The 102,514-nt window shown below is 32.5% G+C and overlaps 3 protein-coding genes across 6 annotated transcripts; 1 reads left to right on the forward strand and 2 right to left on the reverse strand.

Annotated features, from left to right (window-relative positions):
- The first annotated feature begins 39,853 nt into the window (after positions 1 to 39,853).
- On the forward strand, positions 39,854 to 66,983 carry LOC142221909 (serine protease ea-like). 4 transcript variants are annotated; one of them, XM_075291780.1, is made up of 6 exons: positions 39,854 to 39,977; positions 40,262 to 40,453; positions 63,422 to 63,621; positions 63,689 to 63,878; positions 66,040 to 66,640; positions 66,701 to 66,983. In XM_075291780.1, the coding sequence occupies exons 2-6, from the start codon at positions 40,372 to 40,374 to the stop codon at positions 66,831 to 66,833; spliced, it is 1,206 nt and encodes a 401-aa protein (XP_075147895.1). In that variant the 5' UTR covers positions 39,854 to 39,977; positions 40,262 to 40,371; the 3' UTR covers positions 66,834 to 66,983. The 4 variants fall into 4 exon arrangements, with proteins under 4 accessions (XP_075147895.1, XP_075147897.1, XP_075147894.1 ...); XM_075291782.1 differs by having other exon boundaries at positions 39,889 to 39,977; positions 40,327 to 40,453; XM_075291779.1 differs by having other exon boundaries at positions 39,890 to 40,087.
- A 6,751-nt stretch (positions 66,984 to 73,734) lies between these two features.
- On the reverse strand, positions 73,735 to 74,805 carry mRpL9 (mitochondrial ribosomal protein L9). Its single transcript, XM_075291783.1, has 3 exons — positions 74,646 to 74,805; positions 74,252 to 74,578; positions 73,735 to 74,193 (listed from the first exon to the last, which is right to left on the reverse strand). The coding sequence occupies exons 1-3, from the start codon at positions 74,784 to 74,786 to the stop codon at positions 73,825 to 73,827; spliced, it is 837 nt and encodes a 278-aa protein (XP_075147898.1). The 5' UTR covers positions 74,787 to 74,805; the 3' UTR covers positions 73,735 to 73,824.
- A 1,256-nt stretch (positions 74,806 to 76,061) lies between these two features.
- Fkbp39 (FK506-binding protein 39kD) lies at positions 76,062 to 78,218 on the reverse strand. The gene is made up of 4 exons (XM_075291784.1): positions 78,076 to 78,218; positions 77,469 to 77,936; positions 77,231 to 77,359; positions 76,062 to 76,955 (listed from the first exon to the last, which is right to left on the reverse strand). The coding sequence occupies exons 1-4, from the start codon at positions 78,083 to 78,085 to the stop codon at positions 76,429 to 76,431; spliced, it is 1,134 nt and encodes a 377-aa protein (XP_075147899.1). The 5' UTR covers positions 78,086 to 78,218; the 3' UTR covers positions 76,062 to 76,428.
- Between the last annotated feature and the right edge of the window lie 24,296 nt (positions 78,219 to 102,514).

Here is a 102,514-nt window from a genome sequence, read left to right on the forward strand (position 1 = left end):
TTCAAAATATGATTCCTCATATGTAAGGATGTGTATTATTCGTCTATTTTGGACTTACTGCATCAGTAATTCTATTGTCGGAGTGAATTTATAATTTTATTCGGCAAACTACTGGTTTTTCAGCATATCTATTGTTCCAAAATAGCAGAACTCCAAAACAGTTTTTTGTCTGCTGCAAAACACAAGTCTGTGCTATTAACAGGAACCTTTTTTTCTATTAGTGTACAATGTGTGCTTGGTTAATATTCCTCAAAAAGAACAAATGAAATTAGGAAATTATGATTTTTTATGATTTTTAATCTTTTATAATACAAAGGAATGACAAAGTTGGTATATCCCCTATCCTATGAAGGAATAAATATTAAAAATTTAAACTATTGCAAAAAAATAAGAAAAAGCGAGATATAAAAAATTTAATAAAATAACTTCCCGAGTAGTTGAAATAAAGGACATCTTTGGGAGGACTTTAGAACAATTTTCAATTTCTTTCTTTGCAACGAAACTATGTTCTAAAACTAGAAAAAATCTAATTGATTTGAACGCCAGTCTCCGCTTTTATTTCTAATGAGTTTTCGTACGATTTACGGCATTATGACATTAGATTTTCAACTAAAAAATTTTTTGGAAAAAATCTAAATATTTTGTGAATATTCTAAATATTATTGAATATTCAGCTATAATCGGAAATTTAACAGTAAGGTTGAATCAATAGTTTTCAGTTCCATTTTTATACCCACCACCATAGAATGGTGACGGGGGTATAATAAGTTTGTCATTCCGTTTGTAACACATCGAAATATCGATTTCCGACTATACAAAGTGTATATATTATTGATCAGGGAGAAATGCTAAGACGATTTAACCATGTCTGTCTGCCTGTTGTAATCACGCTACAGTCTTCAATAATGAAGCAATCGTGCTGAAATTTTGCATAAACTCGTATTTTGTCTGCAGGCAGGTCAAGTTCGAAGATGGGCTATATCGGTGCAGGTTTTGATATAATCCCCATATAAACCGACCTCCCGATTTGGGGTCTTGCCAAAAATGATGAGTATCGGTCCATGTTTTGTTATAGCCCCCATATAGACCGATCTCCCGATCTTACTTCTTGGGCTTCTAGAAACTGTATTTACTATCCGATTTGGTATTGGAAATTTACAGGTATTTTACGACCATGAAGAGGTGTGCCAAAAATGGTGAGTATCGGTCCATGTTTTGGTATAGCCCCCATATAGACCGATCTCCCGATTTTACTTCTTGGGCTTATAATAATCGTTGTTTTTATCCAATTTGCCTGAAATTGGAAATCTAAAGATATGTTAGGACTACAAAAAGGTGTGCCAAAAATGATGCGTATCGGTTCATGTTTTGGTATAGCCCCCATATAGACCGATCTCCCGATTTTACTTTTTGGGCTTATAAAAATCGTAGTATTTTTTTCCAACTTGCCTCAAATTGAAAATCTAGAGGTATTTTAGGTGCCGAAATGGTATTTTAGGTGCCGAAATGCCGAAAATGGTGAATATATATAGCCCCCATATGGACCGACCTCTAGATTTTACTTCTTGGGCTTATAGAAACCGTAGTTTTTATCTGATTTGCCTGAAATTGTAAATATACTGGAATTTTAGAATTAAAAAAAACGTGTATCGGATTTAGTTTTTATCGGTCCATTTGGTAAGGCCTCCATATAGGCCGATTTCACTTCTTGAGGGTATAGAAGGCGCACTGATCATGAAAATTGCTTGAAACTGAATGTTTCCAGATTTTACTTCTCGTAATCATGTAAATAATGGGGATGAAAATCTACAGATTTTAGATTTCAAATCAAGGCGTAATTCCGTCATTATCTTGCACACTTACAAGAGATGTTAATGATTTCTCTAAAACAAAAATGGTTCTTATATGTTAAATCCAGAATCTTGTATAGTCTTCTTAGGTAAAATCTTTAAATTTATCTTCGGGGATTGTACTGGTTGAACTGCTCTGCTTGGGAGAATATCTCTCATCAAAACCCCCTGAAATTTCAAAGGAAGCTATAATATTTGATTCATGGTGGTGGGTATATAAGATTCGGCCCGGCCGAACTTACTATTTGTATACTTGTTTTTATTAAAAATTTAAGTAACAATTCTAGGGAAATTGGTTCATAGTGTCACTAAAGGACCTCTCGCAGGACTAGTCCTTACACAAAAAAAAATTTCTGATTCAATCACGAAATTAATTGATCCAATTAATAATTTAATTGAAATGTCTTCAATCACAGAAATGATAGTATCAATTAAAAAATTAATTGAATGTCAATTAAAAAGTTAATTGATCCAATTAAAAAATTAATTGATACTATTATTTTTGTGATTGATTTTTGTTTCAATTAAAAAATTTGTTGAATCAATTAAATTTTTAATTGAACATTTTTTAAAACTCAATTCAAATTTTAATTGAAAAATTTTCGTGAAATTTTTTTGTGTGTACACAGAAAAATTTTTTTCACCAAAATATTTCCAATTAAAATGTTAATTGAATTTTCAAAAATTATTCAATTAAAAATTTAATTAATTCAACAAATTTTTTAATTAAAACAAAAATCAATCAATCAAAAATTAATAACATCAATTCATTTTTTAATTGGATCAATAAATTTGTTTAATTGACTTCGGTGATTGATACTATCATTTCTGTAATTCAAGACATTTTAATTAAAAATTAAATTATTTTCGTGATTGGATCCAAAATTACATTTTGTATGTATGTTCCAGTTTGTCACAATTTTTAAATTTTCATATAAATTCTGTGGTCACAACCCATAACAGCCTAAGTCTGTTTTTCAATATTTTTAGTACAGGAAAAAAAATCGAAAATTTTTCTAATTAAAATTTTAATTGAGATTTAAAAAATATTCAATTAAAAATTTAATTGATTCAACAAATTTTTTAATTGAAATAAAAATCAATCACAAAAATAATGGTATCAATTAATTTTTTAATTGATACTATCACCCAGCAAAAAAAGAGCTTCCAAAAAAGTAGTTTGGATCCCAAATCTGTGATCTGGAAGTAGTGCAAACTTGGATCATCTCCAATGAATTTTACACGGGCTTGTCATAGGACGGAAGTACTCCCTTTTTGGATCCTTTGCATTACTTTAGAAGTTGTGCCCAGGAAGTTAATTTGAATGAAGAAATTTAAAAAGCAAAAAAACTTTTTTTCAACCAATTTCACTTTTTTTTTCAACCATATGTTTTATTACACTATTATTTTCCTATTATCTAATTTTTACAATTTGAAAAACTTTTTCGCTCCGACCAGGGGGTTGAACCTGGGTTTGCTGGCACAATAGCAGAACGCCTTAGCACACTCAGCCACAAACGCCATTGAATATAAAGCGTCGAAAGGTCAATTCAAATGTGTGTGATATGTTCGTAATACGACACCAAGGAATAACATTCTAATTGCTTCTTGAGAAGTTCTTTATTAGTATGAACGAAAAAATAAGAAACGCAGGTTCAAATCTCACCAGCGGCATTTTTTTATCAAATATTTTTCAAAAAAATTATTTTTTTATGTTATGCATCCTTTTTATTTTTTATTTTCGGCATATATTTTCGTATAAATATATTTTTGTCATTACAAAACAACAAAAAAATTAAAAATTCTCGTAATTTGCAAAATCTTCTCAAAACAACTTCCATGGAAGCGAAAAAGTCAAACGGCACAGGTTCAAATCCCAGCGGGGATGAAATTTATTTATTATTATTATTATTTTTTTACCTTTTTATTAATTTTCTATTTTTTTATTAGTTTTCTATTTTTTAAAATTTAATTGTCCAAAATTTGCACTTAAAATACCCTGATTGCGTTCTTTCTAATACTTGTCCAAAAGGACTGTATCGGAAGTAGAAACAAATCATTGGGGGATCCCAAGATGCGCTTTAGAAGAAATGTTTGTGCACTTGTCCAAAAGGACTGCATCGGAAGTGGAAAAAAATCATTGGGGGATCCCACGATGCTCTTTAGAAGAAATGTTTGTGGACTTGTCCAAAAGGACTGCATCGGAAGTTGAAGAAACTCGATGGGGGATCCTGGGATGGGCTTTAAAAGAAATGTTTGTGGAACAACTTCCAATTTTTTTTTTGCTGGGCATTTCTGTGATTGAAGACATTTCAATTAAAAATCAATTGGATCAATTAATTTCGTGATTGAATCAGATTTTTTTTTTGTGTGTAGAAGAGATACAAACATGAAAAATTTAGAGCAAATAAATTTAGATATGCTGAATACGATGGTGCTAATAACTCAATTGTGTCCTGACTCGAGTTAGGCTGTTAAGGGTTGTGACCACAGAATTATTGATTGCTATCCTATCTTGATATTAAAAACTTATTGGATCTACCTTTACCAAAATATACCAAAATATGTTCTCTCATATATTATCAGAATAATCTATTGTTAAACATGTTCCAAAATTTGTCTGCTGGCATTCGGATAGTCAAAATGAAACAAGCTCCGTCAATGACAAACCATGATAAAGTGGCGATACACTTTCATACGTTTTGACCAGGATTTTGACTTTGTCAACATACAAAAACTTTTAAACAACTAACATTTTCTTGTTATTGCTTACTTTTTATTATTTTATTATTGATTGATAGTTCTTTCTATCTAAGTTTTATACCCTCTACCATAGGATGGGGGGTATATTAACTCATTCCGTTTGTAACACATCGAAATATTGCTCTAAGACCCCATAAAGTACATATATTCTGGGTCGTGGTGAAATTCTGAGTCGATCTAAGTATGTCCCTCTGTTGAAATTACTCTAACTTCCGAACGAAACAAGCTATCTACTTGAAACTTGGCACAAGTAGTTGTTATTGATGTAGGTCGGATGGTATAGCAAATGGGTCATATCGAACCATTTTTACGTTAGCCCCCATATAAACCGACCCCTAAATTTGGCTTGCGGAGACTCTTGGAGGAGCAAAATTCATCCGATCCGGTTGAAATTTGGTACGTGTTGTTAGTATACGGTTTCTAACAATTGTGCAAAAATTGGTCCATATCGGTCCATACTTATAGTATAGAGCCCCCATATAAACCGATCACCAGATTTTACCTTCGAAGCCTCTAGGAGGAGCAAAATGTATCCGATCCGGTTGAAATTTGATACGTGGTGTTAGTATATGGTCTCTACTAACCATGCAAAAATTGGTGTATATCGGTCTATAATTATATATAGCCCCGATATAAACCGATCCCCCGATTTGGTCGTATCATTCATCAATATTTGGATATGCGGAAGCTCTGTGCAACATGGGTGCCGCGCGAGCTCACATTTGACCAAAAACAACAACGTGTTGATGATTCTGAGCGGTGTTTGCAGCTGTTAACTCGTAATACACCCGATATGTGACAATGGATGAAACATGGCTCCATCATTACACTTCTGAGTCCAATCGACAGTAGACTGAGTGGACAGCGACCGGTGAACCGTCTCCGAAGCGTGGAAAGACTCAAAAGTCCGCTGGCAAAGTAATGGCCTCTGTTTTTTGGGATGCGCATGGAATAATTTTTATCGATTATCTTGAGAAGGGAAAAACCATCAGCAGTGACTATTATATGGCGTTATTGGAGCGTTTGAAGGTCGAAATCGCGGCAAAACGGCCCCATATGAAGAAGAAAAAAGTGTTGTTCCACCAAGACAACGCACCGTGCCACAAGTCATTGAGAACGATGGCAAAAATTCATGAATTGGGCTTTGAATTGCTTCCCCACCCACCGTATTCTCCAGATCTGGCCCAGCGACTTTTTCTTGTTCTCAGACCTCAAAAGTATGTTCGCAGGGAAAAAATTTGGCTGCAATGAAGAGGTGATCGCCGAAACTGAGGCCTATTTTGAGACAAAACCGCAGGAGTACTACCAAAATGGTATCAAAAAATTGGAAGGTCGTTATAATCGTTGTATCGCTCTTGAAGGGAACTGTGTTGAATAATAAAACCGAATTTTGACAAAAAAATGTGTTTTTCTTTGTTAGACCGGGGACTTATCAGCCAACCTGTTATAGCTCCCATATCCCTGCCAGCATTTCAAAGTTCCATTTCATTCTCATCGCTACCACAGACTCGTAAGTGACACTGCAACAATCGCCAACTGTGATAGTATTTTGCCACCACTATTCGCATGAAAGTATTTTGCCATCACTATTGTTACAAGAGCCATTTTATATTTTGTGAAACACCAAGCACAACTAGCTTCTTATAATTTATTTAAATAAAAATGATAATGAGGTGCTGAAAACATAGTTATGTAACTTGCAATTGTAACTCAACATCAATCTTTTATTAATGCATAAAAATATGTTAAATGAGATGTGATAGTCGTATAAATGTTATATTTATGAGAATTTATAAATGTTTAATAAAATTAATAAACATCTAAACAATCGCGTTTTACTTGACCACAATGATTCTTTTACAACTGTCTTAAAATGCACTTTGTCTGATTGTTTGAAGGGGCTCTTATTGGCGTCCTTCTAAATGTATCCAGAAGGGCACCTAATAATTGCACTCATGCGATACTTTCTTGTAGTAACTTGGCGTGGTACAACTTCTCAATAGTGAAAGGCGCTTTTCCGAGGAGTTTTGGATATCGTATACGACTGTTTTCGACGTAGTGGGGATTCTCAGAAGCGCCCCCAAATTCAAAAAATGTTGGCAGGGTATAAACCGATCCCCACATTTGACCTCCGGAGCTTCTTGGAGGAGCAAAATTCATCCGATCCAGTCGAAATTTGGTTCGTGGTGTTAGTATATGATCTCTAACAACCATGAAAAAATTGGTCCATATCGGTCCATAATCATATATAGCCCCCATATAAATCGATCACCAGATTTGACCTTCGAAGCCTCTAGGAAGAGCAAAATGTATCCGATCCGGTTGAAATTTGATACGTTGTGTTAGTATATGGAGAGAAGTTCACCAATGTGGTATCACAATGGACTGAATAGTCTAAGTGAGCCTGATACATCAGGCTGCCACCTAACCTAACCTAACCTAACCTAGTATATGGTCTCTAATAACCATGCAAAATTGGTGTATATCGGTCTATAATTATATATAGCCCCGATATAAACCGATCCCCAGATTTGACCTCCGGATCCTCTTGAAGGAGCAAACTTCATCCGATTCGGTTGAAATTTGGTACATGTGTTAGTATGTGACCGCTAACAACCATGCCAAACTTGGTCATTATCGGCTTATAGTTATATATAGCCCTCAGATAAACCGAACCCCAATCACAAAAAAATTGGTTCATATCGGTTCAGTTACATATAGCCCCCATATAAAGCGACCCCCATATTTCAATTCTGGCTCTCTAATTACCGCGCAAAAGTTCATATCGGGTCGTAATTATTTGTAGACTTCCCTATATATGCCTTTTTGTGCCTAATATATACCACAAATGGACTATCTTACAATTTAGAAGACGGTGTTAAGAAGTTTTAAGATACCTGGCCATCGGTAAGTATTACTACGATCACACACAACCGAAATTTCTACGCAATCCATGGTGAGGGTACATAAGATTCGGCCTGGCCGAACTTACGGCCGTATATACTTGTTATAATTAGTGTGTCACCTTTTTTTGCAAATGACACTTTAGGTTAGGTGGCAGCCCGATGTATCAAGCCCACTTAGACTATTCAGTCCATTGTGATAACACACTCTTATCACTGAGTGCTGTCCGAATTCCATGTTAAGCTCAATGACAAGGGACCTCGTTTTTATAGCCGAGTCCGAACGGCGTTCCACATTGCAGTGAAACCACTTAGAGAAGCTTTGAAACCCTCAGAAATGTCACCAGCATTACTGAGGTGGAATAATCTACCGCTGAAAAGCTTTTTGGTGTTCGGTCGAAGCCACGACCTTGTGTATGCAAGGCGGGCATACCACCACGGTGGCTCCCAACACACTTTTTATGTAACTCTTTAGAAATTCTCAACGGTAACGTTGAGTAGCAGTATCAAGTTTACTGTTTTGGCAACGAGACTGTTCCCCTTTTTCCCCCTCAGACAAAAATTGTTTTCTGCTGTTATTGCAAACTTTTTGTTTTTAGTGTATAGTTATATCCATCTGAGTTTAGATATGTCGAAGTTGACGCGATCTTAAATCTTGCCTTTCATGATTTTCGATTTACTTAAATAGACTTATCCTATTATGATCTGGAGGAGACTGGCAAAACCTAGTGAAATTATTTTGGGTATACAGTGAAACCTCTCAAACCCGGACACCTCCCAAATATGGACAGTTGTCTGGGGACGTTTACTATATTAACACATTAGAATTAACCTCTCATACCTGGACACCTCTCAAAGGTGGACAAAATTTAGGCGACCGTGGGTGCCCACCTTTCAGAGGTTTCACTGTATTACTTATTTTAATTCTCATTATAATCCCAAAATGGTCTCTTTGTTTTTATAATATTTGTCAAATAAACACAAAGTGTATCTCTAAAATGTCACATTTGCTGATGATGGATTTTACGGATATTACGGAAGAGCTCGTTGTAAATTCCCAACTCCTAATGACTGCCGGATCAAAGACTAATTGTTGCTTGTTTTTTTCTTTTCATATACATATATTCCATTAATAAGATTTTGAATTATTTATAGAAAATTATCAATTACATATGCCCCCTTCTATTCTCAAGAAAAACAAAAACAATGGTTTCGATATTATAATAAATACAATTTATTAAATAAATTCGATGTTGAACCACCAACATCAACCAATACTTAGAGAATACTCTTATTGAAACATTCTCTCTCTTTAACACAAAAAACTCGGTTGCTATAGAAAATTCTCTTCATTGTCATTTAAAACGTTGAACGTTGCGGTGCTTTTGTTAGCGAAAATCTTGTCTCGGTCAACTGGTTCGAAACGCTTCGAAAACGAAACAATATGAAATAAAATAATAATAAATAAAAAACAACAACAACAACTTAAAGATATAACATATTAATACGCTTATGGAGAAATGTTGAGAATGGTCATAACAAATTTCGCGCATTTGTAAAGTGGTGTTTTAATGCTAGAGATTCAAATTTTGGTGTTTAAGTAATCAAAACCTCTAAGATGATTTCAAATATAATGTATTTACGCTTATCCCTAAGTTTTCTTGCGTTGATTTGCATTGATAAAGGTAAAAATAATATAATATGAATTTGAATAATTAGAAATAACAACAAGAAACAACAACAAACAAAGCGATCGTTTATAATCTCGACATGGGCACCGGCAAAAAATAGTATTAATTGTTTTATCAGCTGAATTTTTAAGCTGCAAATTTAAACAGCTAGCCCAGGCGGATTTGGACAAGTGGGGCCTATAATACTATATTATATTTGAATATGACTCTCAAAAGAAATTAATGAGACCAAATGTTGAAATTTTCAGCGAAAATACTACTGTGGTCCTATAAGTACTTATTAGAATATAAAAACTAAAAATAAAACATTTTGGAAAAGTGGCGATTTATTTTTCAACATTTGTACATACTTTTCTTTAGACTCGATATTTTATTAATCCGTCTCAGTGTGAGTGAAAAATAAAATCAGTGCAGTTTGAATGTGCGTGAATAAAATTTTTGCAAATTCGATCTAAGCATGTCCGTCCGACCGTCTGTTGAAATAACGCTATCTTCCGAACTAAACAAGCTATCGACTTGAAACTTGCCACAAGTAGTTGTTATTGATGCAGATCGGATAGTATTGCAAATGGGCCATATCGGTTCACTTTTCCGTATAGCCCCCATATAAACGGCTTGAGGAGCCTCTAAGGGAAGCATATTTCATCCGATCTGGCTGAAATTTGGTACATGGTGTTTGTATATAGTCTCTAACAACCATGCAAAAATTGGTCCACATCGGTCCATAATTATATATAGCCCCCATATAAACCGATCCCCAGATTTGGCTTGCGGAGCCTCAAAGAGAAGCTAATTTCATCCGGTCCGGCTGAAATTTGGTACATGGTGTTGGTATATGGTCTCTAACAACCGTGGAGAAATTGGTTCACATCGGTCAATAATTATATATAGCCCCCATATAATCCGATCCCCAGATTTGGCTTGCGGAGCCTCAAAGAGAAGCAAATTTCATCCGATCCGGTTGAAATATGGTACATGGTCTCTAACAACCATGCCAGAATTGGTCCATATCGGTCCATAATTATATATAGCCCCCATATAAACCGATCCCCAGATTTGGCTGGCGGAGCCTCAAAGAGAAGCAAATTTCATCCAATCCGGCTGAAATTTGGTACATGGTGTTGGTATATGGTCTCTAACAACCATGCCAGAATTGGTCCATATCGGTCCCTAATAATATATAGCCCTTATATAAACCGATCCCCATATTTGATCTCTGGAGCCTCTTGGAGGAACAAAATTCATCCGATCCGGTTGAAATTTGGTACATTTCCCTAGTGTATGACCGATAACAACCATGCCAAAATTGGTCCGTATCGATCTACTATATATATATATATATAGCCCCCAAATAAACCGATCCCCCAATCACAGAAAAATCACGATTGCCACTCGAGCTAAAAATAATCTACCAAAATTTTATTGCCATAGAAAATGTTTTAAAAATTTTATATTTCTATAGAAAATTTTGTCAAAATGTTATTTCTGTAGAAAATTTTGTCAACATTTTATGTCTTTACGAAATTTTGTCAAAATATAATTTCTCTACACCATTTTGTCAAAATTTTATTTCTATAGAAAATTTTGTCAAAATTTTGTTTTTATAGAAAATTGTGTCTAAATTTTGTTTCTATAGAAAATTTTGTCAAAATTCTATTTCTATAGTAAATTTTGTCAGAATTTTGTTTCTGTAGAAAATTTTGTCAAAATGTTATTTATATAGAAAATTTATGAAGCAATTCATAGTTGGTGAGGAATATTTTGCAAAATCTTCCAAAACATCAAGAATTCTACTAACGTACCAAACAGTAAAAAATCTCATAATATATTGCCCTCATATAAAGCGACCTCCATATTTCAATTCTGGCTCTATAATTACCGCACAAAAGTTCATATCGGTTCGTAATTATTTCTTCCATATATATACCTGTCAAGAACTGAATATATACGTATTGAATCGACCTTTCTTTTGTCAACTATATATCCCGGACGGACTAACTTACAACTTAGAAGATGATGTTAAGAAGTTTTAAGATGCCTTCCCATCGGCCGCAACCCAAGTAATTTAATTGTGGATGACCGTCTTTAGTAGAAGTTTCTACGCAATCCATGGTGGAGGGTACATAAGATTCGGTCTGGCCGAACTTACGGCCGTATATACTTGTTATTATTTCATATGGTATACAATTTAAATAGATAAATATTAATACTTAATATAAAGAAGTTATATTGATTAATTTAAAGCTACACCCAGAAAAAAGTGACCCCTTCTTTAAGTTAAAATGAACTAATTGTGAAGAAAGTTGAACTTCGTATAGCGCCAAAGACATTTTTATTTGTTTGAATGATGTGATTTTCGTAGAAATTAGGTAGAATGCATTCCGTATATTAGTTAACATTTTCGTATATTTATGTACCACTATACTACAGAATGAAAAAAAATTAACTGAATTGAAATCATATATGGAATGATTTTATTGAACTTTTTTCATTCATTTGGACAAATCTTACATATTTGTGGTAAACCTTTTACTTCAAATTTAGATCTGCTTACCTTCGTTTTTAAATACAATTTTATGTATTTATATAAGCAATTTTTTCTTCAATAAAAGGCATGTTTTATTAATATATTAAATATATTTATTTAGAATCAACAGCACGACTGTCCTTGAAATATTAAAACACATTTTTTCTTCTTGTAGTACCTTTCACTTTGAATAATTTGCTGCCTAGCAATTTTGTCCACCTTTTACAATTTCAATACCTACAAATATAAACAAAAAAAATCAAAACCAATTTTTTCACAAAAGGTTAGCGTCACTGAATATTACCTGATATTTGAAGATTCGAAAATGAAGTCGAATGGAGGGGTTGTTATTCTGCTGGTGTTTTCTTTTTTATAAACCAATTTTCAAAAAAACGAACATTTTTCTCACTAATTTAAAATAACAAATATTTTATATATTTTATTTGTTTTTATAATATTATTTTACTATATTATTTTTTTAACAATCTCTCCGTATACCATAACAACGCGATTCCAACTATAAAAACAACCCACGCGCAAACATATCGATTACATCAAAGGCAGGTATCGATTACAGGTAGATAAAAGAAATGTAGGAAATTTTTCTATATTCTAACAAGTGTGTTTCCTTAAGTTTTGAAAGGATTGAATACTTCTTAGTACGAATGAACTAAACTATTTTTCTATGCCAAGTGTTATTTGTATGTATGATAAGCTTTCTATAATAAAGGAAGTCAGAATTATCATTTATAAGAAATCTTACTAAATTTAAGGAAACTTGGTTTTAGTTCGGTTTTTGTTTATTTTTACGAATGCTTTGTTATCAGTCAATAAAATTTTCTTGTTCAGTAGTAAATTCTTATACCCAGCGAAGAAAACAGTGTTAGTTAAATTCCATGCCTTATTCTAGTTAATGAACTATTCCTAACTGCTTTCAGTTTAGGATTTTTTTACTGAAACAAGTAAAATTTATTATTTCACACAAGATATTAACTGAGTGGAAATAAAATGGCTAAACTAAATTGATGAACATTTTTTCCTTTAGTTTCGAAGACACTTTTTTCTGGGTGTATGATACTTTTTAGCGTCAGGCGTAATTCCATGTCTATTAAGCGTATTCGTTCATTAGGAAAGCTCGATATCTCAAACAGTATTTTAGGTATTTAACAAGATTATTCCAGCTATTGGTTTCATGACCATCCAAAATAAGGACTAATTCGTTTAGAGTAAAAAATTCCTTTTGAAATATGGCTAATCTGTTTTCACGAAACACTGGACATCGTGCTATGAAGTGTTCTACATCTTCAATCTCATTTAAGTTGCAAAGATTACACAATTTCTCATTTGCAGCAGCTCAATATCTATTTCCGTTCAAGTCAATTGCTCCAGCTCTCGCTCTAAATACATATTTTACTGTTTTCCAGTTGGTATCGTCCCTTAAATAATATTCCGATCGCAATTGATTGAGGTATTTATATATTCGGGACTCGCTTGTTTGTTTTCTCCGAATATTAGTGGAAAGATTGTATATTTTTATCTTATCTTAAACATGTTTCAAGAACAAAATGTTATTTTTGAACATAAATAATTTACCAAAGTTCGAAGAAAATTTTAATCTACTAAAATCTACTAAATATAAAAAATTTTATTTTGAAATTTTTGATCAAAAGTTTATTTTAGCATTGGCAATTTTATATATTATGATCCCTCCGTTTGGAGACATTTCTTTTTGTGTAAAAATATTCCTTGAATTGTAAATTTGTCGAATTTTACATGTTTTAACGATTGTAGCTTACACCAACAAAAGTTACTACTTCTACCAAAAGAACTTAACATACTTTTACAGTATGACCTTACACGAAAATTAAAATTTTTAAAGATATTGTATTTATAGAAAATTGTGTCAAATGTTTATTTCTATAGAAAATTTTGTCAAAATTTTATTTCAAAAGAAAATTGTGTTAAAATTTTATTTCTATAGAAAATTGTGTCAACATTTTATTTCTATAGAAAATTGGGTCAAAATTTTATTTCTATAGAAAATTTTATCAAAATTTTATTTCAAAAGAAAATTGTGTTAAAATTTTATTTCTATAGAAAATTGTGTCAAAATTTTATTTCTATAGAAAATTGTGTCAAAATTTTATTTCTATAGAAAATTTTGTCAAAATTTTATTTCAATAGAAAAATTTTGTCAAAATTTTATTTCTGTAGAAAATTTTCTCAAAATTTTATTTCTATGGAAATTTTTCTCAAAATTTTATTTCCATAGAAAATTTTGTTAAAATTTTATTTCTATAGAAAATTGTATCAAAATGTTATTTCTACACGCAAAGAAAAAAAACGTTTGGAAAACGTGTACCGAAAACGTTTTTCTTTTGTTAGAGTTTTTTGAATTGCTTCGAAAATTTTAAACTTTTATCACCAAAAATATTCGTTTGTTACAAAGTTTTTATTTTTTCAATAAAAAAAGTTATTTTTGAAACAACAACAGAGTCCATTTCGTTTATATCAAACACTGTTCTTTTCTGACTTTTGGTCTTTAATAAAACACATTTTACAGTTCAAAATTTAATATAGTACAATGTAATGTTGAACATTTTTTTCGGAATCTTCCGAACATATGTAGAATGTATGCAAAAAAAAAAAAAAACAACTTTGGTCGAAGGAGGGATCGAACCCACGACCCTTGGCATGAGAGTCAGACGTAGCAACCACTGCTCCACGGTGCCAAACTAAATGTTTGTTTCTGTTAAATAAACTTTGTTTATTCGGTTCGTGGGCGCCGCAAGCTATGCTATATAAATATAACTTATATGGATAATTATCTATTGATGACCATAACAGGTACATAGCTCAGTGCTTAGTGCGTTGGCTTACAAAGTGCATGGTCCGCGGTTCGATTCTCCGTCCAGGCGAAAGGTAAAAAAAATTTAAAAATTTATAAATTCGTATAATTTCTTCTACATTGTTGGTATTACAGGAAAAGGTGTTAAGAACTAAAAAAACTCGTGGATGTGAGAAAGATGTGAAGGAAAATGCAATTAACAAGAAAAAATTTTTTTTAGTTAGTCTATATGAAATTGTTGTTACATCCTGGAAAAGAATAAATGTTTATCACAAAAAGTATATACTTTTCTTCCAAATACACTTCCTTACAGCGAAAAGCAAATAAGAAACGAACTTTGTTTGTCTAAAATTTCGTTTGGGAGGAAAAAAATATTTTTTTGCGTGTATAGAAAATTTTATCAAAATGTTATTTCTATAGACAATTTCATCAAAATTTTATTTATTTATTTATCAAAATTTTACTTATTTATCAAAATTTTACTTCTATAGAATATTTTATGAAAATTATTTATTATTTCTATGGCATTTACCACGCAGTTTCAATCAGTCGTAACAGCTCATATTTCACCACTATTAGCTACACCCACTAACTACACAGCATAATCTTCTTTCCATGGATATTCAGTTTGGTCATTGATGTTGAGGTATGACCGTGGTAACAATATGATTTTTTTCTATTGTCTTAGCGGATCCACTTTTCTGCTCCATTTTTTAACCTCAACATCTTTCCAATTTCATACTTCCTGTTCCAACAACAACAAACAAATATTGGCCGTTGAAGCGATTGTATTAATATATTTGGATCAATTAAATTAATTAACACTTTATATTATGTTTAAAAAATGGGAATTTCCCAATATTGGTTTGAAAGGTTGAAAGTTAATAAATTAAAACAAGTATATACGGCCGTAAGTTCGGCCAGGCCGAATCTTATGTACCCTCCACCATGGATTGCGTAGGAACTTCTACTAAAGGCTGTCATCCACAATCGAATTACTTGGGTTGCGATAACACTTGCCGATGGCAAGGTATCGTAAAACTTTTTAACACTGTCTTCTAAATTGTAAGTTAGTCCATAAGGGGTATATATTAAACAAAAAAAAAAGGCCGATTAATTTATTCTATAGAAATAAAATTTTGATAAAATTTTCTATAGAAATAAAAACTTGATAAAATTTTCTATAGAAATAAAATGTTGACAAAATTTTCTATGGAAGTAAAATGTTGACAAAATTTTCTATAGCAATAAAATTTTGACAAAATTTTCTATAGAAATAAAATGTTGACCAAATTTTCTATAGAAATAAAATGTTGACAAAATGTTCTATAGAAATAAAATGTTGACAAAATTGTCTATAGAAATAAAATGTTGACAAAATTTTCTACAGAAATAAATTTTTTACAAAATTTTCTATAGAAATAAAATTTTGACAAAATTTTCTATGGAAATAAAATGTTGACAAACATTGCTATAGAAATAAACTTTTTACAAAACTTTCTATAGAAATGAAATTTTGACAAAACTTTCTATAGTAATAAAATTTGACAATTTTTACATGGCTGTTAGAGGCCATATACTAACGAAATGTACCAAATTTCAACCGCATCGGATGACTTTTGCTCCTCCAAGAGGCTCAGGAGGTCAAATCTGGGGATCGGTTTATATGGGAGCTATATATAATTATGGACCGATATGGACCAATTTTTGCATGGTTGTTAGAGACCATATACTAACACCACGCACTAAATTTCAATTGGATCGGATGAATTTTGCTCATCCAAGAGGCTCCAGAGTTCAAATCTGGGGATCGGTTTATATGGGAGCTATATATAATTATGGACCGATATGGACCAATTTTTGCATGCTTGTTAGAGACCGTATACTAACATCAGGTACCCAATTTCAAACGGATCGGATGAATTTTGCCCCTCCAAGAGGATTGGTTTATATGGGAGCTATATATAATTATGGACCTATATGGACCAGTTTTTGCATGGTTGTTAGAGACCATATACTAACACCACGTACCAAATTTCAATCGGGTAGGATGAAGTTTGCTCCTCCAAGAGGTTCCGGAGGTCAAATCTGGGGATCGGTTTATATGGGAGCTATATATATTTATGGACCGATATGGACCAATTTTTGCATGGTTGTTAGAGACCGTATACTAACATCAGGTACCAAATTTCAACCGGATCGGATGAATTTTGCCCCTCCAAGAGGCTCCGGAGGTCAAATCTGGGGATCGGTTTATATGGGGGCTATATATAATTATGGACCGATATGGACCAGTTTTTGCATGGTTGTTAGAGACCGTATACTTAGACCACGTACCAAATTTCAACCGGATCGGATGAATTCTGCTGCTCCGGAAGGCTCCGCAAGCCAAATTTGGGGATCGGTTTATATGGGGGCTATACGTAAACGTGGGCCGATATGGCCCATTTTCAATACCATCCGACCTACATCAATAACAACTACTTGTGCCAAGTTTCAAGTCGATAGCTAGTTTCGTTCGGAAGTTAGCGTGATTTACACAGACGGACGGACAGCCGGACAGACGGACGGACATGCTTAGATCGACTCAGAATTTCACCACGACCCAGAATATATATACTTTATGGGGTCTTAGAGCAATATTTCGATGTGTTACAAACGGAATGACAAAGTTAATATACCCCCATCCTATGGTGGAGTGTATAAAAATGCGATAATTTTTTACACGTGTAATTCAGACAGTTCAAGTTGTTTGAATCGGTTGGTAGATATATATAATGGGATATGGAAGTGCATATAGGACCCTAATTAATAATACAAGAATATATAATTATTGTAGTCTAAATCGATACTTCGATGTTTTACAAATAGAATGGCAAACTTATACTCCGTTCTATTATAGAGGGTATACAACTATTAAAATTTTGCTTAACAATTTAAATGAGCTCCTACCGAAATCTGACGGACAAAAATCCAATATTATTTTCATAGTTTTACAAGCTATGATTCAAAATATCATAACATATAGCAAAATTTTTACTATAATCAACATTAAAATAACTTAGATAGTAGCAATTTTCTTTGACTTTCACTAAGCATTTGTTACACTTCATTATTTATGAACATAAAACAACTCCCAACAATAGGAATATTTAAATCCGGTTTAGACAAAAAAAAAATGCCAGAAATGCCCACCATGTAGGTCAGGTCAGTTATAAACAAAAACAACAAACAAATTAATTATAACTTCAGTATCTAGAAACAGCTCATAAAATCCGAGTAAATGCCTAAGCGAGTGATTAAATCAATGGAACGTTCACATTGAAACCATTCTATCAGTCAATGAATTTTACAACATGTCTTTTTACGCACGCGGAAAAAATGTTAAGAAAATATTCGGCAACAAATAAATCGAAACGAAGTCATATCGTTAGAAGCATATAAGTAGTACCAACAACGTCATAAATTACCTTGGTGTTTTTTTTGTCTAAAGGCCGGTATATCCCACGATATTATGCCCATTTCTCATGTTGTTTGTCAATGAATACATAGTAACGTGATTCACTGAAGCTGTATTCGGTTAGGGTATAAATAATGTGGATTGATATTTAAGGAAAATTACCACCAGTCATCTGTCAACAGAAGCTGATGAAACTAAGTTCAAAACAAAAGACTGAAGAAACAAACTTGATAATATATCAAATATATTCTTGTACCTCATACATACCTCGAAATACAATATAAAGGGGTTTCCAAAAAGAACACTGAAAACAAAAGCATGCTCGATTCCGAAGATTTTGTCTTTACACTAATGATTTTGGTATTGATTCCGAGCTAAAGAAGCGCAGAATTGGAGTAAGGATGAGTTTTGCGTTCTTGATTCTAGGAAAAATTTTAATTTATTGTTTTTTTTTTTTTGTTTTTTCAGCTGCTTTCTTTATCTTCTATTAAAGTCCTTTAAAAACGTATTAACTTCAAGTACACTCAAAAAAAAGTGAACTCTCTATTTCACTAAAGCCAATTTAACTTTATTTTAGTTCATGGAATTATTATGTTTAGAGGAAGTTTCCTTTACTCTAATAATTTTTTGTTTAGGTTAGTTAAATTAACTAAAACCGAGGAAAAATATACTCAAATGAAGCATAAAGATTAACTAAAGGCGTCCATCATGAACTTCGTATGTCACTACAGACATTCTTGCAATTTTGAACTCCAAGTTTTTCCTTCAAACTACAAAATTTTCTTTAACAAGTGAAAAAACTTAGTTATGTCTAATAAATTTTCTTGAATTTGTCGAAAAATATTTACTTATTTTTATGACATCGGCGTGATGCCAACGTTTGTAATACTGTTTAGTTAAAATTTTCTACAAATATTCAAAATTTTCTAAAATTAACCGAAAGTTTTCTTCCTGGTGGGTTCACTGTTTTTTCAGTGTAGAACTTATGCTTTTTACTTTGCGGTGAAGATACGTACAAAAAGTCAACAGTCTTAAAGACTATTTAATTAATTTTAAAGAATTTTTCAGAATTATTAAAGCCAACTTGATATTAGTCAAACGAAATTTCCTTTCATGTTAAGATACCCATTTTTAAGTCGATTCACTTAACTATAAGGACAAACAGACTTAATTGTAAAGTTTATCGACTTTTGGACAATGAAAAACATTTATATCAGAGATATGCGTCTTCTATTTTAAGTAAAATTCGTATTTGTATTTTAAGGAAATGAAATCTCAAAAAACAGTGAACCCAACAGGAAGAAAAATATTGTTTAATTTTAGAAAATTTTAACTAAACTGTATTACAAACGGCGATATCAGAAAAATTAGTAAATATTTCTCGACAAATTCAAGAAAATTTATTCGACAAACTAACTCTGTTAGTATGCCACTAATATTGAGTCCATTCTTTTTGAATAAGAGGAAATCACTCAAGCCACATTGGGTAATGTAGCCAACTTTGTGAAATAGGGCAATATATTTCTGTAAGAGCTTTATGTACACTGAAAAAAATATTTACGTGATATTAAAGGTTACGTAATCTAAATTTTAAGATGCGAAATTTACAAAATATTAAGGACAAATTTATTTAAAATAATGAAATTTTAATTAAAATAACGTCTATAATCATTGCTTCAACATTTTTTTGGTTAAACTTAGGACACAAATTTTGTAAATTTGCGTCCTTCCGTTAAAGTCGCATGTCTTTGGACTAAGGCTAATTTTCCTTGAACTAAAGAAATCCATTTTTGATTTAAAGAATTGTCTTTAAATTAACTGAAATATTGAAACTTTAAATTTAAGATAAAAACGCTTCAAATATAGGCCAAGACTTATTTAGAGAATTTAGCGTCTTTGGTTTAAAGTTTTTTTTTTTTGAATTAAGAAAACATTTTTATACCCTGCGCCACACTGTGGAACAGGGTATTATAAGTTAGTGCATATGTTTGTAACACCCAGAAGGAGACGAGATAGACACATGGTGTCTTTGGCAATAATGCTCAGGGTGGGTCCCTGAGTTGATATAACCACGTCCGTCTGTCCATCTGTCCGTCCGTCCGTCTGTCTGTGAACACATTTTTGTGATCAAAGTCTAGGTCGCAATTTTAGTCGCATCGCCTTCAAATTTGGCACGTGTTCCTTTTTTTGGTCAGAATAGAACCCTATTGATTTTGGAAGAAATCGGTTCAGATTTAGATATAGCTCCCATATATATCTTTCGCCCGATATGCACTAATATGGACCCAGCAGCCAGAGTTTTATACCGATTTGCTTGAAATTTTTTACAAACATAACACTTAGTCGTATAATCAAGTGTGCAAAATTTGATTGAAATCGGTTCAGATTTAGATATAGCTCCCATATATATCTTTCGCCCGATATGGACTTATATGGCCCCAGAAGCCAGAGTTTTTGCCCAATTTGGTTGAAATTTTGCAAAGGGAGTAGATTCAGCATTATAGCTATGCGTGCCAAATTTGGTTGAAATCGATTCAGATTTAGATATAGCTCCCATATATATCTTTCGCCCGATATGCACTTATATGAACCCAGAAGCCAGAGTTTTATACCGATTATCTTGAAATTTTGCACAAGGAGTACAATTGGTAGTATAGACATGTGTGCCAAATTTGATCGAAATCGTTTCAGATTTAGATATAGCTTCTATATATATTTCTGCCCGATATGCACTTATATGGCCCCAGAAGCCAGAGTTTTGGCCCAATTTGGTTGAAATTTTGCACTAGGAGTACAATTAGTAATATAGTCATATGTGCCAAATTTGATTGAAATCGGTTCAGATTTAGATATAGCTCCCATATATATGTTTTTCTGATTTCGACAAAAATTGTCAAAATACCAACATTTTCCTTGTTAAATCGCCACTGCTTAGTCGAAAAGTTGTAAAAATGACTCTAATTTTCCTAAACTTCTAATACATATATATCGAGCGATAAATCATAAATAAACTTTTGCGAAGTTTCCTTAAAATTGCTTCAGATTTAAATGTTTCCCATATTTTTTTTACTAAAATTGTGTTCCACCCTAGTCCATTAGCCAACTTAAATTTTGAGTCTATATTTTGTAAAAGTCTATCAAATTCTGTCCAGATCGAGTGGTATTTAAATGTATGAATTTGGGACAAACCTTTATATATAGCCCCCAACACATTTGACGGATGTGATATGGTATTGAAAATTTAGATCTACAAAGTGGTGCAGGGTATAATATAGTCGGCCCCGCCCGACTTTAGACTTTCCTTACTTGTTTTTCTTTGAAGTATCCGTTATAATTTGGATTTTTACACTGGCATTTGTTTGTACGTGAGTACCTTTATTAATAAACCGCGAAAAGAGAATAAACATTTGATAAATGAGATCTGTATCCTAATTTTATTGGTCCTAGATTTAAAGCCAGATAGGTCGTTAAAAAATTTCTTTATTTTAAAGAAGCCGCATCTTTGGCTCGGAATCAATACCAAAATCCTTAAGGGAAGGTCAAAATCTTTGGATCCAAGTAAACTTTTTTTGAGTGTAGGTCTGAATAAGATCGGCTAATATATCAATTTGAAATTTGAATAACTTTGGTTAATAAAAAAGAATACTATTGTCAATAATATTAGAGTATCATTTATACGACCGTGAAGAGAAAAACAATGTTTTTTCAACGGTTTGTACTTTTCCGGCGGAAAAGGGTCAATGAAAAACATGATTTTTTTGAAAATTGGCCCGTTATGCATCGATATTTTTTGAACCTCTTAACTTATTACAGATCCAATTATACACGATTGTTCGCTATCTTAATACCTTTCATTTAAGTATCAACAACGATAAAATCGGACATTTCTAAATCGAGATATAATTTGTTACTCGAGATATAATTTGTTTAGTGAAAAAAGAGCGAGAAACTAAAAATAACGGGATATCTCAAAAACTGTTCCATAAAAAATTTCTAAAATTTTTTTTCGAATTCAGCAGATCAAAATACATAAAAAAGTCACATTTCATCAAATGTACATAAGAAAAATTTTAGTTTATAAACTAATGTAATTAATGTCCAAGAAAACCTAATCCACCCTAGATGTTATAATTAAGGAATGTGGCTGATTTGCTAATATTTTATATGCAATTTCACCAACTTATATCAAATTAATTTTAATTTTTTAATTTCTTTTTTGAAATTTAATTGACATTTGACATTTTTAATTGACATTTAATATTATCTCTTTTCAGCTACCTCATTTCCATCGCAAACCTCACAAGATAATTGCCATTGTATACCAATAAAAAACTGTGATACTATAAATGAGTTCATAGACCGCTCTAGTGATATATCATTCATTACTGCAACCATTAAAGAAGTCATATGTGATTTTGATGGAACCGTCGTTTCTGTATGCTGTCCCAGGAAATTCAATTATAAACGTCAGGCTAAAAATTTACCAAAACTCGACTATATAGATGAGTTGTCAGGACTTAATTGTCCACCATCGTTTGGCAAAGAATATGACTATGATGAATATATAAAATCACATCCAAATGACAATGATGAGTTGGAGTCAAAGAATGAAGATGAAAATTCCCTTCCAGTCTATTGTAGTCCTTGGGGCAATTGTGTTCGTTTGAAGTTTCCTAAAGATGATGAACCAACTACTCCAAAACCATTTGATGAAAACCACCATTCTTTCGATCATGATGATAGTCATCACCATGGCTTTAGAATACCATTTTTCCCTTTCTATCATCATCACCATCATAATCATCACTACCCTCATCATGGTGCTCACGATTATCATCGCGATGAAATGCCTGACAAATTTACACCCATGCCTTCAATAACCAAACAATCCAACGAATGTGGCATCTTACAGGGCTCAGAGCTTACCAATGTGTATCCTTGGATAGTTCGTTTAGCCTATTTAAATACAAGTAAGTGTTGATGTTAATAATAGGAAAAAATATATATTTTCTTGGTATTATTGTGCCATTATTTTCTGTACCACTGGTTCCAATTGCTTTGTAAACACCACACCAGATATAAAGACACCTAGACTTCGGCACATAGCCCAACGAGCTTCAGTCATTTTAAAGTTACAAGTACAATTTGCAATACCCTCCACTACGGATGATATCGATTGTCTTGCCCTCATTTTGAATGATTCTGCTCCGTCAGTATCCATATTAAGGGCAATATGATCTATAAAGAATACAATAGAAGCAATGAACTAAGCAAATAATAAAGAACAAAGAATAAGAAATGATATATGGAGATATATGACTATTAGATTCCGAGCTTTGACTAAATCGGATAGGTATTTAGGAGCTCAAGTGGAAGTTAGATTTATATGGGACCGCATGTTTTCGATTTGTCATTAGAAAAGTTCCTTTGGCGAGTCGTCGTCCTAATGACATTCTTCACTTCACGTACTGAAAAAAATATTGAGCTATTATGAAAGAGTGTGCAACCTAAATTTTAGAATACCCAATTGAACAATATTAAGGATAAATTGCTTTAAGTAAGGAAAGTTTAGAGTCGAACGGGGTCGACTATATTATACCCTGCATTACTTTGTAGATCTACATTTTTGATACCATCTCAAATCTTTCAAATTTGTTGTGATGATAATGGTTTATATTCTCATATATATTTATTTTAACAAATGTTTTATTTTAACGTTGATATTTGGTTTAAAATTTGGGTATGGTAAACTCCCTCTGAAAATGGGTGTCAAAAATGTTTTTTTTTTAAATACAATTTTGACAAAATTTTCGATAGAAATAAAATTTTGAGAAAATTTTCTATAGAAAAAAAATTTGCCAAAACTTCTATAGAAATAAAATTTTGACAAAATTTTCTATAGAAATGAAATTTCGACAAAATTATCTACAGAAAAAAAAATTGACAAAATTTTCTATAGAAACTAAATTTTGATAAACATTTCTATAGAAATAAAATTTTGACAAAATTTTCGATAGAAATAAAATTTTGAAAAAAATAAGATATGGTAGATAGATATAACATCATATCTTACTATATATGGGTTTAAATACGGTCCAAAATATAATTAAAAACAATCATGAACAAATTAAAAAATATTAGAAATATACGTCTAAAAAACTATTCGAGATATATACACAAAGTTACAGATGGGAAAAACAACTTTTGTTTATTTAACGGACTTACATAATAAATTTTAAAGTATTTACAAACATGTTTTTTGAGTTTCAGAACATGGTTGAGCTCCTTCACGTCATATAGTTTTAACAATCTAAAGCAGTCAGTTTTGGAAATGGATATAATATGATCAGCGCCAGTTTTTAAATGTTTTATCGGATACTGCTGGTTGACGTCAAAAAGTGTAATAAAAATAAATTGTTGAAAATGCGCAAAGAAGCAATTAACAGACCCATTTAGTATTTGTCGTTCCCATGCGTTTGGAGTATAATTAACCTTTCATCCAAAGCATTATTTAGTATCCAAAGTAGATTGCAAAATTATTTTTTATTTTGAAATATACTCATATAAAAAGACTGCTGTTAATAGGAAACACTGACTGCTGTTTTTTCGGTAAACAACAAAGTGTTGTTTTAGCAGTTTTTCTGCTAAAGTAGCAAACAATCTGTTGGTTTGGAATAACAGACGTACAGCCCAAAACTTATTAGTTTGCTTAAATAATAGAAATTCAAACATTAAAAAACATTTAGTAGATTTTGATTATGCAATAACATTTCTGAGCAAGTCGTCCTTTTTAATATATGTCCCACTCGGACATCACCAAACAGTCGTACCTTGAGGATGGGGCTTCTCAACAATACCTTCTTGGTTTTCTAAGCAATTTTGCATATTGACGCAGGCGCCGAAGTGGATGGAGCCTCATTAGTCAAGATGATTTTAATATTTATACTGTAAATTTAATTTAATACGTTTACTGCTATTAATTGCGTAAATTGCACTTGTTAAGTTTCAAATAACAAAAGTTTCTTCTATTTACATCTATCATACGTTCTAATAAATGGGTTCTATACATTATATACAAATTATGGGCTTTTATGCGTTGAAAGATCTCGAAAGATATAATTGTATCAAATAATATACAATTATATCTAATTAGATCTGATTAGATGTGTCTCATTTTTGAGATCTGATCAGATCCAATTTCATAGCATTTAGATCTGACCAGATATAACCATTTTTCGGATCAGCTCAGATCTGGCCATGTCTTGGCTCAGATCTAATCATATCAAATCAGATCCCCCAATTTTTACACGGGTAGAAATAAAATTTTGACAAAATTTTCTATAGAAATAAAATTTTGACAAAATTATCTACAGAAAAAAAAATTTGACAAAATTTTCTATAGAAACTAAATTTTGACAAACATTTCTATAGAAATAAAATGTTGACAAAATTTTCAATAGAAATAAAATTTTGAAAAAAATTTCTATAGAAATAAAATTTTGATAAATATTTCTATAGCAATAAGATTTTGACAAAATTTTCTATAAGAAATAAAATTTTGACAAAATTTTCCATAGAAATTAAATTTTGACAAAATTTTCTATAGAATTAAAAATTTGACAAAATTTTCTATAGAAATTAAAATTTGACAAAATTTTCTATAGAAATAAAATTTTGACAAAATTTTCTATAGAAATAAAATTATGACAAAATTTTCTATAGAAATAAAATTTTGACAAAATTTTCTATAGAAATTAAATTTTGAGAAAATATTCTATAGAAATAAAATTTTGAGAAAATTTTCTATAGAAATTAAATTTTGAGAAAATATTCTATAGAAATAAAATATTGAGAACATTTTTTATAGAAATAAAATTTTGACAAAATTTTCTATAGAAATAAAATTTTGACAAAATTTTCTATAGAAATTAAATTTTGAGAAAATATTCTATAGAAATAAAATTTTGACAAAATTTTCTATAGAAATAAAAGAAATAAAATTTTGAGAAAATTTTCTATAGAAATAAAATTTTGAGAAAATTTTCTATAGAAATAAAATTTTGACAAAATTATCTACAGAAAAAAATGTGACAAAATTTTCTATAGAAACTAAATTTTGACAAACATTTCTATAGAAATAAAATTTGGAGAAAATTTTCTGTAGAAATAAAATTTTGACAAAATTTTCTATAGAAATAAAATTTTGACAAATTATTCCATAGAAATAAAAGAAATAAAATTTTGACAAAATTTTCTATAGAAATAAAATTTTGACAGAATTATCTACAGAAAAAAAAATTGACAAAATTTTCTATAGAAATAAAATGTTGACAAAATATTCTATAGAAATAAAATTTTGACAAAATTTTCGATAGAAATAAAATTTCGAGAAAATTTTCTATAGAAAAAAAATTTGCCAAAACTTCTATAGAAATAAAATTTTGACAAAATTTTCTATAGAAATTAAATTTTGACAAAATTTTCTATAGAAATAAAATTAAATTAAATTTTGACAAACATTTCTATAGAAATAAAATTTGGAGAACATTTTCTGTAGAAATAAAGTTTTGACAAACTTTTCGATAGTAATAAAATTTTGACAAAACTTTCAATAGAAATTAAATTTTGAGAAAATATTCAATACAAATAAAATTTTGAGAAAATTTTCTGTAGAAATAAAATTTTGAGAAAATTTTTTATAGAAATAAAATTTTGACAAAATTTTCTATAGAAATAAAATTTTGACAATATTTTCTATATAAATAAAATTTTGTCAAAATTTTCTATGTAAGTACAATTTTGACTTAGTTTTCGATAGAAATAAAATTTTTGCAAATTTTTTTTTTGTTTTGTAGGTTTTTGGTAAAATTTTCTCTTTTTGGTAAATTTGTGGTTCGGGTTGCCCTCGTTCTTCTTTAAAGTTCAATGTCCAAATATAAAAGTTTTCTCTTATAAAAATGGATGTTGCACGATTATATGTTTGACAAGTGTATTTTAAACTCAATAACAAACACTACAATTCGGCATAAAATATTTTTTTTATTTGCAGCCAGCAGAACAGTGCGCTACCGTTGTCTTGGAACTATCATAAGTGACGAACACATCTTAACTGCTGCTCATTGTGTCGACAAACTTGTGAACGATTTAAGACTGTAAGTTTTCTAATGATTGAATCGAAAAAAAATCTCAACAGCATTACATTTTACAGGATTTATACACGCATTGGCGATGATAATAACTACGAAGATTTCAAAATAATTGAAACTACAATTCATCCAAACTACAATGAGCCTTTATTCAATAATGATGTTGCCCTCTTGAGATTAGCCAAAGCTCGAAATTCAAGAAGTATGAATGTGTGTGTGTGTATCGTAAAATATTTGTTTTAATTTGTATCCATCTTCACGATTCTGTTTAGTTTCCATAGTGAAAATTTGCTTACCTCTAGCGGATAATCTAATATCGGTGGGCAGCACAGGAATTGTAGCAGGATGGAGTGAAAATGGTAAGAAGTTTACTTATAGAAATTTAAAGAATAATTTTATATATATGACAGCTACAATTTCAATGTTTGTAAACGTGTTGAAGCAATTTTTCGATTTATATGTTGTCAACGCGTCATATACATACGTTACTTTTGTCGTGTAACTCAAACAATTGTAGTTCCAACATTTTAACTTTTTTTGACAATAGCATATAACGTACGCACGTATGACCGCATGGTATGTAATTCCACCTTAAGTTGTGTTCCTTTACTTTACTCAAGGCATATTAAGCAAGGTACTTTAAGTATTGCAGAAACAATAATGTCAGCCGCCATATTGCTATGTTACTTTGATTGTCAGTCAAATTGAAATATTGATCAGCAAGTGGAAAATTTAAAATCTGGAAACATTTTTTTGTATGCTTCGAAATATGAGGAAATATGTTACTGCAAGAATAAATAACAATTTTGTCGATGCTTTTCTGCCATTATTTTAACAGGTTGGCTGATAAGTCCCCGGTCTGACACATAGATGGCGTCGCTAGTATTAAATGCATATTATTTTTATATAGTACCAACCTTCAAATGATTCGTGTCAAAATTTGACGTCTGTAAGTCAATTAGTTTGTGGGATAGAGCGTCTTTTGTGAAGCAACTTTTGTTATTGTGAATTTCGTGTTTTGATAAAATACTATTTTCTGAAGAGAAAAAATACGGTGGAAGCAAAAACTTAGCTTTATAATGAGTTTCCGGACTCTGCCCCAGGGAAATCAACAATAATTGATTGGTATGCAAAATTCAAGCGTGGTGAAATGAGCACGGAGGACGGTGAGCGCAGTGGACGCCCGAAAGAGGTGGTTACCGACGAAAACATCAAAAATCCACAAAATGATTTTGAATGACCGTAAAATGAAGTTGATCAAGATAGCAGAGGCCTTGAAGATATCAAAGGAACGTGTTGGTCATATCATTCATCAATATTTGGATATGCGGAAGCTCTGTGCAAAATGGGTGCCGCGCGAGCTCACATTTGACCAAAAACAACAACGTGTTGATGATTCTGAGCGGTGTTTGCAGCTGTTAACTCGTAATACACCCGAGTTTTTCCATCGATATGTGACAATGGATCAAACATGGCTCCATCACTACACTCCTGAGTCCAATCAACAGTCGGCTGATCGGACAGCGACCGGTGAACCGTCTCCGAAGCGTGGAAAGACTCAAAAGTCCGCTGGCAAAGTAATGGCCTCTGTTTTTTGGGATGCGCATGGAATAATTTTTATCGATTGTCTTGAGAAGGGAAAAACCATCAACAGTGATTATTATATGGCGTTATTTTTCGATTTATATGTTGTCAACGCGTCATATACATACGTTACTTTTGTCGTGTAACTCAAACAATTGTAGTTCCAACATTTTAACTTTTTTTGACAATAGCATATAACGTACGCACGTATGACCGCATGGTATGTAATTCCACCTTAAGTTGTGTTCCTTTACTTTACTCAAGGCATATTAAGCAAGGTACTTTAAGTATTGCAGAAACAATAATGTCAGCCGCCATATTGCTATGTTACTTTGATTGTCAGTCAAATTGAAATATTGATCAGCAAGTGGAAAATTTAAAATCTGGAAACATTTTTTTGTATGCTTCGAAATATGAGGAAATATGTTACTGCAAGAATAAATAACAATTTTGTCGATGCTTTTCTGCCATTATTTTAACAGGTTGGCTGATAAGTCCCCGGTCTGACACATAGATGGCGTCGCTAGTATTAAATGCATATTATTTTTATATAGTACCAACCTTCAAATGATTCGTGTCAAAATTTGACGTCTGTAAGTCAATTAGTTTGTGGGATAGAGCGTCTTTTGTGAAGCAACTTTTGTTATTGTGAATTTCGTGTTTTGATAAAATACTATTTTCTGAAGAGAAAAAATTCGGTGGAAGCAAAAACTTAGCTTTATAATGAGTTTCCGGACTCTGCCCCAGGGAAATCAACAATAATTGATTGGTATGCAAAATTCAAGCGTGGTGAAATGAGCACGGAGGACGGTGAGCGCAGTGGACGCCCGAAAGAGGTGGTTACCGACGAAAACATCAAAAATCCACAAAATGATTTTGAATGACCGTAAAATGAAGTTGATCAAGATAGCAGAGGCCTTGAAGATATCAAAGGAACGTGTTGGTCATATCATTCATCAATATTTGGATATGCGGAAGCTCTGTGCAAAATGGGTGCCGCGCGAGCTCACATTTGACCAAAAACAACAACGTGTTGATGATTCTGAGCGGTGTTTGCAGCTGTTAACTCGTAATACACCCGAGTTTTTCCATCGATATGTGACAATGGATCAAACATGGCTCCATCACTACACTCCTGAGTCCAATCAACAGTCGGCTGATCGGACAGCGACCGGTGAACCGTCTCCGAAGCGTGGAAAGACTCAAAAGTCCGCTGGCAAAGTAATGGCCTCTGTTTTTTGGGATGCGCATGGAATAATTTTTATCGATTGTCTTGAGAAGGGAAAAACCATCAACAGTGATTATTATATGGCGTTATTGGAGCGTTTGAATGTCGAAATCGCGGCAAAACGGCCCCATATGAAGAAGAAAAAAGTGTTGCTCCACCAGACAACGCACCGTGCCACAAGTCATTGAGAACGATGGCTAAAATTCATTAATTGGGTTTCGAATTGCTTCCCCACCCACCGTATTCTCCAGATCTGGCCCCAGCTACTTTTTCTTGTTCTCAGACCTCAAAAGGATGCTCGCAGGGAAAAAATTTGGTTGCAATGAAGAGGTGATCGCCGAAACTGAGGCAAAACCGTAGGAGTACTACCAAAATGGTATCAAAAAATTGGAAGGTCGTTATAATCGTTGTATCGCTCTTGAAGGGAACTATGTTGAATAATAAAAACGAATTTTGACAAAAAAATGTGTTTTTCTTTGTTAGACCGGGGACTTATTGTATAAAATAATTATTGTATAAAATAATAATTTTTATAAAATAATTTTTTTTTTTAACATTTATTTTTACTTGTCACAATTGTCACAGCTTTTCATGATTTTATTGTGTTACTTCCTGAAATAATGATGCATTTCATAGATTGCTTATGTCAGCCAAGCTGCTCTCGAGTTAACGTGTGAAAGATATCTAAAATTGCAACGAATTACTCTTAGATTTGTATCAAATTTTATAAGATTGGCACAAAAGTCTTATCGATATCTTAAATGGAACAACGGACATTCAAGAGAAGGCTGACTCAGCTGGTGACACTCTTGTCTAGCAATATGTGATTGAAGATCTGTCTCATTCGGATTCAGACCTATTTATCACCGTATATTCTCTGCATAGACAATCATCCTCCACAGTCTTTAGGCGTCCAAAAATAAAATTTTTAAATGAAGTGTTGCAATAATAAATAAATAAATAAAGAAGTTGGTCTGGCTAGACTAACTAGGGTAATCGGTTCAGATTTTTATATAGGCCCCATATATATCTTTCACCCGATTTGGACTAAATAAACAATTTTCTTTAAAGAAATAGTTTTTTTTTTTTTTTTGAATTAAAAATATGAATTAAGACTTTTATAACTTTTAAACTAATTATGACTTTATTATAACTTGGTAAACACAATAGACAATCTAAGTTCTGCTCAAATGAAAAAATTTTAATCACCTGATAGCTTGAAAATACCTTCCTAATTCTGCCATGTTAAGACCTTTATAATTCTTAAACTAATTATGACATTGTTATAAGTTATTATATTGTTATTAATAGGTTTTAACAACTATTATTGAATATAACATTCCAAAATTGAATTTCAAAAATACCCAAAGTAGTGACATATATTAAAAAATCGTCATTTTTGTGTAATTTGCCTATTTCTCATCTATTACCGGGAGGATGTTGATTTTTTTTGCTTAGGTCAGTTTAGCAATCGGTTATTTGCCATTTGAGAATTTTGTGAAGTAAAAAAAAAGTACATGAGTAATTCTTATCTCAAAATTGGCAATTTAATTTTCTTACTAAAGTTTAAAACATATCCTTAGAAAAAATCAAAAAAGTGAAGTGTACACTGAAAAAAAAATATTTACGTGATATTAAAGATTACGCGACCTAAATTTTAGGAAGTGAAATTTACAAAATATTAAGGAAAAATTCCTTTAAAATAATGAAATTTTCATTAAAATTAAGTTTATAATCTTTGCTTCAAAAATTTTTTTCATTAAATTTAGGACATAAATTTCGTAAATTTGCGTCCCTTCGTTAAAGTCGCATTTCTTTGAACTAAGGCTAGTTTTCCTTAAAGTAAAGAAACACATTTTTGATTTAAAGAAATTGTCCTTAAATTAACTGAAATATTGAAACTTTAGATTTAACCTAAAAACGCTTCAAATATAGGCTAAGACTTATTTTAAGGATTTAGCGTCTTTGGTTTAAAGTTTTTTTTTTGAATTAAGAAAACATTTTTTACTTTGAAGTATCCGCTATAATTTGGATTTTTACACTTGCATTTTTTGTACGTGAGTACCTTTATTAATAAACCGCGAAAATAGAAACTTTAATAATTAAGATCTGTATTATAATTTTAATTTTATTGGTCCTAGATTTAAGGCCAGATAGGTCACTAAAAAATTTCTTTATTTTAAAGAAGCCGCATCTTTGGCTCGGAATCAATACCAAAATCCTTAAAAGAAAGGTCAAAATCTTTGGATCCAAGTAAACTTTTTTTTGTGTGGATATATACGATTCTACAAGACTCTTATAGACTAGTCTATCAACACTCGTTATAGATGAGTTATAGACTAGTCTACACTGAAAAACTATTTACGTGGTATTAAAAATTACACAACCTAAATTTTAGGATGCACAATTTAAACAATATTAAGGACATATTTTTTTTAAAATAAAGGCATTTAATTAAAGGAAAGATCATAATATTTGCTTTAAGAATTGTTTTCTTTAAATTTAGGACAGGAATATTATAAATTTGGGTTCGCCAATATAAGTCGTAAGTAAGGCAAATTTTCCTTAATATAAAAAGAAACATTTGTCATTTAAGGAAATAATCTTTAAATTAACTGAGATATTAAATTTTATGGATTAAAGATAAAAACATAAAAAATAGAGTAATACTTATCATACCCTAAACCACCCCTACTGTATTAGTAAACATAAGCATTTGTGGGGTATAGGTTTGGAATATAAACCGCATTTCCACACTCAAAAAAAAGTGAACTCTCTATTTCACTAAAGCCAATATAACTTTATTTTAGTTCATAGAATTATTATGTTTGGAGAAAGTTTTCTTTACTTTAATAATTTTTTGTGTACGTTAGTTAAATTAACAAAACCCGAGGAAAAAAATATACTCAAATGAAGCATAAAGATTAACAAAATTCGTGTCTTCCACAAAATAGTTCAGAATTTCTTTAAATTTGTAAATTTTACCAAAAATGCGTCCATCATGAACTTCGTATGTCACTAAAGACATTCTTGCAATTTTGAACTCCAAGTTTTTCCTTCAAACTACAAAATTTTCTTTAACAAGTGAAAAAACTTATGTCTAATAAATTTTCTTGAATTTGTCGAAAAATATTTACTTATTTTTATGACATCGGCGTGATGCCAACGTTTGTAATACTGTTTAGTTAAAATTTTCTACAAATATTCAAAATTTTCTAAAATTAACCGAAAGTTTTCTTCCTGGTGGGTTCACTGTTTTTTCAGTGCATATTTAAGAACATTAAGGGGTACATGTTTATGGGAGTTGTCTCACAATCTGAACAGAAATGTCTGATATTAGGAGCTATAGTTGATTTTGCATCTACAGTGTAAGTAACCACTAATATTGTGTCTATTATTAAAAAGAAGAAATCGCTCAATTTGTGTGAGCAATAAATCTAAATTTGTGAAAATCGGGAAATATATTTATGTAAGAGCTACATGTGAGCCTAACTACGATCGGCCAATACATCAAAATTTGAGTAACATTGGTTAATAAATAATAGTATTATGGCCAAATTTTGGGAAAATCGAGCGATGCATACACTCAAAAAAATATTTACGTGATATTAAAGATTACGCAACCTAAATTTAAGGATGCGAAATTTACAAAATATTAAGGACAAATTTCTTTAAAGTAATGAAATTTTAATTAAAATAAAGTTTATAATCTTTGTTTCAAAAATTGTTTTCTTTAAATTTAGGACACAAATTTTGTAAATTTGCGTCCCTCCGTTAAAGTCGTATGTCTTGGGACTAAGGCTAATTTTCCTTAAAGTAAACACATTTTTGATTTAGATAAATTGTCATTAAATTAACTGACATATTGAAACTTTAGATTTAAGATAAAAACGCTTGAAATATAGGCTAAGACTTATTTTGAGGATTTAGCATCTTTTGTTTAAAGTCTTTTTGGAATTAAGAAAAATTTGTTTAATTTGAAGTATCCGTTATAAATTGGATTTTTAAACTGGCATTTGTTTGTACGTGAGTACCTTTATTAATAAACCGCGGAAAGAGAATGAAAATTTGATAGCTGAGATCGGTATCCTAATTTTAATTTTATTGGTCCTAGATTTAAAGCCAGATAGGTCGGTAAAAAATTCTTTATTTTAAATACCAAAATCCTTAAGGGAAGGTCAAAATCTTTGGATCCAAGTAAACTTTTTTTTGAGTATATATATGGGAGCTATATCTAAATCTGAACTGATTTCCATGATTTTTGGCCCATATAGTTAGAACTATAGAATATTAGAGTAAGCCAACTTTGAGTAAGATCGGTTGATAAATAAGGGTTTTATGGCCAAATTTGGGAAAATCGGGACATACATATATATGGGTGCTATAGCTAAATCTGGACCGATTTCGATGATTTTTTACACATATAGTAAGTACTATAGAAGATTAGGTTTGGCCCACTTTGAGTAAGATCGGTTCATAAATAGGGGATTTATGGCCAAATGTGTCAAAATCGGGTAACACATATATATGAAAGCTATATCTAAGTATGAACCGATTTCGATAAAATTTTGCAGGGTGATGAAATAAATTACTTAGTGCCAAATTTGATAACGGTCGGTTAGCGAAACGTAACCCCATTTGTCAAAATCGGGCGATACATATATATGGGAGCTATATCTAAATATGATCCGATTTCTTCCAAATTCAACAGCGTTCGTCCTTGTTCTCAAAAAACACCCTGTACAAAATTTCATCAAAATCGGTTAAGAATTGCGACCGGAATCCTGTGAACAACAAATACATTTCTGGTACACACAAAAAAAAAATCATTCTGATTTAATCTCGAAATTAATTGATCTAATTAATTTTTTAATTGAAATGTCTTCAACCACGAAAATGATAGTATCAATCATAGTTTTAATTGGGCATGGAAAAATTTCTTGATTAAAAAATTTATTTATTTCATTAACAAATTCCAATTAATTTTTTAGTCGATTCAATAAAAAAAATTAATTGATGTTGATTGCAAAACTCAATTAATTTATTAATTAAAAAAGGTAACTATTTTCAATGATATTCTGAATTGGTTTAGAATTTATATTTGGATTAACTATTGACTGTTTGAAAAACATTTTTAATTAAAAATTAAAAAAAAAATTCCCATCACTTTTTTAATGACTGTGACTTCCGAATTTGATTAAAAAGTTAATTGTATCAATTAATTTTTTAATTAAAAATTTGAAAATTTTCAATCATTGACTTAATTAATTTAATGTTTCTATCTTGATTAAAAATTTAATTGTATCAATTAATTTATTAATTGAAACAATTTTTGGCTTCAATTAACTTTTTAATTGGAAATATTTTGGTGATATTTTTTTTCTGTGTAGGCACATTTTTTGATCTGCAAAAAAATGTGCCTATTTATAGGGTATAAATATAGCGATTTACATCATTGCAGTACATATCAGCCACCCTGTATCACCCCTAAACTGTCGAAAGTAACATCAAATTGGAATCAAATCCACAAAACAGTTTATGAAAGATTCTGAAAACGGTTATTACTCTAAATGTCCAGAACTTTCATTTGTTGTTAAATATTAGCAACTAAGGTTGCTGAATCACATTTTAAAGCTAAAAACGCAAGATTGGCAACTTACACTGCTTTTTTTGAGCGGAGAAAAAATGCTGAAACATATTTTTTGCTTTTCATACTAACTTTTTCTTTTGAGTTTAAATTAGATATAAGGCCACTTTACATTTAGTTTATTCTGTCTGTTACATCTGTCAATTAAACATAAAGTAGTAATAACAGAAATGTTATACTAATAAAAATAAACATTTTTTATTTACAGGTGGTTCTTCCAATGATTCTACTAGCACAATTCGGTATATAAACTTGCCAATATTGAATAATACTGAATGTGCTATACGCTATGCTAAATACAGTGAAAATTTTGAAAACAACATTATCATAACACCAAGAGAGTTCTGTGCCAAAGCCGAAGCAATGAATGATGTGTGCGAAGGTATTCCCATTTTTTAACCTGACACATATTTTTGAGTAATCGATTAATGTATGTTTAAATATTTGCAGGTGATAGCGGAGGCCCATTTATGGACCGTTCGGTCTCTGGTCGATACACACTAATGGGTATTGTAGCCTTTGGCCCCAAAACAAACTGTGGTCAATCGAATTTACCTGGTGTTTATATGCGTGTTAGTGCCTATCTAAATTGGATACAACAAAATATAACATAAGGAACAATGTGTCGATACATTTTAATTGTTAGTTTTTTAATAAATTTATTGTTTTCGCTTATAAGATATTTATTCCGGAGGTAGGTTATGATGGGTTATAGTAGCAGTTGATTATTTCAAACTCTCTGTGACAATTCCGTTCATTGTGATGTCACAGTTGATGAACGTCTCCTTCATCATTGTGTTAGTCCCGATTGTAAGTTTAGTTCTATGATAAGAAACTTATTTGTTGATGTGTACCCAGGAACCCGTTTCGGTCCCCTTTCAATCTGACACTTGACCATATGTGTATAATGCAATCTTTGATCTTTGGAACGAATTATTTGATAATCTTGTTTTTTTAGTGTAGAGACTCCGCAAGGCAAATCTGGGGTTCGGTAATATTTAAGGATCGGTTTACATTCAATCGGTTATAATTATGGGCCGATGCTCCTTCAAGAGGATACGCAATCCTAATCTGGAGATCGATTTATATACATCGTCCGACCTACATTAATAACAACTACTTATACCATGTTTCAATTAGATAGCTTGTTTCGTTCGGAAGTTAGCGTGATTTCTACAGACGGACGGACTTTTGGCCATATCTCCTTAAATATGTGTCCTAGAATTCGTGAAAACCCAAAAAATTGAAAATTTCAAACCCCAAAAATTCAAAGTATATATGGGTCCTACAGCGAAAAGGTCGTCAACTCGTGATCACTCCCAACAAATTTAAAATGGCGTACAAACCAAAAGAAAATTAATTTTTTATATGAAAAACTTCTTTTGGCCACATCCCCATAAATATGCGTCTTAGAGCGAGAAGGACGTTACTTCGTGATCACCACCAAACAATTTAAAATTCCGTCCAAACACAAAAAATCTAACATTTTTTTTGTCATATCTCCTACATTAAGCATCCTAGATAAAATTCCATACAAATCGTAAAAAAAAAATAAATTTTTATATGAAAAACTTCTTTTGGCCACAACTTCTTAAATATGGAGCGAAAAGGACGTTAATTCGTGATCACCCTCAAAAAGTTGAAAATTCCGTCTAAACCCAAAAATAAGCAAAGTTTTATATAAAAAACTTCTTTTGACCATATCTCCTAAACTAAGTATCCTAGAGCAAAAAGGACTTTAATTAGTGATCACTCCGAAAAAATTGCAAAGTCCATCGAAATCCTAAAAAATCAAATTTTTAATATGAAAAACTTCTTTTGGCCACATTTCCTAAACTAAGCGTCCTAGAGCGAAAAGAACCCCCCCCAAAATTGAAAAGTCCATCCAAATCCTAAAAAAAGCAAAATTTTATATGAAAAACTTATTTTGGCCATATCTCCTTAACTATGCGTCATAGAGTGAAAAGGACGTTAGTTCGTTAGCACCACCGAAAAATTTAAAATTCCATATAAATCCTAAAATTCAAATTTTTATATGAAAAACTTTTTTTGGCCACATCTCCATAAATATGGAGCGAATAGGACGTTAATTCGTGATCACCCCCCAAAAAATTGAAAATTCCTTCCAAACCCCAAAAAAAATCAAATTATTATATGAAAAACATATTTTGGCCACATCTCCATAAATATGCGACCTAGAGTGAAAGGACGTTAGTTCGTGATTACCAACGAAAAATTGAAAATTCCGTTCAAACCCAAAAAAAAATTACGTGGAAAACTTCTTTCGGATTTTTCTTCTTAATTAAATATGCGTACTAGAGCGAAAAGGACGTTATTTCGTGATCACACCAAGAAAGAAATCTAAAATTCTGTCCTAATCCTAAAAAACTCAAAATTTTACATGAAATCTTCTTTTGGCCACATCTCCACGATACATATGTATCGCCCGATAAAACATAAATTGACTTTTGTGCAATTGCATGAAAATTGCTTTCGTCCCAGGGCATTAGGCGATTCAAATTTTAAGTCTAGATATTCTGAAGAAGTTTAAAAAATGTTGTCCAAATCAGTTCAGATTTAAATATATGTATATGGAAATGTAAACCTTTATATAGCTCCCAACTAATTTGAATGATTTCAGATGGTAACAAAAATTTTGGTAAAAAGTGATGAAGGGTATAATCCCTGCCAACATTTTTTGAATTTGGGGGCGCTTCTGAGAATCCTCTCTACGTCGAAAACAGTCGTATACGATATCCAAACTTGCTCGGAAAAGCGCCGCCACTATTGAGAAGTACCATGCCAAGTTACTACAAAAAAGTATCGCATGAGTGCAATTATTAGGTGCCCTTCTGGATACATTTAGAAGGACGCCAATAAGAGCCCCTTCAAACAATCAGACAAAGTGCATTTTAAGATAGTTGTAAAAGAATCATTGTGGTCAAGTAAAACACGATTGTTTAGATGTTTATTAATTTTATTAAACATTTATAAATTCTCATAAATATAACATTTATACTACTATCACATCACATTTAACATATTTTTATGCATGATGTTGAGTTACAAGTTACATGTTGTAGCGTTTATCAGCCTGTGCTTTTATTCCCAGTGGAGGCAGCGTGTCTGGAAAAATATTTGAAAAACTATCACTTTATTCCATTTGGAAAGTCAAAAATTGCTCACCAATATACCTTTCACAATGTTAAGCGAAATAACTATGTTTTCAGCACTTCATTATCATTTTTATTTAACTAAATTATAAGAAGCTAGTTGCGCTTGGTGTTTCACAAAATATAAAATGGCTCTTGTAACAATAGTGATGGCAAAATACTATCAAAGTTGGCGATTCTTGCAGTGTCACTTACGAGTCTGTGGTAGCGATGATGATGAAATGGAACTTTGAAATGCTGGCAGGGATATAGTCGGCCTCGACGGTATTTTGGAAGTTCTTCTAAAGGCACAATTTTAAAAAGATTTCCAAAATTGTCCTCCCAAAGATGTTTTTTTATTTTAACTACACAGGAAGTTTTTTTAATTCAATTTTTTTTATAATTCGCTTTTTATACAATAGTTTTAATGCGTAATTTTAACTTTTTTTTTTGTTTCAACTAGTAGGTTATAAACAAAGTAAGAATTTATAAAATAGAACAAATCATTTAAATTTTGTCGAAAAAATTCTAAAACCATTCTATAAAAATTGCAACTTTTTGAAAATAGTTGGTGCCAATCGTTTCAGACAAGCAATAGAATGTATTAAAAATCATAAGATATTATAAAATAGGACAGCCGTCCTATGATAAGCCTATATTCAATTCATCGTTTCTGCGCCAATTTTGCACCACTTACAGATTTAAAATTAACGTTTTTACTACTTCAGTTAACATTTCTAAAATTAGCCTACATCTTATTTCCATGCGGGTTCACTTTTTTTAGAGTACCTATATATTCAATGGTCATATGCCATATGATTGTCGACCTACCTGAATCTGGCAACGTTCGTAGTTGTTTTTTATAGTTTCTTTTTCCCTATTGACAGTTTATTGTAAATCGTTTCGTAACAAATGCTCATAAAGGGTTAAAAAACATGAGAGAGATTCGACAACTCTCCTAAGAGAGACAAAAATCTCTGAATCGTTATAAAACTCTGAGAACATATTTGAGATTTTGAATACTCATCGAGTTGTAGTTCAGGTGGTTCAGTGGCAAAAGGTAAACAAATCAATTTTTCGCCACTCAGTTTGCAAACTAAGCTTAAACGGTTAAAACGTTCGAGCCGGCTGCGGTGAAAATAATCAAAATAGTTGTGAAAACGAAACGGGATATAGGTGTAAGAAAAACAACAAAATCGTGTTCTCACCATAAACCAAAAAAAAACAAAAACGCTCTCATATTAAACAAAATCAAAACCTAGAGAAAGGAGCAATCAATTAACTTAAGGTTCTATATAACTCTTATGTTAATAATTTTTAAAATTTTTGAAAATGTTTTAATTTATAAATTCATGTTAAACTAATATACATAATTTGTTAATGTGTTTGTGTGTGCGTGCTAGAACTTCTTTACGAAACAAAAATACTTCTCGTTGATATTTAATTTTTTTTTAATTCATAGTTCTTTTGAAAAAGCGTAGTCTGTGATCTGAATAATAAATTCTTCCGTTGATTTACATTTGAAAGCATTCATCGTACCATTCTACTACTACCAATCTTGCCAGTAGCAAAATGGCAGAGGCATATTTAATTAATGGCGCTATAATGATTTTTGTGCTAATTTTATTTTTACAAAATTCAATAACTTATGCACGTAAGTACATAAATTTTGTATAATATTTTAAAACATATCGCTCATTTTATAAAATAGTATACCATCTCATAACGACAAATACTTTCCAGAGAGACAAATGTTTTTAAAAACCTATACGTTCTTGTTATGGAAAGAAAAAAAATAGAAAATAAAGTCGGAAAAAAGAGCAAGGGAAAAGTTTGCACTTAAATCGGATGAGAGTAGTGATTTCTAGGTTCTCAGGAAGACTAGTGACAGTATGGGAAAAAATAGCCACTTCATGTGAAAAACTAAATAAATTGTACTTCATATTCTAAATTTCTATAAAGCATTGTTAAAATAAACAAGTAAGGAAAGTCTAAAGTCGGGCGGGGCCGTCTATATTATACCCTGCACCACTTTGTAAATCTAAATTTTCGATACAATATCACATCCGCCAAATGTGTTGGGGGCTATATATATAGGTTTGTCCCAAATACATACATTTAAATATCACTCGATCTGGACAGAATTTGATAGTCTTTTACAAAATCTATAGACTCAAAATTTAAGTCGGCTAATACACTAGGGTGGAACACAATGTTAGTAAAAAATATGGGAAACATTTAACTCTGAAGCAATTTTAAGGAAACTTCGCAAAAGTTTATTTATCATTTATCGCTCGATATATATGTATTAGAAGTTTAGGAAAATTAGAGTCATTTTTACAACTTTTCGACTAAGCAGTGGCGATTTTACAAGGAAAATGTTGGTATTTTGACCATTTTTGTCGAAATCAGAAAAACATATATATGGGAGCTATATCTAAATCTGAACCGATTTCAACCAAATTTGGCACGCATAGCTACAATGCTAATTATACTCCCTGTGCTCAATTTCAACTAAATCGGAGTTAAAAATTAGCCTCTGTGGTCATATGAGTGTAAATCGGGCGAAAGCTATATATGGGAGATATATCTAAATCTGAACCGATTTCAACCAAATTTGGCACGCATAGCTACAATGCTAATTCTACTTCCTGTGCAAAATTTCAACTAAATCGGAGAAAAAAATTGGCCTCTTTGGCCATATGAGTGTAAATCGGGCGAAAGCTATATATGGGAGCTATATCTAAATCTGAACCGATTTCAATAAAATTTGGCACACTTGACTACACTACTAATTGTACTCATAGTGCAAAATTTCAATCGAATTGGGGTAAAACTCTGTCTTCTGGGATCGTATTAGTCCATATCGGGCGAAAGATATATATGGGATCTATATCTAAATCTGAACCGATTTCTTCCCAAATCAATAGGGATCTACTCTGAGCCAAAACACATACTTGTGCGAAATTTGAAGTCGATTGGACTAAAACTGCGACCTAGACTTTGATTACAAAAATGTGTTCACGGACAGACGGACATCGCTATATCGACTCAAGAGCCCACCCTGAGCATTTTTGCCAAAGACACCATGTGTCTATCTCGTCTCCTTCTGGGTGTTGCAAACATATGCACTATCTTATAATACCCTGTTCCACAGTGTGGCGCAGGGTATAAAAATATTGTTGACCTTATTTGCTATTTAAGTACAATTTACGATATCATAAATCTCATAAAAGAGACAAGTATATATAACAGTGAGTTCTTAAATACCCACCACCATGAATCAAATATAATAATTTCCGCCGAAAACTCTTAGTCGTAGCGGGTTACTTGGTAATATATAGAATTTCAGGGGGTATGACGACAGATATTCTTCTAAGCAGATCAGTTCAACCAGTACGCTTCCCGAAGAGAAATTTAAAGATTCTACGTACGATGACTAGATCAGATTTATAAAAACCCTGTTTGGTTGATTTTTTTGGGGGGGAATCATAAGTGTGCAAGAAAAATGATGAAATGACGCCTTGATTTGAAATCTAAAATCTGAAGATTTTTACCCCCATTATTAAAATAACTACGAGAAGTAAAATCTGGAAATTTTACATTCAGTTTAAAGAAATGTTCATGATCAGTGCGCCTTCTATACACTCAAAAAAATGTGAATCAACATCACAGAGCCGCTCAACCTGGCAATATCCAGGGAACAACGAAATAAACCATTGCATAATGTGTACTAACATACAATCACAGAGCCGTTCAACCTGACAACAACCAGGGAACAAAATTTCGCAAACCATCGCTCAATGTGGAATACCTCTACAGAGCCGCTCAACCTAGTAATAACCATGGAACAAAATCCAAACTCCATTAACCTGGAATACATCCAGGAAGCAAACTTTGATCATGCTGTCCAATTCCAATTGAACAATTAATCTTATACTTACGACCTTACCATAAGTGCAGGAAACCAAAACAATCCATTCCAATTCGGGTATGACACCTCAGGGTTTGTTTGTTGTTCCATAACAGACAAATGCGAGTTGGTATAACCCAATAGCTCTAATGGCGTATTAACTTCAGCAATATACCCAGTAACGTCATTACTCTGTGGATTCTTTACGCGGCACGTCAACCGGAGATATATCAGCTTCACTGGGAAAAGCCCTGGTTAGTAGTTCCTTGAATTTTTTTCTATGGCAGTTCTCTCTCGTTTATACCCGCAAACAATGATGATGCTGCTTAACACGCTTCACATTTACAATGCATTCACGAGTCGAAACTAAATCCGGACGGGATGGGCTAAATATAGGGACTAGTCTTTCGCATTCCTCAATGCCACACCACATAACCACCGATGGAGCCGCCAAGACTACCGACTCTTCCTCGGAGATACGCTACTGCTTCTAGATTTCGTTATATTTTCCAACTCTAATTCGTTGTTGTTAGCCATGTTGCGGGCAAATATATTCCTTTTTACAAACTTTCCTTTTGTAAAAAATGTCTTTCTTAGCAAAGTTATCCCTGTACGAATAAATGTCAGATTAAAAATTCAAATGTTATGTAAAAAAGAAATGTTTTCTTAATTTCAAAAAAGAAAAAATTAACCAATGAGCAAAATCATCAAAATAAGCTTCAGCCTATATTTGAAGCTTTTTTATCATTGATCCAAAGATTCAATATCTCAGTTAATTCAAATTATTTCTTTAAATCAAAAATGGTTTTTCTTATTTTAAGGAAAAATTGTGTTACTTCAAAGACTTTATCGGAGGGATGCAAATTTGATTTGTGTCCTAAATTTAATGTGAACACTGTTGTCACTGTTTGTTGAAATAGCAAACATTAAGCTCGATTACGCTATAAATTGTTTTAGATTGGCTGAAACAAATAAAAACGTTAACTTAGGAGCTATCTTAACACAATTAAAATAATATTTCATGAATATCTATATTATTTGCCCAAAAATCTGAATACTCGTATTTATCATATTGAGGCATAACAGCAAACAAAATGTTTGCTGATCGCATTTAGGAGCGTGTAAATATATTATAATGCAAAAATATACCAAAAACTACTTTTGGTTCTTAAATATGCTTTGGGGAAACACTTATAACCTAAAAATTTTATAATTTGTTGTTCGTTAGCTCCTTAAGTACAAAAATATAACAGCAGACATTTACTGCTGTTTTTATCAGACTTTTTTCTATGAGTGAAGGTTGCATAATATTTATTTCAGTGTAAGAAACATATTATCGCGAGCCTAAAGATTTCTTGCTTTAAAATACACACAAAAAAATTTTTTTCTAATTCAATCACGAAATTAATTGATCCAATTAATTTTTTAATTGAAATGTCTTCAATCACAGAATTGATAGTATCAATTAAAAAATTAGTTGACAGTCAATTAAAAAATTAATTGATCCAATTAAATATTTAATTGATACTATTAATTTGTGTGATTGATTTTTATTTCAATTAAAAAATTTGTTGAATCAATTAAATTTTTAATTGAATATTTTTTAAAACTCAATTATGATTTTAATTGGAAAAATTTTCGTGAAGTTTTTTTCTGTGTACACATACAATTTTTATTTTTTAGTATAAAAGACACTTTTCAATGAAAACAGTTTGACCGTCAAGACTTTGTGCAAAAAAAGAACAATTGTGATTGAACTGACGGCAATATTTCCTATTTTTTCCATTTCCATTTGGACGTCAATTGCCTGTTTCGGTATCAGGCTAACATGTAATATTTCCTAAAATATCTTAAACAAATCTCTAATATTATTGAAATAGTACTTAAATTTGATCCTTTTTTGTAAACTGTATATAAAGCTAAAACGCATTCAAAATTATCCAGCAAAAAAATTGGAAGTTCTTCCAAAGGCACGACTTTAAAAGCACTTCCAAAAATATCCTCCCAAAGATGTTCTTTATTTTAACTACACACATAAAGAAATTTCACGAAAAATTTTCCAATTAAAGTCTTAATTGAGTTTAAAAAAAAATATTCAATTAAATATTTAATTGATTCAACAAATTTTTTAATTGAAACAAAAATCAATCACAAAAATTATTAGTATCAATTAATTTTTTAATTGGATTTATTAATTTTTTAATTGACTTTCAATTAATTTTTTAATTGATATAATTTCTGTGATTGAAGACAGTTCAATTAAAAACAAGTATATACGGCCGTAAGTTCGGTCAGGCCGAAGCTTATGTACCCTCCATCATGGATTGCGTAGAAACTTCTTCTAAACACTGCCATCGAATTACTTAAGTTGCGGTAACGCTTGCCGATGGCAAGGTATCTTAAAACCTCCTAACACCATCTTCTAAATTGTATGTAAGTCCATACGTGGTATATATTAAATCAAAAAAGATCGATCCAATACGTATATAATTCAGTTTGACAAAGTAGACATACAATTTTGACAAAATTTTCTACAGAAATACAATTTTAACAAAATTTTCTATAGAAATAAAATTTTTACAAAATTTTCTATAGAAAAAAAATTTTGACAAAATTTTCTATAGAAAGAAAATTTTGACAAATATTTCTACAGAAATAAAATTTGAACAAAATTTTCTATAGAAATAAAATTTTGACAATGATGAAAATTTTATTATGAACCGAATAAAATTTTAACAAAATTTTCTCTAGAAATAAAATTTTGACAAAATTTTCTATAGAAATAAAATTTTGGTAGATTATTTTTGGCTCTAGTGGAAACCATGATTATGAACCGATATGGACCAATTTTTGTGTGATTGGACCAATTTTGGTATGGTTGTTAGCGACCATATACTAACACCACGTTCCTAATTTGAACCGGATCGGATGAATTTTGCTCCTCCAAGAGGCTCCGGAGGTCAAATCTGGAGAACGTTTTATATGGGGGCTATATATAATTATGGACCGCTATGGACCAATTCTGGCACGGTTGTTAAAGATCATATACTAACACCATGTTCCAAATTACAACCGGATTGGATGAAATTTGCTTCTCTTTTAGGCTCCGCAAGCCAAATCTGGGGATCGGTTTATATGGGGGCTATATATAATTATGGACCGATGTGGACCAATTTTTGCATGGTTGGTAGAGACCATATACTAACAGCATGTACCAAATTTCAGCCGGATCGGATGAAATTTGCTTCTCTTAGAGCAATCGCAAGCCAAATTTGGGGGTCCGTTTATATAGGGGCTATACGTAAAAGTGAACCGATATGGCCCATTTGCAATACTATCCGACCTGCATCAAAAACAACTACTTGTGGCAAGTTTCAAGTCGATAGCTTGTTTAGTTCGGAAGATAGCGTGATTTCAACAGACGATCGGACGGACGGAAATGCTTAGATCGACTCAGAATTTTACCACGACCCAGAATATATATACTTTATGGGGTCTTAGAGCAATATTTCGATGTGTTACAAACGGAATGACAAAGTTAATATACCCCCATCCTATGATGGAGGGTATAATTAATTGAATCAATTAATTTCGTGATTGAAGACAAAAGATATTTTTTTTTGTGTGCAGGAAGTTCTTTTAATTTAATTTTTTTAAAACTCGTTTGTTTTATATTTTGGGAAAATTTCGATTTTTTTTTTTTAATATTTGAGGTCAAGCGTTTCAAACATCCAAAACACTGAGTTCGGATAACACCGTAAGAAGTGATGCAAATTCTGTGTAACGGATGTTGAAATGGTGGACATCCGTCCCATGTCAAGCTCATGTTAAATTCATCGCTTCTGCGCCAATTTTGCACCACTTCCGGATCCAAAAAGAACGTTTTCACTACTTTTTTGGCGACGCCTTTTTTTGCTGGGTAGTAGACATCTTTTAAGACTTTATACTAATGACGATTTTTACTTCAAATATGGCATAATTTATACTTGAAGTCGAGATGACGCAGAGAAGGCTTATTATCACCCCAACCATGTTCCAAAAGCAAAATGTTTTATCAAAAGATTGTTTTTTATGCTGTACATCGTTTTTATTTTGTTAATTTCGGCGTATATTTTTGTAGAAATGTAGTTTTTCCATTTAAACTAAATAAAAAATTTAAAATTCTACTAGCCCCCATTTTCATGAAGCTCCGTTAGTGCTACGTTAGCTAACTAATTTTTAAAACGATCTGTCATCTTGCCTATACATTCTATATGCCAGTTAGGAGCTTAACTGCTAGAAATTTTTCAGTTAAAGTTAACTGGAGAAAAGATATTTCCAATTTACTTTCTGTTAACTGACAGTTAAAGCCTAACGGAGCTACATGAAAATTGCCGTAAGTTGTAAAACCTTCTCAAAAGAACTTCCATGAAAGTGAAAAAGTCAACAGGCCCAGGTGGTGAAATTTTTATTTAATTTTCATTATTTTTTTAGAAGGGTTTTAGACGATGCAATAATTGCATGCAATAATTGCACGCAATTCTTATTTGTAGGCAAACGGGGTAGAGAAGCAAAGGGGGTAGAAAAAATTTCATGTTTTCCGTTCCTCTTGCAATTTTTTGACATTTCTGAAACTTGAAATTTCAAGCGATTGCATGAAAATTTTCAACGTATAAATGCTGAAGTTTTTAAGAAGCAACTTTAAAAGAGAATACAAAAAATTGCACGCAACCAATTGCATCGTCTAAAACCCCTCTTACTTGTTTGTTGATTTTCTATTAGAGTTGTGCACGTGAGTAATATTTTTCTCACACTCACGCACACTCACGACGGAAAAATCTTATTCACGCACACTCACGCACGATATTTTTTGGTAGGACTCACGCTCACGCACGCTTACGAAAGGAAAATTTTTACTCACGCACACTCACACACGAAAATCATTTAAATGTCGTGACTCACGAAAAATGTCGTGACTCGCGAAAAACCGCGTGACTCACGAATAATTTTATGAGTAATTTACCTACAGAACCTGACTGAAAACATGAGTATGATTAAAATCGAAAGCGTTATAAAACTTTTAACACTTAAGATATCACAAAAATTATAAATGAAATCAACTCCTAAGCATTTTATGTTCGTGAGCGTGTTTTTCCGAAATTCGTTACTCACGCACGCTCACGAAGATATTATTTTCGTGAATCACGCTCACGCACGACATTTGGTTGGTTAATCACGCTCACGCACACTCTCGCCGTTTCCCTCAGCGTGAGTCACGACAATTTCGTGTCACGTGCACACCTCTATTTTCTATTCTTTTGTGCGACATTTATTTGTCTAAAATTTAAATGTTGACTTTAAACTGCCAAATAGCGTATTTTCTATGACTGGTTCAAAAGAACTTCATTAGAAGTTGAAAGAATTGATGAAGGATCCTAGGATGCCCTTAAAAAGAAATGTTTGTGGAACAACTTCCATTTTTTTTTTGCTGGAAACCTATATATCTCCCTAAAGTGTCTTTATTTTAAAGAAACGGTTCGAACTCAATACCACTATCCTAAAGGGAAGATCAAAATCGTTGAATTCAACTAAACTTGTTTTGCGAGTGTACCTTATTAATGTACCCTGTTTCCACATTAATACACCAAAAATTATTAAATCAATCGCGGGGGTACTACGGTACTGTCCAGGGGGAAAAGTATTGAAAAATTACAATAGTATTGCATTTTCCACTCCTGCCATGATGCAACGGTTAGCATGCCCGCCGTGGTTTAATCCCAGTTTTGACCGAACACCAAAAAGTTTCTCTCAGTAACGCTGGTGACATTCTGTGTGTGTTCAAAGCTTCGCTAAGTGGTTTCACGCCGTTCGCACAGCACTCTGTGATAAGTAGATGTTCACCACAGTGGTATCACAATGGACCGAATAGTCTAAGGCCATGGTCACACTAGGCAAATATTTGACCAAAATGAGTGTCAAACATTTTTCCATAACTATTTTCCAAATATCTGGATACGGTTTTTAGAAAATATTCCTTCAATGATGATAGATATCCAATATGCTAAAAATGTCTGTTGGTTTGTAAAATATTTGCCCAGTGTGACCATAGCATAAGTGATCCTGTCATATCGGGTTGCCACTATACCTATCCTATTAGAGCAAAGAAACATTTTTGCAATTCGAATTTTTCTTCAGTGTATGGCTCTATTTACAGAAATTTTGCTTTCCTATTCTCATTTAAATAATCTTTATTTTTATTTATTTATTTTTATTTAATTTAAATTTAGCAGAATTCCATATCTCAAAAACACTGATAGACTTTCCCGATTTTCACAAATTAATCGATCTTACATAAACTTTTAAATCTGCAAAATATCATATAACACAAATCGGTTCAGATTGAAAAATAAAAAATATATTTAAAAAAACTTGTTCATAATATCCACATGGGCTTGTCATAATTTATTAGACACGACTTAAAGAGAAGTTTTACAAAGCTTAATTACTTCGAAATATCAACAGCATTGTTGAGGGGTTTAACCACCGTTGAAAAATGTGGGTGTTTGTATCCGAGTATAAAATTTAATTCGAACCTCCAGCATGCAAGAAGAACATGGCAAATATGGCACTATGTAGGTTTTCCATAATGTATTAATAAATGATAATGTTTTAATAAAATCCATGGGGTTTTATACAATAAGAGATATAACACAAATTTTGCAACCTATAAATAAATATTACCGTTTCTTATTCATATTTTTATTTTGTTTTAGCGACAAGTTTGCGCTTACTCAACTCATCTGCCTCATGATAATATTAAAACTCGTTTTATAATCTTTTATTTTGTAAACAAAATAACTAATAAAAAGAAGTAAAATACAAACATTTTTGAAATAACATCGAAATTGACAATGGCACCGAATATTAGATTTCACCGCGTATATTATCTAAAAAAAACATGATAATTCAAAAACTGCTTTATGGAAAAAAATTCCAAATTCTATTCTTCAACACCATCACATGAACCCTACACGTAATGAAATTTATTAGTAGATACAGCAGAAAAGGGTGTTGAAATAGAAAAAAGTCTGTTGATTGTATATACTCAAACAAAAAGTGAATCCGCTAGCAAGGAAAATGTTGCTTAATTGTAGAAATTTTTTACTAAACTATATTACAGATGCCGATATCATAAATATAAGTAAACATTTCGAGAAATTCAATGAAATTTATTGGGCATAATTAATTGTGGAAAAAATTACAAATTTCAAGAAATTCGGAACAATTTTGTGGTAAATATAAATTTAGTAAATCTTTATGCTTCATTTTATTTTTTTAGTCCATTTAACGATTACAAAAAATATTAAAGTCAAGGAAACTTTCTCATATTGGAGAAAGTTTAACTACCACATAATAATTTCCACACGCTCACAAAAAATCGCTTCTGTAACATATACTCCCAAACATATTTTGCTTCAAGCATATACATTTTTGGGTATTGCCCAAACATTTATATGTTTGATCTCTTCCAATATATAATATGTTTGAAAGCATATTGGTCTAAACTATATATGTTTGGGTAGTCTAAGTTCCAAACATTTTGTATTTTTACATCCAAATTCAATAATGTTGTCTTCCAAAAAACAATATGTTATTATGTGAACATATAATATGTTTGGAAGCATTTTGCACCCAAAAATATTATATGCTTAAAAAAATTCTCCCAAACAATATTGTGCTCAAAATTTTATTTATTTATTTATATATTTACAATCATAATGAATTATGAAAATAAACAGGTAATATAGGTGCTAACAACATAGGTTTTCGACCTGAATGCTCAAAATTTTGTTTCTGCCCAATTGTATATTCCCCCACATCTTTCTCACTTCCACGAGATTTTTTAGTTCTTAGCACCTTTTTCTGTAATACAAACATTGTAGAAGAAATTATTCAATTGTATGATTTTTTTTATTTTAATTTTACCTTTTGCCGGACGGGGATTCGAACAGCGGACCACACAGTTTGTAAGGATCAAAGAAATAGCTGATCAATTGCCCAAGGAAAAATAAAATGTTAATTTTGTAATAACAAGCAACAACCACCAACTTAATTCAATATCGCTCCCTGTTAAATAGCGCTCCAAGCTACTAAACACATATATGTTTATAGGCTATTTCTAAATTAATATATGTTTGCATCCAAGCATATTATATTTACAAACATTTTATGCCCCAAACATAATATGTTCTAACATATTAACATATATGTCCCAAACATGTTATGCTAGTTTATGAACATTATATGCTTGCACTCAAAAATATTGTGTTTAAAATTTGTGTTCCAAACATATAATGTTTATAGCCAAACATATGAAAAACAGTCTTTTTCATCCGTGCATGAACTAAAATAGTGCCCTAGAGGGAGGGTTCAATGCTTTTTGAGTGTACTTTTTTAACTCAATAACTAGGGACTTTCGTAACATCCCAGCAAAAAAAGCGTCGCCAAAAAAGTAGTGAAAATGTTCTTTTTGGATCCGGACGTGGTGCAAAATTGGCGCAGAAGCGATGATTTTAACATGGGCTTGTCATTGGACGGATGTCCACCATTTCAACAGCCGTTGCACTGAATTTGCATCACTTCTTAAGGTGTGATGCGAATCCAGTGATTTGGATGTGAATAAAGAAATTTTGTGATATTTTGACGAATAAATAATTTTTAAAATTTTTTTATGATTTTTAATGCATTATAACGCTTGTCTGGAACGTTTGACATCAAATATTTTCAAAAATTCGCAATTTTTCCAGAAAGGATTTAACATTTTTTTCGGCAAAATTTAAATAATTTGCACTATTTTATTAATTTTTAATCTTTTTTTAACCCATTTGAAACAATAAAATTTTAAATTTCCCATTAAAAATGTGAAAAAAGCGGATTATAAAAGATTGACTCAAATTAACTTCCTGTGCAGTTAAAATAAAGAACATCTTTGGGAGGACATTTTTGGAAGTGCATTTAAATTTGTGCCTTAAGAAGAACTTCCAAATTTTTTTTCTGGGATAATAAAAACAAAATATGTTAAGAATATGTCTTGTATTTGCTCAAAAATTGTGTGTGGTTGCAAAGTCTATAAACAGAAAAAAAGTATGTTATAAAAACATGTAAGTAAAGTCTAACGTCGTGCGTGGCCGACTATATTATACCCTTCACCATTATGTAGACCAAAATTTGTGTTACCATCTCAACTCCTTCAAATTTGTTGGGAGTTATTATCAAGGTTTATATTCCCATATACAAATACAAAAGAGCATTTATGATTTATCGGGCAATACATAACAGGTTGGCTGATAAGTCAACGGTCTAACAAAGAAAAACAATTTTTTTTTGTCAAAATTCGTTTTTATTATTCAACATAGTTCCCTTCAAGAGCGATCATAAGCGTAGGAAGGCCTCTGGGGAGGGGGCTTAGACCCCCCCAGAAAAATTTTAGCCCCCCCAGAATTTGAAAACCTATTTACGATTTTACATTTTTATAAAAATTAAACAAGTATATACTCGTACAACGCACAAAGTTCCACTAAAGACTTTCATGCACAATCGAATTACTTGGGTTGTGGTACAAGTCTGATATTTATGAAATAAAGCTGTGGTTGAACTTATGATTTAGTTGAATAAAAAATAGTAATTGATATTAAAACTATTCTTTCATAAATTAATATCTTAATAATGCTGCAAAAAAGCGTCGACAAAAAAGAAGTGAAAATGTTCTTTTTGGGTCTGGAAGTGGTACAAAATTGGCGGAGAAGCGATGAATGTAATATGAACTTGACATAGAACGAATGTCCACCGTTTCAACAACCGTTGCAATGAATTTGCATCACTTCTTGAGGTGTGATCCGAATTCAGTGTTTTGAATGTGAATTAAAAATGTTGTGATATTTTCCCAAATAAATAATTTGTATACTTTTTTATGATTTTTAATGCATTCTAACGTTTGTTTGAAACGTTTTCCCTCGAATATTTTCAAATATTATCGATTTTTCTATAATGGATTTAGCATTTTTGTGGCAAAATTTGAATAATTTGTACCATTTTATTTATTCTTACTCTTTTTTTTTAAACTATTTGAAAAAAGAAAACAAAAAATTACGCATTAAAATATAAAAAATTGTACTAAAAAAACTTCCTGTGTAGTTAAAATAGTTAACTTCTTTGTGAAGACATATTTGGAAGTGCATTTAAAGTTGTGCCTTTAGAACAACTCCCAATTTTTTGCTGGGAAAAGTGTGGAACTACCATACAGGAAATGGATCAACCACAGAACTGGTACAGGACTAGTCCCTGGTGTGTATGGACCAGTCCCAGTTCTGATCAAAACGTATGGAAGGGACCGTCCACTTTAACATGGGTTTGTCATTGACGGAGTAAACTTACATTTTAGGACGCGTCTTGGACACATCCCAAAAGACACGTCCTGGGACAATTTAGCAGGAGCAACCCATAAACAGGTCCTCAGGAACCAGTCTCGGACAAACTCATAGAAATCTATTTCAATTTGGGCTACTAATCGAACCAGAAATGAAAAAAAAACTTTTGAAATATGTCGAACAAAAGGTTATTCTGATAATTTTATTTCACTAAATGTGGAAATTGCAACTAACTGGAGCACAGGTAGCAGTTCTGTGATAGGTTCGTCATGGCAATTTGCACCAATTTCCCCGTAGGGTACTTTTGGTTGCTTTATTATAAATTGATTGTCGAGTTATTTTGATGTCTATTTTTTTATTCAATTTTATGAAATAAAACATTAGTTGAACCTATAAGTTCAGTCTATAAAGTTTTAGCTAGGGGGGCTATAGCCCCCCCTAGGAAAATTGTCTAGCTACGCTAATGAGAGCGATACAACGATTATAACGACATTCCAATTTTTTGATATCATTTTGGTAGTACTCCTTCGGTTTTACCTCAAAATAGGCCTCAGTTTCGGGGGCCAGGTCTGGACAATACGGTGGGTGGGGAAGCAATTCGAAGCCCAATTCATGAATTTTTGCCATCGTTCTCAATGACTTGTGGCACGGTGCGTTGTCTTGGTGGAACAACACTTTTTTCTTCTTCATATGGGGCCGTTTTGCCGCGATTTCGACCTTCAAACGCTCCAATAACGCCATATAATAGTCACTGTTGATGGTTTTTCCCTTCTCAAGATAATCGATAAAAATTATTCCATGCGCATCCCAAAAAACGGAGGCCATTACTTTGCCAGCGGACTTTTGAGTCTTTCCACGCTTCGGAGACGGTTCACCGGTCACCGTCCACTCAGCCGACTGGACTCAGGAGTGTAGTGATGGAGCCATGTTTCATCCATTGTCACATATCGACGGAAAAACTCGGGTGTATTACGAGTTAACAGCTGCAAAAACCGCTCGGAATCATCAACACGTTGTTGTTTTTGGTCAAATGTGTGCTCGCGCGGCACCCATTTTGCACAGAGCTTCCGCATATTTAAGGCCTCTGCTATCTCGATCAACTTCATTTTACGGTCATTCAAAATCATTTTGTGGATTTTTTTGATGTTTTCGTCGGTAACAACCTCTTTCGGGCGTCCACTGCGTTCACCGTCCTCCGTGCTCATTTCACCATGCTTGAATTTTGCATACCAATCAATTATTGTTGATTTCCCTGGGACAGAGTCTGGAAATTCATTATCAAGCCAAGTTTTTGCTTCCACCGTAGTTTTTCCTTCAGAAAACAGTATTTTATTATCAAAACACGAAATTCCCTTTTTTCCATTTTTTTCACAATAACAAAAGTTGCTTCACAAAAGACGCTCTATCTCACAAACTATTTGACTTACAGACGTCAAATTTTGACGCGAATCATTTGAAGGTTGGTACTATATAAAAATAGTATGCATTTAATACTAGCGACGTCATCTATGTGTCAGACCGGGGACTTATCAGCCAACCTGTTATGTATTCGAGATATAGGACAATTTGAGTAATATTTACAATTTTTCTACTCAGCAGTGGCGATTTTACAAGGATATTGGTTAAATCTCGCCAATATATGTGGTCAATTGTGGGTTGTTATACTCGTATATTATTTGGCCAATTCGGGCGATATTTCCACAAGTCGGAGCTTTATTTAAAATTCGATCATTCTGTGGAAAGTTTGACATTACAGTGTGTAGGTTATGACTACGATATGGGGAAATCATCACAGAATTTTATGTAAAATGTGGATATTTTGGCCATATTAGATCAAGATGACACACTTAAATAGCATATTAAATGTGTTCTCTGTGGAAACTGTCAATCAATCTCTCAGTCAATTGGAGGAAACCCCCATTGGAAATTGGTCTAAAATTCGAAACATTCTACCATATTTCCCCTACTCTGGCGTACATATATATGGGAGCTATATGTAAATATGAACCGATTTTGACCAAATTTTACACGCATAGTTAGAATAATAATCCTGCTATCTCGGCAAAAAACGTAAATGGGAGAATAATTTTAGCTTCCATGGTCATATGGGTGTAAATTGGGCGAAATATATATATATGGGAGCAATATCTAAATCTGAACCGATTTGAACCAAATTTGGCACACTTAACGATACTATTAAACGTACTCTTTGTGCAAAATTTTAAGCAAATCAGTGCAAACCTGTGGCTTTTGAGGCCATATGAGTCTAAATCGGGCGAAAGATATATATGGGAGCTATACCTTAATCTGAGCTGATTTTAATCAAATTTAGCACACCTAACAATACTATTAAACGTACTCAAAATACGCACGCAAAATTTGAAACAAATCAGGACAAAACTCTGGCTTTTTTGGCCATATAAGTGAAAATCAGACAAAAAATATATATGGGAGCTATATCAAAATCTGAACCGATTTCAACGAAATTTGGCACACTTAATGATACTATTAAATGTACTCCTTGTGCAAACTTTGAAGCAAATCAGGTCAAAACTCTGGCTTTTGAGGCCATATAAGTTCAAATCGGATGAACGATATATATGGGAGATATATCTAAATCTGAACCGATTTGGCTGATATTTCGCATATCTTTCGAAAGCCCCAAAATATTTGGTTGACCGAAATGTTGAGAAAAAACGTCAATTATGACCAGATCGGTGATATATATATGGCAGATATATCAAAAGCCGAACCGGTTTTTTTTTCAAAATCAATAGCGATTGTCTTTGAGTCAATGTAAAACTCTGTGCCAAATTTGAGGACGATCGGACTTAAACTGCGAGCTGTACTTTGCACACAAAATTACATATACAGACAGACGGCCGGACAGACAGACAGACAGACGGACATCGCTAAATCGACTCAGAATTTAATTCTAAGGCGATCTACTAAACGATGGGTCTCAGACGTTTCCTTCTTGGCGTTACATACAAATGCACAAACTTAACCAAAACCACAGTAGTGGTGAAGGGTATAATGATTCTAAAATGAACTAATATTTATTGCAAAAATTTTATTTTGTTTTAATTTATTTTTAAAACTACAGCGTTGTTAAAATGGGAATGATCTGGCGCTTAAGATTTTTTCTTTATTTTTAGTTCATTTTTCTTTTCGAGAAAGATGCATTTCATAAATGGTATTTAAAAATTCAAAAATGTTCGAAAATTTTCGTAAATTTAAAGAATTTCAAAATTGGGCATACAATTTAGTTCAATTTTCGCACGAGATAGTTCATTTTTCCCATAATGTAGTTTACTTTTTTTTCTGTGTAAGAAAATTTGGCTTTATCTAAACAGGGATGACTTCTGATTTCCAAAATAACACGTCATTGCTTGATAGGGTTGTATAAAAAAAGGTGCGCTGAATTACAAGGACTGCACTAAAAAATATATATACGTGGCTATTAAAGATTACGCCACATAAATTTTAGGATGTGCAATTTACACAATATTAAGGACAAATTTCTTTAAAATAGTGCAATTTTAATTAAAAGAAAGTTTATAATCATTGTTTCAATTTTTTAATTAAATTTGGGACATACATTTGGAAATTTGCGTTCTTCCGTTAAAGTTGCATGTCTTTGAACTGACAAATGTAGGCTATGACTTATTTTGAGGATTTTGCATCTTTGGTTTAAAGTTTTTTTATGAAAAAAATTTTACTTTGTATCCATTATAATTTGGATTTTTAAACTAGCATTTGTTTGTACGTGAGTACCTTTATTAATAAACAATTTACAAAATTTGTATCATAAATTTAATGAAAAAAAATTTTTTTTGAAGCAAAGTTTTTAAACTCTATTTTAATTAAAATTTCATTATTTTAAAGAAATTTGTCTTTAATATTTTATAAATTTCGCATCCTAAAATTTAGGTTGCGTAATCTTTAATATCACGTAAATTTTTTTTCAGTGTATGTTAAGCTCAATGATAAGGGACCTTCTTTTTATAGCCGAGTCCGAAGGCGTTCCACATTGCAGTGAAACTATTCAGTGTGTCACCAGCATTTCTGAGGTGGGATAATCCAACGCTGAAAAACTTTTTGGTGTTTGTCGAAACTGGGTTTGAACCCACGACCCTGTGTATGCAAGGCAGGCATGCTAACCATTGCACCACGGTGGGTCCCTTTTTGGATACAAGTAAACTTCTTTTTGAGAGTACTGCATGAGTTGTCACGAAGGAGACGACACCTGGTGTTTTTGGCAATAATACCGATCCCTGAGACGATCTAGCCATGTCTGTGAATACATTTTTGTGATGAAGTCTAGGTCGTAGTTTTAGTCCAATCGACTTCAAATTTGGCACAATTATGTGTCAGAATAGACCCCAGATTTTGGAAGAAATCGGGCCAGAGTTAGATATAGCACCCATATGCACGTATATGAGCCCAGAAGCTAGATATTTACCTTGAATTGCTATAAACTTTACACAAGGAGTACTATTTCTAGTGTCGTAACGTGTTCCAAATTTGTTTGACATAGGCTCAGATTTTGATATAGCTCCCATCAGTATTACCGTTGGAAATTTTGAAAAAGTCGAAAAAAAAGTCGCATACTCAAAAAAAGATCGCACAAAAAAGTGGCATAATAATAAAAAAGTTGCATACATTCCCTGTAGGAATGTCTCGAACTCACTCAAAATCAAACTAACTTTTTGCTAACTAATTTGAGGCGACTTTAAGCTAACTCATTATTTATGCAGTCTTGAGTCAGTTGAATTTTTCCCAAACTCACTTTTTCTCGATCAGCAATGAGTTACCTTTTTACTCACTCTAAGCTGATGCATATTTAAGTGAAGTAAAGTCATGGAAACAATTCAAATAAACAAACAAAAAATATGTGTTGACTTCTATAACTGTCAATTTGGATTTGGCTTTTTATATTTGTTTCAATTTAGCTTTTATTTTCAGAGAACTTTTGTAATTTTTTGTCCCGGTTAGCGGTAAGTAGCATAGAAATGCATAATTCTAACGCAATTTAATAATTAAACTTTCCTTATTTCCACTAGAACCCATCATTATCAGTGAAGGAATAAATGGAAACTTCGAATAAAAGTGTTAAATGGCTGTTTGAGGACTAAGATATTGGGAAATACATCTAAGCCTTTTGGACTTCTCTGACGAATGCCAATTCCATTCAGTGTGCGTCATTACAAAAGTAGGTACAACTCCCTCTGAGTTAAACGAGAAAATTAACACAACACTCAAACTCAAGACAAGATGTACTCAACTAATATTATCCGAATTTTTACTTACGTTATATTTTATTTATTGTAAAATAATTTAAAAAAATCTGAATTGTTATTATTTTTAATTAATTCAAAATAAAATGAATCAAAAATAATAAAACAAAAACAAAATATTTTATTATCCACAAAGAGCTCACCATAAACTAATCAGTTAAGAGCTAACTCATAGTATGCTCATATAAAGGGTGATTTGTTAAGAGCTTGATAACTTTTTTTAAAAAAAAACGCATAAAATTTGCAAAATCTCATCGGTTCTTTATTTGAAACGTTAGATTGGTCCATGACATTTACTTTTTGAAGATAATTTCATTTAAATGTTGACCGCGGCTGCGTCTTGGGTGGTCCATTCGGAAAGTCCAATTTTGGGCAACTTTTTCGAGCATTTCGGCCGGAATAGCCCGAATTTCTTCGGAAATGTTGTCTTCCAAAGCTGGAATAGTTGCTGGCTTATTTCTGTAGACTTTAGACTTGACGTAGCCCCACAAAAAATAGTCTAAAGGCGTCGAATCGCATGATCTTGGTGGCCAACTTACCGGTCCATTTCTTGAGATGAATTGTTCTCCGAAGTTTTCCCTCAAAATGGCCATAGAATCGCGAGCTGTGTGGCATGTAGCGCCATCTTGTTGAAACCACATGTCAACCAAGTTCAGTTCTTCCATTTTTGGCAACAAAAAGTTTGTTAGCATCGAACGATAGCGATCGCCATTCACCGTAACGTTGCGTCCAACAGCATCTTTGAAAAAATACGGTCCAATGATTCCACCAGCGTACAAACCACACCAAACAGTGCATTTTTCGGGATGCATGGGCAGTTCTTGAACGGCTTCTGGTTGCTCTTCACTCCAAATGCTGCAATTTTGCTTATTTACGTAGCCATTCAACCAGAAATGAGCCTCATCGCTGAACAAAATTTGTCGATAAAAAAGCGGATTTTCTGCCACTGATTTTGGTAATAAAATTCAATGATTTGCAAGCGTTGCTCGTTAGTAAGCCTATTCATGATGAAATGTCAAAGCATACTGAGCATCTTTCTCTTTGACACCATGTCTGAAATCCCACGTGATCTGTCAAATACTAATGCATGAAAATCCTAACCTCAAAAGAATCACCCTTTATTATCAACCTAAAGCTAACTCACTTTGAGCTATCTTTTGGTTAGCTGAAGCTTATGCAGGTTTGAGTGAGGACTGACTCGTTCCAATGGCAACACGTGTTAAAACTGAATAGGATTTTACATGGGAAATGAGTTAGGATTTGAGTCACCTGTGACTCAGTTATGACTAACAATTTATTAACTTAAAGTCACCTCAATTTCCTACAGGGTTTTTGAGATCTTTTTATTACACAAAATGTTCTATAAATCAACACAAAAACAATAAAGGAACAGTCCCTTTAACATAAAATCCAGTAAAACGTAAACTTGCAATAAAGTAAAAATTTATTTTTTTCTCCTTCCTAAAATTAGCAGAAATGTACGAGAACGCCATCCAGTGCCAATTTACCATCAGCCAATTAAAATAACAAAAATATTTATGTTTTATACTACACTTCTAATTGACTCTGTTAAATATATTGCATGTATTATTTGCTTACGGCTAAATCTTGCAAGATGTTACTGGGAAAAACAATTCCTAGCATCTTCTCTATTTCTCAATTGTCAAATTTGATTTCACTCTGGCTCACTTTTGCTGGCTTTTTGGAGTAAACGAACGTCTCCAGCAAAAATTTGTGATAATTATCAAAAATTAGTGGGTACTCGAATGGGGCTAGAGGACCTACACCGTGTAGGTTAGGTATCGTAGGCAGGGCTGCCAATTTTGCCGATTTATTGGCATTTTGCCGATTTTTTTACACAAAAAATAGCAAATGCCGATTTTCCGATTTTTGCCCCAAAAATGACGATATTAGCTCGGTTCAAAAATTTGGAAAAGAAGCGGTTCGTTTACACAATTAGAGCCAGCAAAAGAGAGAATTCATTTGACAATAGTCAGATAGATAAATTGCAACTTTTTGCTAGAGATTTCATACATGTAGGAGCTCTACCTCATTTTACATCTACAGTATTAGTATCACGGTTGCCACTCGTGCCAAAAATAATCCACCAAAATTTGAAGAAAATTGTATCAAAAATCTACCAAATTACAAAAATATCTTGAAGTTGTTGATTAAATGATTAGTATATACCAAAATTTTGTTTTATTCGAAAGAAATGTTTTATATGGAATTTATAGAAAATTTTGTTAAAATTTTATTTCTACAGAAAAAGTTGTCAAAATTTTATTTCTATAGAAAATTTTGTCAAAATTTTATTTCTACAGAAAAAGTTGTTTAAATTTTATTTCAATAAAAAATTTCGGCAAAATTTTATTTGTATAGAAAATTTTGTTCAAATTTTATTTCAATAGAAAATTTCGGCAAAATTTGTTAAAATGTTATTTGTATAGAAATTTTTGTCAAAATTTTATTTGTATAGAAAATTTTGTCCAAATTTTTTTTGTATAGAAAATTTTGTCAAAGTTTTATTTGTATAGAAAATTTTGTCAAAATTTTATTTCTATAGAAAATTTTGTCAAATCTTTATTTCTATAGAAAATTTTGTCAAAATTGTATTTCTATAAAAAATTATATCAACATTTAATTTCTATAGATAATTTTGTCAAAATTTTGTTTCCATAGAAAACTTTCTCAAGCCTTTATATCTGTAGAGAATTTTTGCACATTTTTATTTCTATAGAATATTCCTGCAAAAATTTATTTCTATAGAACATTTTTAGCAATTATTTTCTATAGTAAATTTTTGCAAAAATTTATTTCTATGAACATTTTTGCAAAATTTTATTTCTCAGAAAATTTTGCAAAATTGTATTTTTAATACAGTTTTTGGAATTGCATAGCATAGTATTGCATAAAAATGTGTTTTTTTATTTTATTTTTATACAAGACTGAATTCATTATGATTTTGTTGTTGAAATGCATAGTTGTGTTAATTTTCTGTTCTTTGTATGAAATAAATATTTTTGTTTTTATCAAAAATTTAGTTTTGTTTTAATATTATTAACATTGCAGATTTCTTGACGATTTTTAAAATGGAAGTGACGATTTTTTCGGAAAAAAGTGACGATTATTCTTGAAATTTTATTGGCAGCCCTGATCGTAGGTTAGGTGTCCATTGTGATACCATACGCGATTTACATCTCTCTTAGTAATGTGTGCTTCTATGTTTAGCTCAATGACAACTTGTCATTGAAAAGTGAAATCTTTTTTATAGCCGAGTTCTGGCGTCTCACATTGCGGTGAAGTACTTCGAGGAGCTTTGAAACATTCAGCATACACAACAGAAACACATTTTGCTCTTTGGTCGAAACTGGGGTTGAATCCATGACCCTTTGTATACAAGGCGGGCCATTGCACAACAGTGGCTTCGCGTAAGACGCACGGCGATGAATTCCCACTTAAAAAACTTGCTTAAAATTTAAGCACTTCCCTTTTGTGCGACACGCATGCGACTAAAGTCGCACATTTTGCATATTTTAAAAAGAAGTCGCATGACGTCAGAAAGATTGCAAAATGCGACTAAAGTCGCACAACGGTAACACTGGCTCCCATATATACCTTTCGCCCGATTTACACTCATATGATCATACAAAAAAATTTCACGAAAATTTTTCCAATTAAAATATTAATTGAGTTTTAAAAAACATTCAATTAAAAATATAATTGATTCAACAAATTTTTTAATTGAAACAAAAACGAATCACAAAAATAATAGTATCAATTAATTTTTTAATTGGATCAATTAACTTTTTAATTGACCTTCAATTAATTTTTTAATTGATACTATCATTTCTGTGATTGAAGACATTTCAATTAAAAATTAATTGGATCAATTAATTTCGTGATTGAATCAGAAAAAAAAAATTTGTGTGTAGAAACCAAGGCTTTTCTCCGATGTATGAGAAATTTTCCACAGAGAATAGAATTGATATTCTAGCTATGCATGTTTATTTTGGTTGAAATCGGTTCAGATTTAGATATAGCTCCCATATATATCTTTCGCCGGATATGCACTTGTATGACCCGAGAAATCAGAGTTTGACTCATCTTTATATGAAATTTTGCATAGAGTAGAATTAAAATTCTTGCAAGGGGTACCTAATTTGGTCAAAATCGGTTCAGATTTAGATATAGCTCCCATATATATATCTTTCGTCCGATATGCACTTATGTGACTTCAGAGATTTGTCGTAGAGGTGTGCACGTGAGTAATATTTTACTCACGCACACTCACGACGGAAAAATCTTACTCACGATATTGTTTGGTAGGACTCACGCTCACGCACACTCACGAAAAGAAAATCTGTACTCACGCACACTCACGAAGATATTGTTTTCGTGACTCACGCTCACGCACGACTGTTGGTTTGTTAATCACGCACACTCACGCCGTTGCCATCAGCGTGACTCACGACTCACGCGTGAGTCACATGATTTTTCGTGATTCACGACAATTTCGTGTCACGTGCACACCTCTAATTTGTGGAAGTCTAACAAGTTTGTCCAAGTTGGTTCAGATTTAAATGTACAAGCAAAGAAATTTGTTAGTCGACACACCTGGAAAGACTGCTAAAACAGCAAAAATTCTGCTTAAAAGGGGATATCAATCTCTGTTTGCTAAAATAGCAAACATTGCCTGCTATTTTTTTAAACTTGTTTACTTTTAAACATATTTCAGTTTCGTTGAAACAAACAAAGATGTTAAACCATGGGGTATCATAACATAATAAAAACGATAAATTAAAAAATATGTCTTCTATTTATATATTTTACCCAATAAATTTGAAGGAGTTGATATGGTATCAAAAATGTATGCTTACAATATGTATTTAAAATTTCCTTGTTTTTTTTTGTTTTTTTTTTTATCACATTTGACAATAATAAACAACAACATAAATTTTTTTAAATAAAATTAAGTTAATTTTTGCATAATTTGTCAACAGAAACTTTCAACTTTCCGAACGAACAGGCCGATGTTCCAAATTTTGGACGTTGTATAACACCAAATCGGGAAAGAGCACTTTGCATTGTTCTGAACGATTGTAAATATCTATATAACGTATTGACAGCAAAGCCATTGCGAGATGCAGATCGACTGTATTTAAGTCGAAGTCAATGTGGATATCAAAATGGAAAAGTTCTGGTAAGTGAATATTTCACAATGATACAAAATCCATAGACTGTATGAACTGTTAGCAATTGCTTTATAGATATGTTGTCCAGATCGTTATCGACAAATTCAGCCAGTTACACCCGCTCCAACATCGCCGCCCGCCCTCATCAATAATCTTTTACCACATCCTGGTCAGTGTGGTAATGTTTTGTCGAATCGCATCTATGGTGGCAATAAAACTAAAATTGATGAATTTCCTTGGATGGCATTAATCGAGTATACAAAGGGTAAGTACACTTAAATAAAACATCGGCACTATGTGCATCGTATGAGATTTTGATTTATCTCTCAAACCTATTTTAATAAAATTCCCGAAAATGCTTAGGGAGATTTGGTTGCCACAGTTGGTTGAATTCTACCAAAAATGGTAGATTTTTTTACTGTTTGGTAGATTGATATAATTCTTGATATTTTGTTACATTTTGAAAAATATTCCCCTTCAACTAAGAGGTACTTAACAAATTTTCTATAGAAATAAAATTTTGACAAAATTTACTATAGAAATAAAATTTTGACAAAATTTACTATAGAAATAAAATTTTGACAAAATTTACTATAAAAATAAAATTGTGAGAAAATTTTCTTTAGAAACAAAATTTTCTATAGAAATACAATTTTGACAAAATTTTCTATAGAAATAAAATTTTGAGAAAATTTTCTATAGAAATAACATTTTGAGAAAATTTTCTATAGAAATAAAATTTTGAGAAAATTTTCTATAGAAATAAAATTTTGACAAAATTTTCTATAGAAATAAAGTATTGATAAATTTTTCTATAGAAATTAAGTTTTGAGAATTTTTTCTATAGAAATAAAATTTTGAGAAAATTTTCTATAGAAATAAAGTTTTGAGAAATTTTTCTATAGAAATAAAATTTTGACAAAATTTACTACTGAAATAAAATTTTGAGAAAAATTTCTATAGAAATAAAATTTTGAGAAAATTATCTATAGAAATAAAATTTTGACAAAATTTACTATAAAAATAAAATTGTGAGAAAATTTTCTTTAGAAATAAAATTTTGAGAAAATTTTCTATAGAAATAAAATTTTGAGAAAATTTTCTGTAGAAATAAAATTTTGAGAAAATTTTCTATAGAAATAAAATTTTGACAAAATTTTCTATAGAAATACAATTTTGAGAAAATTTTCTATAGAAATAAAATTTTGACAAAATTTTCTATAGAAATAAAATTTTGAGAAAATTTTCAATAGAAATAAAGTTTTGAGAAAATTTTCTATAGAAATAACATTTTGAGAAAATTTTCTATGGAAATAAAATTTTGACAAAATTTTCTATAGAAATAAAATTTTGACAAAATTTTCTATAGAAATAAAGTTTTGAGAAAATTTACTACTGAAATAAAATTTTGAGAAAAATTTCTATAGAAATAAAATTTTGAGAAAATTATCTATAGAAATAAAATTTTGAAAAAAATTTCTAAAGAAATAAAATTTTGAAAAAAATATCTAAAGAAATAAAATTTTGAAAAAAAAAATCTATAGAAATAACATTTTGACAAACTTTTCTATAGAAATAAAATATTGAGAAAATTTTCTATAGAAATAAAATTTTGAGAAAATTTACTATAGAAATAAAATTTTGACAAAATTTTCTATAGAAATAAAATTTTGACAAAATTTTCTATTGAAATGAAATTTTGACAAAATTTTCTATAGAAATAAAATTTTGACAAAATTTTCTATAGAAATAAAATTTTGACAAAATTTTCTATAGAAATAAAATTTTGACAAAATTTTCTATAGAAATAAAGTTTTGAGAAAATTTTCTATAGAAATAACATTTTGAGAAAATTTTCTATAGAAATAAAATTTTGACAAAATTTTCTATAGAAATAAAATTTTGACAAAATTTTCTATAGAAATAAAATTTTGACAAAATTTTCTATAGAAATAAAGTTTTGAGAAAATTTACTACTGAAATAAAATTTTGAGAAAAATTTCTATAGAAATAAAATTTTGAGAAAATTATCTATAGAAATTAAATTTTGACAAAATTTTCTATAGAAATGAAATTTTGAGAAAATTTTCTATAGAAATAAAATTTTGACAATATTTTCTATAGAAAAAATAATTTGTAAAATAAATTTTTTTTTTGTTTGGTTTTTTTTTATTTTTTTGCAAAATTTTCTTCAAATTTTGGTAGATTATTTTTAGGTCGAGTGGAAACCGTGGGTATGATGTAGTGGACCTTACTCGACCTTCAACTTTACTCATTGGTTTTGAAAATTATGTACGTTTTAGCAAACAAAAATTGCTTTCCTTTTTTCAGCGGACAAAAGCCGCTGAAACAACTATGTTATGCAACTAAATAACAATTCATATCGAGTCGAGAGCATCAATAATACGTTTTCCCTTTTTTTCAAGGTAATAATGGCAAAGGTCATCATTGTGGTGGTTCTCTCATCAATAATCGCTATGTTATAACTGCTTCTCATTGCGTCAATGGTAAATCAATTCCTTCGGATTGGCGACTGACGGGTGTTCGTTTGGGAGAATGGGACCTAACAACAAATCCTGATTGCGAAGTAGATATAAGAGGCGAGAAAGATTGCGCCCCCGAACATATAGATCTAAGAGTTGAACGGGCCATACCACATCCTCAATATGATCCTAACTCGAGAAATCAAGCCAACGATATAGCCTTATTGCGTTTGGAACGAAACATTGTATACACGGATTTCATTCGACCCATATGCCTTCCCATTAGCCCAAGTTTGAGATCGGCAACGTTTGATGGTATTGTGATGGATGTAGCGGGCTGGGGTAAAACGGAAAATGCGTCTGTATCGGAATTAAAGTTAAAAGCATCCGTTTCGGGCCACACCAGGGATGAATGTAGTGCAGTGTACATGCAACAAAACATTAATCTCGAGGAATCGCAAATATGTGCTGGAGGCCAGGAGGGTATTGATTCTTGTCGTGGTGACTCTGGTGGTCCTTTGATTAGTTTAGATACCACAAATCGGTTCGTATATCGACTACAATTTTTGGTACACTTAGTTACTTACTAATTTTTATCATTTAGTGTTCGAGCGTATTATTTTCTGGCTGGTGTTGTATCATTTGGACCCACACCATGTGGTCTGGAAGGTTGGCCGGGTGTGTATACAAGAGTTGGAAGTTTTATTGATTGGATAACTCAGACCATTCAACCTTAAGCATAGACTATATTTTTATATACACTAGACTCACATGTAATCATAAATTTTTTGTACTGTAAATATGTATTGTGTTTCATTAAATATTTTAAAATTGTTTTGAAAACATTTCACTAATAAATTTTTGACATTCCTTCTTAACTAAGGAAATTGACTTAATGTTATATTCTCAAATGCTCCGAGTGGTAAGCGAATTTATATATGGAATACATGATCAACATTATAGGTATATAAGTAGTATTTAATATTTATATATTACACAAATGGAATACGATAAAAGAAGCGAAAAATTGAGAATCCGACCGAGCAGAAACTCATAACCAAGTAGCGGCGTCAAAGTAAATTCGAAGAATTCAGGAAGACATTTTAGAAGCTGATTTAGAGCAGTGGCTGAGCAAACCATCGACGTATCAACAAGATTCATCGAAAGCACATATCAACCAATAATGACAAAATAATCATTTTCATCCATAAAGTGGCTGTCCAGTTCGTATATGCAAATCATACCTTTTCTACGTGAGCCCTTTTAGAAAGCGATGTAAGGGATGAGAAATATGCCAGTATCGACGTGGCATATTACACCTAAGGAAAATTGGTTAGTAGATACTGCAGAAAGTCTGCTAAACAATAGGAAAGCAGCCACTGTTTGCTGAAATAACAAACGTTGTCTGCTGTTCTTTAAACTTGATAACCATCGAGATTTTTTTTTAGTTTGGCTTAAATAAAGAAAAACGTCATTCTAGGCCCTAGCATAAAACAATAAAAACAATATACTAATAATAAGTATATACGGCCGTAAGTTCGGCCAGGCCGAATCTTATGTACCCTCCACCATGGATTGCGTAGAAACTTCTACTAAAGACTAAAGTCATCCACAATCAGAATTACTTGGGTTGTGGTAAATACTTGCCGATGATCTTGTGACCTTAAAACTTCTTAACATCATCCTCTAAATTGTAAATTAGTCCAAACGTGGTATATATTAGACACAAAAAACAGATTAAATACGTATATAATTCAGTTCTTGACCCGGTATATGTTATATAGGGAAGTGTACAAATAATTAGCAACGGATATGAAGTTTTGCGCGGTAATTAGAGAGCCGAATTGAAATATGGGGGTCGCTTTATAAGGGGGTTATATACAATTACGAACCGATATGGACCAATTTTTGTCAGATTGGGGATAGGTTTATCTGGGTACTATATATAACTATAGACCGATATGTACCAAATTTTGCATGGTTGTTAAAGACCATATACTAAAACCATGTGTCAAATTTCAACCGGATCGGATAAAATCTGCTTCTCTAAGAGGGTGGTCCAATATGACCCATTTGCAATACCATCCGACCTACATCAATAACAGCAACTTATACCAAATTTCAAGTCGATAGCTTGTTTCGTTCGGAAGTTAGCGCGATTTCAACAGACGGAGGGACGGACAGACATGCTCAAATCGACTCAGAAATTCACCACGACCCAGAATATATACTTTATGGGGTCTTAAAGCAATATAAGACAATAAGAACAACAATAAGAATGGTGGAAGGTATACAAATAATAATATACTAATAAAAATAAGTGCTCAAAAATCTGTATAATTTTCGGTTCGTTCATTAAAAAATACTTTGGGAATCATTTTAGAACCTAAACATTCTACGTATTATTCTCCGCTGCACCACAAAAACAACAAAAATATAACAGCAAACACCGACAGCTATTTTAGCAGACTTTTTGTATAAGTTTATAGTAATAAATGAATTAATTTTCTATACAAGAAGACGAATTTTTGGGAATCTGCTCATTGTCCATAAATCTGTACTCTAAATTCTGGTTACATGTTAAAATATCGAGTTCCGCCCATATAATATACACCCAAATATTATATGGGCAGAACTCGATATTTCAATATGTAACCAATAGAATGGCAAACAATTGATTATGAATACCATGTCTATGTATGTCGAACCAAAACCCAGTCGATAAAAAAACAGTCACTTCGAATCAATTTGGGTTTCTATATTTTTGAAAGTTTATTTCGTTTGTATGAAAGTATAATGATTATCAAAACTGCGTATTTTCAAATTTTTGGCCTGAGTATTCAAAAAACCTTCTTTCGTTTAAAATACGAAAGAAAGCTATCGTTCTTTTTCATACAGAAACAGGGCAGAAATTACATCATTGAACAAATCCAATCGTTGCAAGTATTGCACATTTGGTCGAAGCAAACAATTTTAAGATGGATTTCGGAATTATTCTAAAGAATTTTCCTAATGTAAGGGAAAATAAATCCGTATATGAATATTCGCTTCAGCGCCACCTATATGTGAAAAATTATTTATATACGAATACAACCACTTTTTTGCGATATAATCCTCCATAGAAATTGGCATAAATTGGCCAAACGGGAAGAAATAAAAAAACCAATTTTAAATAAAGCTAGACTGAATCGATAGCTTTCGATTGGTATAAAAACCTTTTGCCAAAAATCAAAATTGTAGTAATGTTGCATGTACGAAACAAAAGATGGGGATTCAGATTTATATGTAAAAGATAGATCTTTTAGTCCTATATGCGATATTGCATAATATGTTTGGGAGTCTAAATATTTTTTTTTATTTTTGATTATTGTACAATTTTTTATATATACATTACAATTTTTCGCCCAGCGCCACAAGGCATTATTGGGCTAGTTGGCTAACAAAAATTCATGATTCTACAAAAGTTTGCAATAGTAATTCACATAATTACAAAACTTAGGAAATCAATTAAAAATACTGGGTGATTTCCAATATCCTTGACACATTTGAAAACATAGACTAAAAGCCCATATTTATGCAGTCCATTTAATGGCAAAACTGAACTCGCAAATTCTTTGAATAATGTCAATGTTGAAAAGTTACGTGGGAGATTAAAAACAGACTTCAGTGCTTTATTCTGCATTCTTTGTAGAGCCTTCAGATTTTGATTAGCATTATTATAAGCATAACTGACTGCCATATAGTTGTGATTGTATTAAAGAATGATATATCAGAAACTTATACTTCTGGTTTAACTTATGGCGCAACTTAACAGGTTGGCTGATAAGTCCCCGGTCTAACAAAGAAAAACACATTTTTTGTTAAAATTCTTTTTTATTATTCAACATAGTTCCTTTCAAGAGCGATACAACGATTATAACGACCTTCCAATTTTTTGATACCATTTTGGTAGTACTCCTTCGGTTTTTCCTCAAAATAGGCATCAGTTTCGGCGATCACCTCTTCATTGCAGCCAAATTTTTTCCCTGCAAGCATCCTTTTGAGGTCTGAGAACAATAAAAGGTCGCTGGGGGCCAGATCTGGAGGATACGGTGGGTGGGGGAGCAATTCTAAGCACAATTCATGAATTTTTGCCACCGTTCTCAATGACTTGCGGCACGGTACGTTGTCTTGCTGGAACAACACTTTTTTCTTCTTCATAAGGGGCCGTTTTGCCGTGATTTCGACCTTCAAACGCTCCAATAACGCCATATAATTGTCACTGTTGATGGTTTTTCCCTTCTCAAGATAATCGATAAAAATTATTCCATGCGCATCCCAAAAAACAGAGGCCATTACTTTGCCAGCGGACTTTTGAGTCTTTCCACGCTTCGGAGACGGTTCACCGTTCGCTGTCCACTCAGCCGACTGTCGATTGGATTCAGGAGTGTAGTGATGGAGCCATGTTTCATCCGTTGTCACATATCGACGGAAAAACTCGGGTGTATTACGAGTTAACAGCTGCAAACACCGCTCAGAATCATCAACACGTTGTTGTTTTTGATCAAATGTGAGCTCGCGCGGCACCCATTTTGCACAGAGCTTCCGCATATCCAAATATTGATGAATGATATGACCAACACGTTCCTTTGATATCTTTAAGGCCTCTGCTATGTTATCTCGATCAACTTCATTTTACGGTCATTCAAAATCATTTTGTGGATTTTTTTGATGTTTTCGTCGGTAACCACCTCTTTCGGGCGTCCACTGCGTTCACCGTCCTCCGTGCTCATTTCACCACGCTTGAATTTTGCATACCAATCAATTATTGTTGATTTCCCTGGGGCAGAGTCCGGAAACTCATTATCAAGCCAAGTTTTTGCTTCCACCGTATTTTTTCCCTTCAGAAAACAGTATTTTATCAAAACACGAAATTCCTTTTTTCCATTTTTTCACAATAACAAAAGTTGCTTCACAAAAGACGCTCTATCTCACAAACTAATTGACTTACAGACGCCAAATTTTGACACGAATCATATGCATTTAATACCAGCGACGCCATCTATGTGTCAGACCGGGGACTTATCAGCCAACCTGTTATATAATATCCCAACTGCTTGTGCAATTTTCCTCTTCAATTCACTTATATGAAGATTCCAACTCAAATTACGTTTCAAAATTACACCCAAATACTTCACATGATACGATTCAGTAATACGTTCCCCATTAAAGTTTATTACGAAATTACCGCTACTGTTGATAATATTTGGTTTAAATCTAATAAGTTGTGTCTTCAATGCATTTATAACCAATTTGTTCAGTCTCAAGAACTCAAAAACAAGTGATGCCTCCCTTTCCATTTGCATTTGCAAAACTAAGTCATTCTTATAGGGATATAACAGACATACATCATCTGCATATATGCAGAGTACATCGGTTTGCCTCCATATACGATTGATGCTTATCACACACAATTTTTTCCAGTATTTTGTCAATAGTGGAAAGAAGTGCGAGCGGAAGATATCTATCTATTAATACTAGCTGTATTGATTTCCTTAGGAATTGGAACTATTTTATGTATCTTAAACTCATCACAGTACACAGATGTTGCAATAATCTTATTAAACAATATGACAAAAACTGGCACCAATTCATCCTTGCACTCCTTTATGAACTTGGGTGAAACAATATCATATCCGGGACTCTTACTAACTACCATGTTTGTAATTACATCCATCACTTCACTATCGTCTATGTCATGTAAAATGAACCGTTGATGCTGGCGAGAAAGTGTTCGCAGTGAGTTGAAATTATCCGGAGGGGGATATTCTATCAGTCTTCTTAAATCTGAGATAGATTAAATAAAATGTTTATTGAATATATCCGCTTTAATCTGATCATCCGAGACGACTCTACCCTGAGGGTCTTTAAGGCTTGAGACAGTTTTACTACTTCTACCTAACGTTTTATTGATAAATCTCGACCCTCTTTTTGGATCATTTGCAATTTCCGACAGATTATCTTCATAATATCTATCCCTACAAACTTCATTTGCTAAACGTAATACCCTACTAATACGTCTCAACAAGTTGTTGACATTATCCCTGTTCAGCAGTTTCCTTCTTCTTCTCAGTAGTCTCTCTTTTAATTGTACACTCATAGAAAAGTCTGCTAAAAACAGCAGTCGATGTCTGCTGTTATATTTTTGTATTTCAGGGCCAAATGAACAACAATTTATAAAATTTTTAGGTTATAAATTTTTCCCCAAAGCATATTTAAGAACCAAAAATAGTTTTTGGTATATTTTTGCACCGTAATATACTTACAAGCTCCTAAATACGATCAGCAAACATTTTGTTTGCTGCTATGCCTCAATTCGATAAATATTCAGATTTTTGGTCACATACTATAGATATTCATAAAATATTGTTTTAATTATGTTAGGATAGCTCCTAAGTTGACATTTTTATTTGTTTTAGCCAAAATAAAACATGTTTTAGAGTAATCGAGCTTCAAAAATAGCAGGAAATGTTTGCTATTTCAGCAAACAGTGACTGCTGTCCCTTTTTCAGCAGACTTTCTGCTGTTTTAGCAGACTTTTCTGCTGTCCCTACTAACAAATTTCTTTGGGTGTATCAAAGCCTGTAGGTTTTTATTTATCCAAGGAGTCAATTCAAAGCGCCTCAGACTATGGCGGCACTGCTCCTCGAGAGAAATGTGACCACTGTAGCCAAATGGAAACAGATGGGGTTCGAGATTTATATGTGCAATATATATCTTTCATTCCTGTATCCGATGGTAAAATCGGATATTGCAAAATGAGTTTGGGAGTCGCAATATGTGGGCTGGAAAAATGTAGTGGCACTGCTCCTCTAGAGAAATGTTATGACTGCGGACAGATGAAAAAAGTATGTACCGAAAATAGGGAGCCACCGGGGTGCAATGGTTAGCATGCCCGCCTTGCATAAACAAGGTCGTGGGTTCGCTTCCTGCTTTGACCTAACACCAAAAAGTTTTTCAGCGGTGGATTATCCCACCTCAGTAATGCTAGTGACATTTCTGAGTGTTTCAAAGCTTCTCTAAGTGGTTTCACTGCAATGTCGAATGCCGTTCGGACTCGGCTATAAAAAGGAGGTCCCTTGTCATTGAGCCTGTGATAAGAGAGAAGTTCACCACTGTGGTATCACAATGGACTGAATAGTCTAAGTGAGCCTGATACATCGGGCTGCCACCTAACCTAACCTAACCTGTACCGAAAATAAACTTTACAAAAGTGCAAATTTCTATGGAGGATTATATCGCACACTTATTTGTATTCGTATTTTTTTACATATAGGTGGCGCTGTAACGAATATTCATATACCAATTTATTTTCCCTTACATATTTTCTTATGGCATTTCCAAAATCTTGAAATAAGTGCACTTCTTTAACCTCTATGTTTGCAACTTGATTCTAATTTCAATTGAATCAAACATTTGTAAACCAGAGCATGGGGTATGTTGCATTTTTATCAGAGTCTGGCATTGAACTCAAAATCCTCTACGTAGAAGGTGATTACGCTAGGAATTTCGTGACTCGCTGTATATATCTACATTGTAATTTTTGGACAACCAAACTTATACACTTGAAGCATAAACAAAATTCAATACAATACGACATAGTGATTAAGTCCTCGTGGTGATGATGAACTATTTATAATTTCTTTTATTATTTCTACAATTCAACAAATGTTACCTCATATTTGTTTTTTATTTCTTAATTTCATCAACGCTGCTATCGGTTTTAGTTTCCGCAGAGCCAAACAATGGCTCAGATGGTAATTTCCAATGTTCAAAAACATAAGGTAGACGCTCAGTGGGATCTGTGCTCCAATGATGAATGCGACACTTAATGCGAGCTTTTTCCAAATTATTGATTGTCACAGTGCAATAAAAATCTTTACCCTCCTTTTTTAGATCAGGTCCCTCTATGGGCTCTTTTGGTATGGTTATACATTCCTCCTTGCAGATATAACCAGCCTTACGAAGGGAAGCCTTAATGTGCCATGGTTCAATAACCCAAGGATGATCTTTGTTCATGACTACAGCCAAATTTAAACGTTCCAGCATGTTGACAGTCTAAAACAAAGTTGCATGTTTATATCAATCCATTGCAATGTTTTGCTAATAGACTCACCCTTTGAGCAAATGGTGAACTATGTTCAACGTCAGATTTTTCATCTTCCTTTTGGGCATATTTTGCTACATTCTCTTCGGTCTTGTAAACCGCCAAACCAGGTAACAATAACTTATTGTAGGCAAAATTTGGTTTTACTGAAAGTACTTCACCCTTGGAACCCACACCTTCGACAAATGTCTTAAGAACGACTTCGATATTTTTGGGTTTCGTAGTTGTTGTATCCTCAACTAATTCATAGATATGATGCCTACCTCTTAATTTTTTAGGCTTTTGGTTTTTCTTATGTAAAGGTGGCTCATATTTGCGTTTAAGGATGAATGTTGTCTGTGGGAAAAAGACAGTCAGAAAAATTGATGCTGAATTATTGTTTGTTGTTCACGTGGGTACTTACTCTAACTTGTTGCTGCAAACTCGCACAAGTTTTAAGTAAACTTATTTGCTGTTTACATATATTTTTTAACATTTTTATTAATAAATTTGATTTCTTAACAAATTTTACGTCTCGTAATAACACAAGTGCGGCTAAAATCATATGTTTTTGACATTTCGTTATGCAATTGACCTTTGCGATCAATCTTGCCACCTAGTCGAAAAACGTGTAGTGCTTTGGGTATTTCGATTTATTTTTTAACGATGTTTCTATTCGTATAAAAAATTTCACTTCTGGAACGCAGAAAATTGAAACAAAAATCTAGAGATTTGAAAGTGATTATGGCAGAGTTCTTTGACGTGTTATTTTATTAATTTGCACATAAGCTGAAGATGGATTATATCGGTTAATTTCTTGATTTCATTCTATAGGCAGAGGTGTCTCAATTTTATTTCTTGATTGTTCAGAAGCAGTTATGTGCATATGATTTATTGTTTGAAGCTGGGTACTAAGTTCGAGTTTAGCCGCTAAAATCAAAACTAAATCTGCGAAAATAGGTATAAAATTATATTGATGCAAATTTTATTAAAACTTGATGGGGAATATCCCAAAGCAACTTTTCATTCATTATAGTTTCATCCATTTTGTTCTATTTTTTAATTGAAATAAAAATCATTCACAAAAATTAATGGTATTGGATCAATTATCTTTTTTTAATTTACTTTCAGTATATTTTTAATTGATACTGTTATTTCTGTGATTGAAGACATTTCAATTAAAAAATTAATTGGATGAAATAATTTCGTGCTTGAATCAGAAAAAAATTTTGTGTGTTGGATAAATGGTTCAATCACCAGTAATAAATGAGAATATCCAAACACTATAAGCAGTTATGAAAGTATACTACGATAGGCTTAACTGAAGTCGAGGTCAATATCGCCTAGCACCTTATCTTACCCAAGCAAGAGCTTTGCTAACCACTGCTATAACCTCTGGTTTATAGTTTATAGTTTACATGATACATAAGTAATTTTTTTTGTTTTGAATTTTTCTCTGATGTTTATTGAATTTTAATAATATGGATGGGACATTTTCAAACATGTGGTGCTCGTCAGCATGGTGACAGATGTTAAGTATGTCATATTTGGTAGACAAATATGAAACATATGTCCATACGGAGTTACTCAACATAATGCAGATAATCTCTTAATCATGCAAAAAAAAATTAAACTACATAGTATTGTAATATATATAGAAAATCTTAAAAACGTTATAGCCACGTCGCTACCTAAGACTTACTTTTTAAGATTTATCCCAGCAGATGTAGTGTTGATATTGTGATATTTCGTTCGGCTAGGTAGAAAACCATACAGCCATTTGCAGCTGTTCTAAAGCATTCCCTTTGCACCCACCTTCCCATGGACTAATTTAAAACAATTTTGAATAAATTTTTTATCAGGGTTTTATTTTTGAAAACGGATTTCATTTTAATCATATAGTTGAGTTGTTCAACTCGATTTATTTGAACAAGAACAAAAATAATAAGGAATTTCTAAGGACTTATTTAAGGAAAAAAGATTAACAAATTTAAAACGAAAAATATAATGAAACGAATGATGTAGGACATGCTGGTATCGCAATTGAAAATTTGTATGGAAAATATTTCCTTTTTTATACAGTGAAGGCTATATTTAAATAGTTTAAAATATATTTATGTATATAGCTGATGGTTATTACTATTAAATGCTAAACTAAAATCTGTACGGTGTGTGTGTTTAAGTATAAAAGTGTTGGAATTATAAAATTAATTAACGCCTTTAAGCTCAACCTCGAATACCAATGTACTGTTTGGAGGTATGGTTGGTGGAGAACCACGAGAGCCATAGGCCATATGTGGAGGACAAGTGATGCGACGCTTGCCACCAACTTTCATACCCACAACACCGACATCCCAGCCCTTAATGACTTCACCGCGACCAAGGCTGAATTTGAAACCAGCTCCAGTTTTTAAGCTATCGAATACTTTGTTGTTAGATAACAAACGACCTTCATAGTATACTTGGGTACGTTTGCCAGCCTTAGCTTCAGGTCCATTACCCACACGAATATCCACAACTTTCACACCACCAGAGAGGGTACGTTCGCCTCCAGATTTTTGTTGCTTTTCTTGCTGTTTGTTTTGTTGCTGCTGTTGTTCCTTTTGTTTCTGTTCTTTTTTCTCTTTCTTGGATTTCTTATCGGGCTGAGTTTGTTCTTTTGCCTTTGCTACACCATTTTGTTGCTTCTCTGGCTTTTCCAATTTTGGTTGTTTAGCTTTGGGTTGCTGGACTTCTGTTGAGAAAGATGAATAACGTTATACGAAGTGGTTCGTAGTAATACAAAAATTTTTATGCGCGTATTTCTAGATCACAAAAACATGCTATGCGATGTTCGATTTCTGAGTATAAATGTACTTTATTTTCGCGCTTCCTTTATCTAACATATGTTAAAATAAACATGTTCCCGTTACCTCTTGCCAAAATTTCGTCAAGGAATATCGTACGCATCAATTGATTACAATTATATAGTACTGGCTTTCTGACGCTACTTAATATTTTAATCCTTACCTTCATCTTCCGATTCATCTTCCTCTTCATCATCATCATCATCGTCGTCGTCATCTTCATCATCATCCTCCTCGTCATCGTCATCATCTTCCTCGTCATCATCCTCACCGGGATTTTCTGCATCAAAATCTGAAAATTAAAAAAATTATTTGAGGGGTCAACAAGTAAAAAGCAAGTAAGAGTTTCATACAATCAACTAGGTTTTGCTCTACGACCTGCCTACATTTTCGCTTCTTACCTTCATCCTCACTATCATCTTCATCGTCGTCCTCATCTTCGTTTGCCGTTACTGCTTTAGCCTTGCCCTTTTCTGCCTTTTTGTTTTTCTGAGCTTTCTTAGCATTTAATGCCTGACGTAAATCTTTTTCCACATCCTCATCTTCAGATTCCATTTCCTCTTCCTCCTCATCACCATTCATAAAGTCATCAGCCATATCATCTTCGATCACATAGCCAGATAGTGCCACATTGCCACTTCCAGTACTTTGGAAACAGATTTCATTTCCAGCAGCAAAATTTAAATCGAGCATTACTTGCTCACAGGCATCTTTGCGCAACGTGCATATAAGGAATCGTTGGTTTTCACTGCTAATCCATATCTGAGTTGGACCCCCCTGAGAGGATTCCGAATCTAAAGCAGCTTGTGAAATATGAAATGATTTTTCTGTGGTTTGTGAATATTTGCGGTTTGGCTTTAGATTGAGACCTTAAAAGGATAGAAAGCAAAAACATTAATCTATGCAACAAATTTAACGAAAACGCTGAATGCTATGACCAACACGTGGTGCATATAATTTCACATTATTTGATTGCATATGCGTTCAACACATTTCCACCAAACTTACCCCAAAACATTTTGAACTATTTGTGAATTTTATAATACGTGGGAATATTAATAACTTGTGTCTTTTTATTGTTAAATCTGGAAAATCTTAATCACCACTCGTTGCAAGCAATTGTAAAATGCCGGCACGTTTAACTTTTCTTGCAAGATACAACAAACAATGAGAAGTACAAAGAAGAGAGACAGAAAGAGGAACGCGTTTTGACGGTTTCATTTTAATTTTGACAGCGCGCAAAACGTAAGAAGAAGAAACGAATTATACAACACGTATGGTAAATAACGTATACTTTTTTGCTTCACCCCTGCCAAACATATTTCTTTGAATTTGACAGCGCTTCTGAGAATTCCCACCACGTCGAAAGCAGTCGTATACCATATTCAAAACTCCTCGCAAAAGTTAGTGACGGCACTTTTAAAGTTGTACCACGTCAATTTACTACAATAATTTTTTTTTAATTGAATCAATTAAAATTTTAATTAATATCGCGACAAAAATCAATCAACTATTTGATTCATTCAATTAAATAATTAATTGAAATTGGCTATAAATTTCGATCAACAAATTTATATATTGCGACCCCAAAATCGTATTTAGTTTTATTTGAAATAAAAGAAAATATGTGTTTTTTATAAAACATATTTAACATTTTATTATTTTTTGAATTATGCAATAGACAAATAAATTTGGTTCTTGTCATTTGTGTTTTGTTCTAACATAACTTACAAATACAATTACTATCAATAACAACTACACGGACGAAAAAGATTGTTTTTCATATGTTTGGGTATAAACATTATATGTTTGGAACTCAAATTTTTAAACACAATATTTTTGAGTGCAAACATATAATGTTCATAAACTAGCATAATATGTTTGGGACATATATGTTAATATGTTAGAACATATTATGTTTGGGACATAAAATGTTTGTAAATAAAGGGTGATTCTTTTGAGGTTAGGATTTTCATGCATTAGTATTTGACAGATCACGTGGGATTTCAGACATGGTGTCAAAGAGAAAGATGCTCAGTATGCTTTGACATTTCATCATGAATAGACTTACTAACGAGCAACGCTTGCAAATCATTGAATTTTATTACCAAAATCAGTGTTCGGTTCGAAATGTGTTTCGCGCTTTACGTCCGATTTATGGTCTACACAATCGACCAAGTGAGCAAACAATTAAATAAGCAAAATTGCCGCATTTGGAGTGAAGGGCAACCAGAAGCCGTTCAAGAACTGCCCATGCATCCCGAAAAATGCACTGTTTGGTGTGGTTTGTACGCTGGTGGAATCATTGGACCGTATTTTTTCAAAGATGCTGTTGGACGCAACGTTACGGTGAATGGCGATCGCTATCGTTCGATGCTAACAAACTTTTTGTTGCCAAAAATGGAAGAACTGAACTTGGTTGACATGTGGTTTCAACAAGATGGCGCTACATGCCACACAGCTCGCGATTCTATGGCCATTTTGAGGGAAAACTTCGGAGAACAATTCATCTCAAGAAATGGACCGGTAAGTTGGCCACCAAGATCATGCGATTTGACGCCTTTAGACTATTTTTTGTGGGGCTACGTCAAGTCTAAAGTCTACAGAAATAAGCCAGCAACTATTCCAGCTTTGGAAGACAACATTTCCGAAGAAATTCGGGCTATTCCGGCCGAAATGCTCGAAAAAGTTGCCCAAAATTGGACTTTCCGAATGGACCACCTAAGACGCAGCCGCGGTCAACATTTAAATGAAATTATCTTCAAAAAGTAAATGTCATGGACCAATCTAACGTTTCAAATAAAGAACCGATGAGATTTTGCAAATTTTAGGCGTTTTTTTTTTTAAAAAAGTTATCAAGCTCTTAACAAATCACCCTTTATAATATGCTTGGATGCAAACATATATTAATTTAGAAATAGCCCATAAACATATATGTGTTTACAAAGAGAGACAAAGTGTATGCTGGAAGTAAAATAATGAAAGTAACAAATTGGCGCATTACAAATATATATACACAAAGAAATTTTCATTAAATATAGGAAAAATACTATGTGTGAATATAAACAAGTATAAATTTACATATTATGAGTAAAAATATATATGTTGTGATATAAGACTTCGCCAAAAATTGTATATGCTTAAGTAAAATATTAAAATGAGTATTCGGAGAGAAAATTCATTCGGAACCAAGATAAAATATATTTGAAAAAAAGAGCATGCGTTTTGTTTATCATTTTCGCATTACGGGCACAATTTTTTTGTTTCGTCAAAACAAATCGGAACGTAGGACGAGTAAGTCAAAATATTCAAACAAAGGTAATTAAAGGGATCTTCATAAAAACTAACGAAAGGGCACTATACACTGAACAAAAAGCATGTCCGGTTCCAAAGATTGTGTCTCCACTTTAACAATTTTGATATTGATTCCGAACCAAAGAAGCGGAGAATACAAGTAAGGATGCTTTTAAGACACAAATCTCTTTTAAATGGGGTTTTGTGTACTTGACTCTACGAAGCACATTTCAATTTTTCGCTTTTTCAGCTTTTTTCATATGCTATAAAATGTCCGTTAAAAACAAGACTCCCAGTAGAAATTATGCTATGTTTCAAGTAAAAAATGTCTTTAAAATAATGTATTGAAAAACATATCCTATTTTTGAATGATTTTTGCCTTGTAGTCAAGATGCAAAAATGCAACAAATTTAAAGACAGTTTCATTAATTTTAAAGAATTTTTCTGAATTATTAAAGTCAAGTTGACCTTAGTCCAAAATTTGTTCTTTCATGTTATGATACCCATTTTTAAGTCAAATCACTTAATTATAACGACAACACGACTTCATTGAAAGTATCGACCTTTGAAGATCTATAAAAACAAAGATTAGTTCCTCTTTATTAATGAGTAGTCCAAGAGGAGTTGACGGATTTTTTCGAAAATAAAAGTGGGCATTGAGTTCGAGTTTTGCCGCTAAAATTATTTCTCATTTTAGCGGCAAAACCAGAATAATATTACAACTTTTTCCGGTAAATTGTATTATAACATGGTGGGGAAAGATCCAAAGCAACAATTGAATAAGTTTATTTTCTTTAAAAGAAATTATTAAAGAAAAGTAAAAGGGTAAACATGGCCATTTTAACGTGATAATGCCAATTTATACCGGCCTTAAGAATTAAATTAAGTACAAAATTATTCGTTAATAAAAATTTATATATTTATTTGTATTTCTAAATTAATGGTGTTACATGCTAGCAAACAATTGTTCACACCAAAATAAATTTATGTGCTGTTTTAAAATTACTGTTTAGAATTTAAATATAATGTGCTTTTGAATGGTTATCGTTAAACTTAGGATTCGAAGGAAAAATATTTATATATACTCGACTTCACGTTCTTCGTTTGTAAGAGTTTTTGAATTTCTTCGAAAATTTTAAACTTGTATACAAAAACCTTTATTTGTTACACAATTTTTATTGTTGCAATACAAAAAATAATATTTGATTTGAACTCAGTCCATTTCGTTTATATCAAGCATTTTTCTTTTCTGACTTTAAGTCTTTTATAAAACACACTTTACAATTTCGTAGTAAAAATTTAATATAATAGTATGTAATGCTGAACACCTTTTCGGGAACTTCCGAACGTATCTGGAATATATGTTAAAAAATATATTAAAAAAACAAATGGTGTTGGTCGAAGCAGGGATCGAACCCAGGTCCCCTGTCACGCAAGGCGGACGACCAACCACTGCTCCACGCTGCCAACAAATGTATGTTTAACAATGTTATGTTTGCATCGGCTCGTGGGCGCCGCAAGCTATGGTTAGGTTAGGTTAAAGTGGCAGCCCGATTAAGATTCAGGCTCACTTAGACTATTCAGTCCATTGTGATACCACATTAACTAAAAGTACCTATTACATATGGACACTTCTAGTTTTAACCGCTGAACCTTCTTGATTATTTTTCTTTGTTGAACCAACCAGATTGTTCCAAAAACATTAGCAGACTGCTTAAGTTAACGTTTTCCAGATCCGCCAGTAATCTGAAGCTATATGCTCCTAAAAGTTGCTTGCGCTTTACACAAAATGCAGGACACTCACACAAGAGGTGTTTAATTGATTCTTTTTCCTCCGCATCATGACAGCTCATACAATAGTCATTATACTTCGCGCCAATAGTTTTTGCAAAATCGCCTATCAGGCAGCGACCCGTTATAGCAGATATCAGGAGTGATATCTGACGTCTCGAGAACATTAGCATATCTAGTGTGCGGTTTAAGTTGAAATGGGGCCATATTTGCTTGGTGTCGTTACAACCCTTGCAATTCTCCCATCGAACATTTGCCATTCTAACAGCCTTCTCACGCAGCATGAGCTTGCAGGTAGCTAGGGGCATACCAACAAATTCCAGTTCCCCTGGAATATGTAAGGTAGTCCCTAGCCTTGCCAACTCATCCGCTTCGCAGTTCCCCGGTATGTTCCTATGGCCAGGCACCCATATTAGGTGAATATTGTACTGCTCAGCCATCTCATTGAGAGATTTGCGGCAGTCGATGGCCGTTTTCGAGTTGAGGAACACAGAGTCCAAGGATTTTATTGCAGGTTGACTGTCTGAGTATATATTAATGCCAATATTTGTTGGAACATTACTTCTCAGCCAATTCGCCACCTCTCTTATTGCTAATATTTCAGCCTGAAAAACACTACAGTGATTAGGTAATCTTTTCGCTATTCGAATTTCCAGATCATTAGAATATACTCCGAACCCCACTTGTCCATTCAATTTGGAGCCATCAGTGTAGAAATCTATATATCTTTTATTCCCCGGGGTCTGTGTACACCACGCCTCACTGTTGGGAATTAGAGTTTCAAACTTTTTGTCGAAAAGTGGTTTTCCCAGGGTATAATCCACTACGTTAGGCACATCTGGCATTATTTTGAGGACCGAACTATGACCGTACATTTTTTCCGACCACAGCGATAGCTCGCGCAACCGCACAGCCGTTGTTGCAGCTGACTGTTTGGCCAAAATGTCTAAAGGCAATAGATGTAGCATGACATTAAGGGAGTCTGTTCCTGTCTTACTAAATGCGCCTGAGATACATAAGCTCGCCATACGCTGAACTTTATCTAAACAAGTCGGTTTCTGAAGTGCCGGCCACCAGACTACAACACCATATAGCATTATAGGTCTAACTACTGCAGTGTATAGCCAATGCACAATTTTTGGTTTTAGTCCCCACTTTTTCCCTATTGCCTTTTTGCACGAGTACAAAGCTACCGTGGCTTTTCTCGCCCTCTCTTCAATATTAAGCCTAAAATTCAGCTTCCTGTCCAAAATAACGCCAAGGTATTTTGCACACTCACCAAAGGGAATTTCAGTACCCCCTAAGGAAATGGGCCTAACCGTGGGAGTTTTACGATCTTTGCAGTACATGACTAGTTCTGTCTTTGCTGGATTTACACCAAGACCATTATCTTTCGCCCATTTCTCAGTCATCCGGAGAGCTCTCTGTATAATATCTCTGATTGTGGATGGGAATTTTCCCCTGACTGCTAGCGCCACATCATCTGCGTATGCCACCACTTTTATCCTTTCTTTTTCTAGGGAAACCAGAAGGTTGTTTATAGCAACATTCCAAAGAAGAGGTGATAGAACTCCTCCTTGGGGAGTGCCTCTGTTCACATACCTTTGTATGTTTGCTTGCCCTAGTGTGGCTGAAATACGTCTCTTTATTAGAAGTTCGTCTAACAGCCTAAGTATACCTGGATCAACATTCAGAGTTGTCAGTCCATTTAATATCGAGCTCGGATGGACATTATTGAACGCCCCTTCGATGTCTAGAAACGCCACGATTGTGTATTCTTTGACAGATAGTGAGCTTTCAATAAAGCTGACTAGTTCATGCAATGCGGTCTCAGTAGACCTGCCCTTCGAGTATGCATGCTGTCGTTTCGAGAGCAAACTTGAATCCACGCTAGTTCTAAGATACATGTCTATCATCCTCTCCAGGGTCTTAAGTAGGAATGAGGATAAGCTGATTGGTCGGAAATCCTTCGCACTCGAGTGAGAGGCTTTTCCTGCTTTAGGTATGAAGACGACTTTTGTTTCCCTCCACTTTTCTGGAATATATGCTAAGTTTACACATCGTTTATATATCACCGTCAACCAAGGGATAACTCTTTCAGCCACTGCCTGTAACTCCGCCGGAGTAATTCCATCAGGTCCGGGGGATTTGAATGGTCCAAAGCTATTTAAAGCCCATTTTATTCTAGATTCCGACACAATTTCCTCGATAGGAAATGATCGCTGAGCCTCTGTTACACCGCCGGAACATGGTTCAACCGTCTGATTTCCAGGGAAGTGTGTGTCCAAAAGTACCTCCAACGTCTCCTCACTGGACGTTGTCCAATTTCCCTCCGATGGTTTAATGAAACCTGGAGCGGTGTTAGTGGATGCTAGTACCTTCCGTAGTCTGGAAGCCTCTGACGTATTCTCAATACTGCTACAGTAATCATCCCAAGAGTTTTGTTGAGACCTTCTCAGTTCTCGTTTATATTCTCTCAGATTCATCTTGTAAGTGTCCCAATCCTTCGGAGCTCTTGTGGACTTTGCTTTGTTAAAGAGCTTCCTGCAGGATTTCTTCATATTACTTAACTCCGTAGTCCACCATGGCGGCCGATTTTTTCCCCTTGGCTTTCCTCTAGGGCAAGCAGCTTTCAGTGAAATGTTGAAGGCCTTAGTAATCCGCTCCACTGCGTGTTCGATATCTTGCACAGGGCTCATATTTGTCTCCGGCATTTCCGGTATCATCGAATTGAACGATTCCCTATACCTATTCCAATCAGCTTTCCTAACATTTGGCGGAAATATGGTCTTTGAAGTACGAACAGCCAATCTGAAACTGATGTGGCGATGATCTGAGAAGCTATGTTCCCTCAAAACTTGCCACTCAGATATCTTATCATTCAGTTCCGGAGAGGTCAACGTTACGTCCAAAACCTCTTGTCTGTTCCTGGTGACGAAGGTTGGTGCATCTCCCTTATTGCAAACTACCAGGTTAGTACGCAAAATAAACTCTATTAGCCGCAAGCTATGCTATATAAATATAACTTATAACGATGACCTTGATGACCATAACAGCTACGTAGGCCAGTGGTTAGTGTGCTGGCTTACAAACTGTGTGGTCCGCTGTTCGAATCCCCGTCCGGCAAAAGGTAAAATTAAAAAAAATTATAAAATATAATAATTTCTTCTAAAATGTTTGTATTACAAAGAAAGGTGCTAAAAACATGTGCGTGAAGATAAATTGTAAATTTAACTAGTCGAGACACAAACCAGGTAGTTTTTGCCTGCGCACCTAATGGGTTAATTACAACTTGAGGAGATAAAATATTTAATGAAATTCAGCACTTTTCAACATATTTGCGCAAAATATTTTGGTATTAAACGAAAGATCTTGACAAGTACTATAAATGCAAGTTGTTGTCATGTTCGAAAGCGTCCCATAAATATTAGTTTTGCAGCTATATTTTAAAAGTCAGTTTGTCCAACTTGAAATAAATTTAAACTACGCCCACTGTGCAATACCTGCTCTAGATTTTTTGGTATCAAATGAAAGCTCTTGACGAGTACTATAAATCCAAGTGGTTGTTATATTCGAAAGCATCACAGAAATATCGATTTTTATCAAAAAGAAACTTAGTTTGCACGAAGTTACAATATAGGACACCCGTGCCCACTGTGCAAAACCTGCTCTAGATTTTTTGGTATCAAATGAAAGCTCTTGACGAGTACTACAAATGCAAGTAGTTTTTATATTCTAAAACATCCCAGAAATGTAGGCTTTTGTTAATTTTTTTTTAAATTTAATCGCCACAATTTGAAATAAAACTGAAATGCGCCCACTGTGCAATACCTGCTCTAGATTTTTGGTATCAAATGAAAGCTCTTGATGAGTACTATAAATCCAAGTGGTTGTTATATTCGAAAGCATCATAAAAATATCGATTTTTATAAAAAAGAAAATTACTTTTTTAGAATTTCAAAAAAAGTGCACATTGGCCCACTGTGCAACACCTGCTCTACAGTGTTTGGTATCAAATGAAAACTCTTGATGAGTACTATAAATGCAAGTGGTTTTTATTTTCGAAAGTTTCCCAAAAAAATTGTTTTAAGCAAAAGTAAAATTAATTTGCGAAATTTTAGAAAATATCGCACCAGCGCCCACTGTGCAAAACCTGCTCTAGATTTTTTGGTATCAAATGAAAGCTCTTCACAAGTACTATAAACGCAAGTGGTTCTCATGTTCGAAAGCATCATAGAAATATCGATTTTTATCAAAAATATAATTAATATGTCAGAATTTAAAATATAGTGCACGCGGGCCCACTGTGCAATACCTGCTCTAGATATTTTGGTATCAAATGAAAGCTCTTGATGAGTACTATAAATCCAAGTGGTTGTTATATTCGAAAGCATCACAGAAATATCGATTTTTATCAAAAAGAAACTTAGTTTGCACGAAGTTACAATATAGGACACCCGTGCCCACTGTGCAAAACCTGCTCTAGATTTTTTGGTATCAAATGAAAGCTCTTGACGAGTACTATAAACGCAAGTAGTTTTTATTTTCTAAAACATCCCAGAAATGTAGGTTTGTTAATTTTTTTTAAATTTAATCGCCACAATTTGAAATAAAACTGAAATGCGTGCACTATATTTTAAATTCTGACATATTAATTATATTTTTGATAAAAATCGATATTTCTATGATGCTTTCGAACATGAGAACCACTTGCGTTTATAGTACTCGTGAAGAGCTTTCATTTGATACCAAAAAATCTAGAGCAGGTTTTGCACAGTGGGCGCTGGTGCGATATTTTCTAAAATTTCGCAAATTAATTTTACTTTTGCTTAAAACAATTTTTTTTGGGAAACTTTCGAAAATAAAAACCACTTGCATTTATAGTACTCATCAAGAGTTTTCATTTGATACCAAACACTGTAGAGCAGGTGTTGCACAGTGGGCCAATGTGCACTTTTTTTGAAATTCTAAAAAAGTAATTTTCTTTTTTATAAAAATCGATATTTTTATGATGCTTTCGAATATAACAATCACTTGGATTTATAGTACTCATCAAGAGCTTTCATTTGATACCAAAAAATCTAGAGCAGGTATTGCACAGTGGGCGCATTTCAGTTTTATTTCAAATTGTGGCGATTACATTTAAAAAAATTAACAAAAACCTACATTTCTGGGATGTTTTAGAAAATAAGAACTACTTGCATTTGTAGTACTCGTCAAGAGCTTTCATTTGATACCAAAAAATCTAGAGCAGGTTTTGCACAGTGGGCACGGGTGTCCTATATTGTAACTTCGTGCAAACTAAGTTTCTTTTTGATAAAAATCGATATTTCTGTGATGCTTTCGAATATAACAACCACTTGGATTTATAGTACTCATCAAGAGCTTTCATTTGATACCAAAAAATCTAGAGCAGGTATTGCACAGTGGGCCCGCGTGCACTATATTTTAAATTCTGACATATTAATTATATTTTTGATAAAAATCGATATTTCTATGATGCTTTCGAACATGAGAACCACTTGCGTTTATAGTACTCGTGAAGAGCTTTCATTTGATACCAAAAAATCTAGAGCAGGTTTTGCACAGTGGGCGCTGGTGCGATATTTTCTAAAATTTCGCAAATTAATTTTACTTTTGCTTAAAACAATTTTTTTTGGGAAACTTTCGAAAATAAAAACCACTTGCATTTATAGTACTCATCAAGAGTTTTCATTTGATACCAAACACTGTAGAGCAGGTGTTGCACAGTGGACCAATGTGCACTTTTTTTGAAATTCTAAAAAAGTAATTTTCTTTTTTATAAAAATCGATATTTTTATGATGCTTTCGAATATAACAACCACTTGGATTTATAGTACTCGTCAAGAGCTTTCATTTGATACCAAAAAATCTACAGCAGGTATTGCACAGTGGGCGTAGTTTAACTTTATTTCAAGTTGGACAAACTGACTTTTAAAATATAGCTGCAAAACTAATATTTATGGGACGCTTTCGAACATGACAACAACTTGCATTTATAGTACTTGTCAAGATCTTTCGTTTAATACCAAAATATTTTGCGCAAATATGTTGAAAAGTGCTGAATTTCATTAAATATTTTATCTCCTCAAATTGTAATTAACCCATTAGGTGCGCAGGCAAAAACTACCTGGTTTGTGTCTCGACTAGTTAAATTTACAATTTATCTTCACGCACATGCTAAAAACTCGTGGAAGTGAGAGAAATGTTAGGGAATATATATTAGGCAGAAAAAAAATTGAGCACAATCTTCTTTGGGAGAAAATTCTTCTAAGCATATAATATTTTTGGGTTCAAAATGTTTCCAAACATATTATATGTTCACATAAGAACATATAGTTTTTTGGAAGACAACATTATTGAATTTGGATGGAAAAATACAAAATGTTTGGAACTTAGACTACCCAAACATATAATATTGTTTAGACCAATATGCTTTCAAACATATTATATATTGGAATTCACCCAGAAAAAAGTGACCCCTTCTTTAAGTTAAAATGAACTCATTGTGAAGAAAGTTGAACTTCGTATAGCGCCAAAGACATTTTTATTTGTTTGAACGATGTGATTTTCGTAGAAATTAGGTATAATGCATTCCATATATTAGTTAACATTTTCCTATATTTATGTACCACTATACTACAGAATGAAAAAATTTAACTGATTTGAATTCATATATGGAATGATTTTATTGAAATTTTTTCATTCATTTGGACAAATCTTACACATTTGTGGTAAAACTTTTACTTCATAATTAGAACTGCTTACCTTCGTTTTTAAATACAATTTTATTTATTTAATTTAATTTTAGTAACAATTCCTTTCCAAAATTTCCAAACATTAAAATCGTCTATTAAGATTTGAACCAATCAAAGACAAAATTAATGGGAAAGCAATGTAATATTTGGTATTATATTGATAATACTTTGCAAATTCTGGAAATAGAAAAAAATATAAATGGAAAATACATATTTTTATTATTTTCGGATATTTTTCATATTCTTAAATCCAAAAGAAAGAACTTTTTACCATTACATAATTCAGCTCATTAGTTTATATACCAGATATACTGCTCTCTACTTGGGCTCAAACTGAAAAAGGCAGGTAAAACAAAAATGCAATTTAATGCCAACGCCACTTCGCAACTTCAAGGAGAATCTTCCAACAAACCCATACCGCTCTTGGTTTTAAGAAAACTAGGAGTGAAAAAAATGTATAATTTTAAAAGATCAATACAGTACCCACTTTTTATTGCAAACATATTCTTATATATTTGATAAAATGATGGAGTTGATGGGATCGATTGGTCAATTTCACGAAATAAAATTGGTCACTAAAAGAAATGAATAAAAAATATATTATTTTAGTCCGTTTAATGTAAACATGCTTCAATGGAAAACAGTAAGTTAAATTGATGTTAATTTATTAACACTTTTCTGTTTGGTTTCATTGGCCTTGGTGGCCAACCATTTATTTCGAGTTTCCAGAAGAGACTGATTGAAAAACTTAATGAAATAATAAAGCTAAGAAATAACTTAAAACTAAGGCACACATCACCTGAGGGAAATAAATGCAAGGTCAGCGAAATTGTGAAACAAATTTACTTGAGTTGAATTTAATATGAAAAATGCAGCGAGTCTGCTTTTCGTTTCTTGAGAAATAATGTTATTTTGGGTTATTAAAGAAATGCAGCAAGTCTGCTTTTTGTTTCTTGAGAAATAATGTTATTTTGGGTTATTAAAGAAATGCAGCAAGTCTGCTTTTTGTTTCTTGAGAATTAATGTTAATTTGGGTTATTAAAAGCGGATGCGAAAAAATTGAGCAGACTTAGTGTCAGCAAAAATTTAAGTAATGGAAAATTCCTCTATTGTTAATATTAGGGGTGTTAACTCTTCCCCCCTTAAATCGATCGTCCGCGATCGATAAGATTAATAATGAAAGGTAAGTATTATGATGTAGTTAATTGTAAAAATGGACCTCTTCTTGCATTGGCAACGTTTTCATTAATTAATTGTGGTTCAGGTGATATATGGATTTTCTGTTTATTTTTTATAACACAGATTAACATTAGTGTCACAATAATTATAGAAACTATTATTAATAAATCAGAACTTAAACTTAAAACATGAACATTCTGGTTTCTTTCCATTAATAGTTGAATTTTGTCATCATTCTGTAGCTGTTAACTTTAACTTTAGAAAATTTATTTGTAAATTTTCTAAAGTTAACTCTGCTGTTGTTACATTTTTATTTTCCTTAACAGTGGTTATTAAATTTGGTAAGATAAGTGTTTCAAACATTTTTAAGTTTACATTACTATAAGTTTTATTGAATACATTTATTTTACAATTTTCAAACTCTACAAGAAATGTTCCTTTTTGATTAATTTCAAATTTGTTACAATCATGTGTTAATTTCCCATAAAAATTTTTAAAAACAACAATTCCGGGTATAATCTCAACAATGGATGTTTTTTCAAATTTCCCTAATTTACATTCTGCTTCGGTAAATTTTAGGATACTGGTTACACAATTGTCTTCAATATCAATTAAATATTTTTCTAAATTATTTTTTACATTAACATCATATATTTTATTGTTTTTATCAACTAATAGTTCATATTTACTTAACACAATTGATTTATTGAGACGATTAGGGAGAGGTTCAAACTTTATTTTGGATAGGATATTTTGGGAGAATTGTGGAATTAATAGGGTAAGTATGATATTATTTTCTTGGAATGCCACTACGATTTGCATGCCCATATAACTGTCAAAATCGGTAATTAGATTAAGTTCCATTTCTGTCAAGATGTCCGAGGGTATGACACCCAATTTGCTTGAGAATATTACTTGTCCAATGTCGTCTATATGCACGCACAGAAAAAAGATGTTTGGACATGGTTGCCGCATCCATTTAATGCTTATTTAGAGTATGTAATTGTCGCGAAAACCATGTATTTTGTCTTTGTAAAAATAATTTTCGAGCGGAGAAAAATATATGTTGGCAATAAGCATTTAAATGGTTCTCAAATGCCGCAAACATGTTCTATTATTTAAATGATAGAATTTGACACCATTATATGGTCAGGAAAATCATGTACCTGACCATTCAATTTTTTTACTTTTTTGCAGAGAAAAAAGTATTTTTATAGTTTACGTATAGACATGTCTACCATTACATGGCCATAAAGACCATGTACATTGTTTTCGTGACCATTTATTTTTTTAATATTTTTGCAGCGACAAGAATTTTATAAAAACATTGAGCAGGTACACACGATTTTCATTTTGCGCGTCAGTCGTGTGTTGATTGTTTCTTGGAATGGACGGAGAATACGGAATTATTGTGTTTTGTGTTAATTTATTTATTCAGAAATGGCACGTGGTTTTATGTGAATACAAAAAAGGAAAGTGTAATTGAAAAGAATGTACCTGGTTTTTGTTCTGCATTATGATATATGATATAATTTATTTTTATTTACAGTCACATGATGTCTGCGTTTGTACGTTTGATGGGCACAAAGTAAATATGGAATGATTACTTATTGTTGAAATTGAACCAAACTAGAGTGTGTAAAAATATGTGATGTTTGCTTGCACGACATTATAAATACAAATAAACAATGAATTAGTTTATAAATAAATAAAAACAAATAAATAAAGTTGATTTAGTGTTTTCTTTTCTCAAGTGGCGTCCTTTTTTCGACGACGAAAAAAGTTTTTTCATAAAAATCAAAACATTTTAGGTTGTGACCATGTTCTTTTAACTGGAAGAAAAACATTTTGACGAATAACATAACATTTTGGATCGTGACCATTGTCTTTTAATAGAAACAAATTTCTTTTTATCAATATAATAACATTTTAGACGAGGACAATTGTATTTTTATTAGAACCATGTTCACTGAGCCAACATGGTTGCAGGTTAAAATGTTACATGGTCGCCGCAAAAATAGCTGCTATCATATTATTTTGCTCTTCGAATATGATTGTGACAATCATGTTTCTTCTCTGCGTGTGGTTACGGAAGTACAAAATATCATTGTTAATACGGTAGGAATGCTCGATAAATACAACTTCATCTTCCAAGGTTGCAATTCGATTTTGCATTTCTTCCTGGAAGTTTTTTATAAATTTACTTATTGTAATTTGCTGTCTGTTTATATGACGTGTTATATTCCTGATTTGATTTGACATGAAATCGTTTAAATGTACCAATTTATTCATATTTAACAGACTTGAATATTGTTTTTCATGAACTTTGGCTAGAGTTTCCCGAATCTCTTTTTCATCGTCACTATCCATTGTTCCTGCCACAAATTTCAATCCTTTCCCTAGCACATCTATTAAACCTCTCTTAGGTCTGGTATGAATACGCAGGTTGGCTATCTTTGCCTTTAATAAAATGAAATTCTCATTGATGGTGTGTAGAAGCTGCTTTTCTTCGAACGATGTAGCCTTGAGGGTGTCCACGTTTTCCGATATCAGCGACAGGGTCTCTTCGTACAAGGTCAGATTAATGCAATGTAGGACCTTGTCATAGCTACGGATCGTTTTAACTTCACCGATTTTTATTGGCACGTACCCATTGTTATTGGACAGATCCTGGACGTCAATCTGTTGGGCATATGCTAGTTTCATCCATACCAAAATAAATAAAAAGATCTGCATATTGTATCCTGTGAAAAATTAAAAGTTTGCGAAATAACATAATTTTGTTTTCACCTACTATGACTGTCTTATATTGTTTTTATGGACGATCCTTCCCGATTTAGTTTTTATTGTTGTGTTATAATTTTCAGCGACTATTTCCTGTTTATAGCGAGGAGATAGTTTATTCCCCAATCTTTTATTTATTTTAACGAAAATTATGTCTCCTTCCGAATAACGCTTTGGAGGAGTTCTATTCTTATTGTGATAATTTAAATCCGCGATTTGCTTTTCGGAAAGTTTTTTTATTGTTTCTTCTCTATCCTTTTTAAGGAGACTCGGATCATTACTGATTCTCCTTCCGAAAAATATATCTATAGGTCTTTTACCGGTAACTGTATGAACTGTGAAATTATATTCCCTTGTAGAATTCTCCAATAATTCCTGGAAAGTCCATTTCGGCATTTCTCTTTGGATACATCTCATTATTTCCTGGAGCGTTGAATGAAAGCGCTCAACCTGGCCATTGGAACAACTGGTATATGGAGCCGTTCTAAAAATCTGAATTTTAAACTCGTTTTCGATCATATGTTTCATTGACTCAGAATTGAAGGATTTTTCATTGTCCATTACTATTTTTTCTGGTACGAAGGAAGAAAGAATGTCTCTTAAAGGTTGACGTATGTGTTCTGTCGCTCTGGATTTAATTGGTTTAACTACAGCATATTTCGAGAATTTATCGATCGCCGTAAGTATTAAATTCTTTCCCATTACAAGGATATCCAAATGAACTAATTGTCCGGGAAACTGTGGGATGGGTGTCGCTTGAATTGTGTCTTTCGGCGGATGACGCTCATATTTATTTTCCTTGCATATTATACAGGTTTTTATTATTTTCTTTATCTTTCCTGCCATGGATGGAAAGTAGTATTTTTCAAGTATTTGTACCCGGTTTTCTCTACAATTTCTATGTGCTCTGTTATGAGTTCTAATAATTATATTCTCTTGTTCTTCCTTATCTGTAACATCATCAACCTGTTTCTGTGAAAATCTTATTTTGTATTTCCCAAAATGTGAAGAATATAACTCTTGTATTTTTCCCATGATGCGTTCCTCGGTTTTAATACAATTTATGACCGATGGATTGAGGTATCGCTTCAAAATAGCTATCAATTTTGACTCACAATAATCCGGTTCTGTTATGATATGCCTATGATAGGTAGGGAAAATTATTTTAAATTGGTAAGTTGATGCGTTGTCTGTACTCAAAAATATCTGGTTCTTAAACGCATTGATAGGCGTGTCTACGCAATATATCAAATTTTGGGATGAACTTTCATCTGAATTTGTTGCTATTGATAAGGTATTAACCTTAGTTTCAGGTATTCTGGACAAGGCATCGGCCACCACGTTTGTCCTGCCTGGCTTGTAAAATAACTCGTACACTGTTAGAAAAATATGTTTTTCATATGTTCCGATATAAACAAAATGTGTTTCGGGCACGATTTTAAACCACAATATACTTAAGTGCGAACATGTAATGTTCCTAAACTAACACTAAATGTTTGGGACATCTATGTTAATATGTTAGAATATATTATGTTTGGGGCATCAATGTTTCATAAAAATCATATGTGTGAATACAAACATATATAAATTTACAAATTTCGACTAAACATACATATGTTGTGATATTTTATTCAAAGCGACAGAGAGAGAGAGAAATAGAGATGGAAACCGGGAGAGTTGACGAAAGATATCAATATAACACAGCAAAAGAGTCAAAAGAGAACAATTTCTGTGAAACCGCTTGTATGTTGTTTCGGAAAACTGTTTTATGATAAGGCCAAAAATTTGATATGTTTAAGTCTAAATATTATTTAATTTGAATAAAGAGAATATACATTCTGAACCAAGAGAATAGACATTTGAAAAACAAACAGCTTATGTTTTCGCCTTGAGAGCAGCATTTTATGTATGTGTGGACATGTGTTTTGTTTATCATTTTGGCATTATGGGCACAATTTTTTTCTTGGCTCGTTAAAAGAAATCAGGGGTCTTCATAAAAATAACGAAAGGGCACTATACTCTTTTTAGAGTTGGGACAGTAAAATGAAATAAGGAGGAAATAGTGAAAAATTACACAGTAAAATGTAAAAAAACAAACTTTAGTTCCTCTTTATTAAAAAGTAGTCCACGAGGAGTTGACGGACACCATCAAATATAAAAGCGGGCATTAAGTTCGAGTTTTACAGCTAAAACAATTTAAAAAGTTTATTTTCTTTAAAATGAATTATTAAAGAAAAATAAAAGGAATTTTAGAGCGATGGTGTTAAATGCTAGTAAAAAACTGTTCACTCCTAAATAAATTTATGTTTATATTATAAAATTATGTATGTATGTTTATACTCGACTCCACGTTCTTCTTTTGTTAGTTTTTGAATTCCTTCCAAATTTTAAAGTTTTGTACAAAAACAGTTTTTTATTACAAGATTGTTATTTTTGCAATAAAAAATAATATTTTATCCAAAAATCAGTCAATTTCGTTTATATCAAGCACTGTTACTGACTATAAATCTTTAATAACGCACATTTCGAAGTTTCATTTAAAAAAAAAAAAAAAATAATATAATATAAATATAAATGTTAAATTAAAAAAAAAAAAAAAAAAAAAAATGTTCGGTCGGAGCAGGGATTGAACCCACGACCCTTTGCATGCAAGGCAGACATGCTAACCACTGCTCCACGTGGCCAACAAATGTATGTTTCTTTTAAATAATGTTATGTTTGCATGGGCTCGTGGGCGCTGCAAAGTATGCTATATAAATGTAACTTGTAACGATAATTGTCTACTGGTGACTATAACTACTACGTAGCCCAGTGGATAGTGTGTTGGCTTACAAACTGTATGGGCCTCGGTTCGATTCTCCGCCCAGGCGAAAGGTAAAATTAAAAAAAAAAAAAAATTATAAAATTGAATAATTTCTTCAACATTATTTGTATTACAGAAAAAGGTGCCAAGAACTAAAAATTTCGTGGAAGTGAAAATTATTTGAGGGAATGATCACAATCTTCTTTGGGGAAATTTCTTCCAAGCATATAATTTTTTGGGCTCAAAATGCTTCCAAACATATAATATGTTCACAAAAAACAAACATATTAATATTTCGGCAGTATCCAATAATATATGTGCTTCCTGCAAAATATGTTTGGAACATATGTTAAAGAAGCGATTTTTTTTGAGGGTGTAGTTATATTCCTCGAGTATTGATTTCCATCTCTTCATTTTGCTATTGTTATTTTTGTTGCTGAGGGCATATGTTAATGGTTGGTGATCAGTAAATATTTTTACTTTAGCTGATCCATATAAATAATTTCTTAACGAATTTAGAGCCCATATGATGGCTAGCATTTCTTTTTCGTTAGCGGCGTAGTGCTCTTCCGCTTTATTAAGAGTTCTAGAAATAAAAGATATCGGTCTTCCATTTTGCGAAAGCACCGCTCCGATTGCAAAATTCGAAGCATCTGTGACCAATTCAAAATCCTTGTTATAATCAGGATAGGCAAGGATAATGTCCTCTGATGTAAGTGATCGTTTTATGTTCATGAAAGATTCTATTGCTTCGTCATCCAATGAAATTTCAAACTTTGATGATTTATGTTTGGACGTACGTCCTCCTTCCCCTCTTAAAAGGGATGTCAGGGGTTTGGCTAATTTCGAGTAATCCCTTATAAACCGCCTATAATACCCTGACAAACCAAGAAAACTACGGAGTTCCTTCAAATTTCGAGGTTGAGGAAAATTTCTTATGGCTTTCACTTTTTCTGGATTTGTTTTTATCCCAGAAGGAGTAATAATATACCCTAGAAATTCGACTTCTTTCTTAAAGAAGTGGCATTTGTCCAACTGGACCTTCATGTTGGCTTCTTCCAATGTTTTAAAAATATTTTTTATATGTGAATAATGTTCCCTTTCGGTTGCGCTAAATATAATTATATCGTCTATGTAGACGTAACAGCATTTTCCGATATATTCCCGAAGTATGTCGTCCAGCGCGCGTTGAAAAATGGATGGTGCATTCTTTAATCCAAAGGGTAAACGGGTAAACTCGTACTTCCCGTTGTTTACGCTGAACGCAGTTTTTTCAATATCAGATTTTTTTAGTGGAATCTGGTGAAAACCACTTTTTAAGTCAAGAACCGAAAAAAATTAATATTGCCCAGTTGCGATATTACTTCAGATATTTCTGGAATTGGATATTTATCTGCTATGGTCACAGAGTTCAATTTCCTATAGTCGATAACTAAGCGGTATTGCTTATTTCCCGCCGCATCGGGTTTTTTTGGGACCACCCATACCGGAGAATTGTATGGTGATCTTGATGGTCTTATGATGCCATCGTTCAGAAGTCCTTTCACTTGGGACTCCACTTCATTTTTTAGAGATGCAGGGTACGGATAAAATTTCGAATATACCGGGGCATCTGAAGACGTTCGAATATCTGCCACCACTTTTGTCGTATATGTAAGTTTTTCATCAGGCTCGGAGAAGAGACCATAATGAGCGCTTACGATGTTCTTCATTACCTCTTTTTGTTCCGGAGTTAAGTTCTCCATTTCGATGTTTATAGAGTTAACGCTCTGAGTAGAGAGTTGCTTGAGGCAAATTTTAAAACCATTTTTAAATACCATGTAATTTTTATCAGTGTAAATTATTGCTCCTAGTTCTCTAAGAGTGTCATTTCCCAGAATTCCGTCAAAGGTTTTTAGAGAAGCCATCAAATAGAATTTAATCTCGTTATCAAAATTGAAAAGTTTTACATACGTGTGTTTATCTATTTTTATGTCTCCCACAATTGACTTAGAGGGGTTTTAGACGATGCAATTGGTTGCGTGCAATTTTTTGTATTCTCTTTTAAAGTTGCTTCTTAAAAACTTCAGCATTTATACGTTGAAATTTTTCATGCAATCGCTTGAAATTTCAAGTTTCAAAAATGTCAAAAAATTGCAAGAGGAACGGAAAACATGAAATTTTTTCTACCCCCTTTGCTTCTCTACCCCGTTTGCCTACAAACAAGAATTGCGTGCAATTATTGCATGCAATTATTGCATCGTCTAAAACCCTTCTTAGCATAAAAGGGAGTTTCATTTGGTATACGTTTCTTTACTAATTCTGGTTTGACATAATTTTTACTAGAGCCTGTGTCAACGAGAAATTTTAAGATTTTTCCGCCCTCCGCTTTAACTGCAAAATATGGAAGCGAAGAGCTCATAAAGCTAAAAAATTAATATCGCTGAATTCTTCAAATTGCTGTGGCTCCGCTTCTTCCTGTTCATATCCTGTTGGCGAGGTATTGATGTGATATGTCCTTTGTTGTTTGTACTGCTGCTGGCTCTGAAAATTTTGAGGCCTTTTCCCAAAAAAATTATTTTGGTGCGGTTTATTCATATAATTTATTCGACGAGAATGAATGCTTGGGTCAACCTCCATTGGTTCCGGCTTTTGTTGAGGCTTTGGTGGCCTTGGGGGGTTATTAGTGTTTCTTTGCATATTTGATTGAAACGGTCTTGTATTAGGTTGTGGAATATGGGCTAAGTGTGGATAAAACGTTTGGCCTTTGTTTCGATGAAATGTCTGTTTAGGAGGAACTGGTGGTGCTTGATATTTCCTTGAATTGTTAGCGTGATTTGTACGGAAATTTTGGTTTTCAAGCTTCAAACAAAGGTGTAATGCCTGCGGAAGGTCAATTGGCTCCCTCATTCCAAGGAGTCGAGGCAAGTCACCATTTAATCCCCTCACAAACGTGTCAAGGGCTTTTTCTCTATACGATTTCGTTATCAAATTCAATGCTTCATTACCCATTTGAAGACATCCCAATTTATTCAGAATCAGCGAAAGATGCGTGTAAACTTTCTGATAGAATTCTTGAATGCTATTATTCCCTTGAACCAAAGTCGTCATTTGGTACTCGAGAGTAGAGAGGTCTCTTTTGTCACCGTAGTGACTCAGTACACTGAAAAAAAAGCATACCCGGTTCCAAAGATTTTGTCTTTACTTTAAAAATTTTGGTATTGATTCCGAGCCAAAGAAGCGGAGAATACAAGTAAGGATACTTTTATGATACAATTCTCTTTTAAATTCGGGTTTTGTGTACTTGCTTCTAGGAAGCAAATTTTAATTTTTCGCTTTTTCAGCTTTTTTTCTTCATATGCTATCAAAGTCCTTTAAAAACGAGTTAACGGCAACTTTATTTTTCAAATTAGGACTCGACTTCCAGTAGAAATTATGCTATGTTTGAAGTAAAAAACTTCTTTAAAATAAAGTTTTGAAAAACATGTCCTATATTTGAACGATTTTTTGCTTTGTAGGCAAGATGCAAAAAGACAACAAATTTAAAGACAATTTCATTAAATTTAAAAAATTTTTCTGTATTATTAAAGTCAAGTTGACCTTAGCCTATAAATTTTTTCTTTCATATTAAGATACCCATTTTTAAGTCAAATCACTTAATTATAAGGACAATATGACTTCATTGAAAAGTTTATCGACTTTTGGACAAGGAAAATAACTTTATTTTAGAAAAATGCGTCTTCTATGCTAAGCAAAATTTGTATTCGTATTTTAAAGACATGAAATCTTTGACCTCACGACAATATTTTTTTCAGTGTATCGACACTTTTCTTCCATGAATTGAATTCTCCAGGTTGACCTGAGAATTCCTTTAAACATTTCACGACGTCTGGTATTTTATCCAGATCGCTTAAGTTTGTCCTATATCTCTCCTCAATCGACTGGTCACTTACGTTTACAGGTACTGCGTTTGGATTGAGGGTGGACTCTATAATTTGCGGGCCCTGTCTCCTTAAAACATCTACCGATATATTTCTTATAAGGTCTGTCAAATCGTCTATACTCAGTTGGGCATTTTGGGAAGTAGAAGGAGCGGGGTTTGGGGGAAGTACAGGGGGTCTTATTAGGTTATTTGGGTTTGCCATCTTAATCTTATAATAAAGCAATAGATAAATTTACAAAACTTACAATAATTTATTTTTAGTTTATTTGGTGTTGTTGTATTGCTTCTGCCGCTGCTGTTGGGTTTTCCGCTTCTTGATTTTCTTCCTCTAGTATGGGATGTATTTTGTTGATTTTTTCACTTCTTTTTTATACTCGGATTTTTTCCTCTTTTCCCTCGATGATTTTTTTCACGTTAGGTTAACAACCAATTGTTTTTATTTTCTTGTCACAGTTACAATTTTTTTAGCTAATTCTTCTTTTTAGTTTTTTATTTTATTTGAGTCAACATTAAGAACATGCACTCGCACAAAGCACAGTTTGCCACAGTTACAATTTTTTTTTTTACATAATTCTTCTTTAGTTTTTTATTGTATTTGAGCCACCATTAAGAACATGCACTCTCACAAAGCACAGTTTGATCTTAGCTTCTTATATTTTTTTTAAATTTTAGATTTTCACAATAACTTTTTGATTTCGACTTTCTATTTCAATGTTTTCATTATTTTTTCAATGTTAGCCAACAACGTAGTTTCTTTTATTTTGTGTTATTAGTGCCAGTTAGGTGGGCACATTAATGCCGCCGGTTTGTAATTATACTACTACGGGGCCTAACCGATCTTCTAATAAGTTTATTTTTAAGGACGCCAGTATTACACTTTATTTACCGGACCGGCCTCTTTTTTTTCTCGGGCTAATAATTATTGGTTTTTAAGGACGCCAGTGTTACACTTTATTCACCGGACCGGCCTTTTTTTTCTCGGGCGCCAGTTAAATTGATGTTAATTTATTAACACTTTTCTGTTTGGTTTCATTGGCCTTGGTGGCCAACCATTTATTTCGAGTTTCCAGAAGAGACTGATTGAAAAACTTAATGAAATAATAAAGCTAAGAAATAACTTAAAACTAAGGCACACATCACCTGAGGGAAATAAATGCAAGGTCAGCGAAATTGTGAAACAAATTTACTTGAGTTGAATTTAATATGAAAAATGCAGCGAGTCTGCTTTTCGTTTCTTGAGAAATAATGTTATTTTGGGTTATTAAAGAAATGCAGCAAGTCTGCTTTTTGTTTCTTGAGAAATAATGTTATTTTGGGTTATTAAAGAAATGCAGCAAGTCTGCTTTTTGTTTCTTGAGAATTAATGTTAATTTGGGTTATTAAAAGCGGATGCGAAAAAATTGAGCAGACTTAGTGTCAGCAAAAATTTAAGTAATGGAAAATTCCTCTATTGTTAATATTAGGGGTGTTAACTAGTATTCACATTTCACAATTTCTTACCTTCAATAAACGTAGATTGTTTTCCATTTATACAATACCACAAATCACAACAACAGGTAATTACAAATGCGTTCTCTCATATATTTTTTTCAAACCCTTACCACGTGGCCGTTTGTTGTTGCACACTTTATTTATTTCAACCCTTTGCTATGATTTGTTGTTGCGTTCAAAATATTTATGCACACATTTTGAATGCAGCAGACAGAATGTCGCCAATCATGTTTTTCAATTTACGAGAAAAACAAAAACCGTTCGTTACGAGTTACTTCCACAGACTGATCTCTCCATCATACTTTGTTGAATAAATACCCATTCTCGAGTTCTCTTTTCGCTCTTTCCATTGCTCAAAATTATTCAGTTTCAATCACAAATGTGATTGGATCAATCACATGTGTAATTGGAAACGGAAAAAATTTCAATCACGTTTGTAATTAAAAATTATTTCCGAATTGATTAACAAATTGATTGAATCAATTAATATTTTAATCATTTTTTTAATTGGTTTTTATTCGGATTTGATTAAATAATTAATTGAATCAATTAACATATTAATTGAATCCGTTTCCAAATTCAATTAAGTGTTTAATTGAAAAAAAAATTGGTGATAATTTTTTGTGTGTAGGTGGGGGATGATCCAAAGCAACAAATGAAGGAGTTTATTTCCCTTCAAATGAGTTATTAAAAAATGTAACGCTGAAATATGTCTATTTTGGCATGATAATGCAAACATAATACCCACCTTTATATTAAATGCAAACTTCAAATAGGTATCCTTCCCAATTATAATAAACTTTCACTTTCACACAAAAAAATAAACAACAGAGAGAGAGAGAGAGTGAGAGCGAAAAGGAAGCCATGCAATAGTGAGAGAGAATTTTCACTTTCATTTCAGTGTTTGTATTTGCCCCCTACAACAAACACAGCGACAAGAGAAACAGGGCCAAAGCAACAGTTGGTCCATACGAATTGTGTCAATATTTGACATTACTTTCACTCACATATAGGGAAAAGCTTTTTCCGCAGAGCTTTTTCATGATGCATAGGGAAAACTGAAAGGATTTGTTTGCTAGTAATTGAGTCACACGTAGATACTTTATTCTGGTGAAAGGTTCGGAAACATACAAAAATTGCTGATACATAAACGAGAATAAAAAAAAAAATAATATAACATTTATGTCTAGTTTAAAATAGTTTTAGTGTTACCAAAATCTAGATTATTTATTTTGTTTTGCCAAGAACTACTTTTAGTTTCCTTCAAAAAATTATTGATACAAATGTTACGTGAAATGTGTAAAAGTTTCCAACATTTACAACCCGACTAAGTTGTATACTTGACTGCAGATATTTAACAGTGTCACCGTTAAATGAAATACAAGCATATAATTTTTATTTAAT

This window comes from Haematobia irritans, chromosome 1 (assembly GCF_050003625.1).
Source record: "Haematobia irritans isolate KBUSLIRL chromosome 1, ASM5000362v1, whole genome shotgun sequence".
Classification (NCBI taxonomy): domain Eukaryota; kingdom Metazoa; phylum Arthropoda; class Insecta; order Diptera; family Muscidae; genus Haematobia; species Haematobia irritans.

Coding starts and splice junctions, on each gene's coding strand:
- Fkbp39 (XM_075291784.1), bottom strand. Junction 77,360..77,468: donor AGATGATAGTGAGGATGAAG/GTAAGAAGCGAA, acceptor TTTAATTTTCAG/ATTTTGATGCAGAAAATCCC. Junction 76,956..77,230: donor AGATGAATCGGAAGATGAAG/GTAAGGATTAAA, acceptor CTTTCTCAACAG/AAGTCCAGCAACCCAAAGCT.
- LOC142221909 (XM_075291780.1), top strand. CDS start 40,372: ATGGCAGAGGCATATTTAATTAATGGCGCTATAATGATTTTTGTGCTA. Junction 40,454..63,421: donor AAATTCAATAACTTATGCAC/GTAAGTACATAA, acceptor ATTTGTCAACAG/AAACTTTCAACTTTCCGAAC. Junction 63,879..66,039: donor ATTAATCGAGTATACAAAGG/GTAAGTACACTT, acceptor CTTTTTTTCAAG/GTAATAATGGCAAAGGTCAT.
- mRpL9 (XM_075291783.1), bottom strand. CDS start 74,786: ATGATTTTAGCCGCACTTGTGTTATTACGAGACGTAAAATTTGTTAAG. Junction 74,579..74,645: donor GTTTGCAGCAACAAGTTAGA/GTAAGTACCCAC, acceptor TTTTTCCCACAG/ACAACATTCATCCTTAAACG. Junction 74,194..74,251: donor GTTCACCATTTGCTCAAAGG/GTGAGTCTATTA, acceptor ACTTTGTTTTAG/ACTGTCAACATGCTGGAACG.